This window comes from Magallana gigas, chromosome 3 (assembly GCF_963853765.1).
Source record: "Magallana gigas chromosome 3, xbMagGiga1.1, whole genome shotgun sequence".
In the NCBI taxonomy this organism is placed as follows: Eukaryota; Metazoa; Mollusca; class Bivalvia; order Ostreida; family Ostreidae; genus Magallana; species Magallana gigas.
In genome coordinates, this window is record NC_088855.1 from 53,689,901 (window position 1) to 53,833,541 (window position 143,641).

At 34.1% G+C, this 143,641-nt stretch overlaps 7 protein-coding genes, 2 long non-coding RNA genes and 1 pseudogene across 15 annotated transcripts; 6 read left to right on the forward strand and 4 right to left on the reverse strand.

The window, feature by feature from the left end:
- Window positions 1-227: 227 nt before the first annotated feature.
- LOC105337461 (maestro heat-like repeat-containing protein family member 1) lies at window positions 228-76,283 on the forward strand. Of its 4 annotated transcripts, none has more exons than XM_066080354.1 (41): window positions 228-398; window positions 4,698-4,843; window positions 5,692-5,823; window positions 19,033-19,195; window positions 19,408-19,506; window positions 21,804-21,955; window positions 24,503-24,643; window positions 24,933-25,025; window positions 26,309-26,387; window positions 26,866-26,979; window positions 28,018-28,091; window positions 29,695-29,817; window positions 30,435-30,542; window positions 37,068-37,212; window positions 37,314-37,354; window positions 37,793-37,934; window positions 38,893-38,948; window positions 44,486-44,593; window positions 44,844-44,963; window positions 45,301-45,423; window positions 46,007-46,156; window positions 54,773-54,895; window positions 55,682-55,761; window positions 56,334-56,565; window positions 57,272-57,382; window positions 58,155-58,281; window positions 58,628-58,740; window positions 59,139-59,291; window positions 61,213-61,367; window positions 61,673-61,829; window positions 62,355-62,492; window positions 63,106-63,176; window positions 67,964-68,101; window positions 69,631-69,751; window positions 71,633-71,779; window positions 71,972-72,160; window positions 72,371-72,526; window positions 72,610-72,744; window positions 72,862-72,964; window positions 74,268-74,333; window positions 75,035-76,283. In XM_066080354.1, the coding sequence occupies exons 1-41, from the start codon at window positions 341-343 to the stop codon at window positions 75,115-75,117; spliced, it is 4,965 nt and encodes a 1,654-aa protein (XP_065936426.1). In that variant the 5' UTR covers window positions 228-340; the 3' UTR covers window positions 75,118-76,283. The 4 variants fall into 4 exon arrangements, with proteins under 4 accessions (XP_065936426.1, XP_034336260.2, XP_034336261.2 ...); XM_034480369.2 differs by lacking the exon at window positions 54,773-54,895 and adding an exon at window positions 54,591-54,725 and having other exon boundaries at window positions 229-398; XM_034480370.2 differs by lacking the exon at window positions 54,773-54,895 and adding an exon at window positions 54,591-54,725 and having other exon boundaries at window positions 229-398; window positions 30,438-30,542.
- On the reverse strand, window positions 10,957-15,466 carry LOC136274105 (uncharacterized). 2 transcript variants are annotated; one of them, XM_066080353.1, is made up of 2 exons: window positions 13,880-15,466; window positions 10,957-12,120 (listed from the first exon to the last, which is right to left on the reverse strand). In XM_066080353.1, the coding sequence occupies exon 1, from the start codon at window positions 15,118-15,120 to the stop codon at window positions 13,894-13,896; it is 1,227 nt and encodes a 408-aa protein (XP_065936425.1). In that variant the 5' UTR covers window positions 15,121-15,466; the 3' UTR covers window positions 10,957-12,120; window positions 13,880-13,893. The 2 variants fall into 2 exon arrangements, with proteins under 2 accessions (XP_065936425.1, XP_065936424.1); XM_066080352.1 differs by having other exon boundaries at window positions 10,957-12,124.
- Window positions 66,837-67,957, forward strand: LOC136273269 (uncharacterized; annotated as a pseudogene).
- Window positions 76,284-85,039: 8,756 nt separating the features above from the next.
- On the forward strand, window positions 85,040-87,373 carry LOC105337459 (uncharacterized transmembrane protein DDB_G0289901). Its single transcript, XM_011442187.4, has 3 exons — window positions 85,040-85,278; window positions 85,388-87,171; window positions 87,303-87,373. The coding sequence occupies exons 1-2, from the start codon at window positions 85,218-85,220 to the stop codon at window positions 87,127-87,129; spliced, it is 1,803 nt and encodes a 600-aa protein (XP_011440489.3). The 5' UTR covers window positions 85,040-85,217; the 3' UTR covers window positions 87,130-87,171; window positions 87,303-87,373.
- On the reverse strand, window positions 87,347-89,368 carry LOC105337458 (uncharacterized). Its single transcript, XM_011442186.4, has 4 exons — window positions 89,229-89,368; window positions 89,077-89,134; window positions 88,751-88,856; window positions 87,347-88,266 (listed from the first exon to the last, which is right to left on the reverse strand). The coding sequence occupies exons 1-4, from the start codon at window positions 89,279-89,281 to the stop codon at window positions 87,995-87,997; spliced, it is 489 nt and encodes a 162-aa protein (XP_011440488.3). The 5' UTR covers window positions 89,282-89,368; the 3' UTR covers window positions 87,347-87,994.
- Window positions 89,369-89,564: 196 nt separating this feature from the next.
- On the forward strand, window positions 89,565-92,880 carry LOC105337456 (uncharacterized). Of its 2 annotated transcripts, none has more exons than XM_011442185.4 (3): window positions 89,565-89,892; window positions 91,208-91,298; window positions 92,193-92,880. In XM_011442185.4, exons 1-3 carry the CDS (start codon window positions 89,783-89,785, stop codon window positions 92,586-92,588), a joined length of 597 nt encoding a protein of 198 aa, XP_011440487.2. In that variant the 5' UTR covers window positions 89,565-89,782; the 3' UTR covers window positions 92,589-92,880. The 2 variants fall into 2 exon arrangements, with proteins under 2 accessions (XP_011440487.2, XP_065936429.1); XM_066080357.1 differs by lacking the exon at window positions 89,565-89,892 and adding an exon at window positions 91,028-91,080.
- Window positions 92,881-94,070: 1,190 nt separating this feature from the next.
- LOC105337455 (A-kinase anchor protein 10, mitochondrial) lies at window positions 94,071-106,302 on the forward strand. 2 transcript variants are annotated; one of them, XM_011442184.4, is made up of 14 exons: window positions 94,071-94,256; window positions 94,508-94,621; window positions 95,246-95,326; window positions 95,639-96,292; window positions 96,506-96,604; window positions 96,963-97,047; window positions 97,471-97,594; window positions 98,121-98,257; window positions 98,419-98,563; window positions 98,691-98,805; window positions 99,012-99,201; window positions 100,763-100,848; window positions 102,335-102,381; window positions 105,821-106,302. In XM_011442184.4, exons 1-14 carry the CDS (start codon window positions 94,232-94,234, stop codon window positions 105,932-105,934), a joined length of 2,016 nt encoding a protein of 671 aa, XP_011440486.3. In that variant the 5' UTR covers window positions 94,071-94,231; the 3' UTR covers window positions 105,935-106,302. The 2 variants fall into 2 exon arrangements, with proteins under 2 accessions (XP_011440486.3, XP_065936428.1); XM_066080356.1 differs by lacking the exon at window positions 94,508-94,621.
- A 17,622-nt stretch (window positions 106,303-123,924) lies between these two features.
- On the forward strand, window positions 123,925-124,934 carry LOC117687592 (uncharacterized). Its single transcript, XR_010712402.1, has 2 exons — window positions 123,925-124,291; window positions 124,530-124,934. It is a non-coding gene; the product is annotated as an uncharacterized lncRNA (long non-coding RNA).
- A 668-nt stretch (window positions 124,935-125,602) lies between these two features.
- On the reverse strand, window positions 125,603-126,089 carry LOC136274107 (uncharacterized). Its single transcript, XR_010712403.1, has 2 exons — window positions 126,023-126,089; window positions 125,603-125,991 (listed from the first exon to the last, which is right to left on the reverse strand). It is a non-coding gene; the product is annotated as an uncharacterized lncRNA (long non-coding RNA).
- A 139-nt stretch (window positions 126,090-126,228) lies between these two features.
- LOC109619895 (FMRFamide receptor) lies at window positions 126,229-128,192 on the reverse strand. Its single transcript, XM_020071105.3, has 2 exons — window positions 128,039-128,192; window positions 126,229-127,725 (listed from the first exon to the last, which is right to left on the reverse strand). Exon 2 carries the CDS (start codon window positions 127,439-127,441, stop codon window positions 126,290-126,292), a length of 1,152 nt encoding a protein of 383 aa, XP_019926664.3. The 5' UTR covers window positions 127,442-127,725; window positions 128,039-128,192; the 3' UTR covers window positions 126,229-126,289.
- Between the last annotated feature and the right edge of the window lie 15,449 nt (window positions 128,193-143,641).

Consider the following 143,641-nt stretch of genomic DNA (forward strand, 5'->3'; position numbering starts at 1 on the left):
TCGTGCATGGGGCGCTTTGGCTTTGGGGCGAAGTGACTAGCACCCGATCCCTCCGACCGCCCCCCCCCCCACCCTCATGAAAAAAACCACTTCTGGTTCTGGATCCATACATGCATGGCCTAACGTACGTTACCATTTCACGTCATTCTACAAGAATACAAGGATTCTATCATGTCTATGTTACGGTAATTGTAGTCGAGTGTCATTTCGTATGTGTTATTTAATTTCTCCTAACCGGAAGTCCATCAGACGATTCGAAGGAAAATCACATGACGAGGGGATGAGAATCATTCTACAAGGATACAATGCTCCAAACTTTATGACACAACAGTGGAAGTAAATGATAATGCCGGGACCGGAAGAAGACGGTGTACGAGGCACGGGGGGCCAAGTGGACGGTAAGTAATATTTGTAAAGGGGGAGGGGCAACTGAAGTGGCGGATCAAAATAAGTCAAAATAAATGATTTCAGTAACACACTTTGCAGCAGATTCGAAAAACAATTAAATCGGGTGAATACTGGGGTACCCAGTTGCTCAGAGGTTCGTAAATGTCCGCGTAATGAGGGTGTTTATAATATTGATTGAATGGGAAAACAATTACATCAACATTATAGTCATTAGGTGCGTTCAGAGTTGTACCGTTGGTGAAATTGAGATTTACCGCTGGCAGCATTTTGTTGCCATCAGTGAACTATGGTAGCCAATGGTCAACAAGTGCTGCCATTTGTAGCAATTTGCATAGGTATAGTCTGTCCCAAGATATTTATGCAGCACATTTGGACCACAGGGGCTTGGTTGTTGGATAGTGAATTTCCTAATTATTTGTTCCCGAGTAAAAAATTGATTAAAATTGGTTATCTTATGTGTATTTCTGTGTATTGCAATGAATAAATTCACTGAAACCCCCCGTTTCAGTCATGTTAAAAAAGTGTATTCAATGTACATTAAAAAAAGTATGGGGACGACACTCGCCATCTTGGATTTATAGGGGGTCCTCGTTTCAAGCTATGTTTTAAACAAGTTCTTCCGTTTCTCCAACGATTTCTGACGAGATCTAGGTTGGAAAATGTTCAAATTACTTATTCCTATCGTCCGACAACATTTGTGCGCTGCATAATAAACACATCGTTCCAAAATGTACGAGATACTCGCCAAACTTATCGAAAGCAACAGAAGTTTACTTTTGAGTGACGTAAATTCTCTATATAATACTGAGATGTTCCGAAAATGTATGATAAATCTAGAGAGAGCAAATATTCCGTGAAAAGATATTCCTCTTGGTTTATCCAGTGCTTTCGGATCTCCGCAGTGATTACATGGAGAGTTTGCATCAACTTCCGTTGCTTTCGATAAGTTTGGCGAGTATCTAGTACATTTCGGAACGATGTGTTTATTTTGCAGAGTACAGATGTAGTCAGACGATAGGAATTAGTAATTTTAACATTTTCCAACCTAGATCTCGTCAGAAATCGTTGGAGAAACGGAAGAACTTCTTTATAACATAGTTTGAAACGAGGACCCCCTATAAATCCAAGATGGCGAGTGTCGTCCCTTTACTTTTTTTAATGTACATTGAATACACTTTTTTAACATGACTGAGACAGGGGGTTTCAGTGAATTTGTTTATTGCAATACACAGAAATACACATAAGATTACCAGTTTTAATCATTTTTTTCTTCGGGAACAAATAATTAGGATATTCACTATCCAACAACCAAGCCCCTGTGATTTGGACGATTTTTAATAAAAATACACGTACCTGTGAAAGAAGTGCAATTGAAATAGTTGAAAGGGATAATTTTCAAGATAATTTCATTGACACATTATCATCGTTCACTCGGAAAAATTTACAGGAACGAAAAAAGATTCCTTGCGGAGATTTATAATGGGGAATGTTTACATCTTTTCTCCATTCAGAATACACTCGGAATACATCGCGCAATTTTACAACGTTATCATCCTGGCTTACTGCAATACAAAATCCCCGTAGACATCACATTTTTTAGCATTGTATTGAAACCTGATAAGCTAACAGGGGCGTTTCGACTGAGAAATCTTGGAAATTTTTCATACTTTTGAATGAAAATTGTTTGAACCCTGAGGTATTTATAAATATCATGCAATAAAGCAAAATGTAAATCCAGGATATCTTTGGACAGAGTATAGTACCATGAACGATTTTTGTCAAATTAAAAAAAATGGTAGCCTTTGGTTACACTTTTAGTTACCAGTTGTAACCATCTGAACATATAAAACAGTTGAAAACAAAACAAAATACCTTTTCTCTGTAAAGTGTGACTGTTTAAAGTACAAAACTTTGATGAATAACTTACTTTGTTAAATTCCCAATTATATAAAGAAGTCTACAAAATGACTACAATTCCATCAAGATTAATTGCAAAATTGATAATAAATCTCTAACCCCAGCAAAAAAGTATATTAATTAAAATCAATTTTAACAAGAGATTGGACTTTGAATAGTTGTATTAAACAGCAATGTGACATAGGCATATCAATAATTTCTTTGTTGGCAATTCAGCCATGGATCTTTGAAATCAACAAGATTTGTCCGACTAATATATATTAATAAAGCAATTTCTATGCAATCTGTGCATATTTCACCTGATCTTAACTTGATTTGATGCAAGAAATAGTAACGTTCTACCGAAAGTCCAAGTTCGAATATCAAAATACCAGTTCTCTATCACATACTTTCTATAATAATATTAATGTTTCTGGGTATAGAAGTGGGTTTAAGAGGCCCTCAGTTGTCTTAGATTGTCTTCAATATATTCATTCAATAAGATAAGCATATATCCTATTCTAAAGTCTTTATTTACATCAGTATCTATAGGCATCTTATAAATAACCCGCCGTGTTGAATTAGCATAACGACGTCACCTACCAAACTTGCCTAAGCTCTAGGCTGCCAGTAGATTTGGTGACCTCATTTGAAATTGAAAGTACACCAATGGTCAACATTGGTAACCAATTGCTACCATTGGGAACCATTTGTAGACATTGGTAACCGAACTTGCCGTTGGTAACAATCTGGTGAACTCTGAACACACCTATTGTTAATGATGGCACGTAAATAGGACCAGTCACTACAATGCGTTATATCAGCTCGTTTGGAATATGATATCAGAAATGCGATAAAGATTAACTGTGCAAATAGTAGAAAGAAATGTTAAAAACTAAATGCATGATTATGATGTCCATGAGGCCCTCTACCAAAATTGTGAAATTCATGACCCCTAGGTGAGGGGTTCAGGCTCTAGGGTGGGGCCAATATGGCCATAAAGTAAAAATGTATTAAATCTTAGAAAATCTTCTTCTTTACTGCCATATATATTTGTTAAAAACTAAATGCATGATTATGATGTTAATGAAGCCCTCTACTAAAATTGTGAAATTCATGACCCTTTGGTCATGGGTTCAGGCTCTAGGGTGGGGCCAATATGACCATATAGTAAAAATGTATTAAATCTTAGAAAATCTTACTCTCTACTTCCATATATATTTGTTAAAAACTAAATGCCTGGTTATAATGTCCATGAAGCCCTCTAAAAATTGTGAAATTCTTGACCCCTTTGTTAGGGGTTCAGGCTCTAAGGTGGGGCCAATATGGCCATATTGTAATTTTAATGTTTAAATCTTAAAAAATGTTCTTCTCTACTCCCACACGTGTGGGCAAAAAACTGAATAAATGGTTATGATGTCCACTAACTCCTCTACCTAAATTGTAAAATTCATGGCCTCTGGGTCAGGTGTTCAGGACATGAGGTGGGGGGGGGGGGGCAATATGGCAATATAGTGTTAATGCATATAATGTTTAAAAATAATTTTCTTCTTTATTCTCACTCATCTGTATTAAAAAGTGACTTATGATTATGTTTTCCAGGAAGTCCTCTTCTGAAATTTTAATTTTAATTTTTGATTTTGTAGACCAGATCTTTAAGTTTTTTGCAAAAATTATAGGTTTCATAGTTCTTTTTGAAAGATTTCAGGCAGGGAGGTGGTCGTCATTACAAATTTATAATTTTTCTACTCCAGAATGAAACCTAATTATTTAAATGCATATATGAGACTCCTCGACAAGTTTGTGTATGGGTTATATGCTACTCAGGTGACCGTTAAGGCCAATTGGCCTCTTGTTTTATTTGCTATGAAGCGAGTATATGGGACAAATTCTATCGTTTAACTGGGTCCCTTGTACATCTGTAATTTTAACGATAGAACTTTCTACCTAGTTCTCTGCTTGTTCATTGCTCAAGCAAGGACACCATTTTCAATGGGAGAGGAAAATATCACATTTGCGGAGCTTTCGGATGTTATTTCAAAAGAATTTAAAATGTTAGAAGAAAAAATTGATTCCATTGAGATAGAGTGTTATCACAAAGAATTACAAGAGTTTGCTCAGGAGCTGATTAAATGTGACAGTTTGGACAATCATGATCGGTCATGTGGTAGTGCCCCAATCATTGGTTGCACTAAACAACCCAGCTCCACTTTTGCATATCCCACTGGTGTAGGCCCAGATACCCAGGGTTCGAGCCACTAATGCTCATTAAATATATTTAGGAAGTTCAAAAATTATTTGGGACGCTCTCATGCATTTGGTGAATGGCTTCTGGATGATGTGCCAGTAACCCGAAAGATATATTTTGATGTTTTAGTATTTGTGTTTTACAGACATGACAATGGCTCTAATAGACTCGGCCAATGACAGAACAGAGGAGGGACAGGAACAGATCTCGCAGGCCCTGTATGACCTGGGTAAACACAAGCCTGCCCTGGTACTCAGCTCCTGTTACTCTTACCTGAAGAAGCACACAAAGGTAGAGCTAATGGAGACATGCTCAGTTATAACATGCATGTCCTTGACACATGTTGAGATCAAGTTCAAGGTTTATTCAGTATTTCAAAGCTACTAGCCTGAAGTATAATCTATAGATACATGCACTTTGATTAAAATAAAGAGACAGATCATGCAGAAGCAAAAGGATAATATAGTTCATGATTATAGCATGTAGTCTTGCTTGTTTCAGAAGCGTTTTAGTGACCTTTTTGTGTTTAAGAATTAAAATGTAAATCAAGGTCTTGTATTTTCTCTATATTTGACTATTTCAGAATGTTTTTATTCACATACAAATTACACATACAAATCCAGAAAATAATCATCAAATCTTCATTAAAGTTTTGAATATCTAATGATTTTTAAACCATAAACTATTGTGTTTTAGGAAAAAAATTATCCTAAACTTTAAGCTTTAAAATTTGAATATTTTCCGATATCTTTAATATACAATGGTCTTCTTCTAAAGAGGATTGATATAGTTTAAAAATCACAAACATCATGCACTCTTAACAAGTACAGTAAAACTCGGTTAGTACGAACATGGTTATATAGCCAATTCTCTGATAAAGCGAAGTTTTTTTTTAGTTCCCGATAAAATTCTTTACAAATCTTTGCAGAACTTTACGGTTATAACGAATTCGGATATAATTAAGAATCGGATGAAAGAAAATATGTATATTGTGAATTCACTATAGATATTATTATGAATTCGTTATGTGAATATAATGAATTACGGATATAAGAAAGTAATTCCATTGGTCCCTAAGACTTTGCTATAACCAAGTTTTACTGTAAATGTCTGACATTTTGCCCTGGTTTGTTTGTCAGCTGGCCCAAGAGCACCGGGTGATCCTGCTTCAGTGCATGGAGAAGATTGTCAAGGATACTCTGGATCAGATCAATACAGGACTGGCCACGGATCTCATCAAGCTCGGGGCCCTGGAAATGACGCTATCCAAGGTCTCTATGCACACATCATTAAACAAGCTCGACAAAATTTTTGTTGATGTATTTATAATTTTACATCATAATTGCCAACTGACCCGATTTCGTCGGGTCACACCCAATTTTTCAACCCTTCACCCGATTATTTTTTATGACCCGGCGGGTCATGCTTTTTGAGCTTGGATTTACGTAATGCGTAAACAATGCCGATGGCTATAATAGACACATTAAGTGTAATTATTATCGTGAGTTGTTTTGACTAAGCGAAGGTTTAAATCATTAAGTGTGATGGCTTCCAATAAGAAAAGGTCTTCATCGGGGCCAGCGGAATCAAAACCAACAAAAAGAAAACGATATTTTTGTACCTTTCACCATATCTTGGAAAATGAATTCCCATAGGTAAAACAAAGTAATTGAGTAAAAAACGAGGCCTTTGTGTTCTATGTAACGCACATTTGAATATTGGATTTTGTGCCCAAAATGATCTGACGAAGAAATTAATGACATTATTGACAACACGTCCTTAAAATGTACGTCATACGTTATGTCTCAAGAGCTTGGCTATGCATGTACATGTACATGTTTTGCACAGTGCATGTATTGAGGTTTAAAGGACATATTGCATGTTTCTAAAGTATGAGACATTTTACATTTTTTGGCTTCCTTGTGTATCTCATAATTACTTCTAACTTACTTCTAACAGTTTGTTAACAGTATAAAAGCGGTAATTAGCCATAATATCAATTTAAAGTATAGCCCTGATCGTTTAAGAACTCGTTGATTAGATAGCGTGTCACGTGGTACAGTGACGTCACATGCGACCTTCTTCGAACAGCTGATTGTAAACAAATTGGAGGATTAGCATTATCTTCTTTAAATCTTTGACATTTATTCACCATGCACGTGTTTTTTTTTTTACATGTTGACTAAATTAAAAGAATCTTATTATTCAGTCGTACATGTTTGAGCCACCAGTACGGATAAAAAACGATGATATCGCCGAAGAAGCGACGATGAAGTCGGCAATAACGATCAAATTGATCGACGTGTATACATTGTAAACACAACTTAGTAAGGATTTTAGCTCAAATAAATCGGTTAAAGGTGTTTATTATATTAAAATCTACAACAGTCTTGTTTTTAGCATTCCTAACGACTCAGAATATTCATTATTGTAAAACTATGGTGCACAAGAAGTTTGTTTCTTCGGATGTAACTGGTCACAACTTTCTAAGGTTGTTTACTTCATATTAATGTACACTGTATAAATATATATCTTAAAAGGAGACAAGAACGTTTATCTTATTAATTATTGGGGGTTTTTTATGTAAGATCCAATCTCCGTATTTTTTTTATCCATTTACATATAAATGTATATCAACGAACTTTGTCAATTTCTCGCGTTAACATTCAATATCGACAACTCGATCCTTGACTTCCTCCAAAAAATCTGAGCTGTAGGTTTCGGATGCTGGAGGAGGCTAAGCTTTTTAGAGCTGGTTAATGTTTTTGTTGCAGGTGCCCTCTGATGATTACTGTAAAATCCTAATTAAACGCGAGGAATTAATATCCGCGTAAAATCGCGAGAAGCCCGTCTCGCGAATTTTTAAATCTCGCTTTTAATTTTGGGACACATGTAAACAACATGAAAGTAAGATAAAATTTCGGCAATCGCGATTCTATGTTCTCGCGATTTGATGGTAAATCGTTGAATCGCGGAATTAAGTACTCGCGTAAAATAAGGAATCTACAGTATATCTTGGTTACTACCACTGGTCCTAACTTCACCAAACTTGCATGGATGGTGCTTCTTATGATACTGATGCTCCAGAGAGGCTTGAATGCTGAATCTGAGCCATAGGTTTCAGATGCTGGAGGAGGTTAAGCTTTTAAGAGCTGGTAAAAGTTTTTGTTGCATAGCCCTCTGATGATTATATCTTAGTTATTACTTGTTCTAACTTCACCAAACTTGCATGGTGCATCTTATGATACTGATGCAACCGACAGGCTTGAATGCTGAATCTGAGCTATAGGTTTCGGATGCTGGATAAGGTTAAGGTTTTTGGAACAGGTCACATGTTTAATAGATAATAGTACTATTTCAAACTTGCATAGTTGATTAAACTATAATATGAATGAATCGCATAGGTAACTTCAGATGCAGAGCTTGATCTTAATTATCAAAGATGCTAAAAAATATATCTTCGTTATTACTGGTCATATCTTCACCAAACTTGAATGGATGGTGTGTCTTATGATACTGATGCACCTGACAGACATGGATACTCAATCTGAGCCATAGGTTTTGGATGCTGGATGAGGTTTAGTTTTTTGGAATAGGTCACATGTTTTATAGATAATAGCTTGCATAGTTGATTTAACTATGTAACAAATGAAATGCAGAGGTAGCTTCTGATGCAGAGCCTGATCTCCATTATTAAGGATGCTAAAAAAATCTCCTTCCTCACTCGAACCTGCTTGATAGATAGATGTGTTTGTTGTTAAATGATATAACATGATTCCTATGATAAAGTATTGTATAACATGATACACTATTGTTTGATATGATACAATATGATTTTATATGTTATATTGTAAAAAAGTTATATTGTATCAATATTTTTTTTATATTTTATGATATGATATTGTATCATAATATTGTTATGTAAAGTATTGTATATTATGATACAAAATTGTATAATATGATATTGTGTTATTTATTTATTACATAATCACATGATACTGTTACATATGATATTGCAATATATAATATTGTATCTTATGATACAATATTGTATATTATATAAAATTGTATCATATAATAATGCATAATATGATATTAGTTTCTATAATATAGAATTTTATCACATGAAATTGTATTATATGATATTGTTATATTATATATTGTTATATTCAGTAGTATATTCTCACTATATAACTCTATATAGACAAATAGTCAATAACTGTAATATTAGCTCGTCCGAAAAATATTGACCGGTCAATATTTTTTTGATATTGACTGGCTAGGAATAATATCTAGAGAACATTCCCTCTATTTCAAATAATCGCCTCTGATTTGTTGATTCGTAAACGATGACGTAAATAACTCTTCGCGACTCCACAACAAGGTGACGTCATAATAGACAGTCAGTCAAGGCAAGTAAACAACGGACGCGCAATGCGACGGTTTGCTATCATAACGGATATAAGGATTTGCGAATTACTGTGAAGTAAAATCAGGTAGAACATCTGTATTTTAATTCTTCCGGTCGGCGGAATATCACCAGTGACCGTTTTATGCTGAGGATATTTTGGAAATGAACTTTGCACAAAATTGAATTCGTGAATTCTTTGTTGAGCTGAGAAAATTACGGCGATCTGTTTTCAATTACTTTCTTAAATTTTGGTTTGTTTCTTCATATAACAAAACAAATGTTGACTGTGTTTTCGGGCAACATTCATTATATTAGCCCCCTTGGGACGAAAATATTGCCCTCCGCTTCGCATCGGGCAATATTTCGTCCCTCGGGGGCTTAGCTAATATAATCAATGTTGCCCTCAACCCCAGTCAATATTTGTATAATATTGGATCATATGATATTGTTTATTATTATGCCTTCTGTCAGTTTGTCACTATATATTCAATACTTATTTATTTTCGCATAGTATCAAAGGATTTATATAGCGTAAGCATACTATGCCGAAATAGAGCACGGCAAATATTTTCAACGAAAACCTTTCAAGCGCCGACAGTGGGGTTCGAACTCACGATGCTAAAATCATTCCAGCTTGAAGCCCAACGCGTTACCGCTACGCTAAATTAGACGTTATTTTACTCAATGGTATTTATAAATATAAAACGTAGATATATATGACGTACATCAAGCAATTAAAATTATTAATTTTTCCAAAAACACTTCATTATTGACGGTAATTTTAAAGTTAAAGTTTTCTATAAACTTTTGAACAAATTGATTGAACATTTTCAAAGAAATTCTACATGAGAATCACAAAAACGCTTTTTTAAATGAGGCTTGATAAAGAATGTTCAAGAAAAAAAATTCAATGAGATTTCGTCTGCTAAACATTTCGAGTTTTCTCGGTAAGGCCAAACATCTCTCATTTCTTGAAAAGAACATAAACCTTTGTTGACTTTTTATTGTACAACAACTTGTTGATTAAATAAACGTTAACAATCAAATCAATTGATTGATTTGAAGGAAAAAAAACGCTTGCTTTTCTGGTGATTATTTTTAGGGACTTGTCAACACTCGAACGTCACAGCTACTTATAGCTTATCGCCTCCGGCTTGTGCACTATGTATCAAACCCTGACTACTATTTAGGCATAGTACATGCACAACACAACACTTTTATATAAATATAATATTGGTTTTTATTATATATGATTATATCCCATGAAATTGTATTATATGATATTGTAAAATATATTTTTGTATTATATGATACAATATGTATAGTATGATATTGTATTATATAATATTTTACTTTATCTCATACGTGTGGTGTATATTACGCGTGTGATAAACCTTTGCTATATCAAATGGGTGATGCTTTATCAAATACTTCCTGTCTGAACTATTTTTGACAACGCTTCATTGACCTATTTTGAAGATTTGCTAGTACTTTTAACATATCTATATCTTAAACCAAAAAATTGATATAAAATAGATTTTGTCAAAAATTTGAATTACAAACTTGAACAAAAGCACACAACTGCAAAGTATAGGTGTAGGAACCAGGGAGCTGGGGGGGGGGGGGGGGGGGCTTAATAGCCACTCGTTGAAATGGACCCCTCATCCAAGCATACCCCGGATGTGATGGATGAGGGACATTCTTGGAGTACAGCCGGAGGCTGAGGAGTATCAATAGCATATTTCTTGACCAATTATATGCGAGCTCGCTATTCAAAGAATTTAAAACCCATGTGACCTCACTAGTATAAATAACCACCGCCATACTTAAATCGCTCATTATTTAAAGCAAATTTATTGTCAATGTATTAGTATCAAGAGGCGGGAATATGAATTCATGTACTAATCCATGCATTCTCACATGGGCGGGAAAGTTGATACTCCTCAGCCTCCGGCTGTACTCCAAGAATGTCCCTCATCCATCACATCCGGGGTATGCTTGGATGAGGGGTCCATTCTTTTCATACAGCCTTCGGCATATCGGAGTATCAATAGCATGTTTAAAGAATTGACAATAAATTGAATCAAATTGTTTATTAGGAAAAATCACATCAAACACAATTTAATACACCATTCATGAAAGAATTGGACTCATTATTATTATCAACGTCTCTGAAGTAAAATCTCCTAAAGTTCTTTGATGAGGACCAGTCTCCAGTGCTCAGAATGTTCGATAAAGAGACACCACTTTTCAGAGCTGCAAAGGCGGATGCTCCACGAATTGAATGTGCCTTAAAAGTACTAATGTCTATTCCTGCACTTTCCATCACACATTTAATCCACCTAGCTACAGTACTTGTGGAAATTTTATTAAAGGTCTTAAAGGAGACGAGAAGTTGATCACACTTGCGATTTTTACTTGTACGTTTGATATATTCCTGTAAAGTACGCACAACACAAATTTTTTCATCCTTGAATCTTTCAAGAGAAATAGAAAAAGACTTTCCTGGTTTGGATGTCTTAAGTAATGATGAAAAATAAAAAACAACTCTATCTGAACTAAAAGTCATGTTTTTAATATTCAAGTTTGCGAGAGTTTGTGCTCTAGCAGCTGTTGATAAAGCTAAAAGTGTACATAACTTCAAGGTAAGATGCTTCATGTCTAATGAATTCAAAGGAAAAAGAGTTTTTAAATATTTAAGAACTTGACTCACATCCCATGTAAATTTATATCTTGGCAGGTTAGGTCTTAAATTAAACAAGCCTTTCATAAACTTTGTCAGTAAAGGTGAATTTTTATTCCAACTTTGGTCTAAAAATGATAGGGTTTGAGTAACAGCTACTTTGTGAGTATTAATACATGAATAAGACTTTCCATCTTTGAATAACAAAAACAAGTAAGACATCAAATCTTTTTCAGATGTTTCATACACACTTTTGTTTTGTTTATAACACCAAAAAATAAATTTCCGCCATGCAAGGTCATATTGTTTTTGTGTTGATCCTCTCCATGAAGACAGTATGACAAGCTTAACGTTTTTTGAAAATCCTTTATCCTGCAAGGTTTTCCAGAGAAAACTGTGGCGGCTAGAGTAATTTTCTTGTTCAAAGGATGGTTTCTTTTTCCTTCTGTCATCAGATCTGCATGTCTTGGCAGTCTAACTGGAATAGAAACAATCATTGATAGTAAAAGTGGAAACCAAGTTTGGGATCGCCAGACAGGAAAAACAACAATTGCTTTTTCTACCCTATCTTCCCTAATCTTATTAAAAATTCTTCCTAATAAATGAAAAGGAGGAAAAACATAGGGCATTAATCCTGTCCAATTTCAATTTTCCATGCGTTGGGACTAAAACACCAAGACACATATTTCTGAATTTTATAGTTTTCATCCGATGCAAAAAGATCAACATCTGGACACAAAAACTGTTTGGTAATTCTATGAAAAATTTCTGATTTTAAACTCCATTCACAGGATGTAGAAGTTTCCCTGGAATAATAATCTGCCACCTCATTTAATTTCCCAGGAAGATACTGACATGTCATCCATATATTCCTTGTACAACACCATTTCCAAATATCTTTTGCTAAACAATCCATATCTTTTGATACCATTCCACCCATATTATTTACATAAGAGATGGCTGTTTTATTGTCACACTTTATGCCTACATGAACATTGGTTTCTTCGTCCATAAAGTATTGTAATGCAAAAAATATGGCCAATAATTCCAAGTAATTGATATGGAACTTTTTCTCATGCTCTGACCAATTTCTGCTAAAGTGACCTGTTTTAAAAACAGCACCCATTCCATTACAAGAGGCATCAGATTCTATCCAAAAATCTATGGGTAGTAAACAAATAGGTTTACCATTTTTTATATCGATATTCTCTATCCACCAAACAATTTCTTCTTTACTTTGATCTGATAAATTTATATTCCCATCATAATTATCATCATTTTCATTCAGTGCCCTAACTTTGTCCCTTTCTAAAGATCTGTAATAAAGGGGTCCAATTGAAATTGCATTGAATGCATGTACAATGAGTCCAATGAAAGCTGCCACCTCTCTTATACTAATACAGTCTTCCTGCAATAAACTTTCAGCAACATTTTTTATTTTATCTATTTTGTCTCTTGGTAAAAATACTTTGAATTTCTTTGAGTCGATTATCAACCCAAAAAAGTCAATTATTTGAGTTGGTGTTGTCACTGTTTTCTCAAAGTTAACATGAAAACCTAATGAATGTAAAGTATCTATAATCAGTTGAGTATTCTTCATGCATAAAACCTGACTTTGATTCATAATCAAAGAATCATCCAGATAATAAGAACATCTGATGCCAGTAGATCTTAAATAAGCATAAACAGGTTTCAAAATCTTTGTAAAAATTCTGGGTGCTGAAGACAATCCAAATGGTAAAACCGTAAAACAATAAATCCTTCCATTCCATTGAAAACTCAAATATCTCTGAAATTCTTTTGCAATTGGAACGCTAAAATAAGCATCTTTTAAATCAACACTACAGAAATAATCTCCTTTTTGTAAAATGCTCAAAATTTGATTCAAATTTTCTTGCTTAAATTTCTCATATGAAACAAATTCATTAAGACTTCTCAAATTTATTACAGGTCTAAGCTTTCCATTTTTCTTAGGAACAACAAATATATTAGAAATAAATAAATCATCACTTTCATTTATTTCTCTTATTGCACCTTTTCTTATGAGTTCGTTAATTTCATCATTAACAACCATAATTTCTTGATCATTGAAAGAAATTTGAGATGGCTTTTTTAACTGGTAAGGTCTTTCATCAAACAGAATTTCATAACCTTGGATTGTCTTCAGAACCCATGGATCATTAACAATCTTTTTCCATTGAGCTACATGATATCTAATTTGACCAACACTTACCGTGTTTGTCTCATTTAGTATTTCTCTCGTCTTCCTCTCTTGTCTGATCTCGCTTCTCGAGTTCTTCCCCCTAAAAAAGGTCTATTAGATCCTCTTCCTCTGCCATAATAATAGTTGTAGGAGAAATTCCTTCTCCCCCTGTAGCCTGCATTGTTATATGCACCTCTATTAAATTTGTCCCGAGACTTGTATTTATCAAAATCTGATAACTCCTTTATTTTCTTTTGTATATCAGAGCCAAACAAAAATTCAGTTACTGGCTGAGTGGCATTGCATTTGTCAGAAAACTTATTTGGCAAAATTTTTCTCAAAAGAAATCTCCTTTTCTGGGACAATTGATACACAGAGTTACACAGAACAATAACTGCCTGTTTTATCAAATTTCTAACCTCCTTCAAGTTCTCATTTGACTTTGACATTTCAGCTATTTTAAGCAAAGGAACAATCCCTGTTGCTATAGTTTTCTGAACGGCTTGAAAGCCAGAGTCTCTACTTTGAGCAGATTTTGGCATAATATTCCAGATATCTGGATTTACCCGAGGAGCTAACAAATATGTACAATTTGCTGGTCGTGGGTGACTTTCAATTATTTTCTCTGTTTCACCTTCTTTAGTACAGAGAGTGTTCACCATGTTTGCTAATTTGTCATCAACATTCTTTCCTTTTTTATCTGACGAAAACCATTCTGGAATATCCCAGTCATTATCTACTTGATCTTTATCTTGTTCAACTGATTCTTTATCATTCATGAAAAAGTCAAAATCATCATTTACACTTGAGACTTCATGCTCATTATTATTGACATCTAGGTCAACACTCTCTTGTTCCAACTGATCTAATCTTTCTTTCTGCAGATTATAAATGCAGCCAATTATATCATTAATTCCCATCATTTCTTTAAATTTGTCAATATTTTCTGTGTCCATATTCAATATGGCATTGGTAATATCATTACCAGAAACGTCAGCCTTTTTATTTTTCTTTGCTTTTGTGGCATTTTTGCTCGAACTTTTACGTTTGCCACCTTTTTTACATGCTGAAGACGGCTTCGCCGTCGAAGTTGAATGCCCTTTTTCATTATCATTGTGTACTGCAGAACCTGCAGTTGACCGTATCTCGTTCATTTTAGAGGCGAGTCTTTTCTCTGCCTCTCTAATGTCCTCGCTATCAAAACCCTCAAAAGACTCATCACCCGAGTCTGCCATTATTGATAAAACGTCAGAATTTTCTGTCGAGGACATGCATGTAAGTTTCAACAACAAACTCGTCTCACGTGTGCCACGTGAAAACACCCAGACCACGTCTGAGAAACAATAACACTTTGAAAATAAAACGTGTATTAAACACTCAAAGTTAAGACATCGTCTTAACTCAATTTTTAATCAAAAAAATCTCGGATAATACCTTATAGCCCGCACAACGTGCGCCAAGAAAAATATGAGCGATTTAAGCATGGCGGTGGTTATTTATACTAGTGAGGTCACATGGGTTTTAAATTCTTTGAATAGCGAGCTCGCATATAATTGGTCAAGAAATATGCTATTGATACTCCGATATGCCGAAGGCTGTATGAAAAGAATGGTTATTTTTGCTCGGCAAGCCTCGCGAATATATACACCATTTCAACTCGATGGATAAAGCAAATATAAAATCACACAATATAGATATCCTGTATATATCATATGATATTGTATCATTTGATATGATACATTGTTGTATCAAATTATATTGTATCATATGATACAATATCATATTATGTATCAAACATGATACAGTATCATACAATACAATATCATAATATATTATACAATATAATATCATATGTTACAATATTATGATGTATTATGTAATATAATATTGTATCATAATAATATATTTTGTTTTCCCTTGGACTGATATGTCACATTTTCATTGGTTTAAACATAGCACGTGACTGCCTCATATATCTCTATATTTGTTCTGTGAGAAATAATATTAGGCAATATGGCCGTCATTGGTCGACGCTTCGCTTACTCATTTCGTCATTTCAAAGTATTTTATACATAAACTGCATGCCGTAAGTTCTTAAAGTATTTGGAGTAGTTGCCCTTTGAAATTCTTTAAAATTAGAGTAGTTGCCCTTAGAATATTGACGTCACATTGTTTTGTCTGGAGCAGAACAAAATGGCAGCGTCGAAATTTGCTCAAATCTCTGCAGAGGAAAGGGAGAAAACATTTAAAATTGAATAGCAACAAAACATTGTAAGTAAACATGGGTGAAGCAAAGATTTTGAAAGAGTATTTGTAAGGTGAGATTGAAAATTTTGAAGAGTTTAAATGAGTTAAATTGGACGAGATGTAAGGCATCTTGTACATGGCTTTGCGTAGATCATCACTATTTGTGAATAAATGTGTCGCTTGAAAGTCCTCGAGAAAACAAAACACTTATTAGGTTAGTTACTGACTCACTACGGAAATATATTGGGTTGATCAATCTCATAGAAGGCTCGGCTTCGCCTCGCCATCTATGAGATTGATCAACCCAATATATTTCCGTAGTGAGTCAGTAACTAACCCAATAAGTAATAGTATTATATATTAATATATTATGATATTATATTATGTAATAAAATACAATTATTTATAACACAATACAATGTCATATCATATGTTATATATAATATCATATCTCATCAATGTTTATTACAGTACTGTATTTTATTTTATTATATGATATATATTGTTAGTATCATAGGATGCAATATTCTATTTTATATTATTGTATTGATAAAGATTGTATCTTATAATACCGTATGAAATGAACCTATAATTATCATACAATTTTTTAACAGATGATATATGATATTGTGTCAAAACAGTATCCATGAATATCCAAGATCATAAAGTATGATTTTCATTTAAAATGATAAAGGTGGTTTCATACAGGTGATGCCTCATAAAGGTGATACCTTGTCTCGGTGAGCTTTGTAATCTGTGATTACCTATGTTTTTATTCTAATAAAGCAATAAGATGGTGAATGTTTACCGACCTCTCTCTATATCAGCTTTCTGATATAAAAAGGATTTAAAACATTTTTTTTTAGAATTAATCATTCAATCACATCGTATGCTCATCCTAGCAATATTTCATAGTGATACGCATGGAATGAAAATTCGAAGAGTTAGGATATGGTGTAAATATGACAGGGAAATGTTATACAAATATTGACGGGGGTTGAGGGACGAAATATTGCACGACGCAAAGCGGAGGGCAATATATTCGTCCCAAGGGGGCTATTATAATCAATGTTGCCAGAAAACTCAGTCAACATTTGTTTCGTTATATGAAGGAACAAACCAAAAATCAAGAAAGGATTTGAAAACAGATCACCGTAATTACCTTGGCTCAACATAGAATTCACAAAAAAAAATTTAATTTTGCGCAAAGTTCATTTCCAAATTATTGCCGGCATCAAAAGGTCACTGGTGATATTCCATCGTCCGTAGGAAGTAAGCTTAAGATGTTTTACCTGATTTTACTTCACAATAAATTGTGCAATTCCATATCCCTGTTATGATAGTGAACTGTCGCATTGCGCGTCCGTTGTGTACTTGCCTTGACTGATTGCCTTTTATGACGTTAACTTGTTTTGGAGTCTCGAAGAGTTATTTACGTCACCGTTAACTAATCAATAAATAAGAGGCAATTTCTTGAAATATAGGGAATGTTCTCTAGAAATTATTCCTAGCTGGTCAATTTTAAAAAAACATTGACTGGGCAATATTTTTGGGAGGAGCTAATATTACAATTATTGACTATTTGTCTATAATATACAGTTATGTAGTGAGAATATACTACTGAATATAACAATAAGTTTTATTGCCCGTGACTGTCTAGAACCATTCCGATGTAGCATTATATAGAATAACTAGAACCTTCTCGTTGCAACCAACGAGTGGGTCTTCCGTCCGATTTTTGAGTAAATGAGATAAAATCCTTCACTTTTAAGACTAAATTGTTAATCAACTCAAAACATTGGGGGAAAAAATTTCGGCACCCGAAACTTGAACCCGGGTCGTCTGGGCACATGTCCACGACTCTAACGACTGTGCTACTCGAACTCTCGCTTCAGGACTTTCATGCTTAATATCTCGGGAACACATCAATCGATTTCAAAACAAATAACATATTCTGAATCAGTAAAATAGTCTCTATCAACCCATTAGAAAAATATATTAAAAGCAAAAAGCTGAAAAAACAGATTTTTTATCTTTGCTTCCGGTGACGACCGGAAGTGATGGCAGATGTTTTTATGACCATGTTGCAACAGGTAAAATTAATGTCTATCCTCACTGAAAATTTCAGCCCTATATCTTTATTCGTTCTTTGGATCTCTAGCCGACAAAATTGACTTTTAAAAATCGTAATCGGACGATAACTTCCGACCAGAAGTGGTTATCAAAAAAAGGAAACGGCGGTACAAACTTCAGATGCCGACACATCAACCCTTAAAATTTGAAGAAAATCGAATGAGCCATCTTCGAGAAATCGCCTGCACAAAATTTGTAAGACAAAAAAAGAATAAAAAGAATAATAAGAAAAGTGAAAAAGAAACAATAGAATAATAGTAGGGTCTTCCGCTGAAGACAGAAGACCCTAATTATATTAAGGTATAATAATACTGTTTATCAAAATAAACAATAAAATCAAGTGTTATTTAATAAACAGTTTCTTTCCCAAAATAGAACAATAACAGCACAGCAAAGTGGGTTAATTAAGGGTTTGCTTCAAATCTGTAAGTCATGAGTTCGAATCCCACTGGGGTTTTTAAAACTTATACCTTTCCAAAATATTTTAAAATGTATTTTCTGGCTAATTATTGTAAGATTTGAGAAGCTAAACCGGTTAGAGTATTTTAATTATAATGTACTTTGAGGTGGTATGAGACACCTCCATGTTGTGACGAATTGTTTATTGAAATAAACAATAAAATGAAGAGTAATTATATAAGTAGCTTCTTTTCTAATTTTGTCACCTAACAGCAGAGCGCAGTGGGTTAGAAGGTTTACTATAAGTAATGAGTTAGAATCCTGCTGGACTTTTTGATTTTCTACCTGTTGGGTTGTTGCTAAGGTGAGCTGTGTGTCTCACAAGCCTCTTGTTTTGTAATTAGGAGGTGGTACCGGACTGGCAGAATGCAGCCAGTGGACTTCTGGTGGCTCTTGGGGCTCAGTACTGTGACGAAGTAATGGCTGAGATGTTTGAGAGATTTCAGCCTGGCACTCTCCCTCATTATTTTGTTGTCCGGACAATTGGCAACCTAGCCCAGGCTAATGGTAAATATATTAGCTTACAAATCTAAAAAAGCATTTCAATTAACTCAAAATTGTTAAAATTCTGTAAAACACCATGCAGATGTGTTTAGAAAAGGATAGGGTTGGCTTCTTACAACTGGTGAACTGTAGGGAACTTTAAGCCCATATGAGTCTGTTGAAGAGATATTTAACATGACCTATGGAGAAGAGACTAACTTTTGTCTGTTTTCTAGTTTACAGGATGGTCCCCCATCTGACAGCTGTTCTCAGTACCACCCTTCCTATGCTGGGAATGGTTAAACACGACAACATGAAATGGGTCTTCTCAGCAGGTAGGCCACTGATATACATTAGATCCCTTGTCAAACATGCATGAGGAATTAATAATTGTGAAAAATTGCAAGAAGCATTCCTAGTAGATTTTTGAACTCTTGCTTTTATTTTTCTGACAGTTGTAAAATATATAGAATTATGGTAAGAGTTTGGCATTTACAGTTCTATGATTCCAATGATTTGATACAAAACAGCAGAATTGCGTAGTTTAAAATTACTTGGGGCATAAAATAAGGAATCCACAGGGCCAAAATTAAAAATATTTATGTTTCCCCTAACGCAACCGTCCCAATTTAAACCCGCCGACTGAATTGTTTTTTTTACCACATTGAATAGAGATTTTTTTTTTAATTGAAACCTAATTTTACCCAAATTTGTTTTTAGAAGACCCACATCGTTTTCATTTTACAATCATTTTGTTAGCCTTGATCGTCACTTAACATGGGCGAAATACTCGCTTTATAATCGGTAACTTCACAGGAATTTCCGCAGAAAGAGAAGTTGAAGTCACCCTGTATTCTGAGTTCACGATCGTGTAAATTAACCCCAGAGATATTAAAATGATAATCATTTAATTAAAAAACGTTTCCACAGCCTCAGTTAACCACTGTTGTGATTAATAATTTGCAATTGTCTTATCTTTTCTGAGTATAAATACAGATGATTCAGCTATACATTGCCTACTTTGCATTGAAAATTACAACAGATGTTTATTACTTTTAGTGTTGATATTACAATTAGTTGGTAACTTGTAATTAGAACATAACTCTGCCAAATTAATGCTAAAATAATCTTAAAACCACCTGTTTACAGTTATCTTAAAAATTAAAATGATCTTCTACACAACGGTTGTAATTGGGTCAAATGGTTGACTAATACCTCTAAAATACACAGAAATGCAGAGACTGATTTTATTTTCACTTAGCTAGCAGAATTACAAAACATTTCATATATAAAATGTATGAATACATCAAAAAAATTAATAGATTGGATAAGTTTTGAAAACTTTTAGAAGTTTTATTTTCTATTAACTTGCTTAAATTTTAATCCAATTTTAATTAAGGTTGAATCTGTGTATACATGTATCATCATTCCTGTAGGTCATGCTGTGTCAAATACTGACAGTCTCCCTAATTTCTCAAACTTCTCCCTACTTTTCTGTTAGGGAGAAATAATATTCTCCCAAAATTAGGTTTGTACAGGTCTGTGAAATGATTTTTATATTGTGAAAAATTTAAACAGTTTTCTTAAGAATTCGTCAAATTTCAAGTTGACAGAAACAAAAGAGTTGGTTTTGGTAATGACTATAATTAAGTGTTTTTTCTTCCTTGACATTATGTTAACTTTCAAATTTGGGTTAAATTTTTCTTTGTATAGACACCTATTTCCTCGTCAAAGAAGGATATTTACTGCAAGTGTAGTGTTTTGTGTATATTACTTAATATAATAGAATACTACTTCACACGTTTATTGGATTAACTTAAGTTTATCAAATATTATTGTTTTAATATACTTTTAGAGATTTTATAAACCAAATTTTGAAATATTAATTGATACTTTGAAGTATGTACATTATCATTTAAATGATATTTAAATATAGGTTTATTAACATATACATCAACATACAAATGATAATGAATCTATTCATGCACATCTAGTCATTGAATCATACATGTTTAAATTTAAGAACTAATTGTGAATTCGATATTTACATGAATTTTCATTAGTACAGTCAAGTATATAAAACAATTTGTTTTACAACTGGTCATATTTTTTTAGTTTTGTTGTTAATTAAAGAATTGATTGATTTTTTCATTTTCAGTTAATAATGTATTCTATATAAGCCCTGGCAGAAAAAAGATTATTTACCTACCTACCCACCCAACTTCAAAATTTAGGGTCGGGTTAGGGGAAACAAAGATATTGTTAATGATGGCCCAGTCATCTCATCAGTCAGTGTAGACAGTGTTACAGAATTTATTTTTTTAAGTTGATGTGAATGCATGTGTTCATTTAACATAGCTACTTTATTGTGAAGAGATTAATTATGTGTTTAAAATTCTTTTGAAACCTTGATTTTTGTTAATTATACATTTTTTCAGTCATGTTGCATGTCAGTGTAGATAATTACACATTGCAGGGACTGAAATAAATTCTAAATGTTCTTGAACTAATAAACAGTTTTAGCTGTATTCCCTGTAGGACAACTCATGTAACATAAATAAGTGCATCTGACATGCTTAACTGACTGTATCTTTCAATTCTATCAAACATTTTAGGGTGTCTTCTTTTGCAGCTCTCTCCAAGTTCAGCGAGGCTATCATTGAGTACTGTGCTAACATTGACAAGGCCCCAGACCCGTCCATCACCAAGGACCGGTTCTCTCAAGAGATAGGATCAGCATTCGATGTCCTCTTCTCTAGCTGGCTCCAGTCTAAAGAGGCCAAGGTACAAATAAAACAAAGCTTAAAATAAGGAAAACACATCAAGAGTAAGGAAGCTGAATACTTTTTACAAGTTAACCATCAGGCCTCAGGATCATGAAGCATATTTAGACTTAAATCAAAATTACAATCATTCATATACATGTACATAATTATAATATATCATAAAATTATGCTAAAATTTGTAACTATCACTGTGATATGGAGAATCATTTTAATAGTGTTTAATTCCTTCAAAGTTTTTAATTACAAGACAATAAGACAGTGTACAAATTTTTACTTAAACCTAAGAGTGCTTTATGATCTTGCATGGGACAGATCTTCATCTTATTAGCCATAAAGAAATGATCCTTTTTTTTTACCTTTAAAATTTACAAAGGAAATTAATATATAGTCTAAAAATGGCCTGAACCATGATCCACACTTATAAGAATAAGGGATGAACCTTTAACTGACCCCAGGTTATACGTGTACAATGAGGGGTACTGTCACATTATAATGAACCTTTAACTGACGTCAGTTTATACGTGTACAATGAGGAGTACTAGCTGTCACATTATTGGATGATACAACTTCCTTGTTTTCCAGTCTGTACCCTTCTCTTACTAGCTTTCTGATTGGTCAGTGAAATACTGAATCCTGTTGATTTGTTTTCCAGGCTCATATAATCCCATTTATGAGGGCAAATTATATTTCATTATTGATTTAAAATAGGAAATTATTTGACACTCAGGAACTTCAGTTCAAATTTAATGATTATTCTTCAAGAGACTCTGTAAAACAAAGGAAGCACTCATTATATGCATTACATATTGTATCACATATAATATTGGGTATTCCACTTATTATTCTGCATCAAATTTTGTTGCATAACATTTTTTACTTAGTGGTCATGAAAAGTAAAATCAATTTGATTTGAAAAATTATTGCATGAAATCCTTCATGGGAATGGTGTTCAGGTTTTTTTGGCAGTATTTCCTTTACTTTACTACAATCTCAGTGCAAACAGGGTATTGAATTTAAAGCTGAACACCGTTTGTGAATAGGCACCGTCACACAGGTACCTGGTATATAAACCCTTTGATTTCGTTACACCCGATTGCAGACCTGAAACTCGTGGCCGACAGTAGTATTCCTTTTGTGGTCTTTGGATTTTATGCATTTTATTCTTAATCTTTGTGCACAATCTGTTTGTAAATTATATTTTGACCAGTATATTTGATGTTTGTACATGTATTCTCCTGGCTTGAAAAAAAAGTGCGTAAAACTTGATAATTTTATCGCGGCCAAGTAAGATGTACGTCCACACAGGTGAGATCTCTACAGCAAAATACTCTAAACTGTTAAGAGGTCTGCGCCTTATATAGGGGTTGCAGGGATAACGGCGGTGAAAGAGAAATATGACGGACAGTGCCTATTTACAAGCGGTGTACAGCTTGAAGGACCCAACTGTCTGATCATTGTTGCAATTTAGAGAATTGGACACTTGTCTTCTAATCATTCATGTTATATGAATATACAGCCTGCAAATGAAATATGATGGACAGGAATGTCTGATCCTCCGTCTGTAGATATGATTTTGTCTAGAAGTTTTCTTTGAGACTACTGCATGTATACTGTTTATCACATAGGGATGTGCATTTGATATTTTTATGATGACTTAGCAGTCTTTTTTCATTCTACTGGTGGGTTCTAAAGATAATCAGCAGAGTCATCATTTGTTACGTAATCTCCTATGAAGTTTTAATCTGCAGAGAAACATATAAAAATTATGTGTGCAAAATGAGTAGGAGTGAACACTTCAGTTGTGACACTTACTCAACAGTTTGACCATAACTCTTACCCAATCATCTCATGTTTTACTAATATTTCCTTGTCAAATGATAAACTGTTTCCCTCTTACACTGGTGCATTGGTAGTTTGTCCCATCCCTAATGACAAACTATTTTTCACATGACAAACTTTTGCCCATCAGTTACATGACAAAGACCATGGAACTGTTCTAACATCGGTAAAAAATAACTGTTAGAGACTAAATTTTTCCTTTAACTTTCAAGAACCAGAAAAGCCAAATTGTTTGCGCAGGTATGAGGTTTGCTCAGAAGCAAAAAAAGAAAAAAAACCAAGTTTTGTCAACAAAAAATAAAGAATGGAGAGAATATGTATATGTAGCTTTTGACTTCCCTCAATGATAAAAAGATGAGAAATGAAAAGAATTCATGTTTTCCTTAAGAGGTAGGAAGATGTATCAGAATGACTGTGCAATAAGTCTGCAGTTGCTCCAGGGCAGCATACAAGTTTTTCGGCTGTCATGTTGATGACTAGAAACCTCTCAACATTTGTAATATTTATCTTTGATAACATTCTGATGTAATTTTTTTCAACTGATGTGTTTTTCCTGAGAAGTAAGGGTAAATGTCTTAATAATTTCCAAACGGTCCTCCTAACTTGATGTAGGAAGCAGCTCTTACGGTAATTGGCATCAGATGAAGTTATTCTGGAGCCATTGTTTAGTGATAAATCATGTTTTATATTTTTCCTCTAATTTCAGTTGCGCCTGACAATTGTGGAGGCCATGGGTCACATGACTCACCTGATGGCCAAAGACAAGTTGGAAGAGATTCTACCAAGAGTGTTGCAAGGAATTCTGGGATTGTACAAGAAACATCCTGAGCCATTCCACATTACACAGGTGATTATTTCTCTGTATACTGGGAAGGCGTACAGTGTATCCATGTAGATGTAAATAATATATATCTATTTTAACAGTTACTTGTTGAGTTGCCAGGCGCAAATCATATCAGATCAAACTCAGCACTTTGCGATTCATTTAACCATTAACCAACAAATGATGATGCTTTAGAAGTTATATTAAAGGGATTCTACTGGGAAATATTTATCAGTAGCCAGTACTTGCTTATGGTCTTTTTGATTTATTCATAAAGTTATGGTCAAAACATTAAAATGTTTATATGTTTCAGGGGTTGTGTAATGTCCTGGACGCTGTTTGTACAGAGGGGAATACAATCCTGGAGCCCCAGCTAGAACTGCTTCTCTCAGCTCTGTTTCCACAGGTAAGAATAAAACACCTGGCCAGGTGATCACAGGTAAAACACCAAGAATTAAATCAAATACAAAAACATTAAATAGTTGAATATTTATTTTTGTGTGTACTTCTCATACCAATGTCTTTATAAAATTTATATAAAGGATAAAAATGTCTAAGAATTGCTCAGTTTTTGTTATATCATTATAATTCTCCGTCAAATAAAGTTGCTAATTACAGTGGAACCTTAGTAATCTGGACACCATTGTTTCCAGTTAAATCATCTGGATAGGTTAAGCGACCAGATACCTTAAATGTATCATTTCTAGTAGTTTTTATAATGGATGTGAATATTGTGTTCTTTGCCTTCCATACCAAAAATCAATACATTAGAATAGTCTTTTCATTAAATTCATTTTGACATAAATAACTTTTTCACCATTAATGTATTTAATTTGCATATGCAATATGTTGTCAGAAGTCATTGCTAGTCTGTGTATATCACTTCACACTAAGAAATACCCAGAAATGCCTTGTTGCAAAACTTATAATGACCAAGTCTGATGCCATGCTGTTTAATTCTACATTAAATAAAGATGGAAAAACTGGGTTTTTCTATATGTATTAAAAAATGGTATTACTAATCACATTGTGTACAATTTGAGAAAAATGTGCATTGTATTATTTTTAAAATCATAATAACTTAAAAGTGTGGAAAATTACAATTTCCTTTGATATGTTCCTAAAGTAAGTGTACCTGTATTTTGAGCTGGCTCCATAAAATAACTAGATGATGCAATTTCATGAAGCTTTGCATGTACGTAAGAACTGGTGTTTATTACACTTGGTTTAAAAAACAGAGATTATTTCTACTGTAGTAATTTGATAAAAAAGTCGGCCTACATAAGAGACAAGATGTTTTTACAACAATTAACTCTCTTGATAAGCAGGAGAAAGCTATCAATATAGCGTTAATTGACGTTTCTTTTTACCATATATGAATAGATAAAGCAAAATTTAAAGTTAAGTAGTGTTTTGTGGTAAAAATGGACATTCCAGATTTGGAACGTGGAATTCTGGATGAATCACACAAAACAACATAAAAAAGCAATTCCAAAATAAAATCTATTTAAAGTAAACTGATTTTTCTGGGTATCTGGTGTCCTGATATCTGATGCCCATTGAACTTGGACCAATTGATTGATTCTGCCATTAACAATCATCTGAAATGAACAAACATTTCAGATGATTGAAGGAACATTAGACCATTCATGAAGTAAGAAGATGTAGTTGACCATGCTTCTTTTCCAGGTGTTTAATCCGCCCGACTACAACAACCCATTCAGCATCAAGAACCACAACGAAGTGCTCCGCTGCTTTGCAATACTTGGTACGGATATTTAGCATTACTTGTGTTGGTTATAAATAATATCATAAATAATTTCGTGCAATCCGGTTTGCATCTGAAAGGCTTCAAAGCAGGATATTATTGAAAACAATGTGATGAAAAGAATCAAAGAATCATTTTCTATGTAGCTTGTAAGAAGTTTTGAACAAATGATTTTTTGAGTTATGCCCTTATCAAATTATGTTGTGTATTTGATGCAATGTGTATTTGATGCAATGTGTATTTGATGCATACCCTGCCATGCATTATGTGTAGCTTTATCAAGTGATGGGGGAGCATGGGGAATGTGAGCTTGCTCACTTTTCCTTTATTTCAACTGTAAAAGATCGTGGAAAGAGAATACACTGTACTATAAAATAGAAAGCTGTTATCATTGCCAAAAGGCAAGCTAAAGAAAAGTGAATATTTTTACATTGGCTAAAATAGAAAACAATTCTTAATTGTGGTTTACTGTTTGTAGCTCGTCCATTTTCTGGGAAGTTGACTGGAATACTGCTACAGAAGTTGGAGCAAGGAAATGAAAAAGTCCGAATCGGAATCCTGACCATCTTCAAACACCTTATCAATGCAGCAAGTATGTGCTGCCTTACATGAATTATAGCAAATGATTTTTTTCTTGGGTGTAAATTTGGTGATTTTATTTAATTGATTTTATGTCTCACACAAGGAATTAATTTCACTGTATGTTACTATATAGCTTTAATTCAGTTAATTAATTAACTATACTCTCAGCATATAATTCATGAAAAATAATTAAATTATATAATTAATAAATAAAAATAAGGTGCCAAAAAAGGAAGAAAGAAAAGAAATTGTCTCTATATATATGGAACTACAATTGACAGTTCAGTTTGATTGGCTATTTCCTTGCGTAAGACCTTTAAGTGTGTCAATGATTTCCAGCATTATGATTTTTGCAATTTTGAGTTGATGGTTTGACATTGATCTTAAAAGAAGAGTTCTGCTATGAAGCACCTGCTATTTAATAGTATGTAATTGAGTTTTTATCAATTAAAAATTGAGGTTGGATACCGTTATTCAAAAATTGAATTGTAAGTTAAGCACAAAAGTAAAGCTGTTTCTTACATACATAAGAAACCTGTAATATAGCAAATCAAAGAATGTTGTATTTATGTTCAAAAATTTGTAGTGTTGTGTTTGTCTAGTAAATGTTATGTAAAAGATGAAAATTGTAGAATCAAATTTTTGCATGAGGGTACTGTGAAAGTAAATTATTTGAGTGAGGGAAATGCATGTACAGTCAAACTTTGTTAACTTGAACTAGATAAGACTGTTTAAAAACTTCGAAATATCCGAGTATTCAAGATATTAAGGGTAAAAAAGATTTTTAAAAAGTGGTCGGTAGTTACAAACCACTTCAACATATCCATTGTATTCAGTGTTTGAGATATCGAAGTTCAATTGTATTTGCAAAGTGGAGGTACACTATAGGTACTTGTAAAGAGTACTTTTGGAGGTACAGGTGTATACAGATACTTGTGGAGGTATATATACTTGTAAAGGTGCAAGTACATAAAGTACTTGTGGAAAATACAAGTACTTATATAGGTACAGGTACTTTTGAAAGTACAGGTACATTTCCATTTTACAGGTGAAGCAATGGAGGACAAGCAGGAAGTAGTGGTCTCTGGACTCAAGATGATGCTGGGTGAACAAAACAACAAGGTGAGTGACCATCACTAATTAAATTGATTACATCACTGATTACATTGAATACATAACTGATTACATTGATTACATAACTGATATCATGGATTATATTGATTATTTCTCAGATTACATGGATTACATCACTGATTACATTAGTCAAATTGTAACTTAAGGTACAAATGTCTTAATTCATGGTGAGGTACATTAAAACATGCATTTAGAGAAGTGTTAAGCTTCTTGAAAAATTTAAGACAAGGAGGAGTGAAACTGATTTGATGTAATCCTGAAGTGCATGTTAAAAAAGAACTTAACGCCAAATTAAAAAAATTATTGCTAAAAATTTATAAGTTAAAAAAACCACCAGGAAACGTACCTACAAGAATTGAAATTGTTTGATAAATAGTTATGTAATTTGGTTTGCTGAGATTCATTTCATGAATCTGATAAGATTTATGACTTAGTCATAAGGTCTTTTGTAAAACGCACCTCTGAAAACATGATACGGGTGTTTGTTGAGGCTGCTGTGGTTTCATTAAATTTCGAAAAAAGTCAATTATTCTGGAATTTCTTAAATAGACTGTTTTGTGAATAATATGTAAATTCATGGACAAAGGTTTTACCAGTACAGTTTGATGTCATTTTTCTTACTTTAATGAACATCTTATTTTGTTGGGCAAAAACTAAATCAACAAAATTGTTTTCAACAAAAATTGATAAAATCACAGAATGTTGACTGTATTCATTTTTATTTATATGATTGAATTACACCATTAAGTCATTCATAGTTGCTGGTATTTTGTATTCATACAAAAAAATTAGCACTCTTATGTTCTTTTGCTTAAATATCTTTGAATGTATGAATGATCCTGGATTTTTTCTCTGTTAATTTGTCCCACTGACTCCTTGTCTGCAACTTTAGCCTTGGTCAAATATTCTAAACTAATTAAGGTTGGTAGAAGGTTTAAAATTTTGCGACCACTGCGCAGGGTATTGCGCATTACTGTTGTAAAATGCAAATGCAAGGTAAAATGTTCAAATACACAGGTTATCGTGTTACGTTTTTATTTTTAAAAAATACTTATCACGAAAATTATTTTTAGTGTACTGAATTGTTAATAGGACCAAACGATGAGGGTGGATAGCATAAAAACTATCCGCTTAATTTCATTTGAATTCGGCAAAAAGTTAACTTATACATGTACATTATCCTTCCACTGCTGAAAATTATGAGAAAATTGTATGTCTGTTATTTTTCAACATATGAAATTGAAAATAAAAAACCCCTTTTTTCCTATTTAATCTTCTGTAAAATGTCAGGGATGATCCAGACATATGACATAAATTTGAGCGCAGCAAACAAATAAACTATCCGATCAATTTACTCTTTATTTTGCACATAGTTTACTCAGACGTTGACCTTTCACTGTAAAAAAATAAATAAAAGGAAATTGTATGTTTGAAACATTCTCCCGAGACTCCTTAAGAGAAAGTCTTCATGTTGGATCTTAGGTCAAGGTTGAGGTTAGGACAATTGTCTTTTATTGAGGTCAGACGTCTATTGTGTTTCCTTTGAGACATTGTGTTTCTCAAACACCTTTTATTTTATTTTGTTTTACAGCTGAAGAAGATTTTTGCCCAGGTGATTATCGCCATGGCTCACCATGGTTACCTGGAGTTGGAGGGGGGTCATCAGATGATCGAGTTCATCGTCAAGCAGTGTTCCCTGCCCAACGACCCACCCGTGAGTTCACATTTTACCTCACCTGACCCTGGAGTTCTCACTTCAAATAATTTACGAATCTTTTTCTCTAGACAAAACCTTTTTTTAAAAGCATTTTTATGATTTTACAAATCTTAATTTTAAATAGCTGCAGGTCTGTAGCACCTGGTCTGAAAAAATTCAGATGGACGAACTGGGAGCAGCAGTTTACTACCTTTCAAAAAGTTGCACTTTAGAAGGCACACAAAATTGTGATAGTTTTTAACTTATTAACCTTATTTTCACAAAAATTCTGTTGAAAAAATTAGAGCTATTCGGAAATAAGATTAATTAGTCCAAAACTAGTGCAAGTTTTTGTGTGCTGTAAATTGCAACTTTTTAATATAACTGTAGCATCAAGGTTGTCCTTACCTTTTAGACTGGGAGATATAGATCTGCAGCTAAATTTCAAATATCTTATTTAAAAATCGGTACTTCATCAACTGTTTTTCATTAGTCATACATTCTTTTAATTAAAACTTCTTTAATAGGATGTTATGAAAAATTTCAGCTGTCGCCAAATTTATAGCAGTACAATAAAAGTTTAGATTTGAATTAGGGTTATTATTGTTATTAATAGAAAACTTGAATTTACGAAGCAGGGCAAGCGTTCGACTGACCCAGAGTATGTGAGTAACCAGGCACTGCGACTGATGTGTGATAATGTTCTACAGCTGCTTGCTACAACAGTAGAAGACATGGAACCAGTAAGTAGATCAATGGTGGCAAAATGAACACAGCTAACCCTTGAGTCTTCTAAAAGCCCTTCAATTAAAAAAATCTTGAAGGAAACTAATTCATTATGTGCTGGATAGTGTTTTGTTGGTGGGCATGGATCATTAGATTGAACTGAAGGCTTCGTGTCTCGCTTGATGAGATAATCTATTCTTGTCAATTTGACCGTACAGTCATGTTAATGAATTTATAAACAAATATATACCCTGTCATTTTAATTGGAAATAACTAAACATATTTTGTTGACAAAGTTCTCCATGACTGCCTGCTGTGGTTAAGTTTGAGTTAGCCATAGTTAAATTAGCTAGGCCACAGTCAAAACATGAATCCTCCTTGATTGAAATAAAATTGATCCGTCTTCAATGAATTAAGTACCAGTACATTTAGTTACCTATAAACAGTGGGATTTACACCTGTTCTAAAGGGTACTAAAAAATGCAAGGGGGTGACCAGACTAAAGGGTACTAATTTAACAAGGGAGTGACCAGATGTTAATGATACATAGTACAGTGATCAGAATTGACTGCACTGGTTAATAAAAATCATGACTTTTAAATATGTCAGCTCATAAGTATATAAACTGGTAATTTTCAATTGACCAGGTTACCGAGAACTGATAGCCAAGGTGAAGTAATTTTCAACATCAATTTATCAATTCGGAATCTGTATTTCTTGTCTTATGTGCATTTTCTATTTTTTTACAATGTGTAGACCTGTATATTCTCCTGGCTTGGAATAGGTGCACAAAATTTGTAAGTTCATTCCTACTGAGTTACACGGTGATGTTAGATTTACGTCACACCATAAGACCTGTACTACGAAATACCTTTATCTGTTAAGAGTTTGCAGCTTACACAGGGGTTGTAGTGATAGTACCGAAGAAAGAGAATGCCTTTTACGAGTCGGGTTCAACTTTAACCAAGGTGGCTAACCATGATTGAATTTTGTATACGCATGGTTAAATAAGCTTCATTTTTAGCTCACGTGAGCTTTTCTGATCGCTTTTTGTCTGGCGTCAGTCTCTCTGTCTCTCTGGCTGTAAACTTTTTACATTTTCAACTTCTTCTCAAGAACTACTTGGCCAATTTCAACAAATCTTGGCACAAAGCATCATTGGGTGAGGGGATTCAAATTTTTAAAATAAAGGGCCTTTCAAGGGGAGATTAATTAAGAATTATTAATAACTTGTTGGTATTTTATCAATGAAAAAAATGACAATAACAAACCGTGAACCATCTCAAAAATCCATTAAACGAAATACAAATTCAAAACAGAGCAACACGGACCTCCAAATAGATAGCGGTGGGATCAGGTGCCTAGGAGGAGTGAGCATCCTCTGCTGACCGGTTGCACCCGCCGTGTGCTCTTTGTCACAATTGGGCAGGTCATAATCAAAGTAAATGTCAAAATCAGGAAAATGTCATAAAGGGGAAAAAACAAAGCCTTGATGAGTTAGTTTGTTTGTGATGGTCAAAATACAAACATTGAGCCAACATGGAACTCTTTTACATAAGAGGTAGGATCAGGTGCCTAGGATCTTCTTCTCATTAACCAATTGGCCAGAAAAGCTGAAACTTGTGTGGAAGCATTTTTAGGTAGGGTAGATTCAAGTTTGTTTAGACCATGATTCTTGGGGGTAGGATGGGGCTACAATGAGGGGTCAAACTTTTACATTAGAGTGAATCTTTAATATCATCTTCTCAGAAACTATTTGGCCAGAAAAGCTGAAACTAGTGTGGAATCATCCTTTGTTAGGGTAGATTCAAGTTTGTTCAAACAATGATCCCCAGTGGTTGGGTGGGGCTCCATTGGAGGGGGTGTCAAATTTCTACATAGAAATATATTAAGTAAAACTTTAAAGCTGCTTGGTCCGATTTTTTTGTAATTACAGTATCAAAATTTTTTTCATACAAATCATTTATCTTAGAAAGTTATAGACTTTCTTCTATTTACACCAGCAGAATCAGTCTCCTTTCAAAGTTAGAAATATTGAAAGTAAATAAAAATAATTTCTCTTTGAGCAAACGAAAAAACAAACCAAAATGCATCACGGGAATGTTTAGAAAAGGAAACCGTTTGGTTTTGTCCCCTGAATGATTGGGGTTATTCATCCCGCATGCTATGCATCGATTGTAAAGAAAGCAGACTTTAGAAATATTAGCGAACAAAACGTACACCTGTTTATTTGTAATTTGTCTGATCATTTCGACCTTTATTTAAAGCGATTTCAAATTCGTAATACAACCATACCCGTCTCGTCGTCAGGGGTGAAATTTAACATGAGGCGAAATAATGCGGTACCTTTTAATGTTGTTTGTTTTGTTAGCAAATTTTGTACGTATTTTTCTTCATTGAAATTTGGCATAATTGACGAGTAAAACTACTGCAATGTCTATTATTATACATATACTAAGCATAGCCATTGTTTAAAAACGTGCATAATATTTGATATAAAATCTGACCAAGCAGCTTTAAAAAAGTTTCTCTGAAACCAATTGGCCAGAAAAGCTGAAACATGTGGAAGCATCCTCAGGTAGTGTAGATCTATTCAAGTTTGTTCAAATCATGATCCTTAGGGGTAGGATGGGGTAATAAAGTGGGGCAAATTTTTAAACAGGAATGTATAGAGAAAATTTTTTAAAAATCTTTTTTCTCCAAAACTGATCATCCAGAAAAGCTGTAACTTGTGGGGAATCATCCTCAAAGTAGGATAGAAATCATGATCCCCAGGGGTAGGGTGGGGCCATAATTGGGGTCAAATTTTTACCTACTAGGAATATATTGAGAAAAATCTTTGAAAATCTTCTTCTCAAAAAGGGATTTACCAGAAAAGCTGAAACTTATGTAGAAGCATCCACAGGTAGGGTAGATTCAAGTTTGTTCAATGATAAACATAAGAATATCAGGGGAACAATTGATTTTTTTTTTATACAGCTAGGTTCTATTATACTTAATGGTCCAGATATTTTGTTTATGACTCAATAATGCTTAGATTTAATACAATATATATTGTTGTGCAGGTGAGTGATATGGCCCATGGGCCTCTTGTCGCTATTAGAAACTTCCTTTGTACTGTGATAAATAACACAAAAATACACTCTTATAGTTTTAGTCAGCATTTCACTAATGATTTATTCTTACCTGATTTTTACAATAATATCAGGATTGCAATTACCCCTGTTGTCTGGCATCAGAGATGTGAATAGATTTATTAATGATTTGAATTATTCCAATGAAATGATATATCTTATAGAAGTATGTGGAGCAATATGACATCTTCAGTCATTAATTCTATGTATTACAAAGTTAAATGGGTTACGTGACAATCAGTATACATGAATTAAAGATCAGGTGATTCAACACTGTGTTAATGCATAGGCGTCGGAACTGGGGGGCTAGGGGGGTCTTAGCCCCCCCCCCCCCCCCCCCCCCCAACTTTTTTGCAAAGTTAGACCTAACCATTAGGCACGTAGCATCATAGAGGGTTCAGCCACCCCACTTTTTCTCGCAGCAAACATAATTATTGTTTCTAAGTTTACCTTGAAAAGATTGAAATATTGAGAAGTTGGAGTCATAGGTATACTAGCCAATACAGTGGTATACGTAAATACAAAAAATTCATCAGTGAATAAATTTTACTTTTTAAAAGAAGTATAAAAACACACATGATGAGAACTTATCAATTCACACCTTTGTATATCAACCAGTCAGTCTGGCATAATTACTGTCACCAACCGTGACGACAGCCACCAGGGAGAACTTCAATATAACCGTTATAAAAACAACTGATTATCACCTATGGGGACCAATCAGTGGCTTCAATATAAGCGATATTTCAAAATAGCCGATTTCATTTTATCCATTAAATCACTGAAAAGAAAATGAGAGGGAAAAACTGGGGATTTATATCTATTTCAAAATAAGCGGAATTTCAAAATAAGCGATTTCAATATAACTGGAGTAAGCTGTATGTGTTTGACACACATAATTAGTAGAAGGCCACTCGGCTCCCTATTAATTAGAACAGCATGCAGATGGTTGCAAAGCTTTTCATTTGATTTTTGATAAGTTTGTGAGAATGATTGATAATTTTAAAAGATGTTCAACTGTTCATCGTTTTGTTTTTTTCTTGTTGTTTCTCTCTTTAAATGAGGTTTTGTGTCTTGATCTAAATTTCAATGAGGGACTGATGTCACAATCACAAAAGTACATAACTATAAAAGGTTAACTGCCTTTTGTCTTATGTAGGGTATGTGATGATATTTCTGCAGAGTTTCCACAGCTGCCTCCATTTGTTTCATGGCTGCTGCTGTAGCATTGACTTTATAGAATGTCTGACCTCAGTATACCTTGAAGTTGAAATTAGAACTTTAAACCTAATGATGACCTGGCAAGGAAACTAGTAAAAAAAACCTGTAATCATTAGTCTAAGATGTAATGCAAGCATTCAAAGTTCTAGGTCATAAACATCCCAATAATTCATTTAGGTCATTATGTACAATGTGCCAACATAAGTAATTGGTGTCACTGTAAGTACAAAGAAAATCATATTTTGAGTTTATGATTTACATTTATGATCTAAACATAGTTAACAATTACATCTTGATGTAGGTAACTTTAGCTACAATGATGTACTGATAATGCTTGTGTTTGGAATAAATACCGGTATGCATGCATGTTTGTCATTTCATTATCCAAAATTGACAATGTTTTCACTTAAATTCTCTTATTGATAGATTCATGGGTGTAAATGCTGATACTTTTGTAAAAATTTATCACTCTAAATGTTTTCTCCTTATAGTTTTGTTTTAAAAGGGCTTCAAAATTTAGACTTTCCAATTTATTGTAACACAAAAAAATCAGAAGAAAATTGGAATGTCCATTCAATTTCATGTACAGGGAAATCAGATGCTTAGAGATCATGTGTTACTTCCAAACAAACACACTCATTTGTTTATTTGGATATAGCTATTGCACGGACTAATCAGAATTCTTTCAGCCACCTGCTTAGCCTATTGTTTGTTACTTGTGTTATGTGGGTGTTCTGAGGGAGGTATGTGATGTGTATTACCATAATTAGCTTGAATAAAGAAGCTTGAGATATGTTTTCAAAATACAGTTTTTAACCGGGTTTTCCAGCGGAAAATCCGGTTATTAAAATGGTGAAAATGGTGGGTGGGTGGGTGGGCGGCTGCCAAAAGGGTACCCTCATTGTACGGATAATTCCTCCTACAGTTTTCAAGATAGGAAGTTGTTCTTTTGCAGATCAATTGTACTTATATTAGAGGTGTGCATATTGCTAGGATTTTGATTTCGGATAATTTATGAAAAAAATACCAGCTTTTGAAATTAGTCATTTTTTGGCAAAATATTGCATATAGGGTACCCTCATTGTACAAATAACTCTCCTACAGTTCTCAAGATAGGAAGTTGTTCTTTTGCAGATCAATTGTACTTATATTAGAGATGTGCATATTGCTAGGATTTTGATTTTGGATAATTTATGAAAAAAATACCAGCTTTTAAACTTAGTCATTTTTTGGAAAAATATTGCATATAGGGTACCCTCATTGTACGGATAACTCCTCCTACAGTTCTCAAGATAGGAAGTTATTCTTTTGCAGATCAATTGTACATATATCAGAGGTGTGCATATTGCTAGGATTTTGATTTCCGATAATTCATGAAAAAAATACCAGCTTTTGAACTTAGCCATTTTTTGGCAAAATATTGCATATAAAGGTACTCCATTTCACTGGATACGGGTTGACATGGATTATGGATACAGTTCACATAAAAGAAAACCCGGTTTGCTGTCATATTGACAGCTTTTCACTTGTCTGTTGTTATTTCAATTTCAAGCATATACCGGTACATGTATGAATCCAAAGTCAAAAATAATTTAAGTCTTATAAATGATATATAAAGAAACAAAACTAAGACAGAACTTTATTTATACAGCTACTCTGATGTCCATAATAATGTTTTACAACCATGAGAATAAAACATTGAGTAGATTGTGATTAATTAACGTTCATTAATTTGGTCGTAAGTCATAAGTTCTTTTGTAAAATGCAGCCCAGTGGTTTTTGTGATGTAAACAGTGTGATTGTATTATAGTAAATATCTGTTTTATTGTGAAAAAATGAAAATTGCTTTATGTAAAATATTTTGGTTATCATTTGATAATTAAACTTTTTTTCTATGAAACACATACATATCTGTATATTCAAAAATCATTTCAGAGCTATCAGATTCTTTAGGCTACAAAGATATTACAAATGTACTTCTTTGACATCATATGACTCCCGATCTTATTTTAAATGGATAGATTTTAAACTTTGAACCCTGTGAAATCGGGTAGTGTACTTAATAAATAGAATATACAAGTATTCTTTGTTTTGGGGACAAAATATCTATGTATATACAACATTACTGGTACTAAGGCTTTATGAAAGCTTAATTTAAAATACCACCCCATTCTATGACTTTTGTAGGTCCTCTGGCCATTTCTGTTAGAGATGATTGTTCCAGAACAGTACACAGAGGCTGGAGGAGTGGTCTGTAAGTGCCTCTCTCACCTCGCCAACAAGAAACGAGAGGAAAGGGCCGAAGATTACGAACTTGACTACGAGGTCCTGGGTAAGACTATCGTTTACCGTACATTATACATTGATATTGCTGCTAAATTTAGCTGTTGGCAAAACTCTATGTAGCCCTATAATTTTTTTTTTTGCTTTTAGCTAATACACCCAAACCAAATGTAATGATAGCCAGACTGATGGTATGTATTAAAACAAGAGTTGGAAATTCTTAAACTGTACAGGATATACTATAACAGTAAGAAATTGGTAGCCTTGGGAATTACTATGATGCTGTATTGACATATGCTATCATAATAATAGAAAGAGTGTGATGGTTTTTTTTAGTATTATAGATCTGCAGAAATATTTGGATGATTTCATTGGATTTCTGATTGTCAAGTTACCTGCACTAGGTGTAACAACTGTAATTCCTCTCTGTATCTTTCCTTATTACAGTCTGAGGTTTCTTGAGATGTCATGAAATTTTTGTGTTTAATGAGGAGTTATAATCATAATATATGTCCCAAATAGTGCAAGATATTTTATACCCATGCTCTGATTTCCTAGTAATGACATAATTGTACAAAGACATGAAGTTAATATCATACTCAGATGAATACATGCATTGATTTATGAAGGTCTTAGCTGGCCGTCCAAAAAATAACCGAGACAGAGGCATCCATGTTCTACAGCTGATGAAGGGGATGTCTCCAAACTTCCATGAGAGTTTGGTGGAACTCTGGGATACAGTTATACCAAAGCTCACACAATATCTTGAGGGTATGTCTCAAAACTCAGAAAAAAACTTTAAAATCATATACCACATTTTCTAGAGGATATTTTTAAAGGATGTACCAGAAGGTTTTAAATAATCATTAATTTGGTCTTTCACTCATGTCATCTGATCATGAATATTTATGAAATATAAATTTATTACAGTTAGGTATGTTAGATTTTTTGTTAGAAATGATTCAGAAAGGGTTGAATATGGAATACAAAACTTTATTAGTGTCTTCAGGGCTTCAATATAAAAAAGGAGTTAAAGGACTATATATGGTTTGAGCCTAAAATGGCACCCACAAATGAACATACTCATTTTACTGTAATTCTTTGTTTTATTTGTACAAATATACATTTGAAGTTTTTTCATAATTTTCATTTTGATTTTAGTGCCCACAATTTAAAAATATGACATCATAAAATTTACCTTAACCTGCCATTTTTGCATTTTTAGCATAATACGACTTGTTTTTAATCAGTTTTTCTTTAAGGAAACATTGAGAGACCTCTTGAACAAACAAAATATTTTTCACCAAAGATGTATCTCTCCAGTATTTATAAGTGATAAAAATTTCGTTCTTGTTCAAAGTCCAATTCGGAAAAAGATAAGAAAATTGTCAATTTTTGACTGATTTTGATTGAATTATAAAAATAGCGTCACTTCTGACCTCATATACTTCCAGTGAGTGCATATAAATCAAATAAATAGATGAAAAACATATTTTATGTCAACTCTTGTGTAAAACAACACATCAAATTAGTGTACCTGAATCACTTTAAAAATAGCGAATTATGGGGGCCAAATTTGACTAATATCTGATTCATATATAGTTCTTTTTTAATATAAGTTCATTTTAGGGACCTATTGAAGGAGGAAACATATGAACCTCTATGACATTATCTTTAATTGTCTCTAAACCTTTGACATTGCCTAATAACTCATAACTATGTATCGTAGATGCCAGCAAAGAAGACAGTTGGTCTCAAAAGAATTGGGAAGATCTCACACTGAAGGTAGTGCCTTATGTATACAGCTAACAAACTTATTAAAAACCTTATCACGAAGCAGTTCTACACATTCTTAGATTCCTGCATGGGGTATATTCAAGCTGTCAATTTGAAATCTCTGCATCGATTTCTGCCAACTCCCTTGAAATACCAATTATCTACTAACTCCCCTGAAATAGCGATCCCTCAGTGAGTCTGTCCATCTGATCTGATTTGTGAAAAACTTGTTACAATTCTCTCCCATTTGTACAGTTGGGCTCAAACCATTTAAGTGGTTTGGCATTTGAAACATATACAGTAAAACACGCTTATAACGAATGCCCAAGGATGGCAGTTTTACTTCATTATAAGCGTAATTCGTTGTATCCGTCAAATTCAGAACATGTAATAAAGTCACGGGGATTGAGAATCACTTCGCTGTAAGGGGTGCGTCTATTTACCCCAATGAACCCCAATGATACCCCAATGATACCCCAATGAACCCCAATGATACCCCAATGAACTTTGAAATACCCAAATGATACTAAGTATGTTCATAATTGATACACTTAATGAATTTTATTTAACAACATGTTACACGAATGAAATTTCAACTACGTGCTGTTTTTTCACCGATTGGGTCATATCTTGTAATGGGAAATGATTAGAATTTTTTAAGCTAAGATTTGACTCAAAGATTGTTATTGTCCTGATGGGAGCTTTGGTCATTTATGCTAGTTCAACATTACTTTAAGAGACATATCGATTCTTTTCCATTAGAGAAAGACTTCAGTTTTAATATTTTCAAATGTGAGCTTGCTCGCAGTACCTCTATTTATTATAAAATGACTATTATTATCAAAGTACATTGTATACATGTATTAAATTATACAAAACATATCCCCAATATTAATAACACAAGGCACCTTTAACATGTCGGGTCTAATGTATAGATACTAAGCCAGTAAATTGAATATATAGAGCACTGAAAATGGCTAAGAACGCGAATTTTCACAATTTCAATTTTTCGTGTCGCTAGCCATTTTTAGTGCTTTATATACATGTACGTGCGGACCCATATACGAGGGTTTTTCAGTAATTACTGAGACATTTTCTCTTATTCGTTTAGGAAGTAAGATTAACCCTTGAAATTTCATAAAAATCTAAATAAGGATAGAGTTTATTGATGTGAAAAGTTTTCTGTCCACGGCGTGATTAGATCATCCCTAGTTAGCTGTTCAACGTGCCTTGGACCAGTGACCCGGCGCAAGTTCTGCAAATTTTTTTCCCAACGTCATTTTAACGCTTCTCATTGCTCCTGTGTTTTAAACACCTTACAAACGAACAGAAATAAGACTTGTTCTTTATTTCTCATCTTTTGTTTTCATTTCAAGATGTCATCATTTACATTTTCTCTCATTCTTGATTTTTTGTGGAAAAAATTTCGGGTTATTTTTACACGAAAGTCAAATTACTGTAAATGTCTCCTTCAGTACGAAAGCAGAGAAGGATCATTCGAGATTCGAGATTCAAAATACAAGATTCGAAATACGAGATTCAAGATTCGAAATTCGAGATTCAATATCTAAATTAACCAATCAAATCAACGATCTAAAAAAATGTAACCTAGCGACATCAAACTGTTCTAAATAAGAATCATCCGTACATGCTCTTATATACAAGTAAATGCTATGTTCACTTCTCCCTACCTAACTATATAATTATTTGTATTTACTTTTACAAAGAATATCTAAGTAATGCAGTGTGCTTCGCGGATCTAAGTGAGGTTGTAAATCAATATATCTTTTATGGTTTAAAACTTTATCATTACCTATATTTTTGACATGTCGATTATTTCATTGAGTTTCGTTTCATAGCTAAAACCACACTCAGTTTTAATTATTTAGATTAAACTGATCTTTCTTTGCGAGCCGATTTTTACACATTTGGGGCAAATACAGTTCGGGTTAAAATTGTTCGGGGGGAAATACATACAGGGCAAACAAAACCACTTAGATTCGCAAAGCCAACAGCGTTATCACTAATTTAATTGTTTATACTGTGTGGGGTTAATTCATCAATGTTAATTTAACCATTTTATAACCACTATATAAGAGCTATTAAGACATTTATTTGTAGGAAAGAGCATGTACGAATGATCTTTATTTAGAACAGTTTGATGTTGCTAGGATACAGGTTTCAGATCCATGATTTGATTGGTTAATTTAGATATTGAATCTCGAATTTCGAATCTTGAATCTCGTGTATTGAATCTCGTATTTTGAATCTCGAATCTCGAATGATCCTTCTCGGCTTTCGTACCTTCAGTCATTTTGTACATACAATTATTTTAGAACTGTTGACAAAAGTTATCGTGTAAAAAATGCTTGATATTTAGTCCCTTTGTTTTAATTCAAGTAAAACCACCAGTAAAAGAAATATGACGAACTGAAGCTCCTTATCCCTTGTCATCGTATAGTTTTTGTTTCAGCAATTGCATGGCCTTAAAAGGTCTTTTGATGATATTATTGTATGAATATTTCTAATATTTCTGCAAGGCATAGGGTTTTGGTCAACATATTTATCTTGCATTTCGACATATTTGATAGAAAAATAACTTGCACACAAGGGGCAGAGATATGCCACCATACACAAATGTCAAAATTTGAAAACTTCATTTCCGCCCTACAAATCAAAACTTCGAAGACTTTTCCGTACAGAATTTCTATAATCCAGGAGCTTCCAGCCTCAAGGCGGCCCCAAACCCCCTGCCTAAAACTTACACCCCCCCCCCCCCCCCCCCCCCCAAACTTCAAATCCTGGATCCACCCGGCCATGGAAGTTGACGTCGACTTTTAAGGTCAAGATCTAGTAAATGATTCCCGAGTATCTTTTTGGTGCTGGAACCATTATGACTCATAATTGATTTGATGAATCTTTTCCCGTATTTTACGGCTTTAAAGTAATTATGTATAGAAAATAATATTTTGACATTGGATATTTAATCACGGGAAAAGTAATCCCGGTACCTATATTAAATTTGACATCATTTTAAAGAGGAGGTCAAGAGCTTGTTTATTGCCGTTTTTGGAGAGACTGTAGGCATTCTAGATATATTTCATTATATAGTCAAAAATGGACAAAACTCCGAGATATGTTGCTTTTATCCTTCATACTTCATAGAAAATGGTTGTTTAAAACAAGATTTTTTATTGCGCTTACCAAAAATTTAAGCCCCGGTACACCCTATGAAACAAAGATATTGTTATGAAGCATCATTAACAGAATTTATATCTTGAATTTCATAAACCTGTAGGCACCTTTTATTTACTAGATCTTGGCCTTAAAATAATTTGACGACATACAGTCGGAGATCAGAGTTGAACGTTGCATACCAAACCGTACATCATAATAGCCAATGCTTAGTGGAAAGGGGTGCGTAATAACAATTGAAGATTGTCGGTGGGGTGTGTAAATTTTCATGAACGCGGATGTTTAAGGCGAGTTAACAATTGGACTCATACTTTGGATCAAGCAAATCTGATGCAAATAAACACGCATACGCTAGCGTTTTATAATTTCATTTTTATACCATGACAGACATCTTTCCTATTCAAGAGTTTCTGATTCGCTCCGCTATACATAAACCGATTTTTGAGAAGCGTTGCGGATCAGAAACCCTTGAATTGGGAAGATGCACGGCAGATTGGTAGTTAATACATGTACTTATACTTTATTTCAGTATAAACTGTAAACGGATTGTGTTCTATGTCTTTACGAATAAATGATGAATGCAGAAAACGGGAAAGTTGAATTGGATAACCCCTCTCTCCCCAATTGCTTTTTAATTTTGCTCCCCAATTGCTTTAAATTCTTATTTGGGACAGTAATAAAAAATTATAGAGAAATTTGACCTTGGAACAAATTGTATATATCATCCATTTCAGTGTGGATTTTTTAAAAACCCTGCCAGCTCCTCTAAATATTCAGCCATGGTTTGGATTTTTTATTTTAATTTTAAAGAATAGTTTTTAAAAAAAGAATTAAGAAAACTTTCAGTCAAAAATGAACAAAAAGGAAAAAAAACCTTGATATTAATTATATACATGTACGGTGTTTATTCACACGCTTGCGCAGAAGATCTTTTAACTATGCACACATTTAGTTTCATTGGGGTTTTAATATTTCAAAGTTCATTAGGGTATCATTGGGGTTCATTGGGATATCATTTAGTATCATAGGGGTATCATTAAGTGTATTTGGGTATCATTGGGGTAACATTGGGGTTCATTGGGGGTATCATTGGGGTATCATTGGGGTTCATTGGGGTAAAAAGACGCACCGGGCTGGGGTGCGCTGTAAGCGTCAATTCATTATAAGCGTGTTCACTATAACCATGTTTTACTGCATCCTTTAAAGTAGTCCGAGTATCGCACTACGTCATAATACGGATTTTACTTTTATTGGTTCGACTTTTACAAAGCGTTTTTGATACCCGGTATTGATTTTGCTCTACATTGCTGTTGTAAACAATGGCAATAATAAGCAATTAGAACGGTAATATATGTATTCTATGAGAGATAGAAATGATTAATGTTGAGAAACTCGATTCTGTTAAAGTAAAATGAAAAACGAAGTTTCTGATTAACCAGGATCTCAGGTATGCTTATATCTTCTTTGTTTTGACCCCCCCCCTCCCCCCCCCCCCCCCCCCCCCCGAATTTTTCTTTTCTTTTACTAAAACCGGTTTAAATTTAGAGACAGAAGCTATTTCGAATTTAATCAATCGTCAATTAATTAATGTTTAAATTATATCTAACATTGTTGACAGATCTAGGCAGAAAACTGTAGCAAAATGTGATTTTTACGTATTTTTTCGTCAGGGTCTACTTGGTTTAGAGCTTATAGCGTGAAAAGTAATCCGTCAACATATAATTTATTTTACCAAATCTTTTTTCTAAGATGTCAATCTATAGAATAAACACCATGAATTTAAGTTTGAGTCCATAAAATAGTAAAAAAATTACCAAACGCGATACTAGCATTGCATTTTTTGTATTCTATTTTGATACATCAGGTCCATAAAGCGTACTTGCTTACAAAAATTTGCGCAAAATTATTGATGAGATATGGCTTAAATAAATATTTATACTCTATTTTGTATGTTCAGTTCTAATTTTACCAAAATTGGTAATTATTTTTAGGAAAAACGGACGTCTGGCAAATTTCATAATTGTCAATAATTTTCGCAAGGGGGTACACCCGTCTGAGAGGTGATAACAAACAAACTAGCATGTAAACATACATATTTTCTTTTGTATATGTATTGCTAGAATGTATATTTATCATTTAAAGCTAAGCTTTTAATGATTGAGCCCATTTAGTGCCGAGTATAGGACTACCTTAAATGAACATTTCTTCATCAAATATTTTGAAAAACTGTTATTGAAATGCACACAGAATCAGTGAGGATACATTTACCTGGTAGGACCAAAGTTAGACAGCTTGTGTAGGTTTATATTGTTACACGTGTTACAACATCATGGTGTTTTGTTGTGTTACAGTTGCTGTCCAAAAGTTTGGATGTGGTGGAGAGTGAGGACTGGATTGCTGATTTGGGAGAAACTTTTGGGAGTCAGATTCCTCTTTATCACTCCTATCCTGAAGAGAAGGTACACATAATACTGTTAAAACTGATATATCAATATTTCAAAATACCATTCATTGTTTACCAAGTATTTACAATACTGTTCTTTGTAAGAAAATAAAGTTCATGAGAGGCAAAAATCAATACATGTTATATTAAGTTTTTATCTATGTCAGAAGTTTTAAACAAAATTATCTACGATACATTGTAGTCCATAGCAAAGAGACTTTAAATCAAAATCTAACAGCATTCCTTTATTAATTATAATGTTTTAGAACTTCCTGTACAAATGTATTGGTATAATAATGAGGAAATCAACAAAGAAAGACTTTATCAACAAGCACTTAGACTTGATATTCAGCACAGTCAAACACACAGACCAAGTTGAACGAGAGGTATACATTTACAATAAATGTCAACAAATTTAAAACCTGATTCCTTTGTCAATAATATTTTCAGTTAAAAGAACTGCATATGAATAAAGATTAATGCATGATTTATACATGTAATGAAGCCTTGGACACTAATACTCTGTGTTACAGTAACCATTTGACATTGGTGTTATACTATATAAAGATGTTTTGTTTAAGTTGGTTTACATTACTTTGAAATTGCATGTAATGCAATTGAAAGCTTCATATTTATGAATGAATAAGTCAACTAGTGGCTTTGATGTTAATTCGTGTAATCAACATGACCTTTTGACCTCTCTCATTGACCTTTTGACCTCAGGGTGTGGCCATTGCTATGGGCTTCTGTGCTGCCTCCCATCTGGATTCTGTTCTTGGGAAACTGGACTCCGTGGCTAAAAATGACATGGCTCAGAAATCAGGGGGCATCTTCAAGTTCATGAAGGTAATACAGTTTTTGTACCAATAGTGTAAAATGAATGATAAAAGATAATGAGCTTGTTTGATTTCCAGATTTTGCAATGATTTTTTATTACAACTTCAACAATGGCAGAGTCCAGTGAGTGAAAAGTAATTTGTTGTTTTTCAGATACCACATCAGTGTTTAATTGTAATGTTAAAGAAAAACTATTCATTGGGGGTCAAATTGTGTGTTTTGTTGATAAATCTATTAACAGAATGAAATCTTTGACAAATATTTTTTTTATTTTACTTTACAATTTTTTTATAGTTATTTTTAAACAAAACAATAAAATCTTTACAAAACCATTCAAGAGAATGAATCAATGCATTTCTGTTTCTACATATGTGAATTCTTTCGCTTCATTATAATTCTCATGTTTATGTATTGTTTGTAAAAATTCATGAACAGTTTGTAAGGTAACACATTTGATGATTGAATGATTTCAAAATTAATGCAAATAAATCATGATTATTGGTATGTTTTTTGAGTATTAGGATTGTATTATTTGAAATTTACTAGATATTGTTATTTTGATTTTATTATAATCTTGATTTCCCCTCTAAAGGACAAGTCAGAAGTTGACGTTGAGCGTATCAAGGCGACCCTGATGCTATGCTATGGATACGTGGCCCTGTTCTCACCGGTCAGCCTCATTGTTTCCAGAATGGAGGCCACCATCCTCCGCAGCATTACCCCACATTTTGTCAATGTCAAGGTCAGTTGTACCACACAAGGAATATTGTTGCTGGTAAAATTGTAGATGATATCTTGACATTTAGAACTTTGCTTGGGACAGATGTCTTAGGGGTTTTTAAATTGTAGGGTTTATTGGTAGAAATAGCACTGATGTTTACACCTTTGAGATAAATTTCCATGGATTTTCTTAGCTCATGTATAAACAATTACTTTACCTAATGAACATTAAGCAGGCTACTTTAAAGACACATGTTTAGATGTTTGGGAAACATAAATTACTGTAAACGTATTACATTTGGCTGTGTATTCTATTTAAATCAAGTACATCGCTAAATGTCATGCATATATGTTTAAGAATAGTCACATTCAGGAAGGCGCTAATTCAAATCCTCGCCAACTTGTTCAAAAGCTATTTTTCGCTAAATATCATACGCGCCAAATGTAATACGTTTACAGTACTGTTAGGTCTCATGTATAGTACATAGAGCTGAAACAAATACATGTACCATAAATCAATATTCGAGTGTTTGTGACTGCCATTCTATTTGTATTCGAATATTCATAGACTTCATCTACAAAGTAGGATTTATGTTTGACAGCTTATTTGACTATGTAATTGCATGTGTCGAGTGCATAAACTCTTTAGCTTGACTTAAAAAACATATAAGTATCCATTGAATTAGGGAAAAATTTTATTTTTATGCATATGATATCCAAAAAAAACCAAAAACATCTCAATTAACTACAATCGAAAGATTAATTTCTTATATATAATACTGCAGTCCTGACTCCCGAGACCAGTATGTAATCAATCCAATGCTCCCCGCCATGTTTGATTATAGTATTTGATAAAACCAGTAATTACCTTGATTCCGGAAACTTCTCGTTGATTTTTTTTTCATCGAACTTGTATCTTTGAAAAAACCATTTGATGTACCTTCAATATTATCACTCTGTAACTCACATGCATTTGCTTGAACATATTTAACAAATTATTTAAATATTTCTGCTATTAATACATTATTCAAATAAATATCCGGAATGTTTGTCTCCATCCAATGTAAGCCCTGCTTTTACATTCACTGTAAACAAGTATGGCAGTCCTAGATCATAATTTTGAACTAACTTATGATAAAATAACAAATATCATGAGGCCCATGGTTTTTTGCCTTTTAGATTATTGATTAGGGTTCACCCTTCTATATAATGATACTTGTACCAATTGGACACAGCTTGAAAATGACATTGTCTTTAATTTAGAGTGAAATGTTCCAAAACCCAGCTTCTCTTTTCAATCCTAATACAATGCTGTATAGTTTACAGTGCTGCAAATGGGCGATAAACATGTGACCGAATATTCCAATACTAAATATCCATTTGAATATTAGAAATTTACTATTCATTCGCGAATATTCAAACATTTGTTTCAGCACTAATAGGACATACTTTTTGTCAGCCGAAATTTTATTTAAAAGTGGGGGTTGTGTATTAAACATAGGAACAAATTTACACCCTAATATTTCAGGCCATGATTCTGGATACTGGGGGAGTGTGATATAGATTGACTGCTGATATTGTGTGTAATACATCTTATTCTATCAAAAAATTGTGATTCTATATTAAAATCCCATGTATTGGAATAGTTTTCCATTGTTCCTTGCATCAAAAAAGTTCTCGCCAGTGTATTCTCTGTTATGTAATCATCCACTATTATACATAGCAACAGTGGTTTTTTCGTTATTTACACCCAACTTCATGTGTATCATTGTCAAGTTATGTGGAGCTTACCGGTACTCACTTTTTCTTCCATTTTTCATGAATTATATTTTCAAGGCTCATTTTCACATTCTATGTGATAACCATGCAGTTTAAACCAGTTTTAGAAAATATTCTTGCTGTTACTAATTTACTCCCTCTGTGATCTGCAATTTATAACGATTTATTTATAAAATAGTTTATTTCATCAGTAAGGGATGTAAATATAAGCATTTATTTACCGGTAAATGATTTATTTTTGACGTCATTGTGTCAAAAACTGCTGTCAGTTGTGCAGACAAATTATACTATGCTAATGCATGTTACTCAGTTTGTTTACATGATAGCAGTCATTGACACGACGACCTCAAAAATAAATCATTCAATGCTATATGTTTTAAAATGAATTTTTTCTTTTATTTATTTCATGCATCAATAAACAGCACAATTTAACCTTAAGATGTTCTTATTTTCAGCCAAAACAAATTTTAGCACATCTGAGCCAAAGGCTCAAGTGAACTTTTCTGTTCAAAATTTGTCTGCAGTCTATCATTGTTGTAAACTTCACATTTTCATCTTTTTTTTCCCACAACCCAGAGCCAAGATTAACTAAAATTTGCGCAAAGCATCCTTTGGTGAAGGGGATTCAAGTTTGTTCAATGAAGGGCCACACCTTCTTTCAAGGGGGGATAAGAACTAGGTACGGTTGTAATGGTATAAATGCCTAAAATTCCAACATTTTTCAAGTTGTTTATGAAAAGTAAATAAATGCATAATTACGAATATGATGTCAAGTGTAAGCGATAAATCCGTAAAAATAATCGTGCAAAGCGTTGCTAAGCAACACTTGCATCCGCTAAATGCACGATGTTTACAGGAAATTAACATATTCAAGGCAATTTTTACTATAAAATTTGAAAATGTATATAGAGCGCATTCCTCGAGCAAAACGAAACATGATTTATTAAAATATAATTAAAAAGAGAAAAGATTTAAACATGATTACATTTTGCTCGAGGCCTGCGCTGATAGTTAAATTTCCCGTTTTGTGACGAGTTTTTAGCTCACCGAGACGAAGTCAGGGGGAGCTTATGCTATACCCTCGGCGTCGGCGTCGGCGTCCGGACCTGGTTAAAGTTTTTGTTGCAGGTCCTGTATCTAAGCTATAACTTGTCCTTTCTTCACCAAACTTGCATGGATGATGCATCTGGACCTACTTATGGACTTGAAAGACTTGGATGCTGAATCTGAGTCCTAAATTTCAGATGCTGGAGGGGGTTAAGGTTGTTGGACCAGGTTAAAGTTTTTGTTGCAGGTGCCCTTTGATAGCAATATCTAAGTTACTGCAGGTCCATACTTCACCAAACTTGCATGGATGGTGTGTCTTATGATACTGATGCACCAGACAGGCTTGAGTGCTGAATCTGAGCTATAGGTTTCGGATGCTGGAGGAGGTTAAGGTTTTTAGAGCTGGTTAAAGTTTTTGTTGCAGGTGCCCTCTGATGATTGTATCTTAGTTACTACTTGTCCTAACTTCACCAGACTTCCATGGATGGTGCGTCTTATGATACTGATGCACCAGATAGGCTTGAATGCTGAATCTGAGCCATACGTTTCGGATGCTGAAGGAGGTTAAGGTTTTTAGAGCTGGTTAAAGATTTTGAAACAGGTGCCCTCTGATGATTATATCTTAGTTATTACTTGTCCTAACTTCACCAGACTTCCATGGATGCTGCATCTTATGATACTGATGCACCTGACAGGTTTGAATGCTGAGTCTGAGCCATAGGTTTCAGATGCTGGATATGGTTAAGTTTTTTTGGAACAGGTCACATGTTTAATAGATAATAGTACTTTTTCAAACTTGCATAGTAGTATCAATGAATCACAGAGGAAGCTTCAGATGCAGAGCTTGATCTCCATTATCAAGGATGCTAAAAAATATATCTTAGTTATTACAAGTCCTAACTTCACCAAACTTGAATGGATGGTGTGTCTTATGATACAGATGCACCTGACAGGCATGGATGTTGAATCTGAGCCATAGGTTGCGGATGCTGGAGGAGGTTAAGGTTTTAATTGCTATTGCCCTCTGATGATGATATCTTAGTTATTACTGGTCTGAACTTCACCAAACTTGCATGGAGATGCGTCTTATGTATACTGATGCACCTGACAGGCTTGAATGCTGAATCTGAGCCATAGGTTTCGGATGCTGGATGAGGTTTAGTTTTTTTGGAACAGGTCACATGTTTTATAGATAATAGCTTGCGTAGTTGATTTAACTATATTATAAATGAAACGCAGAGGTTGCTTCAGATGCAGAGCCTGATCTCCATTATCAAGGATGCTAAAGAAATCTCCTACCTCACTCAAACCTGCTATATAGATGTGTTTGTTGATAAATGATATAACATGATTCCTATGATATAGTATTGTATGGTATGAAACAATATTGTTTAATATGAAACAATATAATATCATATGTAATATTATAAAAAGTTATATGATACGATATGATATTGTATAATTTTTTTTTATATTTTATGTTATGATATTGTATCATGATATCGTTATGTATAGTATTGTATATTATGATACACTATTGTATAATATTATATTGTATCATTAATTTATTATTTTATCACATGATACTATTGCATAAGATATTGCAAAATATAATATTGTATCCTATGATACTATATTGTATATTCTATAATATTGTATTATATGATTTTGTATAATATGATATTAGTTTCTGTATTATAGAATTATATCACATGAAATTGTATTATATGATACTGTTATATTATATAATATCGTATCATACAATATTGTATAATATGATATTGGTTTTTAATATGATATATTATCAGATCACATGAAATTGTATTGTATGATATTGTAAAATATTTTATTGTATCATATGATACAATATGTATAATATAATATTGTATTATATAATATTTTATTTTATCAAATAATATTGTATCATTTGATATGATACAATGTTGTATCAAATAATATTGTATCATATGAAACAATATCATATTATGTATCAAAAATGATACAGTATCATACAATATCATACTATATTATACAATATAATATCTTATATTATTGTATTGATTAACATATGAACATATGATTATCATACAATTTTTTAACAGAATGATATACGATATTGTGTCAAAACAGAATCCATGAATATCCAAGATCATAAAGTATGATTTTCATTTAATATGATAAAGGTGGTCTCATAAAGGTGAAGTCTCATAAGGGTGATGTCTCGTCTCGGTGAGCTTTGTAATCTGTGATTACCTATGTTTTTGGGTGGATTCAGTCAGGCAGATGCGGTTATATTCGCCGTATAGTCAATTATCGATGACGAAAATCAGACAAGATAAGATGAATTTATCTTCAGTAACTTTCAGTACAAGAAAATGATATTTATAATAAGTTCTGATGAATTATTATCATGATAATGAATATAGGACGTGTCACGTGATCATTTTTGTTTTCACTTAAGGTCTACCGTCAACTGTATTTAGGCCTACGGTATACTGTTGAGTCATGTTTCCTTTTGTTTTCCACGTACTTGTAGGTTTTGTATAGTTTTTTCCTCATTCACACTACATACTTTGAGCTTCTTGAAACGATTCTTCGACTTGGTAAATGATTAAAAACAAGATATATATTCGCCATACTTCACCCTCGATCTCTTGAAACGCCTTCGGTAACAAAGTAGCACTTTTTTCCACGGCATAATATTCATATTTGTTTACACAACACAAGAAAACATCATTACTTCTACAATAAGTCCCATATTTTTATAGAAATGTTCGGTGAATGATCCATTCACTCAGAAAATATCAGAAAATTTCATTTTAAGCATTTCAAACGCTAGTACAGAACAAGTTTGTTTACATGACGTCACATTCTTTGAGTAAGGCGGGTCGTAAGTGAAAGAAATTAACGTTGGGCTTCGCGATTTTTTTACTCGACATTGTTAGAGGACTCCCGACTTCATCAAACAAAAGGTTGCTGATGTAGACTGTGATATACAATAAAATCTTTAAAATAAGTTTACATGACATTTAAGAGTAAAATGACTATCATTTATCAAAAACTAATGAAATAGTTTGTTTGTTTCTTGGAACAAATGAAACCTAAAATAGTATACGGCGCGCGGTAAAAATTGTACATCACATGTAAGTAATAAAGAAAAAAAAATATTTAAACTCATTCTAGATATACGAAACTTTAAATCATTCTCTTGAAGAAAGAACAACTGTCTGTCATCATGTCTTTAGTTTTGATAACGTTAAATATTATCAAAAGGGTAATGCTATTAAAGGTCCATACAGTCAATTCATTGAATAAATAAACTGAATATACTACTTTTATAAATCAAGAGTATGTGTTGTACCGTTTTCCCTTACATTTTGTGTCACATACTGTATATTCTTTATTTTACGTGAGTACTTCATTCCGCAACTCAATTGTTTTGAATCAAATCGCAAGAATATAAAATCACAATCGCCAAACTTTTATCATAGTTTCAATTAGTTGACATCTGTCCGAAAAATAAAAGCGAGGTTTTAAAACCAGCGATATGTGCTTCTTGTGATTTTACGCAGAAATTAGTTCCTCGAGTTTCATTAGGAACATAACATAAAAAGTGCCTGTTTGGGAAGGTAAGAGTTGAAATTGACACCCGAATAAACCATTGTCAACGCAAAGCGGAGGTTGACAATGGTGTTCGAGGGGTGTCAATTTCAACTGTTACCCTCCAAAACAGGCCTTTTTTTATTATACTAAATGTCTTAATTTTAAAGAAAATCTTTCTACTTTTATATAGAAATGACGTAAATTCTACAGCGAACTGTACGCACATAATTTACGCGCATGTAAAAATTCGTTGTGTTACCCGTTGCACAGTGTGTTGCTAACGCTGAGTGTAAAAGAACGGATTATCAACTGTGTTTAATCCATACAGATTAAAGTATTTAATATGAAGGTACAATAAACAGTATTCAGCTACTGACTTTTGAGGTTTTGTTATATAATAATAATCCCAAAATATTAGGTACATGTAAATCTGCATGCAAATGTATTTTTCAATTTTTTACCAAAACCCTTTTTTTAAAATATGTGTAATGGTTTTTGCAGGTAAGTGTTAATTTAAATTATATAGAAATATCAACGGTAACTACTGATCGCAACTTTGTTTGCCTTTCGGAAATAACAAAAAAAAATAAACAAACAAAAAAAAAAGTTTAAGTAAATAGATTACGGCGACGCTTTATATTTTCAGGGGACATAAAAATTCTGAATATGATTGGAAAGTGCAAAATTAAAAAAACCAGCGGATTGTTTATGGCATAAATGCATTTATACTCAACGATTTCAGGCATGCATATCTCAAACAAAACTCATCGTTGATGCTGGCGAATGCAAAGACGCAAGCACCCAATAACAAAAACAAGTTGTTACCTTTTCAAGAAAATCCCAATTTCGTATTTTGAAACTACACTGTGAGCCTAAATTCTAACGAAACTAGTTTGGATGCAAATTGAAATACGGAAATTAATCAGATTATGCTTATTTGTTAAAGACTATAATAATTTACAATATTTATTGCTTTTAAAAAAGATATCAACCCTTTCAAAAGAGAATGATGTAACGTAATTGTAAAGGCAGATGTGATAACATCGATTTATATATGGAGCACTATAATTTGAGCTTTCCAGAAGCACACGAGATATTGGACTTTTCATTTACCGTGAATAGATATAAGTTAATAATTATATGTATATAATAATGATCATTACACAACTTAACGTCTTATTTAAAGTTACTTTTATGAGGGGTGATTCATATGAATTCCATTGCTTACGTGTATAATGGTATGATGCTAAATGCGACGTCATTATAACATGACTAAAATGACACACTATTTGAGCATTGGCACACACAAAAATTATGAAGAAATTATCAAAACTCTTCTATTTCATGAAGTTACATATTAATGTCTACCTTTTAGTAAAATATCGTTCGATTTAGAGATAGGGCCATTTTTGGCATATACCGTACCTAGTTCTTTAGAATTATTGAAAACTTGTAGGCATTTTTGAAAATTTTTCTTTTCAAAAACCATTTGCCAAGGAAACTAGGTGAATCTTGTATGGAAGCATCCTCAGGTAGTGTAGATTCATGTTTGTTCAAATCATGATCCCCAGGGGTGAGTAGGAGCCACAATGGGGAGTTGAAATTTATGGTATTATATTGTAAACCATTTTTGATCTTGCACCAATTCCAGAAATTTTTCAACTCTGTGATAACCCCTGGTTTGACAGGGCCTTAAGGTAGTGTAGATTTAAGTTTGTTCAAATCATGATTCCAGGAGGTAGGGTTTGGCCATAATGGGGTTCAGATTTTACATAAGAATATATATACCTGGTATATATATATAGAAAAATACTGATTTGATTAGAGTTATATGCCATACAGTTTAATGCCATTATTGACACAGGACAATTTTTATGTTGTATAAACACACATCTTGTTCAAGCTTGTCATGAAAATCATGATTTGATTTTAAGATATTTATTTAAAATAAAGCTTAAGATGGATATTGATATATAAGAAGTCTAGCTTGCACAGATTGTTTATGTATTCCATTGACCTGATTTCAGACCCATCAAAGCACTGAACTGAGGAAAGCAGTCATACTTTGCATGGACCTGATGGGCAAAGCTTTCCACCCGGAGCGAGTCAAAAACCTGAACTTTGTCTTCTCTCGGAGGCACGAGTTTCTGGTTTGTCTGAAGGTAACAATCCTTACACACAAGTCATGATTTATTTCCTGTTTTAATAGGATACAAGTGTCAAAACAAACTTAATCAGGACACTTGACCTCATTGGGAAGGCCCTTCATCCGGACCATCTAAAAGCCCAGTACAACTTCAGTACCCGGGGAGAGCTGATAAATCATATGGAGGTATAGGGAGCCTCTCTACCCCACTCCTCAAGCACTCACTAATTCCCTCAACAATCATATGGAGGTATAGGGAGCCTCTCTACCCCACTCCTCAAGCACTCACTAATTCCCTCGACAATCATATGGAGGAATAGCAAGCCTTTCCCCTCCTCAAGCACTCACTAATTCCCTCAACAATCATTTGAAGGGATAGCAATCCCCTCCCCCCTTCTCAAGCACTCACTAATTCCCTCAACAATCATGTGAAGGTATAGCAAGCCTCCCCCTCCTCAAGCACTCACTAATTCCTTCAACAATCATGTGAAGGTATAGCAAGCCTCCCTGTTTCTCAAGCACTCGCTAATTCCCTCAACAATTATATGGAGGGATAGCAAGTCTCCCCATCCTCAAGCACTCATCAACTAATTCCCTTATTAAGTTCACAAAGCCCCCATGCATTGTCTACTTAAATTGCTAGAAAACATGTCCACACATTGCTTTGTCTTGCTCTACTAAAATAAAGATCTACCGGTATAGGTCATTCTTACCTACAGATATATAGTTGAGGGCTTTTCTTCGTGGTCATTTAATTTCACAACAATGTCAGATTCTTTCACTTCAACATCCCAATTCCCACAACCGTGCAATCTTTTCAAATTTTCAGTGAAAATATCAGCTTTTTTTTTCAAATGATATGTTTACGAAAGGAATAATGTTAATAAAGTGAAGGTTGAATTAAGTGTAATGTTTTTCAACAATAAAAAAAGCAAGGATTAGTTTATGTGTTGTTTTATGTGAACTTTTCAGAGTTATATGAAGGCCGAGAGCCTGACCTCACTGACCACAGAGACACGAGCCCTGGCAATGAATGCTTGTGCCACGTTAGTGTATCCTTATGTTGTTCAAACATTAAATACTGGTACTGTAGGCATGCATGGTATAATGAGAATACTAAAAGCTGAAAGTAACCAACCTTTTAAACTGATGGGTATTCTCATGGATTACTGTGGAATCATTTAAATTCGTGGGGGCCAATTTTTGTGGATTGTGACTTTTTTGTTCATTTGCGGGGATGTACTTTCGTGGATATGTCGGTTACTGTTTCAGTAACAAAGATAACTGTTTCTAAAATTGTTTTCGTGGAGGATTTAAATACGTGGGAGAGGACTTCCATTGAATGCCACAAAAATTGAGCCACCTTGAATTCTAATGATTCCACAGTATTTCAAGTTAGGCTTCTATGTGCACGTATTTCTTTTAATCCCATATTAGTGAGTACTTGAAATACTGAGCAAGATAAGGAAGGAATTGCTCCAGAATGTGTTTTAAAGCGAGATTTTTCTATAGTACTCGTTCCTCTCCCTTAATTTCTACCTGAATATCGTTCACATATGGTACTCAAAAAATGCATAGTACTTAATATTTCATCTGAGGAAAAAAGACTTTGACTCTGTGATAGAAAACTAGATCCCAAGCTGTCGGAGGCAGAAGAGTTTGACCTCATCAAGACAGCCACAGAATGTGTGTATCCTCTACCTAGAGATGGTGGGGGAGTGGCCAAGAAAGGGAGGGAGGAGATGGAGGTTGAGGTTGAGGTGCTGCTGGAATCCTCAGTGGAGGCGCTACATGACCTGTTGAAGGAACTCCTCAAAAAGGACCTCACAACTGATGGTCTGGACTCCATATTTAAGGTGAATGCCTACAATGTTATTGTACTGCATATATGGATTTTCTGTTTGAAATAGGTCCAGGTTAAATATAGGGTTATCCACCTAACAATCAGATCCGGTTAATATTATTTCAGTGAATCAAGCTATTTGAAATAACTAAATTAAGGTACTTAACTGAAGTAAGAGATTGAGCCAGAGCAGATGCTATAGAATGAACTAGCTATGTTAGAATTCCAAACATACCATGGGATAGTCCATTAACAAAGGAGTGTGCTGTTCATGTCACTGTGTGACCAGAGTGATAATTAATGCAAAACTGTGGTGTTGGTAATCGAAATAATAGTACTATGGTGTGTTGAACAGATTTAATTAAATAACAACAAAAATGAGAGAATATTTTCATGGTTTTATTTTCTCTCCCAAACTCAAATACTGATTTAACTTTATTGAGTAATCATTATTGAGTAAAAATTTTACATGGTTTTATTTTTCCCCAAAAACCAAAAGAATGATTTGGTTATTTGATACTTGCATGGACCTTCAGTTTAGGCAAGTACTTCAGTAACCATTTACTCAATTCATCGATTGGTATCTGTTGATCTCTGGTCTTTTCACTTTTATTTAAACATGGTATCCTATGTTTGTGTTCTTACAGGGATGACCTGTACTAGTACTGTGTGATTTGTGTATCAATATTAAAGTCTCCTCTAACTTGCTTGATCTGTAGCACATTGTTCCATGGCTGTTGTCAACCCAAGACCATGAGCGAGAGCGAGCCCTGAACACATTCCTCGAGTGTGCTCAATTCCTGCTGGAACACATGGAACCAGCCAAAAGTGTAAGCCATGTTTCTTTTCTGATGTGCGTATACATTTATAGGGATCTGCTTATCCATTCCTCTAGTCCTTTATCATTCCGTCATTACTTCCTACTGATTACGAGGCTTTGTTTGCCTTGTCTTTGGGTTTGAGTTCCCATACGATTGTTTAGGCTTTAAAGTCTGTGATGATGAAATACTGATTACTTGATAATTGTCACTCTGATTGTGATTGCCATACAAAAAGGCTCATTAGAGGAACTAAAATCTGTAGATATGTATACAAAATGCTTAGGGCATGGTATTGATTAATATCAGATCCTCGATGCGATTAATATTTGACCAGGTTTGAAAAATGAAACAGCTAGTCTACAAAATAGCTTGAATACTCACTGTGTTTTGATTAATGAAAATGAATGAAATTCTATTCTCTTGTTTAAAAAATTTGTTTGTTTTAATCTTGTTGCTCTCCTTCATAGGTTTGGTATTGTAAGGAGACATTAAATATAGAACTAACTTTGGGCAGCCTTAGTTCTGTTTTTTAATTTCTGTAATGAAGATAAAATAAAATCATGTAAACTCTTTGGATGATTATTAAAGATTAAATGAATTGATATTGTCACTTAATTGTATTAATTAATTAACGCCATGGAAAACTCTATAATTGTATTTGTCTCATTTCCTGTTTTTCCTCAGTATGACGTGGGTAATTTTCAACTTAAATGATATTTGATGTATGATATTTAATAAGTAAACGTTTTACCCCCTGCATGTTCTTGTGATGGCCTTTTAGAACTTTAGCAATCAGAGCTCGGTTATCGCCCGCCTTGTTCCACGCTGTACAGACCCTGATGCTGAGGTTCGAAAGCTTGCTGTAGACTGCATCTATGTCTCTCTTAAAATCGCCTCACGAGTAGAGGGTGAGTTCCTTCTTAGACATGTCACCTACATCATGTTACAGACAATTAATAAACACAGACTAATAAAAACTGATTAGGCAGAGTTAGCACTGCTGAAGCTGGAAGTCTGTGGAAAAAATCTCGGCAACAACAACAATAATTGAAATTTGTTTGTTTGGTCGTTTTACCAAAACATTAAAACATAATTTTGATATCTTACATCATCATTTTCACTCTTTCCTTTGTAAAATAAACATAAATTTTGTATCCCAGATTAAATTCATTTTATAAGAGTTCTAATTGGGTCATTGTTGCTATCTGTAGATTATATTATAACTGTGTGCTACAACAAATTGTTTCTGGACAGGTCATCCAGCTGATTATAAGGACACGATGATTGATGCACTGCCCACTCTGAAAGAGAGGCTCGTCAAAGGTGACCCCAGTGTTTTATTCAGTGTCATCAATGACCTCTCCAAGGTATGTAAACTACAGCTTCTGAATTTAGATAAAATTTTGGTAGTGATAAAATATTTACACTCAGTCTATCTTTTTATAGTCCATGCCCAATTCTTCTCTCTAAAATTAAACAACATATTTTTGATAGAACACTTCAAACTAAACTGTACCATTATATTTTATCAAGTACTTGGGACAGTAATACAATATCAATAAATAACAAGAATAAACTGCTTCGTAATAAATATTTACAATACCGGTACCTTCAACAGTATACAAGACAAATTGCAAAGATGCTGTGATTGAACATAAAATCTGAGAATAACTGAATTTCATGTGTCAATCAATCAAAGATGTGAGTGGCAGACCAACAATACGTTTATATGTTCATCAGTTTAGTAGTCAAATTCTTGTTACAGGTGATTGCCAAGAAGATGCCCTCGGACCAGCTACAGAACTTCCTGGAGGTGCTACAGGAGGGGTTACTTGACCCCCAGTCTCACAGCTCCTCGGGGGCGTGTGTGGTCCTCAACGGTATGATGAAGATCCGAGGGGCCGAGATCCTGAAACAGGTAGGACCAACGTGTGTTATTGTACCAGAGCAAGCAAACAAGTTAGCGCTCTCCAAGACTCATCATTTCCTCTGTGTAACACAAAACATTTTTTATTTAGGTTCCTATGAAAATGGTAACAATATACGATTATGAATATCCTCTCCATGTAAAACTTGGGAAACTTGTATTATAATACGGCTTGGCTATTACTTTAAAGAAAGAAATATAATATACATTGCGATTTGTTCTCCCTGTTTTCATATTTCTGGCATTTTTTTGGATTGAATATCATCATTACATTACCACCAAGTTATTTCCAATACATGTACATATTAAATAAATCAGCATGTTTGGTTCTTGACAGGTTGGGACTTACAGATTAAAATGGGATTTTATAGCCAAATGGGATTAATGTATCAATCAGATAGCTGAAATTGAAATTTTTTTAGAATTTTATTAATTTGATTATGAGAGGAGAAAACCCAAAATGATAGATGTTAAAAGCGGGGTAATTTTGACAAAATTTAAAACTTAACAAAATCAAATCATTGGGCTTTATCTAGCAAACCTGGCCTCACCATTTAAAAGAGGGACCGAGGCAACTCAGTGATGATATCAGTAGTAAGTTGTTTGAAGAATTTTATGATGTGAATTTTTTTCACAGAATACATGATTAAGGAAATAAGGTTAATCAGTCCAAACCTATCATAATTTTTATGTGGTGTGAATTGCGAGTTATGTATGGGAGGAACTGTAGCTAAGTCTGTCAACCCGATTTTTGTACCATAGAGTTACAGATCTGCAGCCAGAAAATTTCCAATCTATTTTTAATAGTTTTTAGAAAAAAATGCATTGTTTAACATTATCCCTGGAAATTAATACATGCAGGTGAATATAATATTCAGTTGTTTAAGGTGGTATGGGACATCTGTCGATATTAATGTGGATTAAAGTACATTATAATTGAAATATCAAATTTTACAATATCTAACCAAAAAATAGCTTTTAAAAATATTTTGAAAGGTAAAAATTGTAAAACCGACAGTGGGATTTGAACTCATGACTTACAGATTCGTAGTAAACCCTCTAACTCACTGCGCTATGCTGTTAGATGACAATATTGGAAAAGAAACTACTTATATAACTGCACTTAATTTTATTGTTTATTTCGATAAACAATACGTCACAATATGGAAGTGTCCCATACCACCTTAAGGTTTGACTGATATTATCCAATTGGATAGCTAGAAAATATTCAAACATAATGAGATTTCTTACAAGGTATTTTGGTGGGGGTTTTATTTGCATGTTGTTGTCATTTGAGAAAATTGCTCATGGACTTCTTGTTTTTCATCTGTTTACATGATTATATATTATTTACATCCTTTCTAAAACAATGGATAGGGAAAAATCATAGGTATTCACTCTCCATTTCTCATTCTTCTTAAATTCCATTAATATTCATGGTATGTTACCACCACCATTTTTTATTTTTTTTTTAAAGATAAACCCATTAATTTGTGCTGATTTCTGTGTTTAATTCTTGAAAGATAAAAAAGTACTGGTACCAAGTTTGCCTGTCAAGCATTTACTGTTTTACTGTTATATAAACAGAATTAAAAGAAAATGAAGGCTCTTATTAAGCTAGAATTAAGGAAGCAGCATCTGTGGAAAAGTAGTTTATTCATAACATTGAACCCTATAAGTATACGATAGAGTCACAATGAAGGATCCAAATATTGAAGCAGAAGTTACTGTAATATATTTTTGATGAAAATGGTTGTGATATTTTGATTTTATTTTCTTTAAAAGAATATGTCATTAATACTTACAGTAATTTCAAATGATCTAAATACTGGAGTTTATATGCATTTTTGACCATACTTGTATTTTTAAAATATGCTAAAAATCCATTTATTTTAATGGTTTTGTTTTGCAGGTTGACAACATTGTTACATCTCTTCACAATAAACTAGCAAGCATTGATTTCACACAAACTCGGACAGGCACCTTGCGCTCGATACGGACACTGGCCACTCATCATCTGAGTTCTGTTCTCAAAACTCTTCTCAGCTACCAGCTGCCATTTGACAAGTATGTACTATAGGTGTACATTTGTCAGGTATGTACTGTAGGTGTACATTTGACAGGTATGTACTGTAGGTGTACATTTGTCAGGTATGTACTGTAGGTGTACATTTGACAGGTATGTACTGTAGGTGTACATTTGTCAGGTATGTACTGTAGGTGTACATTTGTCAGGTATGTACTGTAGTATCTTACTAGTACATGTACTATTGTCAATGAAGACAGGTTAATTAGGTTTTTAGAACTATCACAATAAAGCAATAGATATGTTAAAACATGAACTGAGCTGCAGTGTGGTGATCTCTCTGCAGTGACATGGTGGAGGTCTGGCAGACCCTGTGTCAGGACCCCCAGCTCACCGCGGCCATGATTGACCACATGTTGGACCTACTACACAAGAGCTTGCCCTATGAAGAGAGGACCAGCGAAGAGGAGACGGTCCGCACAGCCACCAGTCTACCAATGGCAGTAAGTCCATTAAAGATGTAATGGATTAGTTGTAATTTATACATGGATGGGATGGTTAAGAAATAAGGAAATTTACTTTATACTCAAAATTGACATCTTGGTATAGTGAAAACTTTTTTTAGTTAGTTAGATTATTCATTTTGTTCCATGTTATATATAGTTAAAGTTCATCAAACTTCCGTTTTGTTTGATGGTAGAAAAAATCATTCAAAAGACCAAGATCTCCAACATATTCACACATTCAGAAACATTACAGACAGAATTAATAATTCTGTTCTCATATCCAGTCATTTTTTTTACGCCCCGGCCCACACAACAAAGTTAAGGAAGTGAAACTTTGTAGATTTTTAGGACACAATGTGTAGATGTGCATATTACCAGGAAATTTTGATTCCATTTCCTGGGAATTTCGACCCTTTAAGAATTTTGGTCATATGTCAAGTATACACATTATCTGTAGCACTGTCAAGTAATGGGGGAGCGTGGGGTATGTGAGCTTGTTCACTTTTATCATTTTTTTTATAGGTGACTTGTGCCTTAAAAATCATTTTTGATTGTGAAGAGACAGAGGAACAGGGTCTAAAAGCTTACCACACACTGATGGGGGCATTAATGTTACGAATAGGGTCATCTGTTGGAGTGAAACCAGTCAGGCAGAAAGAGGTGAGTACGTTTGTCAGATTTACTGCTCGGGTATAAAGTTGATCATGCCAGGGACTTATTTATGAAAACATGATGGGCATTTATCCATTGCCATGTTAATTTCACAAAATATCATGTGAACCTTGGCAGGGTTTTAAAACTATTACTGGTAATTCTCAGTAAAAAAAAAAATGAACCATAATAATTTAAGATTGAATTTTAAAGATTTTATACCAAATATATTTGATAACAAGATAGATAAATTGAAGTTGACTATGAAATTGTGTAAAGCGAGAATTAGCAGGACTTGCTGTATACTAGTAGTTCCAAAACATTTTACATCCTCAACAAATTAATACATAAAATTATATTCCCATGAACCTATGAAAGAAAATAAATAAAAATTGGTGCCAACTAATTAAAATTAAACGATTCAACAGTACACCAGTACATCCTCTGTACTGGCAGGCATCTCAAAATCAAAATGACCGAGTTTGCTACATGTATTGTTTGATCTGATCCTTAACGCCTTACAACTTGACAGGATCTAAGTTTTCAGCACACTGAAAAGATAAAATCAGACTAGGGGTTATAATACACAGCCATTGATTTCAACTGATATGGTTTCTTACAGATGGAGAAAGAGGACAAGCCAAAAGGCAAGAAAGTGGCTCCTGTGTCCAGCAAGAGCCCTGAACCAAGTCTGTAAGTGATATCTACCAAGTCTGTGATATTTACCATGTCTAAGTGATATCTAACAAGTCTGTAAGTGATATATAACAAGTCTGTAAGTGATATCTACCAAGTCTGTGATATTTACCATGTCTAAGTGATATCTAACAAGTCTGTAAGTGATATCTACCAAGTCTGTGATATTTACCATGTCTAAGTGATATCTAACAAGTCTGTAAGTGATATATAACAAGTCTGTAAGTGATATCTACCAAGTCTGTGATATTTACCATGTCTAAGTGATATCACAAGGTCTGTAAGTGATATCTACAAGGTCTGTAAGTGATATCTACCAAGTCTGTAAGCAATATCCATCAAGTCTATAAGTGATATCTACCAAGTCTAATTGGTATCTACCAAGTGTGTAAGTGATGTCTACCAAGTCTGTAAGTTATATCTACAAGGTCTGTAAGTGATATCCACCAAGTCTGTAAGTGTTGCTTAAAAGGACAGAATTTATAACAGGCAATGGTCAACATTAGGTTGTTGAATGGCAAATTTATTTATACTTTTGTAGGCTTTTTAATAACATTTTTAGGGAAGGGAACTGTTAACTGGTTACTTCATCAAATTAATGGGAACCAGTTACACAAGTATTGATTAATTAATTGTAAAAAATTTAAGAAATTGTGTATTCTAGATCATGTTATTTGCAAATTTAATAGTTTTTCTTGGGATGTTAATAATTTGAGACAGTTAGGCCCCAGGGGCTTGGTTCATAATAGGAAATTGTTCAGTAGGTGTAAATGATATATAATGCCCACAAAACAATAAGTCATCGCTGATTGGTAGTGCTGCAACCAATTGCCATCCTTTTCATTCTATGAATCATTCGTCTAAAGAAGCTGCTGTATATATCTCACCCTTTTAAATTCTCATCCCAGTGTTATACATGTATAGCAAAATCAATCTTTTTATGACCTTTAATTTTGTAAAAATGTGATCTGTAAGTATTGGAAGAAACCTGTCAGCAATATTGCAGAATGTAGTCAGGAGATTTTTTATTACTGCTGTATCATGCTTTCTATATAAACACCTGTTTTATCCTCTCCATGTAAACACCTGTATCATGATCTCCATGTGAATATCTGTATCATGCTCTCCATGTATGAGGGTTGTCCCAAAATAACGTAGACAAGTGGCGTTATTCAGTTAATCAAAGACAAAGGAAATTGAAATTTGTGCTACAGAGTTCAAGAAATTTGCATTCAAATAATGTTTTACAATAAAATATTGTTTGAGATTAAATTATTGAAATAAAAGCATGTTGATCAGAAATTCGACATGTGGCACAAAGTCAAAAACAAAAAGTTAAAATCAACATAATGAAATGAAAATTGCAAGGAAAAGTACTTTTCGAATGAAAAAATTCAAATAAAAGATATATTGATATTTTGATAATAATTCTATTATTTACTCAGAAAATGTTTTGGCTATAACAAAACTTTTAAATATTTTATAGCATGTTTTGTGAGAAGTTGAAAAGTTAACCCGTAATAAAATGATGATGTCAGCGTTTAAGGTGGCGCAGCAGTAACTGATACAATTTTGTATAGACCATGAAATAAATCCTAAGTGGCTTTGGAAGTAAATGAAATTAACAAAATCGATTAGAAATGCGTTTTGTAAATAAGTAGTTAAACAACATTTAAAATATTTGAACAAGTATGATGACAATAAGTCGAAAAAAGAAACCCCGAACGATATCAATGGACGTCAAAATGCTGAATGACACAATTCGGCAAGACAGACGTTAGACAACAAGTAATACAGGGCAAGTTTGGAGCCGACAGATCGTTTGTACTTAGAAAATATTTTTAAAAAAACAAAACTAGAAATATATGTTGAATGTGCACTCATGGTTCATGTTCAAAGATAATATTTTTTCTATGACATTTTCGAATAAAACATAAATGTTATCGTAAACGATGTGGAGGGTTTAGCAACAACGTAAAACTGGAAATTTTCGATCGCACATTTGACAAAACTTGTTAAAACTAATTACAGTATTTTTCGGGGCATATGACGATGTGGGGCATGGGCCGAATTGCTCATTTTCAGACAAAATTCAGGAAAAATCCTTAGACTAGCCTAATTGGGGGATAAGCCGATTTTCAATCAATGATTACTATAGTGAAAGTATGACCACTGATTAAGGAAGTCGTTGTATTAAGTATATACTTTCAGAATATTGATGTAGAAAGTCAAACTAGTAATTAAAGTTATTAAATTTGCTTAACATATATTTATTTAAAACAATTTTTAAAATCATATCTGTGTTTTGTGGCTGTTTGGTCTCTTCCATATTCATCGGTATATCGTTACATATCGTAATTATACATAGTGTAAATTTAATTGCAACACCAACCTCCGTGGTTCTGCCTGATAGAACTAAGTATAATATTTTACCAAACCTTTTGTATTTTATTAAAACCTTATTGCTAAATTTCATTTAATCAAGTTATACTTTGCAAGCTACTTGTAAATACGGGGTATGTCGTCCATTAGCTCAACACGTGGTTTCATATTCAAATAGAGTTATCCCCTGTAATCGCTATGAATGAGAAAACGAAATACCACACATAAAATATTTAATTTGTGTTCTTTTCCATTGATAAATTAAATAGTGACTTGCCATTATGCAGAGAAGTTGTAATGTTAAAAACACAGTTCATGCAATGAAGTGTAACGGTGTACACTACATGCTTTGTATATACAAAAGTCACCAGAATACCATTATTTTATCCAACAGAAAATTAATTGTAAAAACACAAAGCATTTGATTTATTCTACACCCAAGACCAGTGATTCCCACAAAGCAGACATGAAGAAATTCACAAAAATTCTGTCATATTACATTCTACCCGGTTTCGTTTTCTTTTTTACTCCGCAATAATAGTTACCAGGGTTAATACATGAATGTGGGGAAAAAATTCTTTTGATTGGGGTTGTAGAGACATACCTCGTACAGTAGTGTACGTTTTATTACTCATAATGTCATTACAAAAATTATCAATGGGGCAACTATCGAACAATAGTTCAAATGGATGGAAAAAAAACAACCTTCATTATAAACTGCTACAACAGTACAATGGATAAAAACAGTGGATTTTATATTTGGCTGTTTAATTTTTTCAACTTTGAGCCTATGATAAGCTGATCCCGGGGGATAAGCTGGGGCTCACGCATCGGAGGAAAAAAATACCGGTCTATTCCCCCCAAATCCCCCCAAAAAACGGTATTCATTTTCTCAAAAAATAAATAAATTACAGATTTGAATTTTTTCAGTATTGTTTGCCAAAGCGTCATTGAAAAAAACATAGAAGTCTAATGAAATTGCAGTGACTAGATTATAAATAATGTGTCCTGTATATGCTATTTTTGGACAACCCTCATAAACACCTGTATCATGCTTTCCATGTAAACACCTGTATCTTGCTCTCCATAAAACACCTGTATCATGCTTTCCATGTAAACACATGTATCATGCTTTCCATGTAAACACCTGTATCATGCTCTCCATAGAACACCTGTATCATGCTTTCCATGTAACACCTGTATCATGCTCTCCATATAACACCTGTATCATGCTTTCCATATAACACCTGTATCATGCTCTCCATATAACACCTGTATCATGCTCTCCATATAACACCTGTATCATGCTTTCCATGTAAACACCTGTGTCATACTCTCCATATAACACCTGTATCATGCTCTCCATGTAAACACCTGTATCATGCTCTCCATGTAAACACCTGTATCATGCTCTACATATAACACCTGTATCATGCTCTCCATGTAACACCTGTATCATGCTCTCCGTATAACACCTGTAACATGCTTTCGATATAACACCTGTATCATGCTCTCCATATAACACCTGTATCATGCTCTCCATATAACACCTGTACCATGCTTTCCATGTCAACACCTGTTATCATACTCTCCATATAAACACCTGTATCATGCTCTCCATGTAAACATCTGTATCATGCTCTCCATGTAAACACCTGTATCATGCTCTCCATATAACACCTGTATCATGCTCTCCATATAACACCTGTATTGTGCTCTCCATATAACACCTGTATCATGCTCTCCATATAACACCTGTATCATGCTCTCCATATAACACCTGTATCATGCACTTCATGTGAACACCTGTATTATGCTCTCCATATAACACCTGTATCATGTGCTTCATGTGAACACCTGTATTATGCTCTCCATATAACACCTGTATCATGCTCTCCATATAACACCTGTATCATGCTTTCCATGTAAACACCTGTGTCATACTCTCCATATAACACCTGTATCATGCTCTCCATGTAAACACCTGTATCATGCTCTCCATGTAAACACCTGTATCATGCTCTACATATAACACCTGTATCATGCTCTCCATGTAACACCTGTATCAGGTCCTTCATATAAATACCCTGAGTGTATCATGTTCTCCATATAAACACCTGTAACATGCTCTCCAAATTACACCTGTGTCATTTTTTTCATATAAACACCTGTATGATCTAAATTAAACACCTGTATGAAGTTCCTCATATAGACACCTGTATCACGTTCTGCATATAAACACCTTTAATATGCTCTCTATATAAACACCTGTAGGGGATATTTCAAAAGATGACAGACATAAAATTAAAAACAACTTGACATATTTGTATACAGGGAGTACATCTATGAACAGAAAACTGATTTTTCAAAAACTTGTATGTGCACTTTAAATTCTTCTTCAGGGCAGCCATTGAGACTTTCAGGTCTTTTCTAACAAGAACAAAGAGTAATGACATCCTCGATATTCTGACAGAAGAAGGATGCTGGGAAAAGTTTGAGGCAGAGGAAGATTACCCAGAAGGCTTCACAATACTCACCCGGTATATTCCTTATTCCTGATATTTGCACTTGTTTCAGTTACAGCATTGTTGTTGAAATTTCAGTCATTAAAGATGTTACTGTAATGGGAGTGTTATTCTTTGGTACCTGATCAATTACAATATTGTAATATAAACAGATAATAAACGCATTTAGTTTTCTAAATAAAATGCAATTTGCAAAGCATTGATTTTATGTAAATATTGGTATAAAAGCAACATATTTTTGTCATGAGATGTAGTTTGCTTTCTAATAGTATTGTTAACTGTTATTCTTTTTAAGGAATTGCTATGGTAGCCATACAGGCTCGCAGGCCTCTTTTATTGGTTAAGACAAATCATTATTTTTACTTAGTAATATTTTAAGAATTGGATTCATTTTCATTAATTTAATTTTGGTTTTTATAAACTATTTCATCGGATTGAGAAATTTGTTTAATATATTATATAGCATGTTGTCTCATCACAATATGTTGCACATGCAAAGTATATCTTTCTGTTTGACGTTAAATTCATTAATTTAAATTAACAGTATGTATGAAGATAATTTTTAAAAACATCGTTTTTCTACAAACAATGTCTCTTATTTTCTGAGCTTATTGGAAGAAATTAAAGAACATGGAAAGAATTTAATTTTCATCCAATATGATAATTATACCCCCGCAAACGAAGTCCGTCTGTCTGTCTGTCTGTGAAATTGTGTCCGGTTCATAACTTTCTTATGGAGAAACATTGGAAGTTTCAACTTCACACAAAGATTGCTTATGACCTAAGGGTGTGTCATGACCTTGACCCAAGGTCATTCGGGCAAGGTCAAGGTCACTGGCACAAAAAATACAAAATTCGTGTCCGGTCCATATCTTTCTTATGGAGAATTACCGGTATTGGAAGTTCTTATTTCACACAAAGATTGCTTATGACCTAAGGGTGTGTCATGACCTTGACCCAAGGTCATTCGGGCAAGGTCAAGGTCACTGGCAGAAAAAATACAAAAATTTGTGTCCGGTCCATATCTTTCTTATGGAGAATTATTGGTAGTTCTTACTTCACACAAAGATTGCTTATGACCTAAAGGTGTGTCATGACCTTGACCCAAGGTCATTTGGGCAAGGTCAAGGTCACTGGCAAAAAAAGTGCAAAATTCATGTCCGGTCTTTATCTTTCTTATGGAGAAGCATTGAATGTTCTTACATCACACAAATATTGCTTATGACCAACAGTTTAAAAAAAAATAGAGCAGTTGTTATTTATAGAAAATGGATGGTGAAATAGATTCATCCAATATTTTCTATACTTGGAAAAATACATGCATTATGATTTTTATCTTAGCGGGGGGTATCAGTTGTGAGCTTGCTCACAGTACCTCTAGTTTTATATAACGTTAATAACAAAACTTTGGTCAGTTTACATTTTCTTGTCATTTAAATGCAAACTTTTCTCATTGTGTTGTACGAAAATACCATGGGTATATTGTTTTTAATTTATTCCAAAATTTACGCCACCAATCATTTTCTGTTTTCCTCCACATACAGGGCACTTGTGGCCAGCAGTGTGGCCGCCCCACATATCTCTAAGATTGTGGCTTCTCTCACCTCTGCTCTCTCCAGCCTCTACGACCCCCAAAGAGTTGTGGTGGCAGCATTTTTTGCCGAGGTAAGATATCTTTGTTTGTTTTGGTTAAAACTGCAGCTGGTAGCAATTATATCATATTTATTATGGTCAAAAAATACTTTTTGTCTGTGTAAATGATATGTTTGAACTTTAAATATTAGTAACAATTATATCATTTTAATAAATGTCAAAAAATATTTTTGTCTGTCACTAATACGTTTGCATAACTAGGCATATACTAATATCATTTAATATTAATTCGTTTGATGAGATATCGGCGCTTCTGATCGGTCGAAAAATTTCTTTGATACCTGTATCAATAAAATTTATGCCGGATCTACTTTTCTCAACTGTTCTAATCTAACACTATTTATAGAACGGGTATTCCAACATAAACACTGTCAACAAAATGTAAAGTTGTGTCTGTTTTATTGTCAGCAAACAAAAAACAACTTTATTAACATAAGAACTTGAAAGTTTAACCTTCAAAAATAAACAAAACACATTATTTGATTTACGAAATAGAAAATTAAGCGTCTTCTCATGATTTCGTCTGCTTGAGATCAATCAATATTTACATGCAGCGAGGCTAGCTGTTCCTTTTCCAGGAATATGATAACGAACATATAGGCCTATACACTTTCACGGTAACACTGCTGTTCAAATTTTTAAATTCACACACGTCCATGATCGGTCATCAGAGTAAGCATCGCAAAGAAAAGCTATGAGTAATGCATCAACTCCTTCGGCGCATTCCAAGTGGCAGATATACCATTTTAGTACATCACTGGCTATCTAGTTACCACAACGTTTACAAAAATCGCTTATACGAACTATTCTTTGTCGACATATCAACTTTTTTCGTCCACGATTGCCTCTCCTTGGATGGTTATGTCCAGTTGCATATTCCAGCAATCTCACATAAAAACTAGTTTTTTTTACGAGTTTTCCGCAAAGTGAATAATATCACAAGCTATCGCATGTATTTTCCTTTCGTTTTCAATTCGGTCGGTTCAGATTTTAACTCACTATTTGTGTTTAATCCATTAAATTCAGCTCAATAACTCTGCATCAGATGAAGGCGCATCCATTTTGAATATTTTTGCTGTTGTTGTTTTGTATTCATATGCGCCGCTTTATTTACACTATTTTCATTTTTGATCAATGACACTTCACATTTTTTATTTTAAATGTTTTATTAAATGATAAGAAATGAAGATAATAATTTTTCAATTGATCGACGTATCGAAGAAAAAATTGACCGGAAAACTTTTTTATCAATGCGCTACGTGCATTGATGAAGTTTTCCGGGCAATTTTTTCTTTGATACGCCGATCAATAGAAAAATTATTATCTTCATTTCTTAAATACCATTTATATTAGATTTGGCTCATTAATAAATGGCTAAGCAATGAAAACATTGTTGTTAATCTCGTAGTTATGTCACATGAACTGGCAGTAGCTGTATACTGTTAATTATTAGAATTCATAGTGGCTCAATTTTCGTAGTATTCATGGGTAGCCCTTCCCCTCAAATTTACATCCTCAACGAAAACAATAATAGAAGGAGTATTCTTTCTTACTGAAACTGAAAACTGACGCACCCACAAAATTACATCCCGACGAATTACAATCTATGAAAATTGACCCCCACAAATTTAAATGATTTTACAGTATACAGAAATTTAGGTCAAGGATCTTGGAAACATACAATTTTGCAGATAAAAAAATGTTATTTATTTTAAATAAAAATGGAAGTCAGAGGATTAAGCAATTTTAGCAACCATTGCAAATTTGCAAATTTATCACCAAGCTTTTAAACTGAGACCTTAGGGATTTCTTCTTGTGTTGAGAAGTCAAATCTATTTTATTTTATGGTTAATGGTTATACTGCATTTAAAAAGTTTAAGTTTATTTTTTCAGCTGATAAATCAGAAGTGTATGGATGATGCTGATTTGGTGGAACTGGTGATGAACAGTTTGCTAGGGAGACTGGTCGACTCATCTCACAAGGTCCGCATGTTGTGTATACGCGGCCTCGGGAACATCGCCAGTGTAGGGTCAGAACTGGTAAGACCTGTTGACAACAATGTTACATTAAAGTTTACATCTCTCTGTTATATAGAAATAAGTAAAGTAAATTATCAGTAATACACTCAGGTCTAATATATATGTTTGACAAACATATCAATCATTCATTGGGAAATTTTCTTTGTACAATAGTTGAAAATCATTGTTTATATCGGTAAATCCTTTTCTCAGGTGAAAAAGTACTCGACCACCGTACTGTCGGCTATGATGGCAGGGATGGATGATAAGGAAGACCCTGATGATGACATCACCACTGAGGCAATGAGTGGGTTGTCACGGATACTGTGTGAAATAGAAGAAAGTCACATTCGAGCTATCCTTATCAATGTTTCTCTCAAAATCAGACCCTGTTTTGAGAAGGTAATTCTTCCGATTTGCTGTTCTGTATATTTTGACCAATTAAGATTTAAGAAAATTTAACAAATTAACCATCAATGTCTTTACTTTGTTGAGAAGAAAAATTTGTTTAGAAACAGCTTATTTGCTCAAGGATTTTAAGCTAAATTTTTTAATGAATTTTGATCAATTTTTTTTATTTAAATGCACTTTTTTCTGTATAATCTCTTTCAGGAGAAGCCAGCAGTGAGAGCTCAAGCAATCATTTTATTTGGAAACCTTTCTCGCTTTGGAGATGGTCCTTCCAAAGCTCCATTTCTTGAACAAATCCATAGCAACCTTGTTAGTCTTCTGCTTCACCTCAATGACCCTGAGATAGAGGTCAAAAAGGTCAGTTATAGTTTATTTTAGGAGATGATGTTTGAAGTATTAATTGAATAATGACACTTATGAAATTAAATTCTTTTTTTCAGGCATGTAAATTTTCTCTTAGACTGTTGGGTCCTCTGATGGGATCAGAGGCCATTAACAACAAATTTCAGCGCCATCTGCTGGAGGATGCTAACCTTATCTATGGAGAATTCCTAAATGACCTGGCAAAGCTAATGGTAAACGAACAAGTAGAATTCCTACATTTTCATTAATTTCTTTAAAATTATCTTCCAATGATCTTGACCTTGATATGGGATTATATGTATAATGATGAAGATTTGTGGACATTTTAGATTGATGATTTTCCCGACAAAGTGAACTTTTATGTGATGGGTTGTGTCTCCTTCTTCAAAAGTTTTTGGCCGGAGATCAAAAGTAACGCAGCATTATTTGTGGGTAAGATTGATATTTACGATTTTGAATTAATTGACATAACAATAAGTTTGTTATTTTTTAGGATGTAACAACAATGCTAGGAAATCTCAGTCAAGTTGCATGATTAAAATTATGGGGTACCAGAAATCTAAGTTAAAAATTAAATTAATTGTTTATAGGGTTATTTTTGGTCTGCTTTATTTTCTTTCTATGCTTACGGTGATTGAGTTTGCCTCAATTTAAATTTAATTGCTCCAAAGAGTTGTGATTAACTAGATTTTGATTACTTATCAATCTCATTGAATACTGTAGACTCCTTATTTTAGGCAAATACTTAATTCAGCAATTCTACCGTTTTCCATCAAATTGTAAGAATATAAAATCTCGAACACCAAACTTTTATCAGAGTTTCATCTAGTGTACATAAAAGCAAGATTTTAAAATCTTCGAGATGTGCTTCATGCCATTTTATGTAGATATTTATTGCTCATGTTTCTCACTTATATTAAGAAATAATAAGGGGATAATGAAATGGAACTAAAATTATCTCTGTAAACAGATATAGTATAAACTGGGTAAGACTGGTTTACTTAAGAAATAAAGTAGGAGCATTCATGAATGTTGCAGAATAACCTCCGAGGTCAAGAAATGTTGTTAAAATATAAAAGCTGAATGAAGCTTTCCTATTTCAAACAACATTTCAAGACCATGCAAGGAGATAATCCTGCAGCATTCACAGTAACAAGAATTTTAGTTCTACTCTACAAACAGTTCAGAGTTTTCTGAATCACCGATTGTTTCTCTGCATTGTCCATATACATGTGTTTGGCTCCAGAATGCTGATTTTTTTAGGCTATTGTTGCTTAGATGACCATGAGGCCCATTGGCTTCTTCTAGTCTTGTTAAAATTCCTGTTTATCAAACATGGTAACATTAACTCTTGCAAAATATACATTTCTCAACATATTTTTCTGTAGTTTAAAAACTGACAATTGTTTTTCATAGTATATTCTACCCTGGAAAGCATATTGTTGCCCTAATTCAAAATGGTTTTGATTAATATCATGTTATATTTCTCCATCTTTACTCTCTGTTACCATAGCTTTGGGACCACATGCCAACAGTTTGATAATGTTTAAAGTTTTAAGATATCAAATTTACCAAACTGTTAAGTATGATAAAAAGTTGATGAGCATATGTGATCATTGCATTTTGTTATTTATGTAGAATTGATCTTAACAGTCTAACAAACTGTGAGAATGATGTTTGGTATATTACACATAGTTGTCTTTTCAGAAAATGTAGAAAATGTTTTAAATTGTAGGTTATTTACTGGGAAATTTACCTGAGGCCAGGCAGAATGCAATATCCAAGGAACATGTTTGCTCAGGTACATCCACTTCTGAACAACATAACATATTGAATACAAATATCTATCAAGACATGGTTTGATAATAAATTTCTGGTAGATCTTATTTATAGTATACGTGACATAAGTTTTAAATATTCTAGATAAAACAGAAATTAAGTTACAATACTGTAAGTTTCTTATGTACAGAATTCATGACATTGTGCATGGGTAAATTGGAGCAAATGTTTTCCAAAGAACTATATATGATATGAGTTAAATTTGGCCCCCATAGTTTGCCATTTTTTAAAGTGTTTTGGGTACAATAAAATGATATGTTATTTTTTATATGAGTTGATGTAAAATATATTTTTCACATTTATTTGATTTATTTGCACTCACTGGCAGTATATGACGTCAGAATTGACGCTATTTCTATAATTCAACCAAAATAAGTCAATAATTTACATTTTTCGTATCTTTCTATGAATGGGAAATATAGAGTGCATGCTTGAACAAGGAAAAAAATTTTGTCACTCATTAGTCTTGGCTAGGTACATCATTGATTAAAATATTTTGTTTGTTCAAGCATGCGCGCTATGTTTCCTGAAAGAAAAACTGCTTGAAAAATGAACATATATCTTATATAGTTCTTTGATGTAGAATCAATCTTGATCTTTTTAAATAAAATGGGTTAAGTTAGATTTGTTTATTCAGTAAGTTGGTATTTTTGTTGTTTGCAGCGTTAATCATGTTGCTCAAGGACCAGACGCCTGCCGTTCGCTGCCGAGCAGCGGAAGCTATGAGTCTCCTCTACCAGTATTAGGGCTCATCTTTTATACATAAGTGAACAAACAGAACAGACAGTGGAAAAACTGTGGGAGCCCTGGAGACATGGCATGAAAGAAATCCATTCTAAAATCTGAACACAAACTCAGCACATATCATTGTTACACCTAATCCAGAGTGAAAGGGGATCTAAGGGTCAGTGTGACCAATGACAGTGTTTGTTTTTTTATTGTACTTTTTGGATTTTTTTAATGGGTATCATACTGGTATTTCTTATTTCTTGTTAAATTGATTGCTTTTAAACTTGTTAATGTTTTGAAGGAACATATTTAATTTGATGGGTGATCCAGAAATGTTTCTTGATTTAGTAATGTGGCCCAATGAGCCTTTTTCTATTTTAAAATCATCATGCATAAGTGGGTGGCAAAAACTTACTTACTTAAAAACTCTTTTGTTGATTGGATGAAAATGTCAACATTCTCGTTTTCAACCCCCGGTCTAGAAAGATTAAAATGCTGGTAAACATTTTGGCACATTCAATTCTGTTAATTGATTTTCTTCAGTTTGTTATTTTGTTACAAAAAAGATTTTGGCCCAGGTTTCCTATACATTTGACTTAAAAGTTCAGGTAAGCTTAGGAATGTGAAAACAATAGTGAGAAAGTCCGTATATGTTTATGTACTTACTCGTATGATGCAGTAGATACCAAATTGAAAGATGTTTTGGGATGTATGTGCAATATATCATTTTCTGTGTTTATCAAGTCAATTTTGTTTTGTTTTTAATACATGTATATTGGTAAAAAAACATTGACCTGGCTAAATGTAGCTTGTTTGCTTATGTTTAGTCGTCCCCCAGAATTTGAAGTGTTGAAATGAGAAAGGTGATAAGTGGTGGGCACAAGGGGGCACAAGATCAAACTGTGAGGAGTATTAATTTACACATGTATTACAGCATATAAGTGATGAGAATTGTAGCACTCTGTGAGTTGTGAGAATCAGTATGACATGTATACTGAATGATTATGTTGTTTTTTATGATGTTATTTATTCACTAAGGCCCAGTGTTTGAGTGAAATGAATGGTTTGGATGCTGCTTCTTTTATTATTAAATTTTGTTTATGAACCAAAGTGATTGTTAAAGACCATTCCAATGTAAAAGTCTTTGCTTTAAATTTATGCAATAAATATGTTATTCCCTTAATTTTTTTGTTTTGAATTTTTGATCCAAAAGATTAATAAAAAAATTAAATTGATTTATCTTTTAAAACACCTATTGTTCCAGAAATGAACTTAAAAAGATGACCAAGCAAGGAAATCAAAGTATTGAAACTATTGATAGGAGTCTGTTATTGTAAAACTGTGTAATGTTTGGTATTGTAGGACCATTAAATGATCCATTTTTATTACTTAATCTGAAATGCTGGCATCAGGGCATGTCTAATATTTGAATGAATTATTTTATGATTTGGCAAGAAATGTATCGTTCATACTAGTCAGACATGAATCATTATTTTTTAAATTGGAGGGAGGAGGTGTTATTTTTACAAAGAACATTTAAAAGCCAAAACAAAATACAAAATGAAACGGAAAAACAAAAAGAATAGAAAAACACCAACTTTAAAAATTTTGAATGTAGGCTCAAGTATTATTATCAGATTTATAAGTAAACATTCAGAATAATAATGGTCTCAAAAAATGTGAAGAGAGGGAAAGGCAGTTGGATTAATTTACTTATAGATTAAGGGGGAGGGGTTCTGAAAGCATATGCCACTAAGTAAAATGCAGATTACAACCAACGATATGGGCATAGATCCAACAGCCTAGAATACGTTTATCAAAGTTGGAGCTTTTCAGTGTGGTGGATGACCAGTTTGTTAGTGATGCAATAGATTTTGTTTGCATCGGACTACAACGACGCAACCTCATTGGATAAAACGCGTCACGTGATTGCCGTCTAAATCTCTACAGAAGACTATTTGTATTTTGTCGGCAACAAGGCGGATGCAACCGCAATTTTTTTTCACGTTGTATTTCTTTCTTTTATATATCAATAAAGAAAAGAATTTGATCCTCGAAAAAACAAACCACTTGATAAGTTTGTTACTGACGGTCTACTAAAATTTGTCGGGTTGATATCGTCCATAGAAATCAGGCAAAACACGATAAATGTCCGTAAACATGCAGTCCATAACAAATCAATAAGAAATAGCATTCATAAATTACAAAAATGAACATGATTTCCAGCAGCGGACGCCATGAGTCTCCTCTACCGGTACCCCTTTAATGAGTGAGAGTAAAGAAAGGAACAGTGAAAAATGTGACAGGAGCACTAAAGACGCGTCATAAGAGAAATCCATTCTATAATATGAACACAAAATTTGACACAATCGATTAGATAATGTTGCCCGCGTTAGCAATGTTGCCCATGATCCTCTTTTCGCCTTTTTAAATGAAGGGCAAATAGTTCATTGGGAGAAAAATGTCAACGCTTTTATTTTCAGTCCCCAGTCTAGACTACTTCTTACGAAATAGTTTTATTTACATGTACTTGTAAATGTTAATGTTCTTCCACGTTAAAATTTATTAATTATTGCCCCCTCATTTTTGATGTACATCTGTCTTAATCAGGTCGGGTAAACTACCTTTTATGGATTGCATTATTTAACATGTGACAATATTTACGTCAAACAGATTCTCCAATCAAGTGAATGAGTTGCAAAGCATAACAGTGAGTCTATAAAGTGTTTACACAATATTTAATTGCTTTCCAGAAAATTTGTTCATCTTAATTTTTCCTTTAGAAGGTAAAAAATATTATGTAACATTAGCTTTGTTCCATGCTCACATTGAAAAATACTGCTGTTTTAGTTGATCAGTTGTTGCTTCAAAAACCGATCAGTATCAATTAGGCAAACATACGCATACAAGTACAAACAGATTTTGATTACGAAAAAACAATACGATTGTTTTTTGGTGACTTTATCAGTGTGCACTAGAAATAAATACAGGTAACTGTACATATTATAACCTACGTTAAGGCCCTGTCACACCAAGCTGCGTCCCCCAGCGTGTTCACGGCGTTGTAAAATTCATGGAATCGCCGTATGATCGCAAGGAAAATTCAGAAAAAATGTACAGTTTTATTTGAAAATTTTACAAGTGGAGATGTCACGGCGTCCTGACGGCGACCGAGGCGTTCTTACGGAGCTCCCACGGCGTATAACTGCGTTTCCACGGAGTTCTACTTGGCGATTAACTGCGCTCTTGCTGAGTCTCCGCCGAGAGCTCATGACGTGTTAGGAGTTTTTACCGCGCGTCCACGGCGTGCTCTGCGCGCTGACTGCGCTCACAAGACGTTCTTTACTTCTTGATTAGTTATATTAATTTGTACAATTGTATGGGAAACAAACAAGAATTTACAACTAGTAAATAAATGATTAAAAAATTGTTTTGATTTTATGAAAATGTACATTGTAATTGAAACATAGTTACTTCTAAACAATTTGTGAAGGACTAGGATTAAACTCTTAGTAGTCAGGTCTACAAAAACGATCCGTTATTAGTTGTTAGAAAACATAGAAAAGATATGAAAACATCAGAATCAAATGGTATGAATTCCATCTACGTCCATTGATTGGTCTTGGAATATTAGCAAATGCTGCTTTTTACATAGTCATCTACATCCAGTTTGATAATTATTACATCGCTTGCTATTGTACAACAGCCATTTTTCGAGTTTTCGTGGTCTTGATGACAACGCACTAGAAACGCCGTGGGAGCGCGGTATAAACGCAGAAGAAACGTCACGAGAGCGCGATGAACGCAGCAACAGCTCTTTGGGGTCGCTGTGTGAGCGCAGGCAAATGGAAAACAACTTATTCATACGCTGTAGATGCGCAGTGAAAGGGCAGTGAGAGCGCAATAGAGACGCAGTGAGATCCCAAAGGACTCCGTGAGGTCTCTGTGCAAGCGCAATTGACTTATCACTGCGTCTACACTGCGATTAGCTGTGTTCCTTGAGCGCGCCGACGGAGCTCTCGTGGCGCTGTTGGAGATCTTACGGCGCTGTCACGGCGACCTCACTACGCTTCTACGATGTGTTTATCAGAACGCCGAGCCACGGCGCGTACTTTGTGCATGTTCAAAGTGCGCGCCGTCGCATGGCGTTCAATGCGATCCCACCGCGACGGACGAAGATGCCGTTGCGTTGTTACGGCGCTGTAGGAGACTCTACTGCGTTTACCTTGGCGTTTTGCATTATTTAAGGACGCAGCGGGATCGCCGTGAGAACGCAGCTCCGGTGTGACAGGGGTTTTAAAAGCCACGGTAATAGAAATGCACAAATATACAACCGCAGAAGCGCAAGCTATGTAGCATATAGTATTTTGTACGTTACGCATTCTGATGAGTGTCCCTGAAGAAAATATCAATGCGCATTCTACTGATGTTGTCTCAAATCTGGGGTATCACGTGAAAAACGGTACTCACTGCCTCTAATTCAATAGGACATACATTGTACCTCTCTTTTTAACATTGACAATGGAGTATCTAAATAGGTTGATATAAGGCCTCATATGCAATATTTTTTTAACTGTGAACTTAGAAATGAAAGATCAGACATAATTGTCCATATTTATTTCATAAATTCTGAAAAATCATTTAAAATGAGTTTCCACAGGACAATTCAAAATGGTATATTTTTTCAATACTTAATTTGTATACACTGAAACTTGTAGTAGCCCACAATGCCTTGCAACTCATTCTGCTGATTGGTTTGTCGATAAAAGTAAACAGATGGCTAATTTAGTTTGCATTTATGCCGACGTCACAAAATCTAGTGGTCTCGACCTGTTAATGCTCTTATAAATCTTGATTTAAAAAAACACTTGATGAAAAACGAAAAAAAAAATTCTTCTTGATTTCTTACAAGTGCCTCTTCTCCACTGCTGTTGTATCCTATCTTTTCGATGGTATTATTCCTAATCCTTGCCTGCCTATTGCCACATACACTTCCCAACTATATCACGGTTCACCACTCTGCCTCTCGTACTGTCTTCTTGGCTGACTCCTTCCTGTCCGTCTTGATGCCCTTGCCTCTCGTACCTTGGCATCACTGCTGTCGCGCATCATCAGAAACTGCCTGAACTTAGTGACCTTGATTTTCTTGAAGACTGACGTCATGCATCAGTAATTACAACTTTGCTCTCGTGATGTACTAAGCAATGCTGCTGAAGCTTCTGAGAACCTCGAGCCATCTTCTAAGGTACACTGATCTATCGTTCCATCGATTCCACTGATGTTAATGGCACGTCGTACACAAGTAGAGGCCAAAGAACTGTTGTGCTGGTATATCCATGCCTTGTATTTTCCTGGTAAAGCGGTTTTGTCTATGATGTCCCCTGATACTGTATAGCCAGTGAAAATCGGAACCTCTAGGTGCTGGCACAATGTTGTGAAGTCCTGAGTGGTGAACATTTCTTGTAGCCTGTCAAAGTAACTCTTCAGCAGCATCCATATCCTGTGTGGTCTATGGCCGGTATTGTGTAATGTATGTTGGGCTAGCTTATGAGGCATGGAACCATCAGTGACTGGATCCAACCAAATGACTGACTTTTCATCTCCTTGGCCTCCTGTAAAATTTCTGTTAGAACACTTGTATTCTCTTCACAACCTAAGACCCCTCGCACTCCACCCTTCTGCATACGTTATACTATATGAACTGAAATATGAAACTTCTCTTCCCTTGTTTTACCCTGCCTTTCTTGGTCTATATACTGTATGTTGTTTTATGACAATATTGTAACTTATTACCTGGCCAAACGGTTTTATGTTTTGTCCAATGCATGGTTGTCAACTTTAACCGTTTGAGGGGCAATGTCACAAACCAACAAGAATTTCATATTAGTAAGTGGAAATTTTAATGAAGGGAGTCTTTTCACCCCTGCAAATGTTATTGTCATTTAAATTTTAGATCACGTGTTTTAATTTGACCCTTTCAGTTTCGCAGTAAAAATCGTCCCTCGTGTTCATAGTCTATTTCATAGAATCTAGGTACTTGTAGTCAAACATAAAAAAATAGAGGTTTATTGATTTTAAACTTTATCTTCATTAACTGGTGGATAAAATGTGTTCTAGAAATAAATGTGACGATACAAAAAAAATAGTTTTTTTTCTGCTGTTGCAACAATTAAAATGTCTATTAGAGATCCCCCCTAAGGGTTTATTTTCGATCCGCACCTGACCTAGTAATAGCATCAATAGTGAAACAGACTATACTATTTTATGCAGAATGTTCCTTGAAAATGGCTCGATTTACTAAGTTTTGATACAAAACAGACACCAAATATTTTTTTTAAAAACATGGTATTGCACACAACAAGCATCAAACATGGCTATGATTTTATTAAGCAACCCAATGTATACATTTTCAACCACTCTACACGTGGCTGAACACGAACGATAACTCTGTTCTGAATATCATCGTTTAATTTAAATAACCGCTAGATGGTGAATAAAACCTACATCCAACGTGGTTTTCATGTTTTAACATAAATCAAAGTAGGATATGATATGAAAAACGACTATTACTTACGTATTTTTAGAATATTATCCGAACACATATACTTCCGCTCGAAAATTCACAGGAACTGAACAAATCTTCGTGAAGTCTCGTGAACTTTCATTCGAGCACCTCTGGATTCATTATATACTTAGCAACGATAAAGAAAACATTCCGAACACATTTGCAGGGGTGTTTTATGGTCTTCGACTTGTCAAACGTAAATTTGTTTAAATGTTCATTAAATCAAGTTAACAAGAAATTAAATTATCATAATTTTCTTTCATTTTTACTATCGTACAACTTGGCATGGAAATTGTAATCAAAGTTTAGAATCTAACAAGGACTATATTTTTGACGGAACGTCGGCGTGGGAAAATATCACGTTTTTGCAATTCAGAATTGTTCACGAGTTTATTTGGCATTTTTAAAACAATAAAATCGATGTTGGATTTTTTTTAACTAACGTGAACTAATGATAAGATACTTGGGTTTCAAAATATGTTTTTAAAATATGATTTGCCTATCAAATCACATTTTTATTAGCTTTTTAAGCGCTCATTCTATAAAGAGATTTATGTGAAAAAATCTTTAAAATCGGATTTTCTCTCTTATTAAATGGTCAATATATTAGCTTTTTGTCAGTTTATATCTTTATATAAAGTCTTCATAATATGTAAAAATCAGAATTTTTTTTATATTGGAAACATAAAAAAGAATCAAAATATCTTCAAAATTTAAGAAAATTAGAGGAAATGCGGGCTAAGCAATATCAATTTAAGTTTGAATATTCCAATTTAGTAGTATAAGCTGATAGATATTTTAATATTCTATCATTTCATTAAAGAATAGAAACTTCATATCTTAAACAGGTGTCTAGTAGATAACTGCAGATAACTACATTTATTTTTATCATCATTTACATGAATTGTGTAGAGTGAAATGGTAGTGACCTTGACTTGATCTCTCTGCGAAAACAAGAATGTCAAATTTGGTTAAACTGATAGAATCATTAGGTAATATTATCTGTTTGACTGTGTCAAAATTTTATGAAATTCTTGATATAAGAAGTATGTCCAATAACGAGAAGACTCTTTTCTTAATACACACACATATATATATATATATACCTCTTTATCATTAAAAAAAACTCCATAGCAATGACTTCTTAATGTTAACGATTGACAGGTGTAAAGGCTGCATCTCTCCACTGAAATAACCAAGGCCATGTTCGCTCACGTTCGCAGTGTTATAACCTATTCTGTATGAAAGTAAGGAAAGTATTGAGGGAGAGAGAGAGAGAGAGAGAGTGTGTGTGTGTGTGTGTGTGTGGCGTCTTCAAAAGTTACTTCATCATCATATAATACCAATTATAAAAGAAAATGGTTGCATGAAAAGCTCTCCGATTTGCATTCGCTTAGGAAGATGGAGGAAATAAGATAGTGCAAATGTCCATTGGTTCCAGTTTCTAACTAACCAAGGGTTTGGTGCTTTAACCACTGAGCCATTTCAGGCACAAAAAGAGCGTTTCTTTTAAATAATATGTGGGACTTTAGTCACGAATTCACGGACTTTTATTATTTTTGAAATGTTCATTGGTGGGATACAAAACGATATTTTTTAATGTATAGTTGGTCATCAGTCATCATGTTTTTGTTTATTGAAATGAAAAACAGGAATAGAAGTTTTAAAAAATGAAATTATATTCGAAGTTTTAATACGCATACACCACTTAAAATCAACTTACTCCAAGTATTGAAGATATTTAAGGGTTACAAATCGATATATATTAAATATACATTGTTTTGAATGATTTAAAATAAAATATGATTTGTTGATATTTTTATTTTACAAATCTTATCCGTCCTAATATTAAGCATTTTACACGCCTTATCCCCGGTTTTCGTTCATATACATGTAATTTTATATCATTTCCTCAAAATATTTTTTCAATATAGGCCTTTAGCTCTATGTGGAATTGTACCCCGACCCTCACTTGGTTGCTTCTTTATGACTTGCTGGGGTTATGGTAGATTTATGGTAAAAAAATCAGTTCACAAGCTGTTGTCGAATCGTTAATTAAATTGTAGTATTAGCCTAAAAAATGTCTGATAGTTTTTTTTTCTTCAAAATGTCTAAAATTCATCAGTACTGGTCAAATCCCAATGATAATAACCTTCAACCCCCCCCCCCCCCAAAAAAAAGGGTTTATATAACTGTACATGTTTTGAAGTTTTAAAAATCATCGCTGAAGTGAATGATTATTTTGTTGAGATTAGAAAATTGCCATTTATTTCCACACTTTTTCCAAAATAATATATGCCATTTTAGGCGACTCCGTTGAGTTTATCCCGCGCTGCACGCGAATTCGCATCAAGAGACGATTACAATCTAACATTAGAAGTGACAGGTGGATTATAAAATAATTTAAGAACCCCGTCTTTTTTATGGTAACTAACTGGAGTAACAAGATAATGCAAATACACTAAGTAACATGGTACTCTTGTAATGAAAAAAATAATGTGAAATTAAAAAATAGAGTGCAATATTAATGTTTTCTGAAAAATAAAGCCAAGAACATTGCTTGTAATCAAGATGCTTAAACTGTAATAATGTTTGGTAAAAAAAAACTTGTTTGTGTCGATATTTTTTTTGTAATAATGAGATAATCCAAAAAAAGTCGAATACATGTATTTGTGTTTGGCCGGGGGGGGGGGGGGGGGGGGGGGTCCGAGTCCTAATTTACGTCCGAGTCCTATTTTTTACTATGTCAAATTAATAAGTTTGAATTTTTCAGGGGAAGGGGTTTCTTGACCCTCCCCATCCCCATCCTAATCCGCGCATGGTTTGACGAATTTTTTTGTGGGGGTGGAGGTGGAGACAAGGGGATTTTTAAAGAAAAATTGGGCTATAAGTATAAATTTTTGTCTCGTTTACATGTTGGGTTTACTTATATAAAATCAAAAGATGCTAATAATTCGTATTATATGTCGCATTCGTTTTTTGTAAACAAATCAATTATCAACCGCATATCAAATCACATTTGCCGTAACTCTGTGAGGGGGATTACCTTTATGAAAAGATTAATACAGATTATTAGAAAACTAAACATTATAATATCATTGCATTTTATGCTTAAGACTAAGTTAATGATTGAAATTATTATTTATTATATGATAATTCGTCCACTTAAAAAAAGCCTGTCGTATAGACCTGTCAGTTCCCGCTACTAGTGTCACCAGCTGTGTTTCACGGAGTACACGCCCGCGTAAGCTTTCTGTTGCTTACAAATAAATTAATTAATACCAACATTCTAATTACGCGGGAGCCAGACACGTTTAACGCCATTTTCTGAAGAAGTTTTAATGTAATTTTTATGGTTTTCTGAAAAAAAGTCCCATTGATTTTTGATAAACATGCTGTCTGTGCATTTGACTTTTGAATACCTTTATTTTGAGGAAAACATTTATATCTAAAGTGCAAATAAGGTACTTTCCTGCATAATTTCGATGTTTTTGGTGAGGTATATATACAGGGGCCGGTATACGTCTGGATACAAAAAACAAACAACTCAGTATGGTGTCCATTGCTCTGTGTTTTGTACTGCTGGTAGCTGAATCTTTCTGTGGGGTCATACGTAAGTACACCGGATTTGTATGTTCGATACAGACATGTTAGAGGGTGTTTCCGATGTTTTGTTTACATGTATATCAGCTGTTATAACGAGAAGGTTTTCATTTTGATAGCCCCTGGAGGACACGCAACCGGCGAGCATTGGTCCGTTGAAAAGGGATCATCATCTAAGCTAGAAAAAGCAGAACACAAAGCTTGGGAAAAATCCAGCGGAAGTAAGTGGAACAGCGAGGGTGCTGCCACCGGAAGTCAGCGGGGCTCTCAATGGGAGAGTTCCTCGGGAGGGGCTCAGGGATCACAAAGCGCTATTAAGGAGGAATTGTCTGCGGGCTCCCAGGGGTCTCAACAGCAATCCGGCAGCAGCTGGTCAAAGGGGTCCCAGTGGGGAGCAAAAGAAGCTTGGGACAAGAAGTGGGGCTCCTCAAGCGGGGGTTCCAAAAAGTCCGGAGGAAGCTGGTCCCTGGGATCCAAAAAGGGCACAGCATGGAAAGCAGAATGGGGAAGCAAACCAGGCGCCAATAAATTTTGGAGCACAGAGTGGGGTTCAAGTTCAGGAGGCATAGACAGACAGCAAGGTTCACAGGGAAATGCAGGTGGTTCACAGCAGTGGAGTGAAGGATCACAAGGTGGTTCAGAACAAAGCTGGAACACAAGGGGGTCAGAACAGTCGGGAGGGCAGTGGATTGAGGACGATTCGTCAAGAAGACATTCAACTGGCTCTGAAGGATTCCATTCAAACTTTGCGGAAACACAAAACAACGCTGGGGCGTCCACTGATGACGGGTTCGGCAGAAGTCAAGGAGCAGCTTCCGGTGACGCAAGGGCCGGCTCAAATGGCTTTGGATCAAACTTTGCTAATACACGCACTGGTTCATCCGCCTCCACCGACGGATTTGGCGGAAGTCGCGGTGACGCTTCCGGTGATGCTCAAGCTGGATCTGATGGGTTTGGATCAAACTTCGCTAATACACGCACTGGTTCATCCGCCTCCACCGACGGATTCGGCGGGAGTCGCGGTGATGCTTCCGGTGACGCACGGGCTGGATCTAATGGATTCGGATCAAACTTCGCTACTACACGCACTGGTTCATCCGCCTCCACCGACGGAATCGGCGGAAGTCGCAGTGATGCTTCCGGTGACGCACGGGCTGGGTCTAATGGATTCGGATCAAACTTAGCTGAAACACGCACTGGTACAGCAGCTTCTTCAGATGGATTTGGCGGAAGTCGCGGTGCCGCTTCCGGTGACGCACGGGCTGGGTCTAATGGATTCGGATCAAACTTCGCTGAAACACGCACTGGTACAGCAGCTTCTTTAGATGGATTTGGCGGAAGTCGCGGTGCCGCTTCCGGTGACGCACGGGCTGGGTCTAATGGATTCGGATCAAACTTCGCTGAAACACGCACTGGTACAGCAGCTTCTTCAGATGGATTCGGAGGAAGTCGCAGCGCCGCTGCTGGTGAATCCCGTGCTGGGTCCAATGGTTTTGGATCAAACTTTGCTCAAACACGCACTGGTTCATCTTCGTCAACAGATGAATTCGGTGGAAGTCACAGCGCTGCCTCTAGTGATGCCAGAGCGAAGTCCCAGGGATTTGGATCAAGTTTCGCTGAATCCCAAAGCGGTGCCTCTGCCTCGTCTGGACAAGGAGGAAGCCACAGCCACGCCTCTAGCAATGCTCACGCCGCCTCTGATGGTAATGGATCAAGCTTTGCCGAGTCAAAAAGCTCATCGTCAGCAAGCTCAGGAAACGGCGGCAGTCACAGCGAGGCGTCCAGTAGCTCCCACGCGTCTGCCCACGGACCCGGCAGCTCTGCCCATGCGTCTGGCAATGCTGCGGCCGGTGCTCATTAACACAACTTTGGATTTTAAAAAAGTGTGGCGTGGTTTATCATTGTAAGTATCATTGTGGTCAGGTTTGTATCCCTTACCTCATTTTAAAAAATCTGCTGAATGTGCATTTCATATTTTATCATAAACACTGATTTGAACAAACCGTTCACCGTCGTTTTCTCTTTTTTTTGCAGATGAAGCAAGGTAACAGCATTGTCGAAAAACAAAATCCAAACCGTTGTATATGTATATCTATTTATTTATTTATCATCTATATAATAAATTATTAACAATTGTTATAAGCGTGTGCTTTGTTGTGAAGATTCTGGTTATACCAGAAGGGTTGAGAGCACCGTGTCTCGCCATCGGCCTGCCAGGAACTTCTAACAAGGCGGATAATTATAGCACAATGAAGAAAGCCAACAGGTAGAAATACAAGTAGACATCATAGAACGTACACCAAACAGGTTGATAGATACAGCGTTGGTTAACATAATATAATAAATTACCTATAGATATTGTATACGTGACTATGAAAATTTCGTCAAACTTCAACTTACAAAAAATCAATAAAAACAACTAAAAATGCAACAAAGAGAAACATTCCCTTGTTAAGCACTACTGCAGTGCTGGAAAGGCAACTCAATAAAATTTAACAAGAGATTTTAACACCGTTTCATTGGGTAGAACGTGCCCACACATTTATGCATTATCATCTGAAGACGGCCAAGTGCTACCGTCTCTATTAATTACTTGTACAAAACAAGACGCCATTACCAAAACCACTAAACAAAAAACCGAAAATTACCGATGTACACTTTTCAGAGTGGAAAAAAATAAATGTTAACTTTTTAATATCAATCCATATTTGAAATCCAGCGTTATTTCAATAGCCGTTGTATTTAATCGGGGGGAAGTGGTTAAATCGCGCTGGTTCCTCGTAATTAGGGGGGTTGTAGAGTCCCCACTTTGGGGGTGGCACTTCCATGGGGTAAGGCTTGGGGTAACTAAACTGCCCTAGGTAATGCTTGCTGTGGGGCATCGCTTTTTGGACATCCTTCATCATGACGTCATTCTCACGTGGTATAAAGTGGTCGTGGACTCTACTGGTCGGTTTGGATGGTCTCTCATAGTGCCAGTTGATGCACTTGTAGTCACCTGAAATTATGCAATTTGTCTCCTGTACATGTCTTATACCTGTACCCTGTACAGACTGTACATACATATATATCAAGAGAATTTATTACACCTGGAATGACACGATTTGTCTCCTGAACACCTGTATAATAAAATTAGAAAGGTCTTCAGGAGACAACATGCAGTAATTATTAATAATACCTGCATATTTAAAGTGTTTTACCAGCAATCATTATGTTGGTTATGACCTGTTGGCATACGGATTTTATAGCGCTAGACACCGCGTAGGTTTAGCCTATATACAGGTACATGTACTGCTTAAATTACTAGCAATTTTATGGCCATTGCCTCTTGAAGATAAAACAAGTGCCTATCTGATCGCCTTAAATAAAGATTTTTATCGCAAATATAAAAGAGAAATGTTGCCACTGTAACCAAACTAGTTTAGAAATAAAAACTTTGTGAATTTTATAAATTTGATTGAGCATAAAGCCGGGAGCCTTACTGCGCCTGATAGTGTCCCTCTCCCTATTGTACCAGTCGGGGTGGGTGGAGGTCGACCGCCGAGCGTACCAGTCAGGGTGCTCGCGACTCCACTTCTGCCATCCAGCCTTGTACAAGATACGAGACAGTCAGACAAATATTGGAAATGCCCTAAGCATTTTGATGACAATTAAAAATAATTTTTTTTCTAAAGTCATATTTAATTTCAATTTTGGCAAAATGAAAAACTATAGTGAAGCTATAAAAATCAAGCATAATATGTTTGTTTGTTTGTTTTTTTAAATGAGATACTGGCAGTCGACAATTTGTTAATCAATGAACACGCACCTGCCGAACATCAGGATGGCTGGAATGGTAGACTTTCCACTCGTGTAACTTTGGCTGCCTACACATATATCATAAAAGACAGAATATGTATTTTGTAATGAAGAAGTGGCACAAAATCTCCGGTCATATTCATTATTGTGTGTTTAGCTTACCATTCTTTCGGTAATTTGGCAGGTGTTGACAGGAACTGCATAGAGGCAGCCATGATTCCTCTATCCTGAAAGTGCCACTTATGTTCTGATAAAATCACGTAAAAATCATTTATACACGTAATTTTTGCAGCTTAACCAGTATATATGTTTTCTAGTCAAAATATTTATAAATTGCAGTGAAATAATGGGATGAAGGTGCGCGCACGAACGATTTGTTTTCGGTTTTACTGACATTGATATAAGCGATATCGATTTTTTCAGGTCTTCTCCATAGGAACGTTTGTCAACTATCTACTTAGTAACACCTGAAGTCACTTACAACAATGACAATAAAGCCCGACGATTTAAACATATTCTACGTTGTACACCGTACTGTATATTACAAGAGTTATAAACACACGTTCCTCGCGATATTCAAAACCGCCTATTGATTTGATTGTATCTATTTAAAAAATCTCTCTCTCTCAAACTTTGTTTACAATCTTATCCTAAGCGGGCCTGTTTACCTGTCCATTCAGACAGACTTCAAGACAGTCGGCACCGACCAAAGAAAAATGGCGATGGCAGACACACTTTTCTTTAATGGGCGGCAGGACAAGTATCCGTACCACACGAACTATCCCCCGACCGTGCCAAGGTACCCCAGCTCACAGGAAATGTTCAGGTACGATAGATACTTCGTCCCCCACCCCCCACCCTCGCCTTGTGAATCTGATTGTATCTTACTCGCATAATTAAGAATACTTAAAAGGGGACGTATGTAAATGTATTGAATTATTTTGTTCTTCCTTTCCTGCTGAGGGGAATATACAATCATGTACATATACATAGTCCGAGCACATTGCTAGCACATGCTCGTCCACTCCTCAAGGGAATAGTGCTCACCTCCTCCTGACGTTACATTTGTAATATACATGTACTATATGTACTTTACCTTAGTATGACATATCTTGATAGGTGTAAAGAAAAATATATAATTTGTCAGGTACCATTAAGTGCTAGATAATTTTGTCAGTGCTGATATAGCATTTGTGCACACGTCTAAATGGAGAGAAGTTTAAAAAATGCATGTTATATTATACACTGTATACCATAAATCCACTTTTGTTATGAATCAAGAAATATTCTTAGCTGTTGGATGGGACATTTATATTATACGCCTGTTTTCAAACTAAACATATCATTAAGGAATACTATATTCCCAAAGGAAAAATAATCTTTTTTTTACAAAATATTTAGAAAATCTAACCAGAATCAAATAATTGTTTTTGGAATTTTGCATTAATTTCTGATAGAAATTGAAAAATATATCTGTGACAATTAAATTCATTCATGTAAGAAAATTCAGTTTTGTGAATATGTTTACTACTCGTCAAGACTAAATTCTTACAGGGATTAATTTTATTTTTTAGGATTTTTCAATACATCATGGCTACAGATAAACTATTTTTCCTCTAGGAATTTTCATTTTCCAATGGAATATATACACGTTGAATATTCCTACTATATAGGCCTATATATATGGTTAATATAGGATATGACACAGGTGATTTTTGTTGGGAAACTACACCTCTAAAGGCTCTATTGGATGAGTACAAATGTGTAATGAACCTTAACCACCCGTTCATTCTTTAGGTGTTCGCTTATATTTGAGGTAGAGGAATAGCTTGCACCATAAACTATACAAAAACGCCATTTTTAATAAAAATCTTTGTTTAATGATTATATTACTGCCCCAGTGTACAGGCCTGTACAAAATGAAAAGCCAAAGGTTATTATGACGTCAGGAGTTAACGTCATAAAAGACTGTCACAATGCTGAATTTGATGGTTTTGAAGTATCCCGTGTTGAGGTTTCATATACTAAAGCTTTCTGTGTTCATTATCAATTTATTTGTTTAAATCTTCCGATAATCCATGATTATTCTGAGTTATTTTTTATACATGTATAATAATTAATCGATTATTTATTATCTGTAGGCGGGAATCACCTGACAAATATACAAAAGTGGTGGGAATGATAGCTCACCAAGAGTTGGACACTAAAATCGGACAAAGATCGTCCCACCAGGTATTCGTTTAATTAAATAAATGTTCAATCTTATTCAAACTGTAAGGGATTCTGAAACGGGTATTACACGCGACCAAACTGTTTCTGGAGCATATCAATAAACGATGACATTGTAGAAAATTCAGCGAAAGAAGAATTCTTTGAAGAGTTTGTAAAATTTTAAAGGATTACAGATCTTCTATGAAAAGAAGTTTTGATTTCCATTTTTATTAAAATTATGCTCAGATATGAATGATTCAGCAACATTTAAAACTTGAATAAAATGAATAAAATTTTACCTTCATACATGTACATGTATATCTCGTCCATTGTACGGATACATTTAATTTAATATTTAGCCCTTATTTTTGATAATGCATTCCTTATTTGTGTAACGATAGTCATCTTTCAAAGTCAATGGTTTTTGATCCGCTCCTCTAACAATTTAAAGAGGAGCGGATCAGAAACCCTTGACTTTGAAAAATGAACGATGAAAGTAAATCTTATTTCACGACATGAGGAAGACTACCTCTAAGTCACTGAACTCTTAAAAGACGTCAATGACATACATATAATAATAATTGATTCCAGATAATTTACCAGGTTGGTTAAGATACAGTAATTTTCTCAAATAACAGGTCACAGTATAGTATTCTAAAGGATATTACACTTTATAAACTCTACTGGAGTTAATGTTTTGCTGTTGGATTTACTGTTTTTGAATTATCCCCAACCTGCTTGAATTTTAATTTTCTATAATATTCACGTTTATCTCATTTTGCTCGAATAAGAAAATCTTGTTTTCTAGATACAGCTGTAACTATTATTGAAAAAATATTTACTGTCCCAAAAATGTGATATGCCCCGTTATACATATGATCAATAATATAACATCATCCTTGTCTTATATTTTAGTCGTGGTACGACAAATGGTACGATTCGGGAGTACCAAAACTCCGCAGAGAGGAACTCCCAAAACTTGTGGACCGCCATGAGCCATGCAATCAACCGTGGCAATACAACGTTGGAACTTCCGCCATCCCCAGGTGGACCAAGGAGGGCAAGGATTGGCCGATATCCAAGGCGTATCTAAACCAGGGCAGACCCCCCACAGAGACCACGCGAGCGCGCGGCATCAACCGTCTGTCCATTCCGAAAGAAGAAAACCTGTATCCGTTCTCCAATTATATGACATCGCAGTACCGGAAGCCGGTGTATTCTATATTTGGTCATCTCCAGAGGGACAAAGTGTACGGAGTCACTCACCAACACAACCGACACGGCAACATGCCGTTTGAGGACCACTATTAAAGAACTCCTGTCAGGGTGAAGGGTGCAAGACATTCAGTGTTAGTGTCAACATTATGTACAAGTCTATCAGCACTGTGTTCTTTACGACAAATTCAATATTTATAATGGTTTTAAAATATTAAAACAATACATGCTTTCTTTATGTAAATAGTTCTCTTAGTGCTATAAGAATTGTGAAACAAGATTTTGTTTTGTACATGTAATTTTGTTAACACTCTATAATTATATGTTTTTGACTCTTTGTTAGAAGTTCCATTAAATTTTACTGTATATATACACAAACTTTATGCAATTTGAATTTTTTGCTTGTTTTTACAATTTGATATGTCACAGTTAAAGTATCGTCAAACACACAAACAATACCAGTACATCCATGTACGTTAAACAGTTTATAAGTTTTTTTTTTATACAAGAAGAATTTTTAAAAGTCATTTCAATGTGTATCATTAGAGAGAGATCCTAAGTATCTCCCGTGATACTGAACGTCTAATTCATAAAAAAAAAAACCCGCTATAACACTGGTACAAGTACCTGCACATGAATCTATTTGAAATTAATAAATTATGAATATAATATATCATTAACTATTACAATTTATTTCTTAATATTTTATTGTACAAATTTTCAATTCAATATATGTTGAGACAGTTTAAAGTTCAATATATTTATATTTACTTAGTTGTAGCATTAATTGTTCATCTGTGACTGCCTGTCTTTTACTAACCTTTCTTTTTATTATTATTTTTTTAAATCTAAAGTGAAAATTAAATGATAGAAAACTAACCCGCAAATCTTATAAAACACGTCGTCAAATGTGAAACAGACACAAATTAACAAAAGAATGGATGTAAAGATAAATATGATAAACGGTAGAATATAAATGCATATCATAGGCGTCAGAACCGGGGGGAGCTAGGGGGGGCTTAGCCCCCCCACTTTTTTTGCAAAGCTATACCTAGCCATTAGAAACATAGCATGATAGAGGGTACAGCCCCCCCCCCCCACTTTTTCCCGCAGGAAAGATAATTGTTCCTAAATTTACTTTGAAAGATTGAGAAGTTAGATACAGAAGCATACTAGCCCCCCCCCCCCCCCCCCCCCCACGGATTAGGAATTTCATGATTTTGGAAAAAAAAATTAGGGTAAGTAATTTTTTTTGGGAAGTATAGGTAAACCCCCCCCCCCCCCCCCCCCACGGATTAGGATTTCCATGATTTGGGGAATTACTTTTTTCTCAATATTTCTGAGGATTAGTCTAGCCCCCCCACTTTCAATTTGCTTCCGACGCCTATGCATATATAAAACCTAAAAATGTCTAAACGTACCGCAATCATGTGTATGTGTAAAGGTTACTCACATACTCCATTTTTTATCATTGAAATTAATTTTTTGTAGTATATTACTCACACAAACAATTCAACTCACACATGTCGTTTCCTCGTTTCCCACATGCGTCGATTTTTAATAGAAATTAACATCGGGATCGACATTCAATGAAACGTAAATATGGTGGAAGTGCAATTGTACAGAATATTTTGCGATGTATATCTAAGGAGTTTTACACTTTACTGTTAAAGACAGACATTTTCATTAAAGTCAATAATATCCCAAGACAATGTAAACATAGCATAACTTGAGGAAAAATGTCGTTCTTCAGCAGAAGAAAAGGTAAGGCAACTTTCTCCGAGGTCAGTAGGTTTATGACTTGGAGGCGTATCCTATCGTCGAACTAAATTTGTGTGAGTGTAACGAGTCTCTACTGCCCGTGCTTTATTGACAGTTATGTCAGTGAGAAGAAATGTAAAGAAAAAAAGCAAGACTGCACAGCTTAAAGATATTGGGTATAATTATAGAATCCGTGATCATACCAGCATACTTTACATTGTAAGATAAGTCAGATGGACAATGTTTGATTACAGATAAAAAATCAAACCAACAAAAAGCCCCTGATGCCTCTTTGAAAAGAAACCACTCACAAAGAAGCACCCAGAGCCTCAGAAAAGAAGATTCAATCAATGGAGACCTTACAGATGGTTGGTTTTTTTATATCTTATTTAGAAATTTTAAACAGAATGGGAAAAATAATGATGGACCAGACCGAGATTTGGGTCCCCTGAATGTCTGTTTATAATCAGGTGATCTACCAACAGAGCTATTTGATGCCAGTAATCGAACCAGTCTGACTAGAGAAATCTGACCTTGTCTGACATTATTTCTCCCAGTCTGACTAGAGAAATCTGACCTTGTCTGACATTATTTCTCCCATTTCATTACAAATTTTAAAAACCTTGCCCTGAATAGCAATTATCTGGAAATACAACAGTGTTAATATTATTTAAAATAACTTATGCTCAATATGTCATACATATGAATACATTATCAATAGGATTAAAGATTTTCAAATTTTTCTTTATTCATGTCTTAGCATAGGATCAATGTAATTGTATGCACATATGTTGCATATCTTTAGCTTACTGTGATAGGAAGACAATTATATTTGATTTGTTGTTGGCCACACAAGGAGCAGATATTTTATGAGTGCTATGAAAAAGTACAGGTATAAATTAAATATGAAAAAATTGTTGGCAATGGATGCTTTTTCTTTTTTTATTTCCTGTACTTTTTGCTAACTTAATATCCTCCCCTGTACATTACAGAATCAGGCAGGTCGTTTGATGGGAGGAATAGAAGGCCAGTGTCTCTCTGTCTGGATGAGTCATGTGACCCAGGAGATCTAGGTAGGTGCATTTTGTGTTGTACAGCAAGTAAGAAAATGTTCATTAAACAAAATATAGAATCTTATGGTAAAGATGGATATTTCTTACAGTGCATCAAATTTTACTTCTATACTGAATCCATGCTTATAGCAAAATCTGTTTCAATTCTCCTAGTTTGAAAATATAACACAAACTTAGATATATAGATGTAAGTTTTGTTACAATTCAGAGTTGTTGGCCCTAAGCCTTTTTCTAAGAAAATTTGTATGAACCATACTTGACCCAAGTGCTGAGATGTGTGTTTTTTTACAAGAAATTTTTTTCAATACACAGGTGTCACATCCAGACAACCTGCTTCCCCATTGAGATATTCCAAGCTTTCCAAATCCCTGGATGAAATTCTCAAAGACAAAGATGCCCTATCCTGTTTCATTGAATTCATGGAGTCCCGCAAGGCTGGGCAGTACATCCGATTTTGGTTGGATGCGGAGAGTTTCCAGGTCTCTACATGGAGCAGATTGAGAAGTCAGTCCTTGAACTCTGCCAGAAAATCATCATCAACAGTCAAACAGGATAAACATACTTCACAACCACTGAGGACTGGTCAGTGGACATCGGAAAATACGCTGGACCTGGGTAGTTCCTGTCAAAGAGTGACAGAAGGAAGTCTACCCTCCAGTAATACCACAAACAGTGAAAAACTGACCGAGGAAGTGCCAAACAAACCTATAACAGACACAGGACAACCAAGTGTTCAACCAAATCAAACCGAGACCTATTTAAAACCCAAACCTCACAGTCTCCCAGTTACACCTGTAGACCCTGAGGACAAACACCTGCCAGGGGCGCCTGACCCCACCTGTGATATTAGCGACAGCATAGAGTTGAGACTCAGTGATACCGTGTCAAATAGTGCAATCAAAAGAGCAGAGAGTCTTAAAAAGACCAACCTGTCTCAGGATGAACTTGCCAATAAGCTTAGAAAAAGTACCGTACTCATATCTCATTACTTCTTGTGTTTATCTTATCTGATCTTTGCACTGCAAGTGGTAACATCAGAATGAATAGCAGTTTCTGAAAAAAATGTTAAACAATGTAAAAATTAGCTTAATTTGAACTTTCAGCTGGTTACAGAGAATATGCCTGTTTGAGAATGAATGCTTTTTGGTTGTTTTACCCATAAGTGTATTTTTCTTACAGGTATAGCAAGAGATGCTGTTAGCATATTCCAAAATTATTTATCTCATGATGCTCCTAATCCAGTACAGATTACAGACGACCTAAGAAACCAGTGCATGGGTGAGTGTTATCCAAAAGTGAACTGTAATCACAATCAGGTTATTGATTGTGTTAAGTAATTATGTAATCACATGCAGGTTATTGATTGTGTTAAGTAATTATAATGTAATTGGGATCATATGCAGATTCTTGATTGTGTTAAGTAATAATGTAATCACATGCAGGTTATTGATTGTGTTAAGTAATTACAATTTAATTGAGCTCACATGCAATTATTGATTGTGTTAAGTATAGTAATACTGTAATTGGGATCACATGAGATAATTGATTGTGTTAAGTTATAATGTAATCACATTTAATATTTCAAAACTTTTGCTTTATCAGATGTTTTAAATGCTTAACAATTGAATGATTTTAGCCAAAATTTGTCGAGAAGACGGGGAGGTGGATCCAGCCTGCTTTACAGACTGTCAGGAATTTGTTTTGAATGTGATGCAAGTGGAGTAAGTATACTCAATAAGTATAAACAGGCTAAGGGCAGTTTTTACTTTATATTTCATGAAACAGAAGATAAAAATACATGTATAACTGTTGAAGTCCATTTGATATTATCAAAACCTGGATACTAGTTATTAGAGACATTCATAGAGTTTAATTTGTCAAAAGAAAATTTAGGAAAAAGAGATTTTGTCTTTATGACTTATGATTCCATAAATTTTAATTGAAATGGCATTAAAAAAATCAGGTTATATAATATGAACTCATAAAGTATTTTTATTTTTCTATTAATCAAAATCAAATAGTGCATTAATATGTCCAGAATTAAAAAGTTTTCCTGCGATCACAAGATATACTGCTAGATTTACATGCATGGCTGATTTAATGTACGTGACTTTTTTGATTTGATGGTTTGATTCCTTTGATAGACACATGCCTGACTTCACTAGTAGCGAATTCCTCTGTAAACACCAGGTTAACATTCTGACTAAAGGGCAGATAACTCTGTCCGATATCCTCTACAATGATGGCGCCATGTTCTACTTTATGGAGGTACGTGTCTATTTAATGTTATAATCCATATCAGCTTCTATACCTTTCTGTTAGACTGATAAATAATGAATTAGTTTCGTGTTTCAGAACTTGATCAGTGTACATTTAAAATGTGCTTTATGAAAATATGCCATGAGAAATCTCGTACTTCATAACTTAACAAATCTGAAAAAAATCAAAATTCATTTCTTAAATTTACATTTGAAAATTATTCTCTCATATAAAAGATGAACATAACCATGTTTTTTTTTTGCATAATAATACATCATTCAAACTCATGTTTGATCATTTTGGCGTCATGTATATGTATATGAATTCTTAACCTGCTGAGAAGTGTATGTAGAAATAGATGTTTTTGCTCTTCAGTAGGCTCATATACATGTAGGGAAAGATATCTGCAAATGTAAATACATATATTGTTATATATTTGATCACTGGTATAGGTTAAGTGTTTCAGAACTGGATGAGGTACATTGACTGTAGATTACATGTGTACATCGTTGATTTGTGTGGTGGCTGTTTTCAGTACATGGAGCAGGAAGGTGGCTCAGACCTCCTCCAGTTCTGGCTGGCCACGGACAACTTCCAGCAGCACCTGCTGTCATGTGATGGTCACTATGACGGCATGCAGGCCCAGAGTGATGCCATGGTCATATACGATAAGTAAGCCATGTAGAACTAGTGCTTCCATCAGAACACATTTGCTGTTGCTGAAAGAATGAAGAACAATTTCTTGTCTCTCTGTCATCTGTTCCTAAGTTTGTTGTTTGTTCAGCTTCTTAAGTTATATGCATGTATACCAGTAACTTTGTTATCTGTTGTAGGTATTTTTCTCTCCAAGCCTCGCACCCTCTTGGATTTGATGATAAGACTCGGTTTGAGGTGGAAGGAAATATCTGCAGGGAGGAGGGTCCGCTTCCAAGTTGTTTTGCCAAAACTCACCACATTGCCTTTCGTACAATTGAAAAGGTATTTAACTAGAGATACAAAGATGTGATTTTCATCCAAATTGCCATGGTTATGAAAAATGGTCATTTGATGAATAATTTTGATTTTTAGAATATTTAATGTCCTAAAGCATCTATTTTTCTTTCAGTCCTATTTTCCAAGCTTTCTACAAAGTGAAATGTACTACAAATATTTATCAGAACTAGTCAGCACAGTAACCATAGCAACAGATTTACCAAAGCAAAGCAAACACAAACGACAAGGTCTGAATTCTTTACAAGAATGCTTACTCCAAAATTACTTCTAAGTATTGGATATTTAGTACCAGTACATGTATTTTGTTCAATAACAGTAACTAGCTCATACACAAGACTCTTTCAATTTTGTGTAGGAAAACAAAAATGACAAACAGCAACTATTACGTTTGAATGATCATGAACTTCTAACAATATATTTGTGTTGTTTCCAGACAGCGATGCTTCATCTGTACACAGCACTCACAGTGCGGGTAGTGAGAGCATCAAGAACACGCTGTTAGCCATGGACAGCAGTTATCTACGCAGAACAGCCAAAACAACGAGTCGCCTCAAGGAGAGCGAGATGAACCTGGACCCATGTCTGCTCAATCCGGACCTGTTGTGGAGACGTCCCAGTCCTGGGTGAGATTCCACAAATTACTAATTAATCACGGAGAATTAAAATCTAGGGCTTTCAGACAGTTGTTATATATATCAAATTACAGCAAATGTCTGATTCTAACAGTTCAAAATTTTCTTGATTTGATACAAATAGCACAAATGTGAAATTAAGGTACTCACCCAAAGTAAGGAATCAACAGCACCACGCGGGCATGTTAAGGCTTCCCGATGGATTTTACAGCGATGTGTAGAAAGTCACTTGTCTGTACTTCATACGATATGACGTCATAATTAACTTTGACGTCACGATCTGCATTCCTGTCGATAGATCCCAGGGAATGTATCTCAACTGTAAAAGTGAAATACATCAAACCACTATAAAACCGCATGTTTTCTTTACATAGATGCTGCCGTTAATGCTGGACGTACAGAATTCATTCATATTAAAAACCAGTATCAAATAATCGGCAGTCGTAAAGCTTCGTTATAAGTAAAAGACAATTTATAAACTAGTGGTTCGGAGACTCTCCCTGCTACATGTAAACAACTGGATGAAGAAATTTTAATGCATGTAAAACCAGCTTGGCGCAGGTGAAAGATCAACATAATTTTAGAATATTTTACGTAAAATTGGTAGAGAATATAAGTATCAATGTGAATCGTGCTACGGAAACCTACGGATTAACCCCAATTTTTTGTAAATCGCTTTTGGTTAGTAAAAATGTGCATTATTTTGATGATTTTCTGGAATGTTTTAACAATATCTTCGATAAATGAAATATCTATTTCTTTCCCGAGCAATAACTTCAAAGTATATGACTTAACAAAGAATTGTTCTTAAAAATATGTTTGATTTAATGTCATTAATCACCTGCGCCGATGCGATTTAAAAAGAGCATTTGCAATACTAGGATTCGCCCGTCACGTGATTACAAAGAACATATGACGTCACAAAATGCATCAAATAATAATGTTTAACATCGGTGTCAATAAATGTAACATAGATTTTAAGAAATACTCCCGGTCAAAGTATTTTTGCGATGATTCAAATAATATCGTTTTGAAGTCGTATTTTAGCATCGGGACGCCTTAACAATGCTGCGCACTAACCTATTCCTTGTCCTTAGTAAAAAAACCAAAAACCATCATGATCATGTAATATGGTATCTTTTTTTATCTCAGTTGTGTGTTATTGCCAACGTTTCAGCAAATGGACAGAAAGCATGGTGTAAATAGGATAAAAGTCAAACTTCATCAAAATTCATTGGAGATTCTTTTTTTTACATGGCTTTTCAATGTTATATTTGTTCTTCGTTTTTAAATTGCATATTAAACTTGTGAAATGTCTACATTATTGTGCCAAATTCTTTGTGAAATTATTAGTCACATTTTGAAAACTTTCAATAATGTCTTTTTATCCAATAGTTTTGCTAAATGTCATTTATAATTTGTTTGTAAGCCAAAACCAAACCTAATTATAAAAGAAATGGTAATGTGATTTGTAAAATGTGATATTCACTGAATATCCATTTAGTGCTAAATATACATTTCTTGTTGTCATTGCAAAGTTATGCTATTTTAGGATGTCATTGGGTAAAGTGGATGAATTGGGTAGATTTGTATCGGAGTTGGATCCTCAACCTGTTTTGGATAAAGCCAAAGCCAACAGTATGTATTCCCATTGAAGCATTCATCTATAGGATTGGTCATTATAACTGTCAACAGTATGTAATCCCATTGAAGCATTCATCTATAGGATTGGTCATTATAACTGTCAGCAGTATGTAATCCCATTGAAGCATTCATCTATAGGATTGGTCATTATAACTGTCAGCAGTATGTAATCCCATTGAAGCATTCATCTATAGGATTGGTCATTATAACTGTCAGCAGTATGTAATCCCATTGAAGCATTCATCTATAGGATTGGTCATTATAACTGTCAGCAGTATGTAATCCCATTGAAGCATTCATCTATAGGATTGGTCATTATAACTGTCAGCAGTATGTAATCCCATTGAAGCATTCATCTATAGGATTGGTCAATATAACTGTCAGCAGTTTGTAATCCCATTGAAGCATTCATCTATAGGATTGGTCGTTATAACTGTCAGCAGTATGTAATCCCATTGAAACATTCATCTATAGGATTGGTCATTATAACTGTCAGCAGTATGTAATCCCATTGAAGCATTCATCTATAGGATTGGTCATTATAACTGTCAGCAGTATGTAATCCCATTGAAGCATTCATCTATAGGATTGGTCATTATAAGTGTCAGAAGAATTGGACACTTTAAAATGAAACTGCAGCATATTTAAGATAATGTTTTAAGATAATCAAAATAATTGGTTATCAAAAATGCCTTTATAAAATTCTTCAAAAGATAAAACAGTAAAAAAAACCCAGGACTTACAAATCAAGATGCTTAATGGACTAAGAAAAAATCTTGAAAACAAGATGGTTCATGTTGTCTTTTTCAATTTGAAATATGTTGTAGGATGGAATAAACCAGTTCCCACCCTGTTTGCTAACTAGTAAATAACTGAAATAAATAACTGAAATACATTGATAAAGAACTATAATACCCCATAATTCGCCATTTTTTAAGTGTTTCGGGTACAATAAAATGTTAACTAATTTTTTAGAAGCGTTGATATAAAATATATTTTTCATCTATTTATATGATTTATTTCCACTCATTGGCAGTATATGATGTCAGAAGTGACGCCATTTCTATAATTCAATCAAAATCAGCCCAAAATTGACATTTTTCTTATCTATTTACGAATGGGAAATATAGAGCGCATGCTTGAACAAGGAAGTTTTTTTTGTCACTTATTAGTCTTGGCTAGATACATCTCTGATTAAAATATTTTATTTGTTCAAGAATGCGCTCTATGTTTTCGGAAGGAAAAACTGCTTGAAAACAAGCTGCTTAAAATAAAAATGCAAAAATGGCGGGAAAAGGTTGTCTTAAAGTTTACAATGTCATATTTCTAAATTGTGGCCGCTTGAACCAAAATGAATATTATGTAAACACAACACATACATATCTGTACTAAGAAAACAAAGAATGATAGTAAAATGATGATGTTCATTTTAAGGGGCCATTTTAGGCCCTTATCATATATAGTCCTTTGTTGGTTTCAGGTACCGGTAACTCAGGACTTTTTAAGAAAAGGAAAGGCAAAGATAAGGTTTGTGTTATTTCAGTTTAATAAAACAGTGTCATTAGTGTAAAGCCAGAAATAATATATCTTTTCATATACTTAATGAATGAATTTAATTTCTACATATGTTGTACAATATAACATTACTTGGGGCAGTTTACACTTTATAAACTGTGAAGCAGTGTATAAAAAAGCGTAAACTCTCCCAAGTTATGTTATTCTCGTATAACATATGTGGAAATTAAATTATTTATTCCTTATAATTTTATTTTTACGACTAGAATCAGAAAATAAGGCCGATTATTATATATGTAAGTAAAATAACGTTAATTTGTACAAAATCTAAATGTAACGTCAAGCGGATTAATACGTTTTGTAAGGGCATTGTATTGTGATGTAAGCAAGTTATGTTATACGATGTACATGAATTTGTATAGCCAATCAGATTAGGTGTTATAACAAGAGTTAAATTATTTTTGGTTAGTTTGTAAAGAAACTATTTTGGCATTGTGTCTGATGGCTTCTTATATTCTGAATTTTGAAAAGCTTTGAATGCCATTAAGTATGTAATATTAGAAAATGTACATCTACCGGTAGAGGATAATGATGTTTTTGATTCTGATTATGCTAAATGTTCAAAAGAAACGAAAAAAAACCCACAGAAAATCCCAATTAATTCCTTTTTGATGGTGATGTCCAGTTGTATTTAAAACAGCTATGGAGTGTTTATCTAAGACTGATAGCTAAATAACTTTATATTGTGACTGGAGATATTCTGACTCCTAACTGTAAATTGTAACTTATCAAGGATTAATATGTACATGCATCTGCAGCAAAAAATATATTTTCTCTTATTTGCCATATTTACTTTAGAAAAGGAATTAATTTAATTGAAACAGATGAGAAATGTAAATATTGATACATGAAAAGAAAAAAATAAAGGAAGCACACATGTAAAAAAAACAACAAATCTAAGCTAAAAAAATTTTCATTGCAAAAGATATAGAACCATTTTAACAAGAGCTTGGACTTTGGTTAGTTGTGTCAAACAGCAATGTGACGTAGGCCTGTCAATTTCAATGCTGGCCATTCACCCATAGCGCTTTGAAATCAACAAAATTGTCTGGCTTTGGAGATAAGACTACGCAATGGGTGTATATTTCGCTTGAAATCAGCTAATTTTAAACTTGTTACTTCCTACTGAAAGTCCAAGGCCTTGATAAAATGGTTATAATCATCCTTACAAGCCCAGAAGAAAGACCATAAACTCAGCACAGCCAAGTCAATTTTTTAGATTTTCAATATTTTGATTTAAACCAAAATATTTTTAAAAAGTTGCACTATTGTACATTTGGTGATTAAAAATGCAATCACTTCATTGTTAGCGCCGTTTCTGTCTTCCATATCTTTATTGTAAGCATCGCTTCTGTGGCCCATATCTTTATTGTAAGCACTGTTTCTGTGGCCCATATCTTTATTGTAAGCACCATTTCTGTCGCCCATATCTTAATTGTAAGCACCGTTTCTCTGTCGCCCATATTGTTATTGTGAGCACCGTTTCTGTCGCCCATATCTTTATGGTAAGCACCATTTCTGTCGCCCATATCTTTATTGTAAGCACCGTTTCTGTGGCCCATATCTTTATTGTAAGCACCGTTTCTGTGGCCCATATCTTTATTGTAATCACCGCTTCTGTGGCCAATATCTTTATTGTAATCACCGTTTCTGTGGCCCATATCTTTATTGTAAGTACCGTTTCTCTGTCGCCCATATTGTTATTGTAAGCGCCGTTTCTATGGCCCATATCTCTATTGTAAGCACCATTTCTGTGGCCCATATCTTTATTGTAAGCACCGTTTCTGTGGCCCATATCTTTATTGTAAGCACCGTTTCTGTGGCCCATATCTTTATTGTAATCACCGCTTCTGTGGCCCATATCTTTATTGTAATCACCGTTTCTGTGGCCCATATCTTTATTGTAAGCACCGTTTTTGTCGCCCATATCTTTATTGTAATCACCGTTTCTGTGGCCCATATCTTTATTGTAAGCACCGTTTTTGTGGCCCATATCTCTATTGTAAGCACCGTTTCTGTGGCCCATATCTTTATTGTAAGCACCGTTTCTGTTGCCCATATCTCTATTGTAAGCACCATTTCTGTGGCCCATATCTCTATTGTAAGCACCATTTCTGTCGCCCATATCTTTATTGTAAGTACCGTTTCTCTGTCGCCCATATTGTTATTGTAAACACTGTTTCTGTCGCCCATATCTTTATGGTAAGCACCGTTTCTGTCGCCCATGTCTTTATTGTAAGCACCATTTCTGTCGCCCATATCTTTATTGTAAGTACCGTTTCTCTGTCGCCCATGTCTTTATTGTAAGCACCGTTTCTGTTGCCCATATCTTTATTGTAAGTACCGTTTCTCTGTCGCCCATATTGTTATTGTAAGCACCGTTTCTGTCGCCCATATCTTTATTGTAAGTACCGTTTCTCTGTCGCCCATATCTTTATTGTAAGCACCGTTTCTGTGGCCCATATCTTTATTGTAAGCACCGTTTCTGCCGCCCATATCTTTATTGTAAGCACCGTTTCTGTGACCCATATCTTTATTGTAAGCACTGTTTCTTGGCCCATATCTTTATTGTAAGCACCGTTTCTGTGGCCCATATCTTTATTGTAATCACCGTTTCTGTGGCCCATATCTTTATTGTAATCACCGTTTCTGTGGCCCATATCTTTATTGTAAGCACCGTTTTTGTCGCCCATATCTTTATTGTAAGCACCGTTTCTGTGGCCCATATCTTTATTGTAAGCACCGTTTCTGTGGCCCATATCTCTATTGTAAGCACCGTTTCTGTGGCCCATATCTTTATTGTAAGCACCGTTTCTGTTGCCCATATCTCTATTGTAAGCACCATTTCTGTGGCCCATATCTCTATTGTAAGCACCATTTCTGTCGCCCATATCTTTATTGTAAGTACCGTTTCTCTGTCGCCCATATCTTTATTGTAAGCACCATTTCTGTGGCCCATATCTCTATTGTAAGCACCGTTTCTGTGGCCCATATCTTTATTGTAAGCACCGTTTCTGTGGCCCAAATCTCTATTGTAAGCACCATTTCTGTGGCCCATATCTCTATTGTAAGCACCATTTTGTGGCCCGTATCTTTATTGTAAGCACCATTTCTGTGGCCCATATCTTTATTGTAATCACCGTTTCTGTGGTCCATATCTTTATTGTAAGCACCGTTTTTGTCGCCCATATCTTTATTGTAAGCACCGTTTCTGTGGCCCATATCTCTATTGTAAGCACCATTTCTGTGGCTCATATCTTTATTGTAAGCACCGTTTCTTCCGCCCATATCTCTATGTAAGCACCGTTTCTGTGGCCCATATCTTTATTGTAAGCGCCGTTCTGTTGCCCATATAATTTTGTAAATACTGTTTCTATCGCCCATTCTATAGGAGCAGGAAGATATGGCTCTACAGATTGCTCAGATGATCATAAGTGACGTCACCTCCGTCACCCAGGCTATTGGTGCTATGCAAAATTTGGATCCACCATCTCACGACTCATGAGATCAGCAGTCTTAACAACCAGTGCATATACAAACCCAGGATCCACCACCCCACGACTCATGAGATCAGTAGTGTTTACAACCAGTGCAATAACCTCTCTCTGATTTGCCCATTTGTAGCAAGTCCTATTTGTTTTTATGTAGGATGATAGTCATATATTATTGGTTTGGTTTATTAAAGAGATTGTTAATTTTAACTTTTGTTTTTCCTTGGTAGAACATGTATTCCGTATTTACATGTACTTCCGTCTTCCAAAGGAAAGATCAAATGTTAATCTCCTGAAGGAATCCTTTACATTTCGTAATTGACTCTGGAAAGTGTCCTATATTTTAAGAAGTTGTTTCTGAAATAAAGAGTATTCTATCAATCTTCAGACAATTTTTTATTTATTTTTTTTAATACGAAGATAAAATTTCAATTTAAATGTGTGTTAATCAAAGCTCTTGTTTTTTTTTAACCGGGTTTTCCAAAGGAAAAATCCGGTTATTGAAATGGTGAAAATGACGGGCGGGCGGAAGGGTGGGCGGCTGCCAAAAGGGTACCCCTATTGTACGGATGACTACTATTGCAGATTAATTGTACATATATCAGAGGTGTGTCTATTACTTGAATTTTGATTTTTGATTATTTATGGAAAAAATGGCACCTGTTGAACTTACATATTTTCACGCAGAATATTGCATATAGGGTACACCATTTTTCTGGATGGGTTGTGTTTATCAATTCAGGGTTGACAAATGGATTATGGATACCGTTTACACAAAAGAAAACCCGGTTTGCTTTCACATTGACAGCTCTTCTCTTGTTTTCTATGAGGTCTGAGTCTATCAATTATTTAATGAGGTTTAAATCAGAAGTATTATAATACAAATGAAAACTGTCTTGATTTATACATGTATGTATGAATTAATTTCAAGTTAGTCTCTACCTCTACAAAATTGGGTAGAAAAAATAAATAAACTGCTTGTTACTGTAAGTTGTAAACATAAAAATTGTCTATTTTTAACTGAGATGGTCAGTATTTCGAACCGCAAATCGCGGACATCTTTTTCGTTATATTTGGACAATATCACTTGCACCTGTGTCACAGGTATTCTATAGATGGAATTTTGAATAAATCAAAACTCATTGTATTGTGGCGATGGAAGTATTTAATGATTAATATTATTAAAAATTAATCTTCTTGCATTGTTTATGCATACAATATAAAACGATAATATAAACTCGTGTTTAGCCAAGAAATGTCTAGAGGAGTGTCCACACGCATTTTCTTCCTGTTTACGGTGATTCAGTCCACATGTACGATGTGTATTCAGCTTCATCTCATCAGTAGAAATACGCAAAACAATGACAGATTAATTTTTACAAGGAAATACAACATCGATTTACACGCCTTCATGATTGATATTACTGAGAACTGATACAAACACACGTATTGATCTGAAGGTGTGTACCCCCTGCTTGTTTTTGTGGTCATGATTCAGAATGCATGACTGTCAACAAGCGCTTCTACCTTTGCTGAACACATTAGTCTAGAAGACGAATTTGAGTTGATACTGTTTAATGTCAAAAGTTTAACGTATATCTTGCCTTTTCTATTGAGAGTGAGGTTATTTTGATATTAAATACACAAACACGTATTCCTTTTTGACTATAATTTTAGTAAGTTGAGAGAGATACCCCGGTATAAGGTTTTTGACCCGACCGTCAGTCATTTTTTGTAAGCGCAACCTATCTTAAACAGCTGCACGAAATATTGCAAAACTTTGTAAGTATTTAAATAACAATATGTTGCTGTGCATATTACCAGGAAATTCCTATTCCCTTATTTTTTCTTGAAATTTTCGGTCCTTTTGAACTTTTTATATTGGCCATATATTGAATATAGAAATGAAGTTTGTAAGCGCCACCCTTCTTACACCGCTGCACGAAATTTTATGAAACTATAGGTATCTAGACATAATTTGTAGAGGTGAGTATTGCTAGGAATTTGTTAAAAAAAAACCTGCATGACGTGTATTTTTGAGAATTGTGCCTCTTTTGAATTAAATAATTTTTATGTATTTATTGCTTATCCTTTCATTAATCAACTTATTATGTGCAGCATTGTCAAGTAATGGGGGACCATTGGGTATAAGCTTACTAACTTTTTCTTCCACTGCGAGAACAAGGGTAACAACATGTCTGTACAAGTCCCATTCATTGTAAGTTAAGGAAAAAATATAGCAATTGTTAGTTATGAGTAACATAACATGTAACATGTTCCAAAGTGTATTATTTTGAAGTTGTTGTTTAATGTAAAGGCTGGGTTGTCATCAAATAAACCATCACGTCTACGTTAAATTTTTAAAAAGAATTTGTTTAACTATAAAACGATTTTCTGTCTAAGAAAAATTACAAATATTTCAACTTCAAAATTTGATTTTTTCCCCTGTATCTTTAAACAGGGCTGTTATTTTTAAGAAGGGTGGGTGGTCAACAAACCCATCAAATCCATCAGATATGCTTCGATCTGCTTTGGTAATTAACTATTATTAAGGAAAGAAAAAATCCAAACACAATGGCTTTAAAATTTGAACATGTTCATATAATCTTTATAAAGAGCTCTTTATTTATAGGAGATTTATTTAGCCTAAAAATGGCACGACCACCCAGCCCCCTTAAGTCGATGAGTAGAATTGTGGTCGACTGTTTCTGTGCGCCGTCTATGACTCATTTAACTTCTTTCATTTTGTTCGTTGTTGAATGTTGACCAACAGATTATTTTATCATAGATCATGCAAAAGAAACGGATTTTAAAGCGATTAATTAAAGCCATCAACCAGACAGAGTGTTATCTTTTATGGTTCCTACAACGATGCGCTAAAGTTTTGTTTGAGTGTGATATATATTTCGAACATCGGCATGATGACACACCTTTTTCTATAAAAGATATCTTTACTATATTTAGTAGTTTAGAATGGAAAGTACACAGGAATGGATAATACTAAAGAAGTTAAATTATTGAACAAATGCACATGTATTAAAACAATTCAGATCTGTTTGAATTTGGTCTAGACAGTAAGACTGAAATTACGAGAATCTACCACAATCTTTGATAAATCATTAAACAGCTAAAAAAATAAGTTGGTTTACATTGACATTGAGAGATTCAGCTCCCACAAAAGTAAATGACAATTTATAATGTTAATTTGATTTAAATTTAAAAGGTTTGAAAACAGTTAATTTCGTGTATTGCTATATTTCTTACACCACCCCCCCCCCCCAAAAAATTTTTTAAAAAAACCAAAAAAACCAAATGATAAGAATCTTCTGGTAATCCACATTGGCAATAAGGGCTTTCAATAATATTTTTTTCTGAAAAGGTCGAAGTATGTCTAAGTTTTGTGTGTATAATGTTAAGTCGTCTCTTGCCGAAGCAAAAATAGGACGGAGGTTTAATTTGGTTTAATTGAATACTGCTTTTGAAACCTGTAAATGAGGAATTATTCTTGTGATTAAACTTAAACTGTTCCATTTTTTGAAGGAAATTTAAGCTGAATTGGGTTAAAAGAAAGCCAGTATGAGAATGCTTCAGATTTTTTTCAATGAAACATAAATATACACAAATTTTCAGTCACATTTATTCATTATAAACCCATCGTGTCATATATATTAAATGTCATAGAAAGACCTTCAGAAATAAAGATGGAGATTATAATTGTGGAATTAGATATTAAGAAAAGAAACCTTCTGAAGTTAGCTAGTATACAAATTATAAAAATCCTAGAGAGAGGCAGAATTGAATGTAATGGTACACAGATTTAGAATCCCTTGAGAACTACAAACAAATTAAATGCCTCGGGTTTAACGGCATTTACACAGCTTAACTAGGTTGGACATATCGATTTGTTTTATTCTGTTCTTGGGTTTAAAAGATTTTGAGATTTTAACCAATCGAAAGTTTGATTTACGCGGAAGTGTGCAGTTAGTTGACCAATTAAACGCTTAATTTATAGGAAGTTAAAACTCAAGCAGGCATGTTCACGAAACTTTCCTAAGATATGACTTAAGTGTATTTTCCTTGGATATGACTTAGGAAAAAAAGTGAGGAACATCCTACGATCAACTAAAGACACGTCTTCAGATGTAGTTCGACATTAACACAGGGACGTCCTAAGTTAAAACATCCTAACCTACTAGAATCAGTCTTATATTTCACATAAGTAAATAAGATATAATTTGAGTGACTTGTGCAGAGTAAAATCATGAAAATATTTTGTCAGAGAAATTAATACGTGTCGGTAACATGATGTGCCTAAAACCAGTAATTTAAATTTGTATACGAAATTCTTTTTTTTTTTTAACGTTTTCTAAAATATACATCTACTAAGATATATTTCAGTAACCAATAACAGTTTTGTTAAAAACAAAAACAAAACACAAAAAAATCGAAAAAACCCCCCAAAAACAAACAAAACATAACCGCTATTTTGAGTAAAGAAATATTTATCAGGATAGGTATCCTAAATGAAATGGGTAATCTGAAGGGGAAACAGATTTAGCCAAAATATTAATCTACCTGTTTCAATATGTAAAGCAAATCAATAAAATTTTCGGAGTTTTTTAATTCAGCTAAATCATATCGCATGCATGTGGTTTTTTATCTAATAAATGTCATATAAATTAATAATACGAGTGCCTCAATTCTTTTTGTATGACTTACCAAATTTTTACACTTCATTCCTTTTTTTAGTTTGAAATTTTTGATTTCATTATTTTGTTAACCATATTTACAAATATATTTGTGTTATGTCAAACAGTTGATATGAACTGTTTATTTATTAACAATGTTGTAATGAGGTTCTGACTATGTTTCCATGACTTTTTTAAATCACTTTTCACTTAAATTAAATTAAATGCCATTTAAAGTATTATTTAAAAGAAAGCATACAATGCAAATGTTATGGAAGAGTTTAAAAATTAATGTTTAAAAAAAACCCTTTATCTACGTTTTTTCTCTTGAAAAGCACACTATATCATTTAATATAATTCAAAGCTAATCAATAATTAAATCGACCGTGGATTGATCGATTTTCTTCCATATGAGAAAAAACATGTTTCTTTTCATTTGATAATGCATGCCAATACGCCTTAGTTCAACATTCCCTCTATGCACAGTATTGGGCAGGTTTGTATACTAACTCGTGCGCGTGTTGTTGACGAACGTAAAAAAAGCAGCGACAGGAAATTCCAAGTTTAAAAAAGGTAATCCGATTTCAAAATCTGGAACGCTATAAATAGGCCAATGCTTCAAGTGAAAAGGGGAATTTGTCAAATGTTTCAAACTGGTACTCTGAGCGCATTTGAAAAAAGAGGACACTGGACCAGGCGACGTTAATGAATCAGTGAGACAGAATGAAGGGAAGACAACTACTGTCGTGCTTGGTTTTCCAGTGTTTTTGTTTTCTTGTTGTTTGTTTGACAGGAATTCCAAACGGATACATCAGTTGGAAAGATCCAACGCAAAATCGTACCGATTTATTATGTCCATGTAGTGATATTTTTTGCAGTGATCCGAGCGATGTAAGTAATAAAAGATGCCGGTGTCACGCACGCCCCCTGTGGGATATTCGCCCCGATGAAACGGACAATATCTTCCTGGAATACCTAAGTCGGAGAGGTGGTGCAGTAGTGGTTTCCCCAAATACCGTTCCCCCCCAAAATGTACAGATTCTTGATCATCAAAACGGATTTCTAAGCCAAATACCTGCAAATATATGTTCATATCAAAGCTTAGTAAAGATAGATTTTTCCGGAAACAAGCTGACAAAACTTGAAAACATCAACTGTTTATCTAATCTGGATACCTTGATACTGAGAGGAAACCGAATCCAAACAATCCACAATGACACTTTCCTGAGAATGACCCATCTACGTGTTTTAGATCTGGCTCAGAACGAAATAAAACATATTGAACCAAAGGCAATTTCCGACTCCACCATCGGATTGTATCTGGCAGACTTTAGTCAAAATCAACTGAAGCAAATTGACATAACCAACATGGTAATCGAACAACCGTTTTGCAAAATAAATTATGAGAAGAATCAGATAACCGAATTTACAAATATTCTTTCGATTGAATTCAACACAGATATAACATTTGGAGATGGAGGATTCGTCAATTTTGAGGACAATTCCTTTACAACATTTCCTGATTTTACAAAGCTAGGAATTTCCGACTTAACATTGCTAGGGAAAGTGTTTGGGTTTGGATTTGATTTCAGGGGTTGCAAATTTACGTGTGATTGCAAAATGGAGCCCTTCCTCAAGTTGTCAAAAGATGTAATTAAGAAGATCTGGAGAGATTATTTTGATATAAAGTGTTTTAATCCACCAGAGCTCGCAAACCAATCCATCGCCTGGCTTACCAAAGAGGGAAAACTGGATCAGTTTATTTGTAATGTATCAAAATCAGATAACTGTCCTAGTGGTTGTCATTGTTACCAACAGCCAAGCCAAGACAGAACTGTTGTCAACTGTACCAATCAAAACATGACCGAACTCCCTCAAAAGCTTCCTGGCGACAAAAATATAACTCTAATACTTACAGGAAATCAGATAACACAATTACAAAATAGATCTTACTTTGACCGCATATCTGTTTTAGATATTTCAGACAACAAAATAAATCGCATCCCAGAATCTGTTGCCAAAAGGCTGACCATCAACAATATATTGTTGGATCTCCATGGGAACGAGTTAACAAAAATACCGTCAGTGTTTAAAGTGAGGGATCCTTGCGCGCTGAATATCGGGACGATTAGGCAGACATGCGGGTGTGAGGAAGAATGGCAAAAGCAATGGTTAACGAGCAGAGCGGATCAAGGATGTGACAATAATGCTACCCAAACAACGACCATACATTGCATCACTTCCTCAGGAATTGTTCCTATATCTAAGTTTAATTTCAAGGACTTGAATTGTAAAAGCGGTTTTGACTACAAGAGTCTGACAATTAGTATTGCGATTCTTCTTTTGATACTTAGTGGAGTTATAGTCATCGCGCATTACTTTCGCTATGAAATTTTTCTCCTGACGAAACGTTTGCAGGTTGCAAGAGAGCACAGCGGCCAATTTAAGCATGACGTTTACATATCTGTTAGACAAAACCATGGTGCCCTGATTTCTTGGATACACAGAACTCTGCGTCCGTCTTTGGTTGCCAAAGACTACAATGTGTACTTTCATTTCATCGATGGGATATTTGGGTCTGCAAAAGAAGAAGAAATTATCAATAATATAAACGACTCCAGGAATTTTCTAATCGTCCTTTCATCTGACTACACTGATGAAGACGAGAATACAATTTGGACAAACATAGAATGGAAACATGCGTGGAATCTATTTAAAGAGGAAAGTCACGTTCGAAATATAGTCATTATAAATTATGACCAACTTCAAAATAAAGTCTTTCCAATTGGTCCACTGAAAGCGTATTTACGTTTAGGACTTGACATCGACTTTGCTAACCGTAAGCATAGTCTTCTAAGGGAGGTTAGGGACCGACTGGGATTACCAAACCACGAACACAGGCCTGCAAAGCTGGGTTTACCGTCGTCTAAACCAAAGTTTTCACATAAATTACTCTTTAAAAATGCATTTTCGAATCTTCAAAGTTTTGAAGAAAACGAAAAGCTGAATTTCCCATATCTAGAAAATGACGAGACAAGGAAATCAGAAAATCAAAGAAAATTGAAGAAATACAAGAATGACTCCAAAAATAATGTGTTTTATTTAAATGATATCACACAAACAGGAGTTTATACTTTGCCATATCACAAACCACCTACTCTTGTGCAAATTGATATATCTTTATGAAGAAAATGTCATCAGTAAAAAAGATAAATGGTTCTGTTTCCACTATGTAGTTCTTTCTTGCTGTGTTATTTCAGATTTAGCGCTTTTTTACAAAATAACATTAATCACTTAACGTTGTTATTTGTACACATTGTATTTTGATATCAAGAAATAGTTCTTTGTTTCATCAAACGGCAAGTTTTAATTTTTCTGGAAGAGAAGGGGTGTCATCATAGCTCCAGTTTCTTGATAGTCATGATTTACAAACAGAGAATATTTGTTTCTGATTTATCTTCAGATACCAGTGCTGATAATGTCAATGTTTAAACCTGGTTACATAATATTTATCAAAATACAAATTTTGAATGACTCAACTAGGAAGAAAACAAGTGTAACAGGTAGTTCCACAGATAAGGTTAGATTGCTGACACAGATATGAAACGAGATTGCTCTAAAGTGGTAAAAGGCACTTTGAGATATCAATTTGGTTCAGAGAAAAAGATATTCATGATATCGATATAATGATTATTGTTCAAATTATTTACTATTTTAAAATAAAATACATTTTTTTTTAGTTCTAATAAATTAAGAAAAAAAAGGACCTATGAGTTTCGAGGCTATGTCGTGCAGATCGGCAGTTGGCGCCTAAAACTACTTGTTGTAATATCATATTATTACACTTCTCTTACAGATTTGATTTTTACATTTGATGAATGTGTTCAGAATATGTTGAAACTTTAAAGTTTTATTAAAAAAAGTTTTTAAAAGGCTTTTTAACATATCTGCAAACATAATGTCAATGAATACATGTTTAATGTTCAAATCAGTCATGCGTTAAGGTTGCTTTTAAAATTGAGAATTTTTGAATATTAATATATTAATATTAATATTCAAAAATTCTCAATTCTAAATCAAGCTATTCAGAAGAAATAACTCTACACAAAGTCCATAATACAAATAAACATTTCGCAGTTAATCAACGTTAAAACAAACAATTGTAGGCCTATTAATAACAGAGAATTGAAAACTATAGTCAGATAGATTTTCTTGTAATAAGAGTTTGCTATTTTAGAACTGAATAACAAATATACTAAGGAAAGAATATGCAATTTGAACCGAAAAAGCCGGTTTCAGGCACGTAGCATCGTTTTTGAAAGTAGGGGAGGGGGACTCATCCAAAAAATCTTGACAAGCCAAAAAAAAAAAAGGGGGGGGGGATTTTGAACTTTACAAAATCTTCAAAATCCTTATTGGGGGGGGGGGGGGTGTAAAAATTTCTATTTCACTCGTTGTTTCCTTATTTTCATACCAATTTTTTTACATTCTCCCCAAAAAATTGGGGGGGGGGGGACTCCATGATAATTCAATTTTTTATGTGTAAATAAAAAAATTAGTAGCTGCGAGAAAAAGTGGGCACCCCCCCCCCCCCCGGCCCCATGATGATACGTGCCTGGGTTAGTATTTGATTTCATTTTTCGTTTTCATTTTTTTCCATGCTTCATTACATCATGTTATTACATATGTACAGTTTTTATATGCTTTGAAAATTCATTGAGACTTAATTAGATATAAAGGAGAAATACTGTCCAATGTAATTGTCCGTTCAAGATTCAAGAAATAAAGACTGCACCCCCCCCCCCCCCCCAAAGCCCACAAATTTGAACCAAAGAAAATAAATTGTCTCCTTGAGTGTCAATGGTTCCCTTTGTTTTGTAAATTTCAGATTGCTTTCAAATTTCTGTAGATATTTTCCATATATTTTTCAGCATTGAAATTAAAAAAAAACCCGGTCTCAAACACGTAAGCAGGAAAACGCTATAAAAATAACCCATTTGTATATGATACACAGTATCATACATAGTTGCTCAAGAGAGGCGTATCGGTAAAATTTGATAAATGAAAGTACGTTCATATTTGCTAGGTCCAAAAATCTTATCGCTAATTTTAACCTTGGAATCGATTATCAATACGTATGGCATTTGTGTTTTTTTTTAAATGTTTTAAAGCATTGCCACGAACAACCAATTATTATGGAGTGAAGCACATTTATTATAAAAATAGGTCGTCAATGTTTATCACTCAACGAGGAAGTTCAACATGTTGTGCGTCAGAGTTCAACAAAACGCAACAAAACGCAACCCTAAATGACTTGATTACACGTACTAAAGCTCCGCTTGATTTACTAAACTAAGCCGATTTAACCCATTGACACGAGGAAGACCGACGTATACTTAAAGTAAAAAATATATATTTACAGCTCTAATGTATTTTTCTGGCCCTGTTGCTACCTAGCTGTAAAAAGCTGTAATAAAAATTGTACGCATTGCATTACTTCAAAATGCCAGATGAATTTGAAAGACATGAATTTTCGATATCGTAGGTACATTCAAATATCTATACAATGTACTCTTTACCAAGATATTCATGCAGCACATTTTCATAAATATAAATGCCCCAGGGTTCATGTACGATGTTTATTGAATGTAATAAAAAAATCCCTAGATTTCTTCATTGACCCCCTCCCTCTAGCTTGTCGTGTTACAATACATGGCTAAATATTAAAAACATGTCTACGGGGATTTAGCTTTGCAACAAACATGAATGTACCCAGATGACTGTTTGAGTTATTCCGAGTGACTTCCGAATGGAAAAAAGATGTCAGATTATCATTAATATATTATCTACGTAAAAAATCTGTTTTCGTTCCTGGGATTTTTTTTCATTGAAAAACGACATTATGTCAATGAAGAAATCTAGGATCTTTTCCTATTCATCAATTTCAATTGTACTTCGTTCAAAGATACGGGTATTTTAATAAAAAATCGTCTAAATGTGCTGCATTAATATCTTTGGATAAACTATAGAAATGCAGCAAAATACTCTAATAACACATAGAAATGAGTTCTAGTTATTGGTATTTATTAAACATATAACATAAGTTATTACAATCTAGATAAAAGATAATGGGTTAGAAATTTGTTATTTAAAATTACACGATAATGAATGAAAAATGACAATAACAAACTGTCAACCATCTCAAAATTCCATAAAACGAAATACAAATTCAAAGCAGAGCAACACAGACCTCTAAAAAGATAGAGGTAGGATCGGTAGGTGCCTAGGAGGAGAGAGCATCCTCTGCTGACCGGTCACACCCGCCGTGTGCTCTTTGTTGTAATCGGGAAAAAACGGAAAAGTCCGTAGACAATTAGGCGATTAATTATGATCTAACAATTAGTATGAAAAACGCCAGTCAGCATGCGACCCAGTAAAAGGTTGTATTTGCCGACAAGGTCGTTGTATCGACCATAGAACTTACGAAAAGACGACTTCAGACGAGGCTGTTGATAGTCCTGTTCAATCAACTTGTTTGTCAGTAGCTTGCCTCGCCTTAGATACTGTTCATACAAAGAGCATGTCATGTCCTTGTGTATCGAATTAACTGTGAGACAAAATCACCATATGCAGGTGATGAAGTTATATTGCTACATAAGTAAGGAAACTTAGGAAAGTTGACTATAGAAAAATTGAAGTCATCGCGCTTATCATAAAGTTTTGTTGTTAGGTTATTTTTTTTTTATTGATATTAATTTCATTTGCACATACAATATATCATACAATATATATATACATGTAAGTATATTTAGCACAATTGAAAAGTCTGTTGACAAGATCAATTTCAACAAATTTAAGGGAGAGAAAATGAGGGACAGTAGGAAATGGAGAGTGGGGGGGGGGGGGGGGGAGAGAGAGTAGGGGAATTATGAGGATACATGTATCATGTCAGAAATATTTTATTAATAATTAGGCGTAATCAAAATATTTACTACCGAGTTGTTGTATTCATACAAGGTATATATAAATCGTGCCTTATGTAAATATGTCAATGGTCAGGATCTACATGTACATGAGAAAAAGCCAGTCAGTCTATTGGTTTTAGAAATTATTATATTTGCCTTGTTTTGTTGCAGTGTATTTAAGTGTAGTTATATGGGTTTTGAGACCAATCAGAAGTTCATGGATTGATAAGGTTTCCTGTAGACATCTTTTCCTGTATATGTAAGATTTGATTATAAGAAAAATTATACCCAAATTAATTGAATTAGTGGTTCCTAATATAAATGATTTTTCTTCTAATGTAATATGTAAACCATTGAAAGTTCATTTCCTCACATATTATATTAGAAGAGTATTTTTTACTACCAATCCAGACAAGTTGAGTTTTTGATATATTTATTTTGAGACCAGAAATTTGATAAAAGTTATTTAACTCTCTAATTGCTTTTCTGAGAGACCTCTCACTGCCATCTAATATAATAAGGGTATCGTCTGCATATTGTGATAACAAAAATTCTGAATTATCTATGTTAATACCATTTATACCTTTATTATTTCTTAATTTAATAGCTAGTACTTCAGCACATAGTAAAAAGATATATGATGAAATTGGATCCATAATAAGATTAAAATCGCCAACAACTATTATGTCTTTATTTCCTATTTTACTTACAATTTCAAAGAGTTTTTCATAAAAAAGGGGCGTGTCCTCATTTGGACCATACACTGTGATCAAACTTAAACGATGGCTTTGAATGCTGAGGTCTAGTACCACAAAATTTCCGGAATCATTTGTAAAATTCTTATGTACTTTATATTCAAAATTGTTATCGAAAAAAATTGCTACTCCTCTGGGCTTAGAGGTAAAAGAATTAAAATAAACTTCATTGCCCCATTCGTTTTGAATACTATCTTCCTTATCACAAGTGAAATGAGTGTCTTGTAAACATAAAATATTGCATTGGGTTTGTCGATAATATTGAAAGACATCTTTTCTTTTCTTAAATTCGTGCAGACCCTGACAGTTAGCAGATATAATTTTTACCGAAGACATGTTACAGAAAAAGTTTGCTTACCTTGTACGATTCGCTGGAAATACAACAACACGGTCAAAAAATGCTCTTGTCCAATAATTATACTAATCTGAGGTTGATACATGATTGAGAAAGGAAACATACAGAAGGGGGAAAGAAAAGGAGTGCTCGATTGCTGGGTTTAAAGTTAAAGACACGTGCTGATGTACGGTGAATTTGGTTGAGGGGTAGAATGTTTACATTGGATATGCCGACACGTTACTAAAATTAGAGTAAACAATGGTAGACATAAATATTTCCGGAATTAAATTATAGGCATAGTTAGAATGAAAAGTCGGCATTTGAATTAATTAATGGGATCTTTTCATGTGTTTTTAATAGTTTTTAGTGTGAATGAGGAAAGTCAATTATTTTCCGGTTTGCTTGGCTTTGGGTGAACTGTTGTCAGAATTTTTTTGGATATTCCTTTGTTTCGTGTTTCCATGTTTCAAACAAACCCAAGTTGAAATTCCTCTTTTTTTCCAGTATATATCAATACAGAACACTATTTGACACACAATAAACCAAAATAGACTCCCACTTTCTATCAAAAACACCGTCTCCAATAAAACCAAAATCACCAGGACCAAAAAATTTACGTGCTCATGGCCTCGGGTGTCACGTGACTTTTTTCTTGTTGTTAGGTTATCATCAATGTCCATTTCCAGTAAATTATCCAAATATGAAACAGATGACGCAGACTCTGTGGTATCTTTTATTTCAAGTTCACTGGGATATATATATCGAATCGAAGTAAGTATGAAAATAACAAATGTTAATTGATAATACTTCGTCGATATACTTCAATGTTGAGTTGAAGGCCCCAGCGAGTGATTTATTTTTTTCACGTACAAATTTTTGAATAAATTCTGCTTCATAAGAATACAAAAATAGGGCTGCTAACAATGTGGCACAATTGGTACCTATAGGAGTTTCAACAGATTGTTGGAAGACTTGATTTCCAAAAACTACATAGACGCTGTCTATCAGAAACTCAAGTATCTTTTTAATGTCAACTTCAGAGTACTTGAGTGTGCAATCTTACTCAACATAGTCTACAATCAAAAAATTTAGTGTCTAATTTTCTGTGAATCTGACAGTGCAAAATAGCTATCGGAGTCTGAATCAGAAAAAAATGAATTTAAACATGTTAGAAACCACATATACAGTCGAGATTTACATAGTGTTTTATAGATTAGTTCAAAACACATCAACAACGAATGATCAAACTTTTACTTAAATATACTCTGCTTTAACAAAAAAAAAAATGAAGTCTACTTTCGTACTATATGTTCTTCTGATAAAAATGAAAAGTTTAAATTCGAATCATATCATGATAGTTATATTGTTTGTTTGCGACATTGCGCTGAATGGCAACTTCAACCCCGAAAAACCGGAGAAAATAAATACAACCCCCTCAATGAAAAACCCCTCCAAAACTGAAATCATCTTGGATAGAATAGGTTGTCTTTCTTCGCGTGCCCAGTGAATAACAAGTGCAGTTTATTACAGAATGCACGATACTGTAAACCGGACGAAAATTTGATATTACATAAATAGTGCCTAGGTCGACAATGGTTTTCTCGGGGTGACAATTTCAACAGTTACCCTCCCAAACAGGCACTATTTATCTTATTAGACTGAATGTCTTATTTTTAAAGAAATTTTACTACTTTTATATAGATATAAAGTGAATTCTACGAAGAACCGTACGCGCATAATTTACGCGCATGTAACAATTCGTTGTGTTACCCGTTTGCCATGTGTTGCTAACGCCGAGGGTAATAGAACCACTCGGAACTACTCGGATGTCTCGCGCACTCGACATATGTATGGAGCCTAGCGGAATCAGCCGAGGATTGCCGATTGTAATAGAACAGATTACCAACTGCGTCTAAACCAATCAGATTTCAGTATATATAACATGAAAGTATAATAATGAATATTGTACAATCTTAATCAAAATTAGATATTTTAAAAACTAGGTTGTATATTGCACCACCTGGCGGACGCTAATTATTTATTGTTTTTCAAGTTATGATTTGTGCTAGGTTTTATCAGGTACAATTTTTGTTCAAGAAATGACCAAGGAACAATGAATTTTTGTCTTAAAGATTGAATAAAGTTGTCTGCTCAGTTTACGGAATATTAGGACTACTTTCGTATTGTTTGTTGAATATCACTCAGAAAATAAAATAGTTCCTACTTTCAAAAATTAATTATGAATGAATTTATTAACGTTAAATGATTTTATTGGTAAACTTTTTCCGAAAACCCTGACCATACTTAGTATATGTTTCACATGAGATAAATTTGTCCGTTTTTCTGTCTGTCCCTCTGCAACCCTTCCGATCTGAGGATCTCAGAATATAAACGTTATGCTTTAAACCCATAATGGAAGAGAATATTATTAACCCCCATTTGTCTCATCACTTTAAATCCTCCCTAAACTTAACCATTTATTTATTTTTACCTCAACTTCAGGAGCATTTTCATTACGCATTATTATATATACCTTGTTTCAAAAATCAATATGGAAATCAAGACCAGCAATTAAAAGTTAAAGCAGACATGAATTCATAAAAGCATTCGGTCGCCATATTAGTTTTGATCATTCCTCAACTGCCACTGGGGTATATATACCGGTCGAGAAAGTTACAGTCCGTTGCTTTCCGATCGAGGCATTCAGGTTGCACCGACTTCTAAATGCATAAATGCACGAATCTTGTTAAAAAGAATAAAGGAAACTACAATCGATAAAACATAGATATATTTATTCTTTGAAAGAATATTCAAGGTATGCGGATTATTTTGCACAAATGGGGCTGTTTTACTTCGCATGCACATCGAACACGTGTGTCGTTCATACAGAGTGCATAAGGTCTGCTTTTTTTTTGGAAGAACCCCGCATCACTACATCCAACACAGTAGATAAATGATAATAAATCCAAAAAAGTAACAACGTTACATCGTTTCCATCGGTTTTTACAACAAGAGGCCCAGGGGCCACATCGCTCATCTGAGCAACAATTGCCTTAATTCTGATCAAATTAGCATAACAGTATCAAAATATCTTGACAACTAAGTACAGTAGATCTTGCTGAAAAAAATTGAAAATCTGCAAATTTTTATCCACCTCTTTTTTTGGGTAAATACCAAGCCCCTTTTGTTGTTGTACCTCTAAGAAGATTTTTTCTATTCCTATATAACCCCCCCCCCTCCCCCGCTTCGTGGCCCCACTTTTCTTTATGGAATCATTGTTTCATCAAACTTAAATCTGCATAACCTGTGCTTTCACACTAAGTACTGAGTTTAGGACCGAAAACTTTTAGAATAGTTTAAAAAAAATTTCTCTATATATTCCTATGTAAAAATTCAAACCGCCATCACGGCCCCGCCCTACCACTAGGGACTGTGCTTTTGCAAACTTGAATTTACACTACCCTAGGACGCCTCTACACAAGTTTAAGCTTTTCTGGCCAAATAGTCTTTAAAAAGAAGATTTTTAAAGATTTTCTCTATATATTCCTATGTAAAAATTCATCCCCCATTGTGGCCTCACCCTACCCTGGACTATTATTTAAACAAACTTGAATCTATACGATCTGGGGGTGCTTCCACTCAAATTTGGGCTTTCCTGGCCTAATAGCTTTAAGAAAAAGATTTTTAAAGATTTTCTCTATATATAAAAATTTATCCCCCATTGTAGCCCCGCCCTACCCCCAGGGACCATGATTTGAACAAACTTGAATCTACACTACATGAGGATGCTTCCATTTTAATTTAGGCTTTCCTGGCCTAATAGTTTTTGAGAAAAAGATTTTTAAAGATTTTCTCTATACATTCGTATGTAAAATTTGATCCCCCTATTTTGGCCCCACCCTAACCACAGGGACCATGATTTGAACAAACTTGAATCTACACTACCTGAGAATGCCTCCACACAAGTTTAAGTTTTTCAGGCCTAATAGTTTTTGAGAAAAAGATTTTTGAAAAATACCAACAAATTTTCAATAATTCTCAATTATCTCCCCTTTAAAGAGGGCGTGGCCCTTCATTTGAAAAAAGGGCCTTGAATCCCCTTCACCTAGTGGTGCTTTGTGCCAAATTTGGTTGAAATCTGTCCAGTGGTTCTTGAGAAGAAGATGAAAATGTGAAAAGTTTACAACGACGACGACGACGACAACGCCGACAACGACAGACAACGGACAAATTGTGATCAGAAAAGCTCACTTGAGCCTTTGGCTCAGGTGAGCTAAAATACTCCGTTTCTTGAATCCATGCGGTCATTGTAATGGCTCGATCTGCCACAGTGTGTGGATTGCGCATGTGCGATGTTGTCACATACACAGGAAACGTTCTGAAATTATCAATTTTTGAAAGATGTGTGCCTGGATTTCAATTTGTCTTCTTTCGTCGTTCATTGGATATTCCTTACCAGTGCAGTGGTTGTATTATTTTTGTTCAAAACGCTTTTCTACAAGTTTTTTGTCCAATGTAACGTGTTTGGGTGAATAACATACCTGAATGCGGTGAAGAATGAATATTGCTATCTGCCTTATATAAGACCTGTAGCGATGAGCAGAACAATAGAAAACTACAACTAATAATGCGTATTTATGAATTCATGTCAGCTGTAACAGAGATATTGTCATTTTGATTTTTATAAACCTTGTTATTTGGTAAACAAGATTACCCGTCTCTTGTGCCAATGTAATCTAGTTACACGTGTTTACATTGGCTCCGAGAAGGTAAAAAATATGCATGCATTGACGTATACTTAAATCAACGGAAGCTACTTTTCGCCGAAGAAGGATACATTAATTTAGCATCGTGATGTTATACGTTTCAGATGTTTATTTTTAATGTAATGAAGATGTAAACCGAGAGTTTATGGTTGTGAAATGCGTTATTTATACAGAATCAAAGTATGGAAGTACTGACTGGAGTTGATTTTATCGATTATTATTTATTTTAGAATCAATGATTTTTGATTTCGCAAGGCAGACAGTTTCTTAGCTGTATTTAAATAATTACGCACATTTTTTTTCTATTTACTCCGAATTCCTCTGCTTTTCCGACAAAAAAATTCCGAGCTATGGATAGAAAATCCAATATGAATCATGTTGTGTAAAATTAAAGATAGAATTAACGCCATCAAACTCTATTATGCAATATCTATCAGCAATCGAAATATTTCTGGAAAACTGTTGTAGCAGTCTCATATTTTATGATTTAATTACAAGTACATGTATATTACATATGCATCATTTCATTTTGATATTTTCATGATTTTTTTGAATGCATATATATTGGATTCTATAATTATTTTATTGATCTTAAAATACATTAGTGTGCATTCATTCATGACAACTTAATTTGTAGAAAGGTCCAGAGTTGCCTTTAGGGCAGTAATTATATTTTGGTCAAAGTTAAGTTGTGTCTTTTAATCTCATTGGTGTTTTAGTTTGTTTCTTGTTTGTCTATTGGTTGGTCGATTTCCCTCCCAAAGTTCTTTGGGTTTTAGTTTAATCTTTGTCAAGAGTTTGAAGAGAGCGGACTGTAATAAAGGTGTACAGACGTTTTTGACAAATTACATCTCTTCTTGGTAAGTTAATCTAATATTACTAATATTAATATCATTTATAATATTCCTACTAAATGTCAAATCAGTATTTAATCATATTTATAATTCTTTTGCACTTTTCTCTGATTGAATGAATAGTGAGAGAGAGACTTTTGAAATAATAAGTTAAAGTTAAAATAGTTATAACTGAAGTCTCCCTAGATGTGTTTTAATTAAAACTACTTTTATGATAGTGTAATAGTTGTATAATTAATTACAGAATGCACATATACCTTGCAACCATTGAGTCGCATTGAACTTGGTTCAACTTGTACATGGGGCCTATTCCCATAGAATGGTATGTGTATGTTCATATGCTTGGAATATCAGATTAATGTATTATATGCATTACATAATTATATAGCAATGGTTTTATAACTGAAATGTAAATGCATGTAAATTGATATAAAGGAGATACTTTGTAAATTGTAGTTTACTTATATGAGTTATCTCCCTTTATAAAGTTAAATTACTTCAATACATTGATTGTACATCAATACGTAATTACTTGAAGTTCATGTGTTTTATGCCGTATATTCATACTTGTTATATTGTTTTTACAGGGTCAAATCTATCTATTTATATAACTGGTGATGATAATAAAAGCCCGTTATTCGAACCCTAACAGGAGTGTTGATTTCTTCTTTACATCAACGGATAAACCTGTTAAACTGTTTTCAATCAATTTTTTAACAAACAAATAAAAATAAAGTCTTGTTAATGGAAGTACGGGTTCTTTAGATTGAACAATCTCCCATTGATTCCAAACGCTATACCGCTGTAGATATCAATCTCCCATTGATTCCAAACGCTATACCACTGTAGATATCAATCTCCCATTGATTCCAAACGCTATACCGCTGTAGATAACAATCTCCCATTGATTCCAAACGCTATACCGCTGTAGATATCAATGACAGTAAACCTGTAAAATTGAACTCTGGCGTAGGAATACACACGACTTCAAAAATTATCTAAATTGGTCGTACCATTTAAAATCTGACTATTTTCAAAGTATTCATAAATAAGTTCCCTTGAAAAAGAATGCTTCTGACTATGTTCAAAGTATTCACAAATAAGTTCCCTTGAAAAAAAAATGCCTTTGAATACATTACATCGAATTAATCGATTAATTTCAAGTACAACGTGTTGTCAGCGATGATGATTTGTGATTAGGTTCAATCACCGTTAATTTTACTTCAGGTTTCCCAGAGTAACTGCATAGGAGAGTTGATAAAAATTAACTCCCAAAAATGAGGATAAGATGTTTGATTTACTTTTATTTAGCGAACATTGGCCGTTGAGTACTATTTTATTTGATGCCAATAAACACACAACTTTTGGGAAAACCCACACAAACAAACAAATGCAACAAAATTAAATATACACACAACATAAGTTCGAAATGATCAACCCGGGTTAATCGCGGATGATTACTAATCTAAGCGTAAGTTACATGTCTATGGACAAAACAACGTGAATCGACATACAGCAGATATTTACATACATAATGGTTTATCATTTTACCTCTTAACAGTTCAATGTGACAACTTAACACAATAATTAAAAATCCATGTAGGCCTCAGCTGCTCTTGGGTTCTAGGTATCATACCAATATCACATAATCTATCTATCTATCTATCTATCTATCTATCTATCTATCTATCTATCTATCTATCTATCTATCTATCTATCTATCTATCTATCATCTACGTTGCAATGTTTAACAAAAGTGATTTACACTCACAGACGATAATACTGAAAATAATCTAGTGAACAGGCCTGGGGGCCATAAAAGTTAGACGAGCTCACTTTCGATCTCAGTCTCACTTTTCCACTATATCTTCCTTAAGTTTGATAAAAGTGAGACTTAGATCAAAAGTGAGCTCATCTAACTTTTATGGCCCCCAGGCCAGAAGCTTAGTAGATACTTGACACACTTGATGGATATCTACTCTCAAGAAATAACAATATTATCTCTTAACTAAAGCTGGATGGGTGTCTATGATGGTTTTCTTTCCTAAAAAGCAGCATCTCAGTTTGTGGCTCTTTGTCTACCTTATCTGAGGATCTGCTTTCCTTTTTCATTCGACAAATGGTACGAATTGAAGAACGAAGATATTCATGTAAAGTTAGTCGAAACGGAGCAATGATGACATAATACAACACAAAATTCACTGAGAAGTTGATACATTGTAGCGTATTGGTGACTAGAGATACAACAACATAGCTGAATCCCTCATCCTTGTTCAGAAGCATGATGAATTTGGTGATTTCTGATGGAGCCACAAGGATGAAGAAGAAGATGATGATAGTGACCAGGGTGATGTTAATTCGGCGATGAGCAGACAAGCAGGAGGTGTCGTCCCGACTATGGCGCAGACGAAGTTGTCGGCTTTGGCGTAAGGCGCGAATTAATTGGAGATTACAGTAAAGTAAGATGGATAATGGTACGAAGTTTCCAAATACAGCCCACAGTAGTTTCTGTGTGTACTTGAAGGAGGAGTTGCTAAATAAGGAACTTAAATGAATCTTGGTATAGTCTTCATCCATGCAGTCATCCGTTACGTATTGCCAAAAAGAAACAAAGTTGAATGCTATAGATATGAGAACTACCACGACTACACAAATACTCGTGGCTTTAACTGATATAAGCTGACGTGAGCGAAAGGGATGGCATACTACTAAGTATCTCATTAATGCTGTTAGCACAGTCAACATTGTACTACTTAATATAAATATACTTATAAAGGCAGAGCTATACATTATGTAATACAACATAAATTCCTTTCGATGAAATATCGTCTGCCCGACAGTTTGAAATCCAAATGGGAATGTAGCTATGCAAAACATCATATCGGATACTGCAAGAGACACCAAACATATGGTTGTACAATATTCCACTTCATTCGACTTTGCTTTATTCTTCTTCCGTGTGAAAATGACGACATTCAGAATATTACCCAGAATCCCAAATAAACAAACAACGGGAATTATTATGCCGTATAAGTAATAATGAAGTGTTCTCACTATCCTAATCTGTTCTTCTGTGAAAACCGAAGTGGTGTTGAAATCCTCTTCATTAGCACCAGACGAACAGTTTAAGGTCAAAACAAGTGTTTCGTTCACCATTATCTTTATTTTATAGTTTCAATTTGAATGGTGTTCATCCTTTATATAGAATGGTCTTGACATGTTGTTACGAGAGTCTTTCCCTAGTAAACACCAGATAACACAATAGTTGAAGGGCGACATATATTTGAATGAATAACTGAACTGTAGTTCTCCCTTTTTGTCTTTTGAAATGAACATATTATCATACATGTAATGTATATTTGGACTAAACAGTATTTAGGTCATAGGATCATGGGATCTATTTGTATACAGAGACCATTTATTTCCTCGGTGTAATCGACCTGTAACAACAAAAATAAACAATAAAAATATATTTAATGTGTTGTAAGTGCTCAATATATTTACATAAAGAATAAGACGAACATAAAATTATATTCGTTTTAAGTAAAAGAAAAGCTGTTCAGTTGATTAAGAAAAAGACCAACAGTCGATAGTAAATTAGATAGGGGTACTTAAGTTACCATGAAGGTTGAGGTAATGACTTATTACAGAAAGCCTTTCCTTTCTCTTTATATTCATTTGTTAACGCATACGAGCTCAGGACTCTATACTTTCTGCTAATGAAAATAAAAAAAGTCACAGTATTGATCTTACCCGATTTTTCGAGTTTCCACAGATTATATCGCTGAAGTTGTCATGTTGTCAGCCATGGCCTCCATTTAAAGAGTTAGTCTGACCTAGATACACCAAATAAGCATACATTTGTTAAAACACCAAGGTCAGGGGGAACCTATTATTACACGCTGCATATCTCTCCGAAGACACACGTTCGTTAAAAAAGTAAATTTGCACCTAGTAAATAATGCCCATAATTATCGAGACTTGGAGCCATGGTCATTTCAACGTATCTATTTGTACATCTAATAAAAGAATCTCAAAAATTTCCACTACACATAATTTGAAATTAGTTAAGGAATATTTCACTTAGTAACATGTGAATCAAGACATGATAATATAGTTTATTGAAATCCCAAAAAGATCCATCGACAGATTATTGACAACTTAGCCATCTAATTCTTCCTCCGTTATGAAGTTAAAAGATAATTTTTTTAATTGCCTCCAAATATTCTTTTTCCGTTTTTTTTCGTCTGCTTTAATGTAACACTAGAAGGAACCGACCTTTTTAGCTGGTTGACCGTAAAACGAGCACGTTTTCTTTCCCTGAATATTCAATGTGTTGTAAAAGCTTATAAGCTTACAAACATAACGTCACAATATCTAAATCTTAAAATATGCTAAACTGATATCTTGATCGATTGTTTTTAATTAAGAACAAAAAAAAGACTTCGTTTCTGACGTTCTGGATCTAACAACACATCCACATTCTCACTCTTGTAGACTTTTCTCTTCATTTCACTAACTGGATATTTTCTTATAGCTCAAAGGATTTGTAGGCCTCTATAAAAAAGGGTTTTTACGTACTTTCGACATTTGATGGTCTAAATAGACTTTAACTTTATCAAAAACGTTTTACAGAATAACAACATTTATGTTTTGAAAAAAAAATGTGGACTTGTAACTACAACAATGTGTTTCTTCATCTCGGGCTTAATGGTATGCGCTTAAAGAATGTGATACCGGTATGTCCTAAAATCTGTCCCTCTATGATACGCTATATAGAATCTAACAAAATTGCGTCCAGGGTTAACCACAGGGCGACCTTTATATTAGCCAATGAAATTACCGCTGCCACAATCTTGGCGTACGTTAACTTCCCTTTTTATCGACGAACCTGGCTGACTGTTGTTTTTCGTGTTGTAAAGAAACTTATAGTAAACTCCATGTTTTAATGCAAAGTTTTTTTTGGTTAACTTGATTCATGAAAGAATTACCGATTGGACAAATTTCACACACAATTTGACCGGAAAACTTAACGACTAGACGACCGAGTATCAGATATATAAGCAATAACGCAATCGAACTATTTAAAACTTTGTTATAAAATCTTAAACATTCGTATGATTATTCATACTGTAAAGGTCATTGTGAGGTGACCCCACACGGGACGTTGTTAGATTTTGTGCATTGCATAATAATACTGAATTCCATAATTACTTGTTTTTATAATTAGTTTTTTAAAATTTGCTTTTAAATTTTTGTGGGGATTTCCTTCGCCTTATTGGCTGATTATCAACGAGATATGGGAAGACCCTCCGCGGTAAATATATATGATGTTAAGAGACGTAATATATTTATTGGCAATGTTTAAAAATTAATCAATATATTATTGATATGTTTAGCTAATTCAGTATCAATTTAAACTGATAAGTCTATCAAACAAAGGATTCTAAAATCCATTGTGTACATGAAGACACAACTGGTCCACTGAAAGGACCAACGTGGGAACTTGAGCAGAATACACGTATTTATTTTGAAACTACTGTCGGACACGATGGAAAGAATAAAATTTAACTCCGAGATACTGTTCATCTCTCTAATATACAGTCTGTCTTTTACAAATGGCTACCAACAAAACTATTTTCAGTGGAATGAGTCTCGACTTAACCGATCAGATTTACTTTGTCCATGTATTAATTCAGGTTGTGATGATAAAGAGGAAGTTGATATCGAAAAGATGTGCCGGTGTCAGGCAATTCCTCTATGGAAAAAGCAACAAAGTGAAACTGAAAATATTTACTTAGAATACCTTAGCCGCAAAGGGATGGCTGTAGTAGTTTCTTCAGACGACATTCTTGCAAAGAAAGCACAAATTATTGATCATCGAAATGGATTTTTAAACAAAATTCCTGAAAATATATGTTCATATCGAAACTTAGTGAAGATCGATTTTTCCGGAAACAAGCTGACAAAACTTGAAAACATCAACTGTTTATCTAATCTGGATACCTTGATACTGAGAGAAAACCGAATCCAAAAAATCCACAATGACACTTTCCTGAGAATGACTCATCTACGTGTTTTAGATCTCGCTCAGAACGAAATAAAACATATTGAACCAAATGCAATTTCCGACTCCACCATCGGATTGTATCTGGCAGACTTTAGTCAAAATCAACTGAAGCAAATTGACATAACCAATATGGTAATCGAACAACCGTTTTGCAAAATAAATTTTGAGAAGAATCAGATAACCGAATTCACAAATATTCTTTCGATTGAATTCAACACAGATATAACATTTGGAGATGGAGGACTCGTCAATTTTGAGGACAATTCCTTTACAACATTCCCTGATTTTACAAAGCTAGGAATTTCCGACTTAACATTGCTAGGGAAAGTGTTTGGGTTTGGATTTGATTTCAGGGGTTGCAACGTAACGTGTGATTGCAAAATGGAGCCTTTCCTCGAGTTGTCAAAAGATGTGATAAAGAATATCTGGAGAGATTTTTTCGATATAAAGTGTTTTAATCCACCAGAGCTCGCAAATCAATCCATCGCCTGGCTTACCAAAGAAGGAAAACTGGATCAGTTTATTTGTAATGTATCAAAATCAGATAACTGTCCTAGTGGTTGTCATTGTTACCAACAGCCAAGCCAAGACAGAGCTGTTGTCAACTGTACCAATCAAAACATGACCGAACTCCCACAAAAGCTTCCTGGCGACAAAAATATAACTCTAATACTTACAGGAAATCAGATAACACAGTTACAAAATAGATCTTACTTTGACCGCATATCTGTTTTAGATATTTCAGACAACAAAATCAATCGCATCCCAGAATCTGTTGCCAAAGAGCTGACCATCAACAATATATTGTTGGATCTCCATGGGAACGAGTTAACAAAAATACCGTCAGTGTTTAAAGTGAGGGATCCTTGCGCACTGAACATGGGGACGATTAGGCAGACATGCGGGTGTGAGGAAGAATGGCAAACGCAATGGTTAACGAGCAGAACGGATCAAGGATGTGACAATAATGCTTCCAAAACAACGACCATATATTGCATCACTTCTTCAGGAATTGTTCCCATATCTAAGTTTAATTTCAAGGACTTGAACTGTAAAAGCGGTTTCGACTACAAGAGTCTGGCAATTGGTATTGCGGTTCTACTTTTAATAACAAGTGGAATTTTAGTTACCGCACATTACTTCCGTTTTGAGATATTTTTATTAACAAAACGTTTACACGTTGCAAGAAAACACATTGCACAATATGAGTATGACGTTTACATATCTGTTCGTGAAAACCATGGTTTGCTAATTTCCTGGATAACACTCACTTTGCATCCATTCTTGGTTGCAAAACACTACAACGTGTACTTTCATTCTATCAATGGAGATGTAGGGGTTTCCAAAGAAAAAGAAATTGTCAGTAATATAAGTAAGTCGAGAAATTTCCTTATAATTCTTTCCTCTGATTATACAAAGGAAGATGAAGATTCCATATGGACAAACATTGAGTGGAAACATGCTTGGAATTTATTCAAAGAGGACAGCCGCGTTCGAAATATAATCATTGTAAATTATGACCAACTTCAAACTAGAGTGTTTCCTGTCGGTCCACTGAAAGCGTATTTACGGTTAGGACTTGACATCGACTTTGCTAACCGTAAGCATAGTCTTCTAAGGGAGGTTAGGGACCGACTGGGATTACCAAACCACGAACACAGGTTTCCAAAGCTGGGCCCGGCTAAACCAATATTTTTACCTAAGCATAACCCTTTTGAAACAGGATTTCATTCAGAATTCGGATTTCATGAATCGCAAACTGGTTTGGATGAAATTGATACGATAGAACTTGGCCCTGGCCCTCAAACAGGCAACTATGCAAAATCCAAGTGGGCTTTAAAAACTGATAAAAAAATATCGCGTTGAATGCTTCTCACATGAAGAACATAGGCCTCCGATGCTTTTAAGCATTATTGACATAATTAAGTTTACAAAGACTTGCGAAGGTCATGGAGCAGTGTTTGACAGTTGTTTACCAAAGGTCATGGAGCAGTGTTTGACAGTTGTTTTAAAACGTATTCCTTGTTCATGTTGAATTTGAATTCTTAAGATCGTTTTATAACTTTAGTTCCATTTTAATGTTAAGGGAATCAACTAGATACATTTTTATAAGTCCATAATAAAACGGATTTGATGCATCAAGAAAAACTTGTTTTTCATTGTTATTCTTTATTTAGTGTGATATGTGCACGTGATTGTTGTTAAAAGATTAAACTCGATCCCATTAAGGCTGTATGACGTTCAAAACAAAATTTTTAGTTACTAGTTTCCCATTTAGGCCGAAAGTTGGGAGAGAAACATGTAATTAAAAAGATTCACTTGTGGTGTCTTTCATTTTTTAAACCGTGCATTAAAATTTTTTTCATTAATAGGTGTTTAAACATATCTTCTTTTTATTTATTGATATACTGTAACTATACTTTATTAAACATATCAAACGTTTGAGTACAAAAAAGCTGAATAATGCAAATCTCATTGTAAAATCATGCGTATATTGCTGTACCTGTTCTCTTAAACCAAAGTTGTGCCTTGGAAACCGGTTCTTAGAATCCCTGACAAACCGGGTATTCGAATAAAAACCTCTAACTCCAGTCACCCATTTGATCAAGTTTATTAGTTGCATTTTTATAAATCTTGACTGCACTAAAAATGTATAAAGAAAATAGACAAGTGGTCCTTCACGGTCACCTGAGTACCATAACCCTAATCTTTTTCTACAAGCTTAGATTTCCTAATTAAAATAGAGCCCATATCTGATTCAATATTACCAAGTGACAATTTACCATGTAGTTTTCAAGGTGAAGTTAAAATTGTTAGTGGTTGACACGCAGCAATTACCCAAAATAAAATACACGTTCAATATAGGCCAAATAGATAACAAGAGCCCATGGGCCACATCGCTCACTTGAGGAACAATAAGTATGATAAAATCAGCTTAATGGAGCCATAATACACATTATCTGGACAATGTACAATAATACATGTAGATCCTGTATAAATAAAATCCATTTTCCCCTGGATATTCTTATGTTTATAATTATAAGTCCCTTTTCTAACAGGATGATTTTATAGTCATATATCATGTTGAGTATTGCAGTTCTCAAAAAGATCCTTAACAATTATTTATATATGGGATATAAACCTACATCAAACTATGAACCTTCTTGTGAGGCCGAAGAATTGTCCTGGGGCCAAAGTCTTAACAATTATATAGAATCATCTGGCTGATTAGTTTCTGAGAAAAAGATTTTTAAAGATTTACTCTACATATTCCTATGTGAAACTTTGAGCCCCCTCCATCCATTGTGTCCACACCCTACTCCCGGGGGTGTCATTTTTTTCACAACTTTGAATCTACACTACCTGAGGATGCTTCCACACAAGTTCAGCTTTCCTGGCTGATTAGTTTCTGAGCAGCAGATTTTTAAAGATTTACTCTATATATTCCTATGTTAAACTTTGACCCCCCCCCCCCCCATTGTGGCCCCACCCTACCCCTGGGGATCATGGTTTTCACAACTTTGAATTTACACTACCTGAGGATACTTCAACACAAGTTTCAGCTTTCCTGGCTGATTAGTTTCCGAGAAGAAGATTTTTAAAGATTTACTCTATATGTCCCTATGTTAAACTTCTTGAGAAAATGTTGAAAATGTGAAAAGTTTACAGACAGACAGACGGACAGATAGACGGACGACAGACAAAATGTGATCAGAATAGCTCACTTGAGCTTTCAGCTCAGGTGAGCTAAAAAGTGGAACAAATTTAATAGATAGTACAGAAGAAAATATTATTAAATCAATACGTCTTACTATGTGACAATATTCGCCCCACACAATGGCCTTAACTCCTGTCCCAGGGACCATGAATTTTACAATTTAGGTAGAATACCTCTTGGGCATATATGTATGAAAGTAGAGAAGATAATTCCTTGTTCGTCGGACCCAGTCCGCTCATATTTAGACAAAACTATCCAAATAATATTAATTTCCCACAGAAAATTCTGCTCTGTTTTCTGTTCCATTTCCCCTCTATTCTTGCATTTTTGATAGTTTAAATATAAATCAGAAACAAGTACTAGAAATATAACCTTCCGCTAAAATTTATTTATGTACCGCCTTAAAATTTTTGCTATAAAAAATAATTTTATTATTTAATCGCTCGCCCGCTCCTACCCTTTTTCACTAAATATCTGACGAACAATAAATCATATTGGTGTGGCATATGGCCATATTGTCCCCTTTCCTAGACACTGAACCCCTTGATCCAGGGGCCATGGATATCATACTTTTAATAGAAGTGTAACGTTTTTGAGTTCTTTTTAACAAGGCTGCTCTACTTGAGCTAAGAAGAATAAATTAATTTTTTAATCACAAATTTTAATTTACGTACAATATGGACACTATTCCTTTCTTTTCTCAAGAGCGCGAGTGCTTGCTACTGCGCTCTTATGTATAACAGTCACTATGAAAGTGTGCTACCCCGAATAAAATATAGATATTGCCAAGTCGATTATATTATAGGTACAAAGCTTTATTTTCAGGTCTCAAAGGCCTTATTCAGGCACGTAAGACCTAGCTTTTACTAATGCCTTATTTTCCATCGATCTGTCTGTTTATTCTCTCATTAGAGGTAGTGCTAGACCAGTTTCGCTTACACCTCTGTCAACGTCCAATGTACAAGATTATTGTACAAACCGAAACGGTTGGCAAAATGTATCCAAAATCAACGTATTTACTTCTTTTATCTCTAGATATAATTATATATAATTCAATTTAAATCTTTAATACTTTTATTCATTTTTATTTCAAAGTTACAGGGAGAACTATTTCGCGGAGGTAAAAATTAAAATCTGACCACATGATCTAGTTTGACAGATGTTTGAAAGTTTTGAAAAAATCATATTCTGCAAGCTCCCGATTCATCGTTGATTTTTTTTAAAAACTTTTTTTATTCATTTTCAATACAAATACATCTATACCATCCATTCACAACACACCACACCACTCACACAAAAGTTGGGAAAGTAAATATAAAAATTATAATGATAGGGTCTTATATCATATTATGCCACATTAAAGAGGCATGCCCATCTTGACCATTTTCTGGGGATAAAATCTATTTTCCAAAATAAGTTTCTCTAAGAATAGTAATTTTGTAAATATTTCACAATATTCTCAAATGGGAATTTTGATAAAAGTAAACTTTTATCAACTGTAATTTTTCCCGGTGTTGAAATAAAAATTTTTAACCAGTGATTAATTTCTTTCTGAACTAGTTTTAGTTTATTATCAAAATTCAATTATTCCATGTTTTTTTTTTTTAGGTTAGCAGTATATGTTACTCAGAATTGTAAAAGGTTCTGTCGTCCATTGTAGACCAGTATCACTGCAAATTGTATTCGAATTAATGTTTGAGCCAATCCAGATTGCTTTTGTTTTAGAATTGTTGGGTTTTAGTCCAGAAAATTTTGAAAACTGAGAAAGAAGATCAAGTGCGCTTTTTAAACTTTTTTCAGATCCATCCAAAAAAGAACTGTTTCATCTGCATATTGTAATAGGCATACATTCTCTTTTCCTATCTTAATACCTCAAATGTTTTTATTTTGTCTTATCAAAAGTCCTAATATCTCTACACATAAGTTGAATAAATATGGGGATACTGGGTCACCTTGTCAATATCCCTGCATATTTCAAAATTTTTTGAAAAAAAACCCATTTTAAATAACGCATAATTTGGCCCCATTATATAGTACTGATACCCACTTCATAAGATCAGGACCAACGTTAAAAAATGTAATGTATTGTACATAAATTTCCATGACATAAAATCAAAAGCTTTTTCGAAATCTATGAGTGTAATCATACCTGGAATATGTTTGTCCTGAGCTACATCAATTACATCATAAATAATTCGTGTATTTTCTCATATAAATCCACCTTTGAGGAAGCCCTTTTGACTATCATGTATTAAGAAATCAAGAACATTTTTAATTCTATTTGCCATGCATGCTGAAATTATTTTTATGTCACATTAAGGAGAGATATTGGACGCCAATTAGTTAATACTCCCTTGATTTATCCCCTTTTGGCAGTATAGATATAATACTTTGTTTTTGAGTGAATGGAAGTCCGCCAACATCAAATCCATCATTTACTGGTCTAAATTAAAAGCATCCAAGATCCTTCCAAAAATTTTAAAAAATCAGTAGTAAAACCACTTGTTCCTGGACGTTGTTTTTCATGCTTCTCAATGCCAAAAAGGCTTCCTCGTTAGTTATGTAACCCTCTTAATTATTAGACATGTTTTCATCAAGTACTCTAATATAATTCTTATCGACAGTAGTTTCAAAATCAACATCTTGTAATTCTTTATCATAGCAGGAATACAAATTTTTATAAAACGTCTCAATTTCTGCTAAAATACCTTCCTGTGAGGTAATAACAGTACCAATGCTGCGCATAAGTTTGCTAACAGTTTTATTGACATAATTCCTTTTTCTAAACTAAGTTTGTTGGCTTTTCACCCTGTTCAATCCAGTTAAGTTTTGTTCTAATAAATAAATATTTAATATGATCTTTTCTGAATTCTTCCAAATTGTTTTGTGCATCAGTTAATATTTGAATAATGTCCTCTGAATCATTACTATTCCTCAATATTTCTAGTTGTTTAATTTCTTTTTCCAGTAGTTTTATTCTTTTTATTTTTTGTCTGGAATAATACTTTATTGTAGCGCCTCTTATGCTCAGCAAAACTTGTTCAAAAAAAGTTGATCATCAATAACTAAATGTAATTCGTCGTTCTTAACTGTATGGATACTTGCAGGATTATACGGAAACATAGCATATTGTTCTTTAACTTTTTGTATATTACTTTTCACTAGATTAGTATAAGTTTGATCCTAGAGGAGTGAATTGTTGAACTTCCAAAAGCTTTTATCGTTGATTTTACACAAATCAGCTGCAATGTTAAACCTTATGATAGTTTAAACTTTTCCCACTAAGTCTTTGGCCGTTAATATCCTCCCTTTTCAGCTGATTGTACAGGAGAAACAAATCAACAATGCCATGTTCTCGCCATGCTTGTTTTGATCACGTGACGGAGTTTTTCCGGTGTTGACAGAGGTGTAAGCGAAGTTTGTGTAGCACGACCTCTGGTGAGAGAATGCTGTCTGTCTCCGCTTTTTATACCCTTCTGTCACGTGACAAAAGCCTCAGAGAACAGTACGGAGTTTAAAACAGGAAGTCATAAATTATACTTTAGATAACCGAAAGGGAGTATTGATTTTCATTAACTACTTCTGCTTCAGAAGGCTTCATGGACATGGTAACCACGCATTTAGTTAATTTTTTATTATCATTTGTGGGAGATTGCTGAAAATTTGGCCTTTTTGCATATTTGGCTCCCAGAGGTGGTAAAGCCGCCATGAATTTCAAACCTTAGATTCCTCTTACCATATAAATGCTCCACAAAATAAATGGTGATAATTGGCAACGAAGTTTTTAATAAGTTAAAAATGTAAAATGTGTAACACACAACGCACGACGACGGACGGAGACCAGTTCCAATAGGTCACCTGAGTGACTCAGGTGGCTTAAAAGGTTTAACCATATTTTGAAAGAAAATGAACAAGTAAAACATTGAAAGGGATATCTAGACAACTACTTTTATTAAAAAAAAGAATAGGGGCATTCCTAAAATAATTCGAATGTATTACTTACAATCAAATTGTTTTATAATAAAGGGTATCATTTGGGGCTATCCACTTATAGGCATTGTATTTCCCCAATTATACACACCCAAAATTCTTAAAGGGCAAACGAAAGAAAATGTTGCAGTTCCTATGCTATTGTTTCTTAAAGGTGTTGCTGATAAAATGGAAAAATAAAAATAATCTTTCTAGCGTGCAGAGTTTTACATGGAGCAGTGTAGAATTGTATCTGGAAGTTTGTACTAACTTTTATAAGACCATGAAATAAATTTGAAATTGGTTACACAGATACATTACGAATGAATGTCATGATATATGCCTTTCTCAAAAAAGATATCAAGAATATGAACTTTGAAATATCCTGTATTCTTTCGTAAGCAAATAAATAAAGCAGTGTATGAAGATTTAAATAACGTATTTTTTTTATATTTAAAGTGCAATAAATATTTGGTATCGTTAATCTATTTTTTTTTCGTTCAGGAAATCTTTCTTCTCTAAAGCCTTTTCGTTAAAGTTCGATTGGCCTATATCTCCGGTCGCTGCACACTGCGCAACTCGCCAGTGACAGATCGTTGACATGTGACCTAGTGACACACCAATCAGGAGCTGTCCCATTTCGGGCATTAATTTGCATATTGATTTGGCATCAATCCGTCAGAAATATCCCAGCAATACGTAAATCAACAACAATTCATGTGCATATTTTGTGTTATGAACTATTCTTTCTGATTTAAATTTGCTTATCTTGAGTATTATTACTTGCAGTTTTCAAAAAACAACAAAAAATAAAACTGCTTAATCATTAGCTTTGCCGACTTGTTTGATGTAAATGAACGAAAAACTGTAATGAAGAGTATAATTCATTACAATTAACCTATATAAATAGTCACTGGTACAGGTTGTCCTGTATTGGAGACAAATAAGACAGACGTTCAAAGACTTTCATGTTTCATTGAATGTCGGGAATGCATTAAAATTTATTATCTACGAAAATGGTTTGACTTGACATAGATTTGGAGCCGAATTCCTGAGACACAGAGCTAAACGACTCCTCACTCGATAGTCAAGGCCAAGACCATTGTCATACGCATTATGTAGAGCTTTTGGCATTAATGCCACTAATGACATTTTATTTTGCGTATTTGACACTTAACGTTATAAAAAACGTCAAAGTCTGTGCGCATCAGAAAATGCCGCAAAAGGAAAAACAATAAATATTGACTTGAATGCTTACTTAGCCAATATTATATGCGATATCGATGGTAAAATGTATATTATTGAAAATTGAATAGGAGTAAAACTTGAGTACTTCTATAGCACTACAGAAGTACACACGTTTTTCTCCCTTTTTAAGGGGGAAGGGTGGGTTGTGGTTAATGACTAATTATTGAAGATTTGTGGCATCTACATGTTTACCATAAAATGAAAGCCAGGAGGGATATCACTTCTCTCCGCTAGCTGCGCGGGACAAAACGTCGATATTCACTGATAGATATCTCGGTAAGATGAAAACAATTCTTATAATTCTAGTATTAATGTTCTACGCTCTTGGATAAATTGTAGCTAATTTTATGTAGGCATGGGTGACATGGTCCATGGTTTTTCACATAAATAGGGAGGTAAAATATAGACTCTGTAGATGGATCTACCTCCCTACAAAACGCTTTTTTCATTACAACCTACTGACTTCAATATTTCTGTACACTTCTCTTTATTCAGAATATCTAGATCAATTAATAATTATATTATCATTGTAAAAAAACAACTATGATTTGTATAAAATATTTCTGTAACTTTATATTTATATATAGTACTAAGACAGATATAATAGGTGTTATTACTACAACTAGAACCATTTTAACAAGAGCTTCGACTTTGGGTAGTTGGTGTCAGACTGCATTGTGACGTAGTCCTGTCTATTTCATTGCTAGCCACTCAGCCATTGCTCTTTGAAATCAACAAGATTTGTCTGGCCTTTTGGCTAAAACTACGCAATCGGTGTATATTTCACTTGAAACCAGCGTCATTTTTAACTTGTTTTGACGCAAGAAATAGTTACGTCTTACTGAAAGTCCAAGGCCTTGTTAAAATGGTTCTATTACTTTTATAATTATTATCATTATTTTAAAACATTTTTGTTATGCAATCCTTTGTTATTTTAAACCATTATATAGCACAAAGTGCTTGTAGATTTGAAAACAAAGAACGGAAAAGTAGTTTTTTTTCCCTTCCTGTAAGTGTCCAATAAGTTTAAAAAACTGTCCATTATTTTAAAGAATGGACAGTGAAATCTGCCCAGTAAAAAATAATGGATAGTAATTGTAAACTTATTGGACAGGTACAGGTGACGTGTAATAAAACAAATAGCATGCAAAGCCATACATCTGAGAACAAAATGAAATTTAATTAAGCATGCTTTGAAATATAATAATCCAAATGAATTGACACAACTCTGTAAAATAATTCAAATGCACTGGTACATGAGTGGAAAATAATCCAAATGCAGTTGTATACATGTGTGGAATCAGGAAAATCCAGATTTGACTTTGCCTCCGTTTTCTTAGATAAACCACTCCGTATAAAGTCATCGAAATCCTGCTGATTCAGAGGTTTTAAAAACCTATTATTGCTCTCTACCTCTTGACTGGCGTTAATCATATCTTCATCAGAGATACCAGAAAAGACACAGTTCCGAATTAAATCAAAATCTGTCACAGCCTCCATATCTAGAATGTCACTTAGAACACCATCTGTGTTTGGATGATTTTCATAACCATCCTTGCATTTTGACTGAGTTATTTTAAGAAAATGCTTTCTCCATCAGAGGAAAACATCTCAATACTAAAACACAAGTTGTGTGAATGAATGAAAAATCATGCAGTTCAAGTTATACCTAAACAGTCACCTGTACCTGTCCATTAAGTAGACAATAGAAACAGAATTCTACTCAAGACCGCGTTTTTGTTAGGGGTGGTTATAAATAGCTCTATTTTCATTGTCTACTGGTGTACCTGTTGAAGTCCATTCTTAAAACAAAAGAGGAGAATGTTTTAAGTCGGATATAAGCCTCAAACTGTCCATTCTGTGAGAGAAAGAACTGATCTCGGCCCTTCGGGCCTCGATCAGTTCTTTCTCTCACAGAATGGACAGTTTTTGGCTTATATCCTTTACATAATCATTATTATATATTTATCAGTACAAATATATTTGAATATTGTTTTGTAACATGTACTTTTGTAAATAAATATCTGAAAAAAATGTTCTACGTTTGTTTTAACAAATGACACACACTCACAGACTCGCACTGGATAATTTGTGAGTTTGTTGGACTCACACTGGATAATTTGTGAGTTTGTTTGACTCACAGACTCACACTGGATAATTTGTGAGTTTGTGAGTTTGTTTGACTCACAGACTCACACTGGATAATTTGTGAGTTTGTTGGACTCACACTGGATAATTTGTGAGTTTGGAATCAGGTATAATGTTGCTTTCAACATCCGCCATGTTACTCTCTTTGCACTTTATATAATTCAGTGAATACAGAATACAAATATCGTTGATCGAAACACTCTTTTGAAAAGAAAAAGGAATATACTGCTCTGTTGTTGAAATCTGTTTACATCATTCTCAAAGAGGTATCAATGAAGCATGTCGTGCATACAAATAATGAAGTAAAATGGCATTACATTAATCGTTAAGTGCAAACTTACACGGAAGGGATTTCAGTCGGATATTAATGAATGTCGCATAGGAAATTACAAGATACTGAACATAGATTACATACATTATATAATGTCCATCACAAGATCATAGAATATATATGTAGATAACAAAATATTGAATATACGTCGAACAAACATTACAAGATATTGAATATATATCACAAGATATAGAGTATTAATCCCCAAATTATCAAACATGCATTACAAGATATTAAACATGCATCAGAAGATATGAAAATACACAGCATTATCAAACATAACATCCCAAGATATTGAATGCATACATCACAAGATATTAAATACACACATACATACATCTTAAGATAATGAATTTATACATCACAATATACTGAACAAACGATTCAAGATTTACAGATTTTTTAATATCAATCACAAAGTTATCCAATATACAACGTTTAACATGCCATAAACAAACAAGTTATGGATTATCACATATTTTTAATTGATTCAAATGATACTAAGCAAATGTAATTCCAGGGACATACTAATATAAATGCTTTTCTTTTTGTGTACACTGCAAATTTTTGTGATGGTTATCTTTAAATAACCGTTTACTAAAATTATTGCAATTTAAACATAATTACATGTAGTTTTTATACTGCATCACAATTCGCCACGCTTTCTCGGACAATAGTCGGGAAAGGTTTTGTCTTATTTCACTATGCACTAGTCTTGTTTGTATCTCCTTATAATAATTATTACACTGTAGCAACTCTCTCTCTCTCTCTCTCTCTCTCTCTCTCTCTCTCTCTCTCTCTCTCTCTCTCTCTCTCTCTCTCTCTCGTTACATTGTTTCTCATCATATCAAGTGGATGTATGTCACCGAGCTGAAATCTTAATTGTAAATTTGCGGTCAAATTTTTTTTATCAACTTGTTATAATCAAATCTCTAAATCATATGAGCGACATTTGAAAAATGGCTGGTCTCACCTTGATGTTTTAGAACTGATCGGTTTTACCACAAATCTGATTTCTTATCAATATCAGGAATCAGCACGTTCCTATCTAATTCCTATTCATATTTCTCTGTTTTGTAATTCTTTCAAATTTTGAGGTCCTTATATAAATGTAATTATTAAAAACTTTGATCTCGTCATGCTAAAATTATTTCACACTCAAAATGCAGAGCATGTATGCATCAATCAATAGCTAACGGGGCATAGCGTAATATAAAAATAGCTACAAAAACTATGCAATGATATCGTAGTTAAATTCCAGATTTTAATATTGGAAAAAAAATCAAACTTAAACATTTTCATCAGATGTAAAATGACTTTCCTAACAATACTAATGAGAGGATACAAAAAGAGCGATCCATCGGTCTAGGTGAATAGTCATAAACAACTTTTATTGAATGCGATATCAGTGATGGTCTCTTTATCCCCCCTTCCAAAAAAAAAAGAAGATACCACAACGTCCTTTTTCGTCATTGATAAGCAGAACTCAACAACTCAACAACAGACGAACCACGCGTTTGTTTTAAATTCTAGGATAGAGGGTTTCGGCGTGATACTTTCGTACAGTTAAATGTATGATACAAATCGGTTGTATATATTAGGCACTTAATTATATCGTTCACAGTGCATCCCGTTTAAAAGACCATGTTCCAAAGAAAAAGAGTTTTGTATAAAAAGTCATTTACTGATATTGTTGAGCTCTAAAGTTTTATACAACACACTTATTTACTCTTGCTGATTTATAAAGAATGTAGAAGAACAAGAAGATTTACATGTATAAATTAAAATTACAATGTTATGCAGCTCAACAACTTGTACATGTATTTCTGACCTTTATCTATGGATAGGGCTTACATTGGCACTGTTTGCTCT

Bases quoted from the DNA above. Each gene is read 5' to 3' on its own strand.
- LOC105337461 (XM_034480369.2), top strand. From the start codon at position 341: ATGATAATGCCGGGACCGGAAGAAGACGGTGTACGAGGCACGGGGGGC. The intron at 19,196-19,407 runs GTAAATATATTA...TCTGTTTTCTAG, and splicing joins CAACCTAGCCCAGGCTAATG to TTTACAGGATGGTCCCCCAT. The intron at 59,292-61,212 runs GTAGGACCAACG...TTTGTTTTGCAG, and splicing joins GGGCCGAGATCCTGAAACAG to GTTGACAACATTGTTACATC.
- LOC136274105 (XM_066080353.1), bottom strand. From the start codon at position 15,120: ATGTCCTCGACAGAAAATTCTGACGTTTTATCAATAATGGCAGACTCG.
- LOC105337459 (XM_011442187.4), top strand. From the start codon at position 85,218: ATGGTGTCCATTGCTCTGTGTTTTGTACTGCTGGTAGCTGAATCTTTC. The intron at 85,279-85,387 runs GTAAGTACACCG...TCATTTTGATAG, and splicing joins ATCTTTCTGTGGGGTCATAC to CCCCTGGAGGACACGCAACC.
- LOC105337458 (XM_011442186.4), bottom strand. From the start codon at position 89,281: ATGGCTGCCTCTATGCAGTTCCTGTCAACACCTGCCAAATTACCGAAA. The intron at 88,857-89,076 runs GTGCGTGTTCAT...ATCTTGTACAAG, and splicing joins GCCATCCTGATGTTCGGCAG to GCTGGATGGCAGAAGTGGAG. The intron at 88,267-88,750 runs GTAAGGCTCCCG...GCATAATTTCAG, and splicing joins GAGGGACACTATCAGGCGCA to GTGACTACAAGTGCATCAAC.
- LOC105337456 (XM_011442185.4), top strand. From the start codon at position 89,783: ATGGCGATGGCAGACACACTTTTCTTTAATGGGCGGCAGGACAAGTAT. The intron at 89,893-91,207 runs GTACGATAGATA...TATTATCTGTAG, and splicing joins AGCTCACAGGAAATGTTCAG to GCGGGAATCACCTGACAAAT. The intron at 91,299-92,192 runs GTATTCGTTTAA...CTTATATTTTAG, and splicing joins GACAAAGATCGTCCCACCAG to TCGTGGTACGACAAATGGTA.
- LOC105337455 (XM_011442184.4), top strand. From the start codon at position 94,232: ATGTCGTTCTTCAGCAGAAGAAAAG. The intron at 96,293-96,505 runs GTACCGTACTCA...TTTTTCTTACAG, and splicing joins TGCCAATAAGCTTAGAAAAA to GTATAGCAAGAGATGCTGTT. The intron at 97,595-98,120 runs GTACGTGTCTAT...GGCTGTTTTCAG, and splicing joins CCATGTTCTACTTTATGGAG to TACATGGAGCAGGAAGGTGG.
- LOC109619895 (XM_020071105.3), bottom strand. From the start codon at position 127,441: ATGGTGAACGAAACACTTGTTTTGACCTTAAACTGTTCGTCTGGTGCT.